The sequence below is a fragment of the Telopea speciosissima genome, chromosome 9 (genome assembly GCF_018873765.1).
Source record: "Telopea speciosissima isolate NSW1024214 ecotype Mountain lineage chromosome 9, Tspe_v1, whole genome shotgun sequence".
NCBI lineage: Eukaryota > Viridiplantae > Streptophyta > Magnoliopsida > Proteales > Proteaceae > Telopea > Telopea speciosissima.
This window is the reverse complement of record NC_057924.1, coordinates 46,492,935-46,637,113: the sequence shown is the minus strand read 5'-3', so window position 1 is coordinate 46,637,113 and position 144,179 is coordinate 46,492,935. Positions and strand designations below refer to the sequence as shown.

Below are 144,179 nucleotides of genomic sequence, written 5' to 3'. Positions count from 1 at the left end.
TGCATGCACCTTATCTAAATCCACAATGCAACACAGATCATAGACAGTAGAAGTTCCAAGCTCCCAGCATAAGCAGGTCTAACCTGATGCAAAGGGCCTCCAAAGTACTTCTCATGGCGATACTATTTACTGATAAACTACTCACAAAGTACCAAACCATAATACGGAATAATTCTGATTGAAGTCCATTGCATTTTTAAATCCAAAACAAATTAAAATACACCAGCAGATACAGAGTTTGAAAACAGTTTTTATTTTCAATATTTTTGTTGCTACCTTATATTTTCAAAATTTTGAAGTGGATAAACCACAAAGAGACTCCCATCTCAGATGATCCAGAATTATTGGCCCATTGCTTGCCTATGAGGGCCACAGGCAAGATATCCTAATCAAACAAATCTGTAGCCCACAGTTTTGATCAATTGAAATAGTTGATATTTAGACTGCCATGGTGAAATAACAGATTTTGAACAGTTGAGATTTAGCCTGGCATGGTAAGGCTGGAACTGATTTTGAACATCTCAGACCTCAGGTGATAGTCAAACACCATTGGGAAGAAAATACTATCCAGGGTTCTCAAGCGCAATACTGCCAGAAACATGGTTCATATGACAGTTCACTAATCACTGGAATTAAAATTCAGACTCCAGGGAAAATTTTGAAGATGAAACAAATTGAAATTGAAATCGTCTACTGTGAGATGTTGTACCTCACCAAAACACATACCGTCAATGCATAAATGCATTAAAATCAGGAGTTCACGGGAGCTGAATAAAGTAAGAATTCAGGAACTGAATATAAACTATTGTTGTCTTTTTTTTGCCTGAGGCAGGAAAGGGATTCCATCCATCCATCCATGGTCCGCCACAGCACTTCATATACTTGCCTGCATCAGTATCCCATTTTAGAAATTAGTACAAAGTCATTAGACGTATGGAAAATAATTTTTCACTATTAAGTTCCACCATTTTTATAAAATAAGACACTTGATTGAGCATATAAGTTGACTATTAACTAGAGATTATGAGATAATACATCAATCAACAAGTGCTTTGGTGGTTATCTTGTCTAAATCAACCACTAAAAAACTGAAATAAGAAAAAGTGAGAACAAAGAAAACAGGGACCCCATTAGTTTTCAAACCAAATAAATTCCTTAAATCAGAGAAACAACAGTAATGTTGACTCTAAAAGGTTCGGGTAAGAGTAATACTTCTGAAAAAGAGATTAGATACCCTTGAGACTTGCCAAGGTTAGCTCTTCCTTGAGGGCTATTCTCGATCAGAGTTTTGGCAAGAAATAAAAGATTTCTTACCTGTGTCGAACCATGGTGTTGACCATTCAATGGTATATCTTATTACTGGTCTCTGCAGGCCATTATATTCCTCGGATGCAAGTAGATGCACATACTGAGGATAATGCTTGAAAACACAGCAATGTAATTCATGCATGTATACTGAAGGGCGCACCCAGTGCACGAGGCTCTTGCCACTGCAGGGTCTGGGGAGGGTAATAATGTATGCAGCCTTACCCCTGTTTTCGCACAGAGGCTGTTTTCAGACTCAAACCCGTAACCACTTGATCACAATGGAACAACCTTACCATCACATCAAAGTCCGCCCTCACTTGGTCACTTGGTCACAATGTATACTACCTGTGTTAAATTGAGTATGTCCAAAGATTGACAAACTATAATGGATATGGATCAACTGTTTTAGTCGCTATGTGTTTCGTTCTTCATCAAACAATGCATTTTATGGGAAATGTTCTCCATAAAATGTTAAGCCTCTGAATATGTAACCGCTTAAAAACAAGCAAATAACATAAGGCTACCTTGATGTCCATTACTGCAACAACTCCAGTTTAGTAATTTACTTTTCCAATATCTTGTATTTATATAGATCAAACAGATTATACTGAGTGAGTTCATGTTTAATTCTTATCCAAACATGTTAGAGGGGTCCAGGTGCAGCTGTGGCTAAAAGTTGGGTCTGTCAGACACAAATTATAGGATATGAAGACTCGCTAATATGATCTGCCAATGGTGTGGTCGCATGAAACAAATCATATAAAAAAAAGGAATATACAGAGAAAACACAGCAATAAAATGAATTTTATATGAACTTGCCAATTAACTTTAATAACTCAAAATATTAGTACCAGTACGTCATTGCATACATTAAACGATACATTCACAAAGTTTTGACTTCCAATTGTAGTATTTCATAACATTTTACCCTTTCATTGTCTGTATAGCTTTGGATTACAAACAATGGAAACATACCAAATCCACAATACTGGACATCAATGTCTAGATATTACCAATAGCTACCAAAATCAAATAATACTTAATGGGTTAATTAGATTAATTTAAGACATGTTTAATCATAAGTACTTTAAGTATATTCACTTTTAGATATTCAATACAACATTACTCAGGTGATACAATATAGTTGCAGAAGTTAAAACAAAAGGGGATTTGGATCCGAGCTGCCCAGGCACGGTGCTGCGCACAAAGACCACCTTACCCCCACTCGGGCAAGGCGTTTGGGCAAGGGTAAGGTGGACATTGCGCACAGCACCATATCTGGGCAGCTCGGCAGTAAAGGATCCAAATTGAACACAAGGTGCTACTAGTGGCACACGAATACTGTTGTCCAAATATCAAGCAGCTATGGAAAGGAAAACCAAAGTTTGTGCAATGAACATATTAAAATTAACACATATACAATGGATGAGTGAGTGGATCCAGAGGTGCATGGTCATGTGCAAAGAGAGCTTCCTTAAACTAAAGTGTGACTTAAACAACTTCCCCTGATTCGTCTTCAATTGGTTATGAAGGACCGTCAGAGTCAGTTATATACATGACCTCTCCTGTATTTGTACACCTAGAAACTTCTGAGTAAAATCCATTCTTGGAGTCCCGTCAGTGACCTAGCACGACAAAGCACTCCCAGAGGGCATGGAATGTCCTATACTCTTCTTCAGGGCCCATCCATACTAGTGAGAATCCTGCCGGGGTCTATCTATCCATATCCCACTGAAGAACCAATCCCTCCTACCTTAATTATTACCTATACACCCCCCGTCCCTCATCTCCATACCCAGGCTGGGCAAGGGGAGGAAATAGGAATAGATAGAGCAGTCAAGGGAGGAAGTGAAATCGAATCTCAGTTTGAAAACACACATGCAAAGACTAAATAATAAAATCATATATAAGCCATAAATAATAGCAGAAAAAAAGAGAGAACTTAACTCTAGTAAGTATGACTACATAATTAATTGATTGGATCTGTTCTTTGTCATGGGAATTATACATCCTTGGTTAGGGTCCATTTGAATACAACATTGAAGGTCTGATGTATTTCTCCTTTCAAGATCTTAACTTATTCCCGCAGGCACAATGTTTTAGAACTAGCAAATGATGGCATAACACAAAACTTCTCCAAAATAGTCCCCAAAAAACCTAGTTTGGAAGTGGTGACTCGGAGAATGTGACCGGACATTATTTCCATGTTCTTTCCATGTTCTCTTCCGACCCATTGGCTAAACATCCTTTAATGCAAGGTAAGAAAAAATTTCAACATTTCATATACCTTGAAACTTCAGTCCCATCGCAATCAATGTCAACCCTTGAATCCATTTGATAATAAGCAAAATCTTTGTTCTCCATGGAACAAATAGTTTTTTGTTTTGATGACAGTCTTCTCAGTCCAAGCATTATGAAAGCTTCTGACTATAACAACTACTCAGCCTTATCCCAACTAAATGGGGTCGGCTACATGGATCCTTTCAAAACAAAGTAGGGAAAACTGAGATCCACACAAAGGAAATGAGAGTAAGAGGAATGAAGAATAGAAATGAAGAAATGAGACAAGAAAAGTGAGAGATGGAAAATGACAAATGAAAAATAAAAGTAAGAGGAAAGAGGTTAGCCCAAGAAATCAGGAAAATCTCAGTTACATGGTGTCCACAATGTGGATCCTTGCCCTAAAATAGGCTCTATCTGAGGTCATACCTGGCACAAGACCAAGGCTATGCATGTCATTCTTCACCTCACTTGTGGTCATTTTAGGCCTGCCCCTAGCTCTTTTAGCTCCTTCAATCGAAATCAGATCACTCCTCATTACTGGGGCGTTCCTAGGCCTCCACTGGACATGGCCAAACCACCTCAGACGACATTCACGAAGCTTGTCGCTAATCAGGGCACCTCCCACATCAGCTCTAATACGTCTATTCCTCACTTTATCCTTCCTAGTTTTACCACACATCCATCTTAACATCCTCATCTCTGCAACACATAGCTTCGCTATATGGCACTTCTTAACTGCCCAACATTCCGCCCCGTACATCATACCAGGTTGGACAACGGTCCTGTAGAACTTTCCTTTAAGTTTTAAAGGAATGTATCAATTACACAATACTCCAGTCGCACCTCTCCATTTAATCCATCCCACTTTACTTCTTTGTGAAACATCATTATCGATGTCACCTTCTCTATGTATGATAGACCCCAGATATTTGAAATAGTCACTTGGCGGTATCTCTCTCTCCTCAATTTTCACCATGTCATCGTCCATCATAGTGTGACTAAAGTTACACTACATATACTCCGTCTTTGATTTACTAATCCTAAAGCCTCTTATTTCTAAGGTCGATCTCCACAGCTCTAACTCAGCGTTAATCCTTACTTTTGTCTCATCCACCAAGACGATATCATCGGCAAAGAGTATACACCACGGTACCTCGTCTTGGATGTTCTTGGTTAATTCATCCGTGATAAGCGCAAACAAATAAGGGCTTGGGGCTGATCTTTGTTGTAACCCAACCGTAATTGGGAACTCCTTGCCTTGGCTTCCCACAAATCTCACACTGGTCACCACACCCTCATACATATCTTTAATTATCTCTATATGTTTACTCGTCACCCCTCTCTTCGCAAAAACATGCTGGATTAAATCTCTAGGGACTCTGTCATAGGCTTTCTCTAGATCAATAAAGACCATATAGAGATCCTTCTTGTTAGCTCTACATCTTTCCATGAGCCTCCTCAGTAGGTAGATAGCTTCTGTCGTGGATCTACCTAGCATAAAACCAAATTGATTCTTCGAGATATGAGTCTCTCTTCTCAAATAAGCTTCAATAACCCCCTCCCAAAGTTTCATAGTATGACTCATTAGTTTTATGCTTCCGTTGCAACTCTGGACATCCCCCTTATTTTTGTAAACCAAAATTATAATGTTTCTCATGAATAAATTTGATTTTGAGGCTCTTTCCTAGGAACTTTTTTTTAAAATACGAATATTACTTGGGACCCGAGGCTCCCCAATTGCAGGTGTCAACATGATCTAAGAATTGACGTTTTCGATGATAACAATAAATGTGCTAATGGATTGGCTGCAACTGAAGGGTTTGAAAGGCCACCTGGATTGGGGGCGCAAGTTATAGAGGGGGGGCAGACTGAAGCGTTGGCTCTTAACAGTGCCTTGCATGGCACTGTTCAGGTAGGCTCAAATAATGAGGGTAGGGGTGTTGGAACAAATTTTGTTGTGGTGTGGCAATGGAGGCCGGTGAGAAGGGGGTTAGAGAACCAAAATGATAGCTTGAAGGGACCGCTTCCCTGTGTGCAGATCCATGAAGCTCTCTTGGAGCCTATTTCTTCGGATTTAGAGATCGAAGAAGCCTTGGTTATGGAGAATGTACAATCAATCGAGAGGGCTCCTTGGATGACTCGAATGTTTGTTTCATGTAGATTGAAAAAATTTCAGGGTGTTGAAATCTGAGTTCGTACAGTTCTTGCGGCGATCTGAACATTGCTACGATGCGAAGACCAAACTCTTGAGTGGTGCTCCATTGTTGATGGCCCCAAAGAGTTTAGTTACACTCTAGACAGAAGAGTGGAGATGGCTATGCTTAGGTTCAAGGAGGATCGTGTTATTGTGAATAAAGGAGGGATAAGGATATGGTTGGTCATGATTTACATCAAAAAGTCATCCGTTGCAAACCCTAGCAAACAACCATGGTGCAGAAACGAATCACGAGGTCTACGGGCCTGTCAGGTAAAATCCCAACCGATCTTGAATGAATTTTTTATTCTGGAATATTCGAGGTGTTGAAAATAAGGCTTCCTGTAGACGCTTAAAATCCATTGTTAAAACTTTAATGTTGGATATTGTAGAACCTAAAATTCATTTTGGTAAAGCCCCTTTAATAATGAGAAGAAATCGTACGAACCAATGTATCTCCACTGACATTGATGGAGGGGATCAAATTTGGTTTTTCTGGAAAGATTGGTTACATGTGCAGGTGGTGGAAGCCCAAACCTAGTTTATTACTCTTGCCTGCTCAGGGTCCACTCCTCGTGTGAGCTTCTTCATCACTTTTGTTCATGTTTTTTGTTCGGTTAGGGAAAGGTGGCCTCTATGGGACATGCTATATAATTTTGCCAATACAATAGGGCAGTCGAGGGAGATATGTGGTGATTTTAACGCTATTCTGGCACCATCCGAAAAGGAGGGAGGGAGACCGCCATGCACTCAAATATGGATGATTTTGGCCACTTTGTGAATGGGGCTGCTCACATTGATGGAGGTTTCAAAGGAAGTACTTTCACTTGGTCTAATGGTGGTCAAGGGGATCAGAGTATGTTGAAATCAAGGCTGGATAGAATTCTCTATAACATTCATTGGGCCGGTCAGTTTCAAATCAGAACTATGGAACATAGAAGCAAAATAATATCAAATGGATCTTCATTATTATTGCATACCCATTCACACACAAATTACAAAGAAGGGGCCTAATATATATAGGCCTAAGAGAAACTACTTACCTAATATAAGAGATACTACTTACCTATAATAGTAGGTGTAAATATAGGTGAAGGAATCCACATGTTGGAAACTCAATCACCTATAAAGATTATAATATGATATTATACTATTCATGGAAGATTGAGAGAAATACATTGAAGATTGCATAAGATTATGATACGGATTCCTAATATAACTGAACTACTAAGCTAAAGTGTTGTTGAGATAAGGATGGAAGATCCTTCCCTTATTCTAATACTAATATATTCCCAATATATCTCTAATACTCTCCCGCAAGATGAGCGTGGATACAAGAGAAACGCTCAGCTTGATTATTGAATTGAAAGGCCTACACACTCTGCAACACGCATGTGACTGAAATGGCGAGAGTCAGATGGCGAGCGTCTTGGATGGCGAGGTCGTGGGTGCTCGTAGGAGCTTGGTGTGGTATGATTCATCGGCCGAGATTGGGGTGCCCGCGCGCTGTGGAGTTGCTGCTGGTGCACAAGTGAGAAAAGGACTGAGAAGAAATTGGAGTGCCCGCGCGTTGGGGAGCTGCTGCTGGTGCACAGATGAGACAAGAATTGAGAAGAAATTGGGGTGCCCGCACGCTATGGAGCTACTGCTGGTGCACGAAATTGAGCTTTGTGTGTATTTTTTTTGTGTTGTAGTCTTAAGCCCTCTACCTGAGGCACGCCCCTAAAAAGGGACCTCAACTCAGGGCACGACTTAAGGATGACAGAAATAGAGCAATCAACGAAAGGAAGGAAATACTGTGGCGCCGACCTGCGCAACCTACGGGAACCTCCAACTGTGATCGATGGGAGAGATGGATGAAAGCAAAAGGTGGAAAATTAAAGAAGGGCAATAAAAGAAAGGAAATTAATAAGCCAAAGACCAGCAATGGTGGATGGGTTTTTTTTTTTTTTTTTGACGAAAGGGAATTAGGCTATGATGGATGAGGTGGTGATGTTATTGAGGTTGCAGACGCGAGATTTCAAAGAGGGAAGGGAGTAAAAATGAAAAACTAGAGAGGGAAGAATGGAGGATTGAGTGCTCATTGGAGCCTTGAAGGAAGAATGGTGGATCGAGTGCTCATTGGAGCCTTGAAGTCTCTGATACCATATTAGAACTCATAAACTATGAAACATAAAAGCAGAACAATATCAAACGGATCTTCATTATTATTGCATACCCATTCACACATAGATTACAAAGAATGGGCCTAATATATATAGGCCTAAGAGAAACTACTTACCTAATATAAGAGATACTACTAACCTATAATAGTAAGTGTAAATATGGGTGAAGGAATCCACATGTTGGAAATTCAATCACCTATAAGGATTACAATATGAGAATCCACATGTTGGAAACTCAATCACCTATAAGGATTACAATATGATATTATACTATTCATGGAAGATTGAGAGAGATACATTGAAGATTGCATAAGATTATGATACTGATTCCTAATATAACTGAACTACTTACCTAAAGTGATGTTGAGATAAGGATGGAAGATCCTTCTCTTATTCTAATACTAATATATTCCATAGTATCATAATCTTATGCAATCTTCAATGTATCTCTCTCAATCTTCCATGAATAGTATAATATCATATTGTAATCCTTATAGGTGATTGAATTTCCAACATGTGGATTCCTTCACCCATATTTACATCTACTATTATAGGTAAGTAGTATCTCTTATATTACGTAAGTAGTTTCTCTTAGGCCTATATATATTAGGCCCTTTCTTTGTAATCAATAGGTATGCAATAATAATGAAGATCCATTTGATATTGTTCTGCTTCTATGTTCCATAGTTTATGAGTTCTAATAGGTAAGACATCTCAATAGAACTTGCTCTGACCATTCGCCGCTTTGGTTTGAAGTGGAAGTTGCAGCCCTTAGAAGACCGTCCTCTTTTAAATTTCAACAAATGTGGATCTCTCATCCAGAATTTAAAAATTTCGTCAAGGAGGTTTGGAGTACTTCTATTGAGGATCATCCCCTTAAAGTTCTTTACCTTAAGCTAAATTTTTTATGCAGTAAACTAAAATTATGGAATAGGGAAATTTTTGGAAATATTCACCAAAATGTGAAAAATGAGGAGGATGATGTGTGCCAGGCAAAAGGTGACTGATTTAAATCCTTGTGATACCAGTAATCATCTTCAAAACTCCAGGAATCGGCTGCAGAGAACTCTCCTCCAAGAGGAAATTTTCTGGAAAGAAAAACCGTGAGTGAAGTGGCTTCAGGAAGGGGAAAGGAATACAATCTTTTCATACTATGGTAAATGTCAAACGAAAAAGAAAGTGTGGAAAGAATTGAAAATTGCAACAGGGAGTGGGTAATTGGCCAAGAAGGGGTAATAGCAGAGGCGGTGGACCAATTTCCAAGATGTTTTTTGCCGAAAGATGCACCCAGAACTCAGAGTTACTTGATGTCATTCCTTCAACCGTTTCGGAAGAAAATAATAATTTTCTTGTTCTCCTCCCTTCACTAGAGGAAGTTAAGAGGGCTGTCTTTTCTCTTTTAGTGGATAGTGCTCCTGGACCGGATGGTTTCACAAGGCATTTTTTTGCTTCTTGTTGGGAGATTATAGGAGCAGATGTGTAGGCAGCAATGGTAGATTTTTTTAATGGGGGGGTTCATTACCAAGAAGTTTCACTTCATCATATCTGATTCTCATCCCGAAAAAAAGAGAATCCTGAGGTTAAAAGTCTGTGCAACTTTTCATACAAAATCATTGCCAAAATAATATCTTGCAGACTAACTGCGTTACTTCCAACGTTAATTTCGGAAGAACAAGGAACTTTTGTGCAGGGCAGATGTATTCATGACAACATCGCTCTGGTTCAAGAGGTGATGCAAGATTTAAATAGAAACACTAGAGGTAGTGTGGTGTTGAAGTTGGACATAGCTAAGGCCTACAACCGTTTGGACTGAAATTTTCGGACATAAGGATTTGATCGAAACATGTAACAGGGTGGCATAGGTTCAACAGAAAATTTTTAAGATCAAACGAAATATGAAGTAACCACAACCTCGACACAGACCAGAATAGGCTATCATTCAAAACCATGAAGAACATGTTTAGAAAGACCAGAATATGCTATCATACGGTGCCAGGCCGACTAGCATATTATGGTTACTATTACTAACCTTCGTAATGGTAAGAGAAGTTCATTGAATCAACAAACATGGAGCCAAAATGCATTACACAAAACCAATTTATAGTGCAATCATACTGCAGTTAAATCCATAGTAAGCCAGTGATTTTGATGCTCAAGTCATACAAGTTTTTATAAGTCAGGAACATCAGAGGAGGTATCACACCCCAGATCTGAAATTTAAAAGCCATACATAACAAACAACATAAGTTTAACTTCATGTGTCTGGTTATGAATCAATGTCCAAGGTAGAACAAGAATGTGTCTCAGAACATATTAAGCAAGCGTAACTGTGCCTCCCATTTCAAGAAGAGCTACAAATTGTTGGGTTCCTATGGGAGAAGTAATTGCCATCATTTGGCTCTTTTAAATCTATGAAAAAACCTAGAACCAAATGTTCCAAGAGAAGCCCTCACATATGGGTTCTGAAGTGTAAAATATCAAAATTATAGCCACAGTAACTCATTTATAATCTAATAGAAATAACGAAAGAAAATACTTGCAAGATTTAGTAAATGAGCCTCTATCAAATAATCCAAAATGATCATGGTAAAGCCAATTCAGCGGTAATTAAAATGCGTTAAGTTTAAAGTTGAACAGGTCTTATTGACATTTACAAAAAAAAAAAAACAGAACTTATTGGCAAATCATCCAGTGGCAGTTTATGGTGGTAAGAAGAATTTATTCTTTATCAACAAGGCTTTGTCAGTCATTAAAAGATTAGCGAGAAATATGAATGAAAAGAAAAGCCTGACAGTCAAAACCTAGTTAAGTGTTTAACAACTTGATTGAGGATAAAAACTTGAGATTTTAATGCATGACTAAAGATAACAATACATGATCGATAGCAACTATTACTATGACAAATCTTTTACATTATTTATATAGTAAAAAAAAGGTGAAAAAAAGCACAAATCAACAATGTAAAAAATTAAATATATGATCTATCAAAAAAAATCACAATATGCAACTAGTAAAAGTTCCCAAAATCCTTCTACCTGAATGCACCAATTATTCCCCATCAAAAGTTCACAAAGTCAATGATAGATCAATCCTAAACGGTAGTATCAAATTAGTCTATCATTTAAACCCCCCCCCCCCACATACTCTTCTTCCCATCAGTCCAGTCAAAATAAGTAACTAGTCTTCTTAATTCATGGCTTATGAGCTCTTCTCTTTGCTCTAACATGCTTTTTATCATAGTTTAATATGTAACTTCAAAGTTGTACTCAAAAGATAGTTATTGAAATATTAAGTATAACTTTAAGTTAAAAAGATGATAATCTTTGTCCATAAAAATCTATTTATTCAAATTTACAAGATAAATTGTCGGCATGTACAAGCACAAATAACAATGTGAAAAGGCATTATCTATTTACTTAAAATGTAACCAAAATGCAATGCACATGACAAGAAAAAAAATTATATGGTCGAGCCTTCACTGGTGAAGTTTGTTTAGTGACGATGATACATGCTCAAAATACCTAGGTAGTGAGTATGCAGCTTGGGATAATAATAAATCATTTGTGTTAGAAATATATGTATGTCAAGGGGGAAAAAATCTAAATTCTAAGCAAGCCCACTGAATTGGATGTTCACCTTTCTTATAAGGAAAACATGGAGAAGAAGAGAATCTTCAATCAAAAAATGTGCAAGCATCCTTGAAAACACAAATTCAAGTCACAGGCATGTCTTTATATTTACGTTGATATATTGATTTGAATTTTGATATATGATATGATTTTTTAAGGTTAAAGATACATAATGAGATGACATACCCTAAGGCACAGATACCAGCCTAATCCAAACGTAAGTTTCATGTCCAACTTCCAAAAAATTAAGACTTATACAGATCACAGCCTGATCCAAACGTAAGTTGGATGCCAATCAATTAAGAATTAGACCCAACTTCAAATTATCAAGACTTCTTCTTAGGTTTGATACCAACCAGCCTTAAGTTTGTCACACTCAGATTCTCCACAGTATTGAATGTGAATCTAACTAGTTTTAAATGATAAGGAGCCACCATCCATTATGCAGCATGTGCCTGCAAGTATATATTGTTTTAGCTGAGAATTATATGTTCCTGTGGCTTTTCAAAGTTTTCCCCCATTTTCTGACCTCATTCGAACTAAATAATGTCATCAAATACTTTCACCAAAAGTGGGAACCCTCCTGAGTCAATTCCAATATTTTAATTGTGCCCCATACCTTTGTTTGGGAGTGGTTTCCATGTGAGTGAACTGAACAATTAGCTATTGCAATGCCAGGAGGAAACATTACCCCCATCCGACAATGCGCCGAATCACTGCAGAGTGTAGCCTAAGTGGTGCTGACATAATCAAATGACGGAAAAATAGGGATTCAAATCTAAGATGATGAAGGGGTGTTGTGTTAGCTGGTGCCTAGTTAATCTCTTCGACACCTGGCCTTGCTAGACAGATCCTAAAGAAGAAACACAAAGCAAATAACAGACACGATCCCCATTTCACAGCAATCAATGCAGGAATCAGACAAGACAATGTAGCTGAACCTGAAAAATAGACAACCCTAATGGCCTGGGTTTCGTTGATATCAAAAAAAGTAAGCCACGGTAACCACGGTACCAAGAAGGCAAGAACACGTAACACCAAAAAAGCATTTTAAAAGCAATATACATACACAGGAGACGGGAGGCTCGAAATCTCTGCGAAAAAATAGGCGAAAAACAAAACAGGCACCGATATAGAGAAACAGAGTTCATATATTTAAGGAAGTAAGAAGTGTTACAAAAAAAAAACAATATTTTTATATTTTCTTACTTGCAACCGAGACGGGGCAGTGAATCATCTGCTCATCCAGGATTTCAGTTCTTTCCTTTTCCCTTAAGGTCTGATTGCCTGCACCCATCATAGTAGAGTTGCAGACGCCCGTCGAACCCGCCAGATGGAAAGTGATGATTCTCCACTGGTGCAGCAGCAGCTGAAGCTGCAGTCCCCATGAAGAACGGTAGGCTTGGTCCGTCAACGGGAGAAGAGAACCTCTGAAGGTGAGGCAATGGAGACGGTGAATTGGACTGAAGGGTCCCCCTATTAAAACCGCCAAGGCCGGAAGAGATGCTGAAATTCAAGTTGTAGTCATTTCCTGCCGCAGTGGCTACTGGGATAAGATGATCTGGCATGAAAGAAAACTGCTGCAACTCCTGGTGATGATCGCCAGTTACACCGAAAGGCGATTGCATTGTCATGGAGTGCGGCTGAGGAGGATTCCCAAAGTGAGTTGGAGCTGCAAACCCAGAAGAATGACTGTTTCTTGATGACGCTGTGCCAAAAATCCCAGCACCAAAGTAATCCATCGGCGTCGAAGCCAAATGCCTGGTGGTCTTGAGGACAAAATTTGATCCACCTGGGTGGGCTGATTCAGAGGGGCTATTACCATTGTCACTAGCCCCAGTAGCTCCACCACTAGTGAGTAGCTGGGTGAAAGACGCGCTCTGGGAACTAGGGTTCAGATTGTGCTGATGAACATGAACATCCTCCTTCTCCTTGTCTTTCTCCTTCTCCTTGGCTGCTCGTTCCCTTGCACGCTCTCTGGCTTTCACACGGATTTCAGTCCGGGAGAGAGACAAACCAGAACCCTTACTTGTCTCTGAAGGGCTGCTCCCTCCGGATTTCGTCAAGGACATGTGTTGCTGCTGCTGATACGGGGGTTCAGTTTCTAATTCGAGCTCAGCAGGATCAAACCTTGTCTGCGAAGCACTAGACCTCCTTTCATCGCTTGGCTTGGGGGTCTCCGGAAAGGTACTGTTAAGCGAAGGAAGCTCGGCAATGGAATCCTCGGCAGCTTTAATCAGCCACTCCACGGCTTTGCTGGGCTGATCATAACCCAGACGATCCTGAAGATCGTAGAACTGTATAGCTGTGGCGACTGAGAGACGAACCCTTCGGTCTCTGAGCCCCTTCGCCGTTAAAACCTTACTGTGGCGATCCTTCCCGCCAGATGCTCTAGAAACCCTGAAAATTCGAGACCCAGTCCATGTGCTCAGACGGGCAGTTTCAGTTCCACCTCCGTCACCGATGATGCCTCCTCTTCCTCCTCCACCTCTAACTTCTCCATCGTCTTCATCATCGTCTTGGTACGGGTCTCCTGATGCCCTTCGTCCTATCTTGTTGGAATCGATTCTACCGTTATCGAACCTCGAAAGCTTACAAGGCTGCGTGTGAATCTCGTCCACCTCCATGCCGCTTTCATACCTTTCTTGAGAATACTAGAACAAGTCTTTGGTTTCCTTCTCTTTTTATCTCTCTCTCTCTTCCGAAAACTGACAGGAGAGCGAGAGAGAGAGAGAAAAGAAAAGTCGTCACTCTTCTGCTAGAGCCTAACACCAACTGAATTAGGGTTTCTGAGTGGAGGTGGCGCTGTCCTTTAGCATTGATGACGAGTTCTCAGTACTTGGGATTGGGTTTTGATAAAAGGATCCTTTAAAGGGCTTCGATATATCGCGTTCGAGAGCCGGAAATGTCAGCAGCTCTTGCTTAGCTTTTGCAGTGCTTTCAGAAGCAAGGTTTGTCACTCCACTGAATAGATGAGCTGTGTGCCTGTTTGTGTGTCTCTTGCCTTTGCTATTCTGCAGAAACCGCTCAGACACCTGCAAAGGGTATCAGATGCATAAGACGTACAGACCAAAACTATTAAAGCTTTAAAAAGACAAGCTTTAAACCTTGAGTAAGGATCTCTAATACTAAGCTTTAAAGATAAAAAAATTTACAAACAACTAGAAAGGGGAGGGAAAATGGCCAAAAATAAAGCTTAGCTCATCATCAACACCTTGGTTTCAACTTGCAAATACCGATCTGAGCTCTTTCTGCTTCAAATTTAAGCTTCTTTGGGGGTAAAACAGGGAAAAAAGACAGGAAAAAAGACTGGAAAAAAGAAAAACAGCTGAGATGTAATTGTACACGCGTCACTTTCTATCAGTAATTAAAACTCCGATCTGACCCCTAAAGCAAGACATGAACAAGTAAGCTAAAAAAAACTTTTAACTTAGGCAGAAGGAAAATGCAAGAACAGATTAAAAACCTTGCGTTTCTGCAATTTCGACTCCGATCTATGCTAATTAAGGCTTCACGATAATAAAAAATGGCGAAGAAATTAAGAACTGTAACGTAAAGATGCACTTCTTTTTTGCAATTGAAAGCTCTATCATTGAGATGATCGATGGAACAGACGTTCTGAGCTCACGGATCTACATTCTTAACTTAGTTGATACGCTCCTGAAGTGACCAAATAAACAAAAGCAAAGAACATTTTCAATATCTACAATTCTCAATCTTTGCCACGAAAATTCAACTCCATTTCAGGTCTTCAAACAATCGACAGACACGAAACAACGAAGAAATGAGAAAATCAACTAATGTGACTAAATTATATAAAATCGATTACGAAATTTTACCCCGACCTTCACTAGCTAAAGCGCGAATTTTCATGTGCTACTGCTCGCCACAGCTTTAAGCTTCGAATCCAAAATCAGAACTCCTCTTTACGCAGACTCGAAACTGAAAAGGATGGCACTTGCTTTAAGCTCGTCAAGCACGGCTTTAGTTTTTACTTTTTCCTTTACTACAAGTCCTGCGAAATCCCCCTCCCCATTAATGGACCTCGAATTTCACCTGAAAGTGAAGAAATTAAGTTTTTTCATGAAATGTTACAAGAAATTCAACTCACCTGCGCCTCTCTTTCAGTCTGCAATAAAGAGAGAGAGAGAGAGAAGAGAGCACTGGAAGAATAGAGAAAAGCTTCTTAGGGTTCTCCTTCTAAAGAGGGAAAAAATTATGAGATATGTTATTATCTTCAAATCATGACTTAAGAGAGAGCTCGTTATTTTATGCCCTAAGCTTTCACCATTCTAGCAATCTCCGGGCTTATCGGGAATGGACAGGGGCACAGCGCCGTTCCCACCTTTAAATAATGACTCTATTACGATAATACCCTCCTTTTTCTTTTTAATTAACAAATTCGCCCCTTATTAACGTAAGTTATCTCGCGCTTTCTTTTTTTGATTTTTTTTTTCGTTTTATACTGCGTCGTTTTAGGGAAAATTATCTACTCCATTTCTTGCTTTCTTGCTTTCTTGCCCGGTCCAGCACTCCGGCTCCCCAAGTCTCTCTGATAGGTGTCCACCCGGGCAGGGACAGGATGGTCATTTTCATCCCCTATTAGAGGGACTTAGGGAAATAGAACAGGTAAATATCCATGGTTTTAATGTATGGTATCGAAACGGGTATCAGTCAACTCGAAAATCAATACGGTATTGGATTAGTATCGACAAGGATCAGTCTGGATCGGTTAGGTTTACCCTTGTTTTCTTTTTTTGGAAAATAATTTTTTGTCTGAGAGTGGCTTACGCTAACACTCTCATGTATCTATATCTCTCCTCAAAATAAAGGGGTAGAGGTGTCTTTTCATATGGGGAGGAGAGAGATAAGACTCATGGGACTGCTGGGGTAGGCCACACTCCTGGACAGAGTTCTTTTTCCCTTGTTTTATATTTTTACCTTTGTTTGGATTGTTCCACCGATTCGGGATTGTCTCCACCAATACCAATACAAATTGACCAATCCGATTACGATTCCTCAAACCATTATCTCAATTCGAAAATAAAAATATTTGAGATCAAATGGAAAGGATATAGAGGAATAGAAAATGGAATTTTGGGAACAAATTTAACGAATTAATTTTAGTATGTCCCTTTCCAGTGGACAAAGTTTTCCTATACCCATAGAGGGTTCATCCACCATCCTAGGGTTCACAAAACGCTTATAAGATTTTGGATTTTTCCAAAATCCCTACAGGCCTTCTCCTTCCAATCCAATGCCCGCAATGTATGGAATAATTCCATTCACCGTGGGTGGAGGAAAACTCGATCCGTCTCCATTTGTTTTGCATATAAGTAAAGAAGGATCTTTATTAAAAGGAATAATTTTTTTTGGGTTGACCTTGGGGTTTTCCTGTCCACAAAATTTCAGCTCAAAGTGATCCTAAAATTAGTTATAGGAATCAGCATTAACTTAATTCCAATTCCAGTTCCAGTCCGGAGCCCTCAAATCAATTAGGAATCGTCGATTCCTTCAAATCCATAAATTTTACTGGATCAAGACTCGAATCATGGAAAAAATGATGAAATGTAAAAAAATATATATATAAAATGGAAAAAAAAATCTTCTCTCTATCTCTCTCTCCCCCTATAGACGCTGAATTTTGTCACCACCCCGGCAATGACGACAATCGGACACGAATAACTGACAATGTCCCCTGGAATCCATCCTCCAACACCGCGAAAGCACAAAAAGCCCAAAACATTCACAACACCCTTGTAACCCCTATAGAGCGTGCACCACAGGTGCAGCAGCATCGCAGGCGTAAACATGACAGTCTAACACACCTCGCGGCACCACAGAAAGGCACAGCCCCGCGGTATCGCGGACAGGTGTAGCCCCGCCACACAGCACTGCAAAACAGGAGCAGCCCCACCCGCAGCGCCATAGAGGAAGGTAAGGAACAAAACTTGGTGACAAATAAAAATAGGGAGAATCGGGAGGTTGTATTCAACCCTCAATCGAAACCCAAGGCGGAAACAGACTTGGTTTCAAATATTGGAACTCAAACAAATCGAGTTGGATGAACTTGAAATTCAAGAGGTATGTTGCGGATTCATTAACTATTAGATCCAATATACGATAGAAGGTTAGCAACTTGAAGATCTAAGAAATAGCCTACAACAAAAGTCTAATGGAAAATACAAAAACAGACCTGAGTTCTAGTTTTAATATCTCAATAGAGAACTGGTTTGGACTGAGACTTCTAAGGATTAGGTCACCCTAGGGTAGCAATTCAATCCCCAGAGTTTGAGGCTGAAAGTGAAGGCTACGAGAGAAATCAGCACCAACCTTGGGAGACTATAGCACCAATAGGGAAGAACCAGGGAAGAAGATGAAACAGAAAAATAGTCCTCGATAACAATCTCTCTTTCACAAATTCGCGCCATTCTTCTCTAGCCGCAGAGCATAAGCTTCTGCCAATGGTAGGGGTTATTATCGTCGGCGATTTCAAGATTCAAAGGTTGAAGATGAAGTTGGGAGATAGAAGAAAGGGCAAGTCATTCTTATTTTCGTTTTTAATCAAAAGGGTAAATGGGTCATCTCACAAGGACCTACGGTTTGACTTAAAAAGATGTCTAAGTCTACTGTCCACGGTCTTCCATGAATAGGGATGGATGATCGAGCTTAATTGGTAACCAAAAATATTTTAGGTCAAAGCTCACGAACAACTGAGGTTTAAAGCAAAATGTCCACATACGATCACTCTAGTCTTTCGTAAATGTCCAAGAGTTATAAGGCTAAGTCTTTATCAAATGGACGAAAGCGTGGTCTTCTGTGACCAATTTCTGGGCATATCTGAGAGTAACAGTCTTGAGTCCATCCAGCCGCGGTCTTCCATGACTATCGTGTAGTCTTCTACTCGATAATTTTTAATGATGTATGGTTAAGAAATTGAAAGTTCTTTGACTCATTATTGATAATCACTTGGACTCTAACCACATGAAAGTATGGAACTCTTAAATATCTTCACTGATGTTAAGGAGCTCCAATAGCTAGTTTTGTAGCGCCCCTCAATTCGGGTTAAAGTATATGAGCATGCCGTCACGGGCCACCATTAAATAACGGTTAAACATTAATTTTTGTTACATTCTATTTACAGAAACTATGAACATACATCAGACAATATCAAAGACATCAGAATATAGTAGCGGAATAACTATAAACATTTCTATAAACATCTGTAAATGCTGACATCTACCATCTCATATAACATCTATCTATCATTCATTTCTAAATTTGTATATGCATACTTACATCAAATTATTGTCTATCATATGTACGTCTCAAAATATATACATAAAAATGATCTCTGATCTATCTCTCTCTTCATCTACTTGGAAGGTTGGACGTCGTTCCCTCTGGATCTTGTGATGCAATCCGCACACTAGCACTCTATGTGTGCATGCTCTATAAAAACATTTATAATTATAGGGTGAACTAACTAGCTTTGTGAGAAGGAACACGGTTCTTATCATGCTCATGAATTTAAAAATCATGATATTTTATGAACATGTTGTAATCATATTCCGCAAAACTGGCATATTATATCTAATCTTACAAATAGTTGTCATGCATGATACTCATAAACAATGAAAACATCATGTTATCTGTTATTCTTTTTCTTGACTTACTGTGTCTGTTGATTTGTTATTCTTTTGTTGTGACTTACTATATTTGGTTATTTGTTATTTTCTTTCTTTAGCTTACTTTGTTTGCTCTCCATGTGAACTGCCACTGAAGTGTGTAAAGATGAGGGTACAATGCTCTGTAACTCTAGGTACCTATGAGGATCCAACTATATTTGGAGGAAAATGGAACTACACCCTAGCCAGTCATTAAGGCGTCGAGGAAGTCCACACTGTACTGTGAATCGATACCCTGGTAGGTAACCTTAATGCTGGGGAAGTCCATACCCTAACTATACACGGAGCAACGTGAGATGACACCCTGGCTGGTCATCAAGGCACCAGGAAAGTCCACGACGTATCGTGAATTGATAGCGATACCCTAGCCAATCACCTTAATGTCGGGATGCTCACGCCCTAATCTCTGTGTATCTCATCCAAAATCTATACCCCTTATTGGAAAGGGTTGGTAATCATAGGTCTATGCTATGCTTTTTTGTACTTTACTTTTCTTGAGTCACTAGTGCTCCCTTGCTTTGCAAACCTCCACTTCGAATCCGGCCTAACTCAACTCTAGGATGAACTGGAATATTGATGGAATCGCTATTGCTCACTCCCAACTAGTGGAGGGGATATTAGGGGACCCCATTAGCCCACTCATTCTTATTGTTAAACTAAACATTGACAAAACCTTCAGTTAGGCTCTCTTCGGTTCTTTCCTGTTCTTTACTTATCATGCATCACTTTATTAAACAATTCATAAAAACATATTTTCATTTCTATGTAAAATATAAATAATCTCAGAGTCATGATACTATAAACAATACTGAAAAAAATGCACAGATATAATAGAATTTTCTTCACTTAATTCTAGGTCTGTATGATCTTGGAGAACCCTCTCTGTTTCGATTCTTGGATGCTCGGCCGCATCACCTATATAAACACGCCTTCCTTGTTTTAACATTTTAATATTTTTAACAATAATAGTTCTAAGGTTCCATATTCAATCTTACTTAGACCATTCCACTTGGAATTTCTCCCAACCCTAGATATGGGACCTAAACATCGTTGTCCCATGTTCAAATCATTTTTATTTTCCGTTTTATATGTTCTTCTTAACAGCCCTTAAAATACATGCATTCTCATTTTTCAGCATATATAGTGTGCTCAAAACAATTGTTTAAACCCATAAGTCTAAACCTTATTTAGCTTGAATGTGATTTCCTATCATAATGGGTGTTATCATGGTAAATTCAACAATTTAATGGCATGATAATATTCTAATTTCAGCAACCTATTAATTCCTAAAACAGTAACCTAACCCCATAATTCCAATTTTCAACATGGAATTACTCACACACACATATAGGCCTTCTAATCTCATTTTCAGCGCCTAGAAAATCATCAAAACAAAGTCAATCCATTCAAACCCAAATGCAAGGTTAAAATCCCAAATAAGCAGGGGTGTCTTATTGAATTCGATTACACTTCATAGCATATCATTATTTCTCTTTTCAGTTGCATATACACCACTTCCTACTCTTATTCCCACCGTAAATGGCATACTAAACATCTTATTTTAATCTAATACATACCTTTCTCATCATGGTTATATATTTATTTTTAAACAAAATATATCATTACAGTTCATAACCCTACCCCTAATTGCATATTAAATATCATGTTTCAGCATTAGAATACATACCCAACTATTTATCAAGCTGGCATACGATAGCATGATTAATGGAAACATAATAAATGTGCTCTTTAACCTAAAACAAAATCTAATTTCTTAGGATCTATAATCTAACAGACATGTATCAACCCACAAGTAGGTAAAATTCAGGAAAAGCTCGAATCCCCCCCTCCAAATATGAACATAAACAAATCCTTGTCAATCCATCATTCAAACAATTCATTGTATCATGTAAAACATAGGCATTCCCTTCCTTGGAAATTATGTGAAATATCCTTCACGTTTTCCACTAATATTTCTCATCATTCATAGCCTTAAAAGTATTATAGTACACCATTTCAAATTATAATAAACATTTCACAAATGAAAATCACTTCTTAAACTACCCATTTTTTCTAACCATTCGCATTGTTAATACTATTAACTTAAACACACAACAGTCACATAGATCATATTACTCATAAGTTCCATTCACAACATTCTTAGAATTAAACTATTGCACAAAATCCTAACTCATTGTAAAATCAGAACCATCTCAACCCTATATGTCCTACAACATACATCTCATGGGTCCAAGACATTTTTCCCAAATCCCAGCAATATAACATTATTTTAGATTTATTAGAGACCATAGAAAATCCCAAAAAAGGAGAAAAATCAGATTTGATATACCTTAAAATCGGTCTATCTTCTTCTTCCTTCTTCTCTTCTTCTTTTCTTTTCAATAGCAGAGGCTGAAGCCACAAGGGACCTCACACACACACACACACACAATGGGAGGGGGAAAGAATGGTCATTGGCCACTGACCATTGTAGCAACAGCTGCTAGCCTAGCCTGCTATAGGCTGGTAGCAGCCTTCCCATCTTCCCCTCTCTTCAATCAGTCCTGCCATATTTTTTCTTTCCATTTCATCATCTTCTTTTTTTTCTCCCCTTTTCTTCTGTTATTGCAAAAAATAACACTTCAAAAATGTATAAATTTTTTCCTTTTATTCCCTTTCTTCTTTGATTTTTCCATCTCAGATGAAACCTCAAAAGGAAAATCCATCTCAAAATTTTCATATTTGTAACTTTGAAACCCATAAGAAATCAAAGATTAAAAAACTAATAAGAACTCACCTCGTGATGGAAGTTCCCTCCTCCCTAGTTCGAGCTTTCAAGAATCACTTCCAACCTCTCAAACCTTGCTATAACATGTATTCTAGTCCCTTTGAATCCCTTTTCTTCAACAATGGAAGAAGAGACTTCTTCGACCTCACAAGAAAAACTCACACAACAACTCTTTTGCAAAATATTCTCTCAAACCCCTCTCTTCTTCTCAACGATTCCTCTTCTCTCCCTCTGTCTTATCTATCCTCCTCTCAAATTCGGTTTCTCCTTTTGTTTTCCCCCAAATGTGCAAGGTAAGAAAGAAAAGATATTTTCTTTGGTTCTATCGTCCATGAAATTCCAATCATGCCCTTGCCTTTATTGCTTTATTCCTATGCAACCAGGTGTAAGTACTGTGGTCCTCGGGACGAGGGTTCCTCAGCCTTATAGCGACAAGGATTGACTTCGATGAATAACGGCGTATCGTTCTGATATATCATCATGGGGATTGGGATCATGCTTTATAAAGAAATGGAGTTGCCACCTAGGATTAGGGCCTAGGACCCAATGGGTGTAGCCCCATCCGAGGTTAACGGAAAGGGCTACGTGATTCCATATGGTCTGGTTATAGATTCAGGATAAGTAGTCAGGTTACAAGGGTGGGAAGGTGTTAGGCACCCACCTCGCCCAGATAAATCGGTCTTTCTACTAGATGCTGATTTTCGAATATTCTCCCTTGATAATATATCATATACTAACAAGTAAGGCTAAGTTATGATGCACTAATTTTGACAAAGAAGGAAAAATCATTTATTATGTACACTAAAACGAGTTTCTTTAATTGTCTACATTATGCCAAAAATAATGAGAGAGAAAGCGACAGATACCTATCTACAAATACAAGAAATAAATGAAAGCACACCGAGGGCGAAATATGTGATGTCCCACGGCTCAGGTGAAGACGGACGATCGGCTTGTCTCTCTCTTATCGGACAGAATGAGGGCTATACGAGATGAGTTTTGTTACTCAGACTTCGGGCAGAGTAACAGCTATATAAGAGATTCTCGTTATCTGTATACAGACAAAATAACGGCTGTGAAGGGGGTATTTCGTTATTCGTACACTGATAGGATAACAATACCTAAGAGCATAATCGCTTTATGCTTGGATGGATAATCGAATGATCTACCCACATTGAAGAACTCCACTCACTCACATACTCATGAGGGAAAGACGAGGGAAAAGAGGGTGAAAAGGGGGCAAAACAAGCCCTGGAGGGTCTCCCTACCCGAGAAAAGCTTCTCCTTTGGAGGGAGGGGGACCCTCCTATTTATAGGGGAGGGTCTGTCCTCCACCGCACTGTGTAGATGTCCACGGCATCGTGGGGGACTTTTCCACGGTGCCGTGGGTGACGTCAGCAGGCTGATGTCACACCCCTTTGTGACGCCGTGGAAAAAGTACACTGGTGCCGTGGTGGGCCCCCACGGTGCCTTGGAAATGTCCACAACGCCATGGGAGCGCAGTGTCACTTTTCCTTGATTGTAGGCCTCGTATGGGCCCATGGGCTTGGTCTTTTTTAGACCGCCGTGGTGGGGGAGGATAAGCAGTACCTCCTTCAGCGTTTAGTAAAAGGGTCTGATAAGTCACTTTAGGGATGTTAGGGTGATTTGGTTCAGATATAGAGACAAGAGTCCTTCTTGAGAGAGATACCGATGTCTGTCCGTGTCCTGTTGTCATCATCGCCGGGGGGTGACAAAATTCAGCGTCTACACCAGGTTATGGTCCAAGCCTTTGAACCAAGTATGAACCTAATGGTCCAATGAACCTAGCAATTCTAATTGAACCTAGTTTGATTCAATGATTTTAATTGTAACTCAACTTAACTTAAAATAATTAGTTAATCCCCAATTAGATATGCGCTTTAGTCATTTAGGTGGGTAGGATTCTAAATAGCTGTATACTTGTATCACAAATAATCAATACTATGATTTTAAATGAAATAAAATCATGGTCTTCTATGGTAACAATATCATAAATCTTTTAGTGTTTTTTTACCTTATCATTGCATATAACTTTCAATTTCGATGAAATTGATGGAACCTGACTCGATCTATCTGATGACACAAAATTAAATATTTAAATATCATATAATAATTTAAACCATTTATTTTCCTAGGATGAGGTATAACAAGTTTTTCCTTGAAAATCTTAAGTTGAATATGGGAGACTAAAATTTGTTAATGCTTCCAACTATTTTGAATTGAAAGTAGTTCTCCAAAAGTTAGTTTCTCTTGAAAGTGAATGTTCAAAGAAGAAGTTTAGTTTGACTCTAGAGATTAGTTCTTTTGCCTATAATAGGATGGAGTCATTTGGTGTCAAGTATAAATGTGTAGAACTTTATTCATGATCATAATGAGAAGAGTTGTGCTTCATTATGAACATTGTCTTGAGAAAATTATTTTTTATGTGTGATTGTGCTTAAAGAGCTACATCATCTTGAGAAAGAGTTGAAAACAAGAGCTTCAACATGTTTAGATCAAATCTAAAATCACCTTGTATTTATCATTGTGTGCTTAATTAGATACTATTATCAGTTTTGAAGAAAGAAGTCATTTTTAGTGTAAAAGTAAGGTTATGTGGCTTGAAGAAAATCCTTGGTCTATGTGATCTAGGTGGAAATCCTTGACCAGGGTGGTCTAGGTGCTCAATCTAAAAGAGTGGTTGAGTTTGACAGGACTTGATTCTTGCCTAGGAAAAGAATTAGTTAGGGGAGAAATCCTTGGTCCGTGATTAAAGTAGTGAACAAAGGACAAGTTGTCTAAACCACTCTAAATCCTTGTGTATGTTTCTCTCTATCTCCCCCCCCCCCTTCCCATACTTTTTAGTAGTTCATACTTTTTTCATTATCTAAAGAGCAAAAGAGTGTCACCCAAGTAATGATGATCACTTGGGTGTTGTCATTTGATTCTTCAAGTGGTATCAGAGCGAGATTCGTCATAAAGGACTCTTACAAGTTCGATGATGACATTTACATCAACCCAAGTGGAAGGTCAGTATGTATCTTATCCATTATTCTTCGGTGGCACTAATTACAGCTATTGAAATAATAAAATGATGATATATCTAGAAGCCTATGACAATAATCTTTGAACCATTGTTGAAGAAGGCTATTCTCCTACAATGGAGATAATCAGTGGAGAAACTATAGAGAAAGAGAAAATCAAGTAGACTGCAAAAGAAATAGGTAAGCATATTTCTAATTTTAAAGCTAAATGTTTTTATATTATGCTTTAGGTCCTAGTGAATATAATAGAGTTTGTACTTGTAAGACTAAAAGATAAATTTAGAAAACCCTTGAAGTTATTCATGAAGATGCTACTCAAGTTAGAAAATCTAAAACTAATATGCTAGTACATCAATATCAATTGTTTTTTTATGAATGATGATGAGTGTATTAAATATATGATTACTAGATTTACTGATGTTATTAATTCTTTGAATTCTCTTAGAAAGGTTATATCCATTAAATATCAAGTAAAATACTTGGAAGCCTACCCAAAAACTAGGAAACAAAGGTCATAGCTATTCAAGAAACTAAAGATCTTAATCGATTGATCATGGATATGTACCAATTAGTTCATTAATAACTCTTAAAATGGTAAAACAACTCACTAAACACAAAAGGAAAGATAGTCTTGCTTTAAAGTCTTAGGATATTGAATTAGATAGTGAAAATGAGTAATCCAAACAAGATGAAATTGATTATCTTTCAAAAGGAATTATAAGATTCTTTTAAAAAACAATCCTGAAATATTACAATTACGAGAAACCTGTACATTTGTGATTAGTAGGTATTGAATGCAATGATTCATGTGATGAAAATGATGATGATATAGATACATATTCTAACAGTGACTTGAATAATTATTGCAAAAAATTTATTAATAAATTAAATGAATATTCATGTATGAACCAAGTCCTTATGGACAAGGTTGATAAGTTGAAAAAAGAAAATAGTGCTTTAAGCGAAAAATTGGAGCATTGTGTGGAGGTAGTGAACTCTTTACCACTTATTGAAAAAGATCTTAAGGTAGAAATTGATGGATCTACATTATTTTGAAAATAATGAAAAAAGTGTTGATTACTCTTTACCATCTATTATTTGCTTCATAGGTGAAAAATAAGTCTTATAAAATATACATGTTTTGATAAAACTAACCCTTAAGGACTTAAGCTCAAATAGGTACCAAAAAAGAAAAATGATTATGTTTTGTACGATAAGCACAAACAAAAATAAAAGAAGTGACAAGAAAACATCACATGACAAGCAAAGGATCCAAAATGAAGACAAACCCAAAAGAAAAGATAAAAGTTGTAAACCATGAAGGTTTCATGACAGTCACACAAAATACACAAGATACACTGAACATTATATGCAAAAATGCATGTTACCTATCTTTGTAATGTTCTAGCAAGCTTGTAGAAGTTTCATGAGCATTCACTTTATAATAAAATTCTCATTAAACTGATCGACTTCAATGACCAATCAAGATTTGTAGTTTGGGCAATATCTCTCAGCAAGACTAATGCATTGGTCACACAGATCAAATAATCTCTTTTATGACATGACCGATGAAGAAGGGGGTTTCCCACGTCTCGTACTCGTAATTAGTCTTCTTATAAACTAATATAAAATGGGATAAACTTAATTTTAAAAGAAAAAACTTTACGAGACGATCGGCCTTTGCATACCTGCAAGAAATCATCTCCTCCACTCTCCTTTCTCCTCTAATCCACAACCTTCTAGAGAGGCCTATGCCTAACCTAAATCTTTTGAAAATACAAATAGTTGAGTTTACTGTGATGTGACAATAGAATGAGAACCTTGTAAGGTATACTAAAATTGGCATGATAATCTTTTTAAAGTTTTGATTAAGATTTTCTCATTCAACATGCATGTTTAAAATGGTTAAGACCTCACATTCAGAGGGAGTTATTATTTTCCACATCATCATGATTTGCCATGTATAAAAAGGGAGAGACTGTAAGACCTAGCTGTTCCAATTATATATTATGAGTTTTGGGTATAAAAATAATGTGTGATGTATGTTTCGGTGTAATAATAGGTGTGCTGATGTGCTAAAAGATTGATGATAACCAAGTTATTGAATAGGTACAGTTGAATGAAGATCAAGGCATGTTGATTGAATAAAGAACTGGTGTAAACGGTCTTTCGCATACAAGGGACAGTTTTCCATGACTTGAATGATCAAAGAACTGAAAGCAACATTAAGTTGAAGGCATCTTCCAAAAAACAAATTAGGATTTGATCTTTATTAGAATATCTTTCTAATTCTAATTTAAATGATCAATAAGATATAAAAATACCAAGATAGTGACATAAAATGACCTGGATTGAAAATCAAGAAACTAGGTGGTTTGACTTAGAAAAATGTCTAAGTCTTCAGTGAACAGGGATGGATGGTTCTGCGGAAGATTGAGCTTAATTGACAAACAAAAAAATTCTAAATCAAAGCTCACAGGCAATCAGTACAATCTTTTATGAATGTCCAAGAGTTATAAGACTAAGTCTTTCTTAGACGGATAAAAGCACAATCTTCTGTGACCAGCTTTTGTGCATGTCTGAGAGTGACAGTCTTAAGTGCCATGGTCTTCCATGACTATCATGCAGTCATCCGTGCGATAGTATTTAATGTTGTATAGTTAATAAGTTGAAAGGTCTTTGATTCATTATTAATAACCATTCGAGTAGAACTCTTAAACATCTTCACTAATGCTGAGGACCTCCAACAACTAGGATTTTTTTAAAAAAAATATTAGGTTCCATATTGGAGACTGAAATAGATTAATGCTTCCAACTATTTTGAATTAAAGTAATTTTTCAACAGTTATTTTCCTTGAAAATGGAAGTGGAATTTAAATGTTTAAAGGAGAAACTTAACTTGACTCTAACAGCTAATTTGTTTGCCTATAATAGGATGGAGTAACTTGATGTCAAGTATCAATACCACGTACAATAACAGCAAGTGTGTAGAGATTAATTCATGATTATCTTGAGAAGAGCTATGCTTCATTGTGAACATCATCTTGAGAAATTTGTTGCTTGCTAGGTACTATACTTAAAGAGCTACATTATCTTAGAAAAAGGCTAGAGAGTAAGAGTTTCAATATTTTTAAATCAAAGCTAAAATCATCTTGTATTGATCATTATGTGCTTAAGTAGATACAATTATCAAATTTAAAGAAAGAAGCCATTTTTGTTATAAAAGTAAGCATGTTTCTTATACCACTCCACCTGATCATTTGAAACTAGCGCTCCCACATCCATAGCATGAGTAGTTGAAGAAAGTGAATGATTTGAAATTAGATTCATTTCACAGAATAACTCTCGTATATATTGAGCTCATAATGTTACCTTGTAGATTTAGTGGGTAGCTATTGTTATCGGGGTGATTTTTCATTGGCGCCCTTGTTGAGTTTAGTTTTCTTGCAAGAACAAGCTCTGCCATAAGGACGTCTTTTGATGTCAATTAATAGGTGTTTGGTTAACAAAGAACGAAAATCCTTGGTTTGTGTGATCTTGGTGGAATGAAATGCTTGACCAAGGTGGTCCGAGTGTTCAATCTGAAAAAGTGGTTGAGTTTGTAAGGGCTTGATTATTGCCTAATAAAAGAATGAGTTAATGGAGAAATTCTTGATCCATGATCAAGGTAGTGGACACAGGATAAGTTGGTCTGAACCACTCTAAATCTCCCCTTCCTTACACTTGCCTTTTAGTGATTTTTTTTTTTTTTAAACTTATCTAAAGAGAAAAAGAATGTCACCCAATTCACCCCTTCTTGGGTGTTGCCATTCGGTTCTACACAAGATAAATAATCCCATGCATTTAAGTTGATGCCAAAAAAATTAATGTTGTTAGGGACCTAGAATCCATGAATATAAAAACATAACTGATATTGTTTTATAAATATATGTGGATTATAAGTTTATGATGCACAATTAATTGTTATATAAATATTTTCTGGATCTTTTTTAATCCCGTGTCCTTTAAATGTAAACATTTCATTTTTTTTTGTTACTTGCATGAAGTAAATAGAGTTTGCCTACACAAGTGATAAATATTTTTCAAATGCATCAAAGTTGATATTAGGAGGATAAATGAAGATCGTCAAGAAAATAGATCTAAGAACATGGAAACAAAATCGATATTGTTTTATAAATAGATTAGTTGGAAGATCACTACATTTCAATTAAAACTCTTGACATTCATCATGCATTGTGCTTTCTTAAGCTTCACTATTCACCTTTTACATTTCACATTACTAGCTAGAATGATGATAATTTTGTATCAATAAACTAAGCATGTTCTCTTTGGCTTGTGACGCATTACTAGAATGATGATGATTTCTTTTCAATAATAAACTTAGCGAACATGTTTTCTTTGGGTTGTGATGCATTACTAGAATGATGATGATTTCTTGTCAATAATAAACTTAGCGAACATGTTCTCTTCAAATTGAATTAGACTGTAATTAAGGCAGTGATTTTGACACATTGCAACTCGGATGGACTAATATTTTTATGGACATATAGACCTCATGGTCTCCTAATTTACACGTTAGCCCGATCAGAGTTTTCTGTTAATAAAACGGAACTTAGCACTACAAGAGGATGCACAAGACTATAGTGGGGGTGCATGGATATCAATGGAGGGTATGACACTTCTTGAAAAAGTAAATGATTGAATTTGAGGTTGAAATTTGACATTTGGTCAATCTTAGAACTCTCTAGATATCCAACGGTCAGATTTGCCACATCATCCTTTCATGTGGTAGAATCATAGACCAAAGTTCTTCACCCTAAACTGTTCAGAATCGATGTGACCTTATTAGGGGTTTAGGTTTGTAGGATGCAGAATGCAACGTGGCCATCATCTCGGTTTAGTCTCCATAGCATTGCTCTTTTAATTTAAACATAAGGGTAGCCCAAAGGGGTTATAAGCTTCTAGCTCAGTGGTAGGGTTGCTAGACAGTTGGGTCTAGTGTAAGTCCATGAAAGGTCGAGAGTTCGACCCTCGTACCCCCCACCCTTCTTGAAAGGGTGAAATAGTTGTAGAGTAGTGTAGTAATAAGTTTGGCCCAATGTGGCCCTTTACTGGCCCCTGGTGTGGGGCCTAGCACCCCCAGATCATTATCCAATGTTGTATCTGCAGCGTTGCTGTACTCATCGTGCGACGCTGCAGGTGCCACGTGTGCACAATGAGCCCCACATGGCACATGCAGTGCCGCATGATGAGTATAGCAACGCTGCAATCACGCCAACGGATAAAAGTCCTAGCATCCCCCCCCCCCCCTCACCCCAAAAAGTAAAGATAAAAAAGAGCTAAACCCAAAGCTCTCTTGTATTAATATGATGTATATAAGAATGGTTCCAAGAGGAAATTAAAGAAGATATGATAGGGCAGTTTGGTAAGATAAAGTGAAAATGGAGGATTCTATAAAGAGGGAGAGGACGAAAAGGAAAGCACTAGGCTTTAGCTTTTGTAAAGCTCTCTTAAATAAACAAAGAAAACAAATAAATAAACAATGGCATTCCCCCACCACCCATATGTCGAGTTGAGAACTCACTCACACCCTCCAACTAATCACAGATTCTAGACGTGATTATTTTAGACGTGGCCAAAGCATTTAATTATTCTAAAGCTGACTTTAATTAAGGATTTGGGTTTATTTTTCCTCCTCTAATCAAAGCCATTATCTCCTTATGGTGTCCGTACATTATTGCCTCCCACATTTTTATCTTATAAAATCTTTTAAAAAACACTTCTTTTAGGGAGGCTCTATAAAAAGAGAAGAAATGAAAACTCTTTTCTATACCCCTAAAAAAGAAAACCAAACTACATTTTACTGCAGCAAAAAATGCAATCTCTTGATGGAATGAATACTCATTTCTTCCATGGTTGGAATTCTAGGCTCAACTCATTTTTCAGAAAAATCTAATGACTTGGCCTTGTCAAATCCGGTCAAGGCGAGTCACTTTTTTCTTTTTTTTTTTAATACAATAAATATAAAAACAATATGGGAAAACTAGGAAAAAAAAAATCAAGAAATCACATCAATTGCATTTTAAGTTTATACCATTGAACAAGATAATAGAGACAAGACGTTGAGGTTTCTTATTGTTTAAAAATACGGGCTTATTATTTTACTCAATTCAGTTTCTAAGTGAATCAACTTTATGATTTTTTTAAAAATGATTAAAGTTTCCAAGTCTGCCATAACTCAGATAAAAATATTGAGTTCGAACGATTTAGGACCGAGTCTCCTCATTTTTTATCCTGACGTAACCTACACGACTCTTGATTAGATTTTTCAAAATTTTGACTCGATCCGGGTGAGTCGACCTAGTACAAACCCGATTTTTCTATTATGTTTTTGATAATATTTAAGCTATAGTTTTGTTGGGGGTTTTCTTTTAAAGAGAATGTGATGATTGCACCCTAATTCTTATTCAAATCATAGCAATGTCTCCTATTAGCATATCAAGAAATCCTTAAAAAAATATTTAACTCTTACATTAACAGAGACCCAACCGAGGCGTGTTCTCGCAGTTCAAAAACCTCCATCTCCATCACTTGCCGGAGTAAAAGAAGCCGATTAACCAACGGATTAAACCCAAAAGGGTAAAGAGAATAGAGAGACAGAGACGAGAGAAAGCTTGCTTAGAAAGGTGGAAGCTTTGAGAAGATTAAATAGAGAAGAAGAATTAAAAAAATGTGGAGGAGGGGAAAGTTGTTTAGCACTTCGATGTGAGATTTATAACCAAGTGGATGAGATTGGAGAGATTGGCATTTGTTAATTGATTTCATCGATAACTCAACACGGCACGTGTCCATGTCTCAGTTTACGATCAGGCGTGTAAAGCATCAATGCACGGCTGAGCTTTTCGATGACCAGACACACCACGTGTCGTGGTCTTCGTAAAGCATCAAAAGCATGCTTTTTTTGCTACTGTTGTTTTATGTGTTTTATGGTGAAGATGACCGGCACGTGTTGTGGTAAGGCTACCTTCCAAACACATCACTCTTGAATTAAGTCGGTTTGAAGCAGAGTATGACTCACTGAGTTAACTCAGTAACTTAACTGGGATATGATAGCCCTTCTTCCCATGGTTCTAAGTAACGGTATCGTATCGGACGATATGTATTGATTTTGCTAGTCATTGATACCGATACCATATCAATACCGCATATTGGTTTTGCGGGTTGCCGATACCCATCCCGATACCGTGCACTAAAATCATGCTTCTTCCTATTTATTTCCCTTGTTTTGTTGGAGAGGGGGGTTTTAGTTGAAAAGTTCTTTGTGGGGGGAGAGTATTGCCATGCCCAGACATAGTGGGGGGACGAAATGACAACTCCTCCCCCATGAAAGATAGTAATCTCGACCCTTATAATGCCAACGTATGTATTTTCATTGGCCTCCATACGCACATAGGGATCGCACTCCTCCACAAAGATCGCCGATCCTTAGATGTTATATTTTAAGATTCAATAGCATGGAACTAATGAAAGCCAAAGTGGTCAAAGTAAAATTGAAATCATTAATGCTGATGTGGCAATGTCAGCCACATTAGCATTTACAATTGAAAAGGCAAAATACGATTCTCAATTAAAATTCTGAAAACAGTGAGCCTCTGACTCTGAGTTAACTCACTCTCCATTGAGAGGAAAGAATGTGAGTTTGTGAATCCTTTGACATTATAAACAATCTTGAGGCGAGTTAGATGGATAGACCGATTGGAAATAGCAATCAAAATGAAAATATAAAAATAAGGACCGAGTTGTCCTCCGGCCATAGTGAATAGGATCCCAGAGGCCAGTTCAAGTTCATAAATGAGAACATTCTTGTACGTCGGGAGTGAGTGGATTCCATCTAGATGGCATCCAGACGTACAAGAATGTTCTTGTACGTTAACCTGAGCCAAGTCCAATTAACCGTGGAGCAGGAGAGAGCTGGAGAGGGCATTGAGAGGGTATTTTGGGAAGATACTAAAATTCTAGGAGGGGTTTGTGAACCCTTGGATGGTGGGTGGACCATCGTCCTCTATTAGTGGAGGAAAACTTTCCCCTAAATATAAAAAGTCAATCTGTCTTATTGACTTAGAAAAACATTTTCCTCCCTCCATCCCCTTGCCAAAAATAATGATGGTGAAAGAAAGACCCTAAACCCTTTTCAAAAGTATAAGCTATGGAATTACAAATAATAATTCACATAGGGAAGTAGTTTTCTATTCAGGAGTGTGGTCTACGCTAGCACTCTCATGTGTCTATCTCTCTCTTCCTCAAAACATAGGGGTAGAGGTGTCTTTTCAAGAGGGGAGGAGAGAGCTAAACTCATAGGAGTGTTGGCATAAACCACACTCCTGGATAGATAACTTTCTCCAATATTATATTTAGGTCATGTCTCAAAATCAAAATTTTGTCCATCTAATTCACATATTAGTGTTTTTTTTAGAAGGTTTGATGAGAATTTTTTATGGAAGGATGTTTTTTCCTCCTAGAAGTGTTGTTGTAATCCTACACAGAATTGGATAATTAACTTGAAATTCGTGGATAAGAAAAATGAAGAAAGTTTTCTTTCACTGCATGAGAAGGGTTCAACCACCATCATAGGATCTTAAAATATTTTCTATTAGACAAAATCGATAATACCCTCCCCATGTTGGGATACACTTTCCCATCCATCCAAAAGCTGCAATCAATGAATTCCCTCCCCGGAATATCAACAAAGCCCCACCCCAACCCCCCCCCCCAAAAAAAAAAAAAAAAAAAAAAACCCCCAATCAACACTCACAAAAAAGAGAGTTGAGAGAGTTTAAAGAGCAAAATGAGTCAGTGAGTTAACTCAGTGACTCGGCTGAAACAATAGGTCCACCTCAACTCCCCCTCATTCTAAAGGGAGCTAAAAGCTTATATGGAAACGTGCAGCAGTACAAATACATGTGATGGAGAGAGTGATTTACAAGCAAAAGTGAGAAAAGAAAGGGTAGAAGAAATGGTAATGATGATGATTATAGAGTCAAAGAGGGAACGAATCAAGCAAATCTAAAAGTACAATTATAGAGAACGCAGTGTTTTTTCAAGGTCAGATTGTGTCAGCAAAGACTATTGCATTTGACCAGATCGTACCTACTGCTTCCTACCTTCCTTTCTCTCCCAATAAGTCACAACTTAGTCAGTAAATGGACGGCGGAGTTTCTCCAATGTAAGCAAAGCAGCTAGCAGAGATAGAGCCCATTTGGGTGTTTTCTTTCCTTTCTTTAGTGTTATTATGTGTTTATCAGATTCTAAAAAGAGGGCAGTGGTGCCTAACTTCAGTGACCCATTGCGCGTGCTCTCAAATGATACCTCCCCAATAAGGCCCCAACTGAGCTGGAAATTATAAGGCTTTCGTCCTTCTAGACCTCACCCACGGATCACTCCTTCATCCATGGCTTTATACATAAAAAGATACAAATCTTCCTCCTCTGCTTAAGCGGCTTGTCAATTCTTTTGGTGGTGGTGGTGGTGTGGCCGCTTCTGCTGCGGCCCTGCATGGTTTCGTGCACACACCAAGTGTTTGACAAAATGTGATGGCTTTGGGTAGCTCAATTAAGAGAGAGAGAGAGATTTGTTAGAATAAATCGATCCGAATAGGGACAAAATTTCAAAAGTCAGGATCTTTATAGGGCGTTCAAGAACACAATCAAATAAATAATAGAAAACAGGGATAGAACCACCAACCTTGTTTCGCATCCATAGTGATGATGATTGCAGCAGAAAATAAAGAACAAAGATCTAGGTGCTTCCCCTCTATTCGCAAAGTAACTGGCCTAATGAGAATACCGTATGCGCAGGGACGATGAACACTGAATATCTCCCTCTCTGTCCAAAATGTACTCCTCAATAGGGATTGAGAATAATTAGTTGTTCTGGGTAGAGGGGGAACCTAGCTCTCCTTATATAGTAATCCTTATAGGGTCTGACTCATCACAGTCCCAATAGAAATCTATCTGGCCCACACTAAGCCAGTCCACATTAGACTTTTAATATAACTTAATGACCCCACTTTATCAGACTAAAACCCTAATTAGCATAATTTAGGAATTTAATTATGTTCATATGAAATTTTATTATAACTAAAATTCGAATAAGATTAACATCATTATTTTTTCAGTTTAATATTTCTAAATAGAGAATCGATGATTACAAGAAAGATGGCAAGGATGGTGGCCCCTCATGAGGAAGCTATTAGAGAAGATCAATGCATCTCTTTTATTCTTGTGACTTATTATTCAAATTTTATCATTGTTTCTGAGCCTAAAAAGAAATTATTCAATTTCCAGCCAACTAATAACATAAAAGGAAAGTTCAAGTCAATTAAGAACAGTTCAAGCACTCTATTTTTGTTTCGGGAAAATGAACTCTGTCCATGAGTCTTTCTCTCTCTTCTCCTCAAATGAAATGACATATCTACCCCTCTATTATGGAAGTAGAAAGATAAGCTTCGAGCATTAACATACGCTAAACTTTCGAACAAAGAACAACTTTCCATTTGTTAACATACGCTACACTTTTGGAGTTGAACAGTGTTTTTTTTTTCGTGTTAATTAATTATGAATAAATAAGTATATAATATTATAAAATAACGATAATCATACCTAAAAAAAAAAAAAGTAAGAGAATATATTACTATTATAAAGAAAAGGGTAAATGAAAGCAACAAAATATTCTAGGAAGGATTACCCATCTTCCTAATTTTCAACATAAGAAAAGAAAATTTCCACCCTTTCTTGTATCGAAAAAATAATGATTTTTAACCTACTTCGTCAAAAGATATTCTTTATTTCTTATAAGACAAAAAATTAGAAAATTCTCAATTAAAATATTTTCTATATGAATTTCTTGTATCGTAAAAATAATGAATCTTAAACTCAATCGTCAAAGATAGAAAATTCTCAATTAAAATATTTTCTATATAGATTTCCTGAATCAAAATAATAATGATTCTTAGTCTCATGCGTCAAAGATATTCTTTCTTTTTTTATTACACAAAAATAGAGAATTCTCAATCAAATTATATTCTATATGGATATATATCTCTCCTTCTTATAGTCTTCCCTTAGATAATCATTAATAGATATTTCTTCTAGCACATAAATGATTTAAGTTTATATGTGTTGTAAGTATAGGGAATCTTTTGACTCTCATCTACTTGTAATGGGTGATACATAATATATATATATATAATGTATGTCTTTTTTATCGTCATAATAATAATTAATATATTTATGTGATAAAAGATCTTATCTGTAGTATTTTTAAATTTTTATTTTTTGTATGATAGTGACCATTGTATGGTCACTTTCTTTTTCATAATGAATTAATTGGTCTTTTGCAAATGAAGCCATTGTTTTCACATTTGATTAGATGGTTCGTAAGGCTATGGTTTATCAAGAAGATTATAACTAACTAGTTCTACAGGATGATCTACACTAGGACTAAGACATTGCCCAAATTTCCACTAGACGCAGCAATGGGGAATTTCTTGCAATGTGTGAAAGTCTAACTCCTGTGCTAGTTGTGATAATATAGAGGATGTCAATGATATGCAAAATTATTAGTGTAAAGCATCTATAGGTGCATGGCTTTTTCAAATCTATCGTCAAATCATTGGGCTCAATCCTAGACAAGTGTGTGGAAACTCCAAGCTAGAGTATTGTGAGGGTAGATACTTGATTCAAATAGTTCTCAAGGACGTAGCTAGAAGGTATCCAATTACAATCCCAAATTGCTTCATTTTTTACATTAAAAAAAGAACAACCTTTTTTTTTTTTTCCCCCAATATACACCATTTTAAAATGCCAATAAGAATATATATATATATATATTTATATCTTATTCATGAAAACTATCTTTATCTATACAATTATAATCTAAAAAGAAATTAAATAAAATAGCCTTGACCTTATCAAACGATATTGAGATAATAAAATCCAGATAAATATCAATACCTATTACATAAAGAAAGACAAATAGTTAATGAATAACTTGTATCCATAGAACATTTGGTGTGACATTGATACTAAACAAATTGGATTGCATATCATTTCAATTGTTATTACAAAAGTAATTTATTTTATTTATTTATTTTTATTGGACAAAAGTAATTAGTATTTGTACCATGAAATATACTTTTGACCTGTAAGTATTCCCAAAAAAACACCTATTGATTTTGCAAGAAAACCAGATATTCATGGTAATGCAAGAGAATCCATTGAGAATCTACTAAACACTATAAAAATATTGGTCATTGAAATAGCTATTCCTCTCATGTCATCGATATAAACAAGACGTACTCTATCATAACTCGTTCGTGCCAAAAATAAATGGAACACCCATAAATCTACAAATGATCTAGTATTTCTTTTTTTTTTTTAACAACTCCATTGAGATTATATAACTTACAGAAGGAATTCCTATAATTGCAATACCCATATGAAATTAGTATAGTATTATGTTTATTCACTTGAAACTGTGTATCTGTTTCCCTTCTTTTCCTCCTAGGATGGGAAATTCTATATTTTACATATTCATACAATTGAGTCCTTAGGTTTTCAAAATAACGTAAAAAAAAAAAGCTTCGAAGCATTGTTATTTGTTGACTCGGGTATGTTTCCAAAAAGTCAAGGTATTTCAAATTGTTTGTTGGGATAGGTAATTTTAGAGAAACTAAATATAGGTCTCATTACCTTTGCACTGGGGAAGGGTAAGTTTTAGAAAAATAAAATTGCAAGATATTTCATTTTTTTTTATAATTAAGGGTAGTGAGATGAATTGGGCAGCTTATGGTTAGATTATCAAAGTCCCCAACCCTAATCCATCCTGACTAAAAATAAGCTATCAAGAAACATAAAAATTGGCTATTTTAGTTGGCTTTTATGTGGAAAGAGATTTACAATGGTATGATTAATGGCTAAAAAGAACTTGTAACATATAAAAACCTAATTAGAGCTCAAATTTTATGAATAAGTAAACTATGTCATTCTAGATTCATGAAACATGTTTCAAAAAAAAAAAAAGAAGGATTCACGGTGTCTTACATTAGGGTTTTTTTTATTAATCGCAAAAAGTATGAACAATTTGAGTGTGTAAAACAAAAATGAACAATTAATCGTAAAAATATGAATACAATACATAGTGGATCATATGATCAAGTTGGACTATGAAAATCACTTTCTGTAAATATAAATGGTCATCAATTTATTGAATAGTCTTAATTGTCATATTTTGGTTTTGTAATAGAATAGACCAACCGTGCCAAACGTGCATTGGATTCATTATGATTTCGTTTGATTTGAACTACCCAACCCATGTAAATTATCAAGAAAAAGAGCACTAATCGGTTGCGTTATTCTTGTGCCCAGACACAAGACCACGTGTTTTTACCGTTCAACCTCCAATAAACTCAAAAATCCTATTCCAACTGCCCCCTTGTGCTCATTGACCCCGCAATAATGTTGGGGCTACATGCCCAAACAGTGATCTCTTACCCTAATTATCTTAGCCCAAAAACTTATGAGGACTTGGTCAGAAATCACAACTTGGATGTTGTACTAATTTTAAAAAAAAATTATAATTATCCGATATTAAAAGCGACGTGTCATGTGGAGAGGGACCCATGATTTGAATTAAGAATCAAAATCCAATTTCTACATCATAATCCAAAGAGAGACGTATGGAACCTCTCTCCTTTGGTGCATGTCTTGAGAAGTCTTCTATTTAATAGCAAAAAAATCTGAAAATGACAGGTTATGAGTCATCTTCAGATTCCAAATGATTCGATTCCATTAAAAAATTGAAACTCAATTTCAGATGAACTTGTACAAGCTTTTGAAGCACATATTCATATCCACAAATAATTAAGTTTGGTTTCTGTGTTTTTTGAGTTTTGAATTCTCGCGCTTTCTAAACGTGCTGGCAGAGATCATGAAAACGACTAACCAAAAGTGTTGAAAGAAAATCAGAATCTAGACTTCTCTAGACTCCATCAACCTAATCTACTCCTTCCATGTTAGGCAATAGTTACGCAACAAACCTTGACTTGTTATCTTGGTTCACTCTAACAATAATTGATCTACCCGATCCAACCCGAACCACAACGGTTTCCATGCATGGATTCTATTAGGGCTGCAATAGGGTTGGGTTGGGTCAGACTTTTTAAAATTCTAGTTCAATCCTGAGTCTCTTTAGCAGGCTTAGACCCGGCCCTGACTCAGGATCAGAAAAATCTAACAATGACCCGCCTTCAGAGATGGGCCGGACTAATCTTGATTGGCCCTGACCATGGGGAAAGGGAAGGGAGATGCAAGGACTGGATCAGACTGGGAGAAGAAGAGAAAAAGAAAGAAGAAGAAAGAATACGAGGAGGAGGAAGATAGAAAGAATAGAAAACGGAGGAAGGAGACGAAGATAGGGCCAGGCTCAACCCAAGGCCTCAATCCTAGCCCTACACGACCTTGACTCAAGGCTAGAAATTTCTAACCTTGACCCGTCCCCAGGGCCAAGGCATCTCAGCCTAGGCCCGGCATGGCCTTGGCTCAGGGCTAGAAATTTCTAACTTTGACCCATCCTCATGGCTAGGGTATCTCAGCCCAGACTCTATTCGGGTTCAGGGTAGACTCAGGCCGACAGGGCCAAACTTGCTAGATTCAACCATCTCATATATCCGATTTAACCCAATTTTCACGTAGGACTGCCAAGTTGCCTGATTCATAGTTTTAAAACTTGATTCGAGGGAATCAATTGAATTGGCTGATTCAATTCGAAATCGGACAGGGGCGGTTCTGTTTAAACCCGATTCTACATATATTGGTCTGACTGAGTTAGGTTAAGTCAAGACAAGTTCAACCAATTCCTATCCGATTGCGGGACAATTTGAATCAAAATCAATGGAGACCAATCCGTACTCGATTCCAAGTTTTTTATATTATGACCTGATTTTTTTCTAAGATTCGGAATCCGGGTTTGCAATGAAGCGATAACAAACCCGTTACCCAGATCCACGAAGTGACCCGAAGAAGCTCAACTCCTGAGGTTGACAAAGCATGCCTTGAGTCATGGTAGACTTTGGCCCAGTCTATGCGAGGTTGCCAAAAATGGAAATGAATGAGGGAAACAAGTCCTTGCACTCAATAATCACACCTTTGATAAGAAGAAGAAGAAGAAAAGAATAGACTCATTCAATGGGTTATATAGTATATACTGGGTGTCCCCTACCTATATATTTTATACCAATTCCATCATATCTATACCTCTATATATACATATCTATATATATGTTGTACCATGTCTAGCTAAAACTGCCAATCCCCTGTACGGGGGGCTGCACGGCCTCCTATTGTTTATCATTTTTTTTTTCAAAAATAAAGGTAGAAGCAGATTTCTTTTGGACAGCATAGGATAGGGTACCCTTTTTTTTTTTTTTTTGATTGATAAACCCATAAAGGGTATTAAGGCCTGAGGGTGGTCCATATGATTGAATCATTGAAATAGACCAGTAAATTTTGCATGTGACTCTAGGGTTAAAATTTAGAACTAGAATGAAGGGAAGGCTATTTTTTTTTTTTTTTCAAAAAATAAGAAGGGGTCCACCCTAGTTTTAGGCCTAGCAACCCAAACACCTTTTTTCACTTTCTACCCTAAAGGAGCAATACCATAAACAATCCCATTTAAACTTTAAAATAAAAAAGACTATAACACCTCCATGCTCCAATCCCAGCTGGTAGAGTGAATGTATACAGAATCTATTTGATTTTTTAAAGAGTAACCCCCAAAAAATTGTTTGAAAGTAAAAAAAAAATCTAATAATATATATATATATATACATATATTTTGAGTGTAGTTTCTTTCTGTATTTAAAAAAGGGGAGAGGGATTGCTACGACGTAAGAGTGCAGTTTCCCATCATGCAATGAGGGGATGGGTGATTGAATCGTCCAATAAAGGCGTTTAATGAGGAAACAGTGTGTGGGATCCATAGGTGGGATCTAAGAGTGTGTACGCATGGAAATATGCACACTAACAAAATGACCGTCCCACTCCTCTGAATGATGGAAATAACACCCCCATGTGTTTGGGCGTAGCCTGCGATGCGACACAGAGATTATTGACCCATTAATAAAAAAAAATAAACAAAGCATCTGAAAACACTCTAGAGTGACTCAAACCATATTCTCACCTTCAATATGCCTACTTTTTAAGTAAGCCCGGGAAGCATGCAAGATGGATTAGGTAGGTCCTCCAAGGCCCATGTATTAGTTTTTTATTTTACCTTTCTTTTTCCGGGTGTAATTTCTTCCTAAATTGATTTATCTAGTCTACAAGCTATTTTATATTTTTGTACTATTATTATTTATCTTAACTAATATATTTCCTCTCTCTCTCTCTCTCTCTCTCTCACGCATGCTAATTAAGAAAGCCATATTTTGTCCTCAGGTCCTTTTCTTCCTTATCATAGGATTCTTCTTATCATTCATATATTGAATTGGTAAGATTCTTCTTCTTTTTTTTTTAATATATTTCAATATCTATTAAATAAATTTTGATTAATTAAATGCTATAATTATAAAACATTTCTAAATTTTTTTTTTCTACTGTGAAATATTTTATTGCATTTAAAATTGAATAATTTCTTATTTTTTAATTAGGTTATCATTCTAAATCCCTAATCATTCTTATCACCTGTTCAATGCTAATCCCTTAAGCAAACTGAATGTTTCTGCATATCTCTTGAGGATTCTACAACCATTGTAGGGTCAAGTAAGCCAAGCCCCTATACTCACAAATTCAAGATTAGCATTTAAAAAAATGGGAAATGGTTACTGGGGTAAGTGTGGACCTGCGCTCAGACACAAAGGAGGTGAAATGCCGCCATTACGCGCCAGCGGGTCCCCCCACGAGAACTCTTCTTCTAGAAAATACCGGAAGCCTTCCTATAGCCATGTATTGGCTTTTGGGTTGAAGTTAACTCAGACCAAACCTGGTCTAAGGTACTAAAGATGGGCTTCTGGTAGGTATGGGCCTATGTTCAGACCCAGTCCAATTTATCCTTGGTCCAGGCTTAACTTGAAAGTATAAGGTCAGATGAGATCATGTTCAAGAATATTTCAAGTGTAAATGAACTGTCAATTGTTGGGAGATATAGGCATATAGTCTTTGAGTCTGAAAGGTGTGTTAGTTGGGAATTATCTTAAATTGGAAAACTCTGGGATCTGGGAATGGATTCATATTCCAATTGGATCTCTCCACTTGATAACTTAAGTTTATGAGATAGACAATTCAACAAAATGTCCTTCATTATGGTGAGAAATAAAGAAAAACATTCATTCTCTTTAATTAAAGTAGTGTTGGTAGTTGTGAAGTTGAAGATTTAAGGTATAATAATTGAAATGATTGGTGAATATTGAATGAAGAATGATAATGACTTTAAGCAAATTAAAGTTTGGGATAATTTGTAGATGCAAAGGTTTATACATATACTAATAAAGTGGCAAGGGAAGCTTTTTGGGTCTAAACAAGATAGTCTTATATATGTCAACATCTCTCTCTCTCTCTCAATTATTGCTCTTTCTTTTTCTTTTTCTTTTTCTTTTTTTTGATAAAGATTATTGCTCTTTCTCTTCACTTTTCTTCTTTTATGAATTTATATAATTTATGGTCATTTGATACAAGCCAATAGATTGTAGTTTTTTTTTTTTAATTTTAATAAAAGAAATACTATTAAAAAGAGAAAAAGGATAACCAATTGTGTCTAATACAAGTGCTAAGCTTTTTTATTCTCACACGCTTAGCCATATCATGGGCTATACCTATCTGATCCCTGCTCTGCTTAATTAATCACACAAATTTTGACATCCAACTATTAATTCGGGTGTATAGAGGGAGCCCATTACAAATCTAACAATAGTGGGCCTTTAGGACATATTGTTGTTTAGGAGGAACCATGATATGTAAGGGGGGGGGGTGAATTAGTTCCACACATTGTCCATGTCCGGGACCTTTTCCCATAGTTTAATTGCATATTTAATGTCCAAGAGTATAGTAAAAAGATCCCATGGTTAGATCCTTATACAGTCTGTCATCCAGTCAGGCAGAGCTTAGTAATTGGTCCAAATATCTATGGTTGTGGCTCCCAATTCTCTTGATTTTTGTAGTCTTTGGAGTATTCTCCGAGCTTCGGCTTCCTGAGTGCTCCTTGTATAGGGAAAATTATCTCCTCAATTTGCTTGCCCGTCAATTTCCTCAATGCCATCTAATAGGGAGAGGTGGACCTCACTTGGGCAATGTGTTCGGGTAGGGGGTAGAGTCGTCATTTCTGCACCCCCTATTAGATGGAATTGAAGAAATTAACGGACAGGTAAATTGAGGGGATAAAGATCCCCCTGTATAGTCAAATTCATAGAATAAAGACAAAAAAATTCACATCAGCAAAAACACAAGCCCACCCTGCCTCACATGTTTCTTTAACAAATTTATATGCATTTTGGATTTCCACAAAATGGACCAAACACATTAAAGACATCACTCTGAAGGGGGTAACAATGGGTATTCGGAATCACCTTTACAAGGCTATATAGAGAGAAATCTTGCGGCAGCCTTTGTAGTTAAGACTCCATTCTTGATGTAGAGGAGATATCAGATGATTTCTTGAGCCGGTTGGACCAGCAGAGATCCACCCGGACTGGTCGGAGGTATTAAGCAAAATAGGGCAAATTATATATCAAATCAAAGATCTCGATGAGCTCTTCAGGGATCAGGCCTATGGCACTGTAGCATGTGTCTTTTGACCGTTTGACCACATTTCGAAGGCGAAACAACCTGCCAAGTTTTGAAATTTGAATTTTAGAGCATTTTTTTGAATTTTGAATTATATTTGACCTATTATATAAGGTCTCTTTAGGGTTTATAATCTTCAGCTTGAAATCTATTGAAATTTGACATTTTCATCCTTATCTTTTACTTTGTGGATTCGAAGGTCGTTTGTGCTAGAACGATTTCTAGCTCACCTATCTTCTACAGCGTCAATTCTTGGTAAAGGGACAAAACAAGAAATCATCATGAATAGTCAAGGCTAAGAGAATCTTAGCAATGAGCGAGCAGATGGAATATGGAAAAATGAAATTAATTAGAGGAAAAGTCAAACTCCTACCCTCAGTCGCTTGGTGGGCAATTAAACAGTACAACAGATGATATGGTCTGCAGAATTGTTAATGAGGATCCTCAGATGGATTTGCAGACACAGTTTGGGATTCTACATGATCAACAGAATTTACAATGATGGGTCTCCCTCATCCTTGGCACACATCCTGTCCACCATTTCCTATGCACATATCATCAAATATAATCTAAATGGAGAAACAATTCCAATTGTTCAATCTAAATTGTATGGGATCTTAAGGTCCCATAATTTTTGTGGCAATACAAAACCTTCGGTTGGCAGATATAGGCATATGTATAGTCAGTGTGTCTGAAAGGTGTGTTAGTTGGGAATTATCTTAAATTGGAAAACTCTAGGATCTTGGAATGCATTCATATACCAATTGAGTCTCTCCACTTGATAGCTTAAGCTTATGAGATGGACACTTCAACAAAATGTCCTTCATTACGGTGAGAAAAATAAAAACATTCACTCTCTTCAATTGAAGTAGTATTGGTAGTTATGAAGTTCAAGATTTAAGGTATACTAATTGAAATGATTGGTGAATATTGTATGAAGAATGATAATGACTTTTTGAATTAAAGTTAGGGATAATTTGTACATGCCAAGGCTTATACATACACTAATAAACTGGCAATGGAAGCCTTTTAGGTACAAGAAATAAAATTTAGAGAGTCATATACTTAAACAAGTCAACATCTCTCTCTCTCTCTCTCAATTATTGCTCTTTCTCTTGACTTTTCTTTTTTTATATTTTTATATAGTTTTATGGGCATTTGATACAAGCCAATAGATTGAATAATAGAAAAATTATTACGAAGAGAAAAAGGATAACAGATTACCTGAAATACAAGTGCTAAGTTTTTCTACTCTTGTACGCTTAGCCGTATCGTGGGCTATACCTATCTGATCCCTACTCTGCTTAATTATAGAAACTTTAGAAAATAATTTAAGGGAGAGGGTTTCCTTCGACTCCCAATTACTAATTCGGGTGTATGAAAGGATCCCATTATGAATCTGAAAAGGTATTTAGGATCATGGAAGAAAAACTCGATCGAAACCTGTCGAAACCACCGAGTTAACTCGGTTTCACAGGTTTTTGAGACGAGTTGAAGGGGGATTTTATAAAATCCCTGGATTCGACTGGGTTTCGTTGGTTTCGACCAGTTTCAACTGGTTTTTGACTATTTTTCGGTGGTTTCGACACATATGCCCATTGAAACTAGGAAAAACTTGACTCGAAACTAGGACAGACAAGTATTTATGCAAGGAACTGCCAGAAACCAGGACAGACACTTAGTTATGTCTAATATCATTTAAGTAAATAATTTACTTAAGATATTATTCATAAATAAGCAAATACCCCCTATTTGAATCCAATAAAAATAATTAAAAAATAAAATTCCAAAAGGAAAAAAAGTCAAGCCCCCAAGTTCAAGAATAAAAATTGGATTTTCGGCAGTAGGTGCAATTTTCAACTTTCTAATGCTGGGGTTTTTCTCAAATCTAAAAATTTTATAAATCTTAATATGATAAAACATTGATATAAACCAAAAGTACAGTAAAATATTCGTTTGTTTTGATGTCCAGAAAAATATTTTCATTCAGAGTGATTTTAACAGTATTCGCGCACACCAAATTAAGTTTGACCAGTGCATAACTCCTTCAATATAAATTAGATTTAAGCAATCTTGGACTTGCTGGAAAGCTATCAAAACAAAGCTTTCTAACAAATCCAAGATTGCTTAAATCTCATATATATTGAAGGAGTTATGTTCTGGTCAAACTTTATTTGATACAAAGTCCAAGAACAATATACAATATCAAACTTGGATCAAAACCATAAGTAATATTTTTAGTGTTCATTGTGTGTAACTAATGCATGGATTGGGTTTAAATTGTCAAAAATAGGCAGCACAACAAGAATCAGGACAAAAAACCAACTTCTGGGCCTCGAAACCAAGGTTCGAGTTAGCCTGGAGAAAGTCCCAGGTATCAACCGAGATATGGTTGAAACCGAGACGAACTCGATTTCTGGCTGATCAAAACCCGAGTTTTAGAACCTTGTTTAGGATATATCACTGTTAAGGAGGAACAATGAGATGTGAGGGGCTATGTGAATTAGTATTGTACGTTATCCGTGTGCAAAACATTTTCCCATAGTTTAATTATATATTTAATGTCCAAGAGTATAGTAAAAAGTTCATATGGTCAAGTCCTTATACAATCAGTCAGTCATTCAGTCAGCCAGAGCTTGGCAATTAGTCCAAATGTCTATGGTTGTGGCTCCCAATTCTCTTACTTTTTGTAGTCTTTGGAGAATTCCCTGAGCTTCAGCCTCCTGAGCGCTCTCTGTGTAGCCAAATTCCTTAGAACTAAAGACAAAAGTTTTCTCAGCCTCATATGTTTCTTTAACAAGCTTCCATCACATATAAATGTATAAATACCAGAATTGAGCAGCTCATGATATTCAACAAGACTTAAGGATTAGGGAATGGGAGAGGTGGAGGCAAGCGAAGACTGAAGCAATTTCAGATCTATAATCCATTTATCAATATTCCTCATAATTAAAAGAGGATTAAGACGAAATTTAGATCTTACACAGTGGTTCCTAGCAATTCAAAAGAAGTTGCATGTAATGAAAAAAACAAAGAACATTAAATTTTTCTTTGGTAGTAGAGAAAACTTATCAAGTTCTCAAACAAATTGGGGAGTGATGTTGCTTGGAGGAAATTCCAAAACTCTGCTGCCCAATGTGAAAAATGACAAGACAAAAAATACCGATCATATTCTTTTCCATAACTAATCACACATTTATCATCTATTTTAAGAAAATAACATAGCGTATTTTTAGTAGCTAGGCCTCCTCAAGTAATTTTCAACGAAATAATTTAAAATTTGGATGCAATTTGGATTTCAACAGTATGGACCAACCACCTAAAAGACGTCTCTTTGTATGGGGCACCAATGAGTGTTCAGAATCACCATTACAAGGCTGCATAGAGAGAAATCTAGTGACAGCCTTAGTAGTTATAAGACTCCATTCTTGGTAAAGGGACAAAACAAGAAATCATCATGAGTAGTCGAGGCTAAGGGAATCTCAGCAATGAGGGAGGAGATGGAATATGGAAAAATGGAATTAATTAAAGGAAAATTCAAACTCCTACCCTCAATCGCTTGGTGGGCAGGTTCCATCAACCACTACAAGATTTGGATTGGGACAACAGGATTATTTACATCAAATACAAGGAGTTCATTATCTGATAAAATTCAAACCTCAATGCATTTTGTTGTCTACAACATTCCTTAAAATCACTTTGTAACCATTCCCTTTGAAGCTGAAATTTGACGAATATGACAAGTTACATGCATTATCGAAATAATGATTATTTCGAATAGTTAGAACTGCATAATCCAAGAAGTGCTTTCAAAAGAAAGATGTTCCCCTCCTACTGGGTGAGGCGAGCAGAATAAGGAAATGAATGAGATAAAAAAAAAAAAAGGTTGTGAAGACATATGGGAATAGATAAGCGAGTACTTGTTTGTTTTATTATACTTTGACCATGAAGCCTTCAAATTTCTCAATGCCGCAACTTCGGGGCTCATATCGTGCATCACTATTTACCCCAACGGTATACCTAAATAGAGGTTCTTATCCGTACGGAGTACCTCTTTCGGGCCCATGATGACAAGGACTAGACTATTTGGGGCTAGGAACATGTAATAGCTAGTCTCAGTTGAGCCTATAGTTGTCTCCCCCTCCTTCCATTAAGATATCTATCTCTTAAGTATTAACTTTCCGTTGTATTAAATGTGTTATTTATAACGTTTCAAAAGTTTTTTCATTTCTTTTCTTTTGAAATTTTGGTTTTCCCTCCCAAAAGAACTTGCACTTTTTGTCTTCTTGTGTTCTGTTTTTTGGGTAATGCACTCTTTATATGGAATGTTTAGTCCCACATTGGAAGTGGAAGAGAAAGAATAAAGGTGTGTGTGTGTATATATATATATGGGAAAAGTTTTCATACACGGTCGTGTAAACGTGTATGTAAGAGGGTGGGAGTTTCAAGGCATTAATTAATGGGTGGGGTTTTATGACTTTTCCAACTCTTTGTGAGAGACTCTCTCACATTTACGGCTTACATAGCCGTGTATGAAAACTTTCCCCTATATATATATATAGGGAAAGAATAAAGAAATATATATATACATAGAGAAAGAGAACGTCAACCCGGTCACACAACGCACACCGCCCTTGCACCCAGACACAGGGGCACATGAATTGACCACCGCACCCATGGTCATTTCCATATTTCTAGGGGGTGCGATAGTCATTAAAATGTGCCCATGTGTATGGGCGCAGGGTCAGCGTACGTTGTACAACCGGGTGCCGTTCTTTCTCCCATAAATATATTATGGTTCTAAATAAGCCCCTTAGAGGAGAGACTCTCCCCCTTCACCCATATGCCAGGGGGTCCAGGATGTTTTTTCACACACATGTGTGCTGAGTCGGGCTAGGTTGTGGCGTGGTAAGGGGTGGGGTGGGGTGGCCCAGCCCATATTATCTTTTTGGTTCATAGTTGGGCCAGTTTTGGGTTTGGTCACATATTAATTATTTTTTGTTCTATGGGCTTAGTCTCAGTCCTATAAGGCAAGGAGTACAAGGTGCATATTAGGTAGGTGACCCGAATTGCATTGCAGCAATCCGTCAAATCCCAAGGATCTAGAAGCAGTTAATACATTCACAGACACACACATTTGACCATAATACATAAGGTAAAACTCAGAGTGCTGCGGAAAGCTATATTTACAGTAAGCATTTTAAAAGTGAAGTAAAACAAGAAAAAGGAAATATTTACAATACAATATTTGTTCATTCTCTTTCTCATTCCCAAAGAAACAACAGCTCCTAACTCTACCAAATACAGCTTTATACAAAAGAATATAAACAGAGCATGATAACCCGAGCCCCAAAAACAAAGCTATAAAACAAAAAGAGAGACTCCAGTAAAAACAAAAGGAGCCTCAAGAACAAAGTAGAGTCAACAGCACCCATCACGGGTCATCCTCAGCTATCACTGAAAACACACGCACCAGCGGTTTGACCTCCGTCCGGGTCCATACCAATACAGTCATAACCACCATAGCTCGTCTCCGGGAGATAAGCCTCCCCGCCACAGTAACATCCACCTATAGGATCATCTAATAGAAAAACATATATAACAGAGTGTGAGCTCCACAGAGCCCGTGAATGAAAACATCACCATGCATGCACATGCAATCACAACATTATGAATCCTACATGAGGTGCAGTTTATTTTATTTATTAGCTACCTAACATCACAACTAAGGCGGGTTAGTCCTACTACAATCCCCAATACATGTATCCCTAGTGCGGGCTTTTAACCCCTTCCCGCGATACACCCATTGAGTTATCGGAGAGGACCGATCAGCTCCCGCATCAGTCACCAAGATCAGCCCAATCAGCCCTCTGAGATTAACTTGTGAGGCATTCATCCTTTTTATCACTTTTTGTTTCTCTGGCTTATAGCCCATAATCACCTTTTCGGTGCAATACATTTCTTTTTTTTTTTTTTTTTTTTTTTTTTTTTTCTCTTTCATATGGTCACTCTCACAGGCATTCAACACCTTAACCCCTGTTGGCAAGGGTGCGTAGCACGGGTGATGAAACTCTAGCCCAATGCATCTATATGGCATCGTATGAGTCGAGTGGTGTCAACTGCATCCCATTCTACGGGTTACCACAGGCCTCATTTCCAAGCCGGCTACGGCATCTAGTCTAGCAATTCACATACAGCATTCAATGTCCATTTACAGAATCCAGCAGTCAAACATATCTTTATTAACATTTGACAATTGATGAAATAAGTAAACAATATAATAATTTTATATTATGATTCATTTTAACATATTAGTCATATTACATTTACACACACAGTGTAATTTCACTCACCTTGTTTTGGTCCTATTGGTTCAGCTGTTGGTTCTGTTTCGGCCGGTGTCTAGTTGTGCACCTCGAGCACGGGATCAAATCCTAATTTATCGGATCATAAATATGTGTTAATTAATATTTACAGTTGTATTAATATCCTAGTGTTGGTCTAGGCTTACTGGTTTAACTCTGTGTTATACCGAAGTTACTTGGAATTTCTCCGAGTCTTGCACTGGGCTTTCGGGTCTATCTCCCGGTGCATCATCCAGAGATGTGGAATTAAATCTGACTTGGTACCCAACAGTATGGTCAGTTAGTACATGGTCCAGATAGTCATATAAACCAGTACCCAGGTTAGCAGTTCAGCTGAAACCATTCTTGGCATGGTTACCTGGCCCTGTGGGGCCCACTTGGGGACCCAATGTATGAATATCTGCAAACGTTAGTGGAGAGGGGTATTTTGATCATTTATCACCTCATCACACAGCCCTTAGGTCACTGGTGAAGGCCCACAAAGACTGGACATCAATTCAGTCCAAAATGTATCTCTGGGCGTTTCACTGGGTGATTGGGCCAATCGCCCAGTGCATCGCCCAGAGCCTGTTTGAGACGAGTTTTGGGCTGATTTCTTGGATTCTGCAACATGGGCTGCCATGGCATCAATCATGGATGCATGTAGGATGGTCATGGAGTATTTGGAGTGTAATCCATTGGTTCCAAGGGTTTTAGGTTTAGTTTACCCATTTGGAAACCAGGAGCTGTTCTGACAACACAGAGAACAGCTGTCCAGGTTGTGCTCAAGCTCAAGGCTTCAGTTTAGGTTGCATGCAAGGCATGTTCTACGTATACTTTCATGGTAGGATGTTGTCCCTACACTAAACTAAGCAAGGATCAGCTTAAATGCAAAGATCCACGCCCAGACTGCCTATTCTGGGTGCAACTGGGCTGTGTAGACAGGCATAGAGACTGGTTTCAGTCTTAGCTGTAAAACAGCAGCATGAACATGTCTATAATGATCAGATCTTACATGCAATAGCTTTGCATGTCAGATCTGATGTCAGATCTGATGCATCCCAAGGCAACCCCAAGGTGTTTGGGGCTTTACTAGCCAGATACACCATCAACAGAGCAAGGATTAAGATGTAAACACTGAGGACAGCAGCACATAGAGGTGAAGATGATTACCTAGGGAGGATGTGCAGCTGAGACAGGGTGTAGGATGCAACTCGGGTTTCCTCCATCTCCTTCTCCCTTCCTTTCCTTCTCTTCTTCTTCCTTTTCCTTCTCTTTCCCTCTTTCTCTCTCTCTCTCTCTTTTTCAGTTGGGGCAGTAAAACAAAATGAGTACTACCCCCCCTTCTATTTATAGACCAGGCCCCACCGGGGTCTGTTTGGTCTTGGGCTCCCTTCTCCCATAATGCATTTTTAACTGAATTCTAGGTCATTCTGGCTGCACAGGTGGGGTCCACATGGTTCTAGGGGTGGGTAATGGTTCCTAAAATTCTCATCTACCCCTAGAAGGGGTTCATGGTCTGTATGGGTGGTCCCCACATGTCTGGAGTCCAAAATACACATTTCAGCCACTTTGGGCGATTCTCTGGGCCTTTGGGCCAATCGCCCAGAGAATATAGCATTGTTGTATAGGCCCTGTGCTTGCATAGGTGCTTGGCCCAGGGCTTGGGCTTTGCACCAACACCTCATCCAGGGTCTGATACACATTTGAACAGGTGTGGGCCCCACATTTATGGATAGGAGAGAGAGTACCTGGGGTTGATGCAGTACATCATGCTATGGGCAGTACAGCTGCATGGGTCTGCAATCCATCTTTTTACAGGTATTTAGGAGAACATCCTCGGGGGTTCTCCATTAAATTCAACTACTGGAGTGATGCTTCACAGTGTGTTTGGATGACTGGTCAGAGGTCCCTGTCCTTCATCCAAAATTCCAGTCAGTTAGGGGCAGGCTTGACATTTCTCCCCACCTTACAAAAATTTCGTCCTCGAAATTGGCTTACCTTGTAGTTCAAATAGTTGGGGATATTTCTCTCTCATTTCCTCTTCGTGTTCCCACAATGTTTTCTCTATGGGACAATTTTCCCACCAAACCTTGACGAATGCGACCGTACGGTTACGGAGGTTATGCTCATTTCTATCCAATATCTCCGTTGGCTGTTCTTCATAGATCATATCCGCATCTAGTTGTTCAAGTTCAGCTAAGAGTATAGGTACATACAGATATGTTCCTAGCACTCTCCAATCCGTAGGAACCAAGAGTCACACCTACTCCATAGGGTACCTTCAATGGACATTGGCCTCTCTCTCTCTCTCTCTCTCTCTCTCTCTCTCATCTATTTTAGGCTGCCCATTTACTTAAAAAACACTACAGTGTTTTTGTGATTGCATTACATACTTGTGTGGCATGAGTACTACTCTGAAGTTCTCAAAGAGGTTTGTAGTAACAGAATGCACAGTTACTTCCGAAAGCCAACAAGACTATTGTATCTTGAAGGCCTATACACATACACCCGGTTGCACCTGTAGGGGGCGAATAAGGTCTTAAGGAGAGTGCCCATTGGTACACCTCAGCCTACTCTGTCATCTTGCTAAATTTATTAACATTTCAGCTAAAAGATAAGTGCATCTCTCTTAGTTACATCATTTGGTGCTACACTTTCATAATACTAAGAACAAACGTGAGACTAGAAAGTAACCTCCAAAAATGCACAAGGAGTTTGGCAGCATGAACAGCCATGTTCCTGAAAAATGAGTTCATGAGCAACATTAAACTCATCTGTAGTTTCTACCATTTCTTCTTTACACTGAAGACAAATGCCACCACAATCCACTCAAGAATTGAAATAGCCCAGTAACTGTCCATCCCATGATCAAACCCCATCCCATGATCAAACCCCACCCAATAGAGTACCCAACAATAATTCCTGAAAATTTAGATAAAGGCTGCTTTACAGAAAGGATAGTCATCCACCCAAACACAATGCACGAGTTCCCAACAGCTCTCACAATTTGAAATACTCTTAGTTTAAACTTTTAGATAAAAATATGGTAAGCCCCGAGGACTAGGACCCCTTATATGATTAACAAGACAAGAGTATAATGGAGATAAGAACTCAACTCCAAGACCCATATGGCCCGTCTAATCTACCACCTCGAGACTCCAAAGGGCACTCATGTTGATAACCATGTGAAGCACAGTTAAATGAAAGAATGCTGAAGTTATTATCCTCCAAAGGTTCCCCTTCATAGCTGTTTCGTAACTCTACCCAGTTGTGCATACTGAATGTCTTTCTTATATCCATAGAATCAGATCACGATACAAAATTGCTATAATACAACTTGTTGCTGGTTTTCCTAAGTAATTTCATAGAAGAGTGACCTTCCCATATCTGGCCTTTATTACTCGAGCTTAGCCAAACCTACCCAACCAATATCTTTTGGTTGGGCCATTCAAAGCCCCTTTTTTACCATTAGCAAGAACTTGTTTCATGGGTTTAATGTCAATTCATCATCTTAACAGAACTTTCATAGCTCGTGTCCAGGTGCGCCCAGGATGCTACCAAGAGGCATCCAACAGTTGAACTGTGCCGCACATATTTCAGCGCACACCTAAGGATGTGTGCAGCACAGCCCAACAGCTGGCAGCACCTTAGGCGATCCCTGCTCCCTGGAGAAGATCCTGATCCAGATCTTTTAGAAGCTCATTCCCAATCGCAGCATACAACTCTACATTGTAATGCACTCTCCAAGTGTTCTTGCGCCCCCCCCCCCCTTTCTTCTTTACCATGGCAAGTGGTGTGTTTGTTCCCCCCCCCCCCCCCCTAACCCCCTTCTTCCTTACCATGGCAAGTGTCGAAGTAGGGCAATCCAGATCAAGTGGTAAAAGAGTTTCATAAAACGCCTTTGGTGGAAAAAAATATTTGATTGAGATCCCACCGAATCAACCAACACATCTTTATAGTTGGGAAGTTCACTCATATTAGGAGCATTTGAATTACTCCAGACATCTGAATCACATCAAGTCTCAAAATGTTTGAGCACCTGATCTAGAAACAACACCAAAACAACAGGGCTGAAATAATACCATGCTATTTCACGTTGCAGAGCCACTTGACCACCAGCAACAGAGGCACAGGCAGTAGGAATAACTCAATATAACAGTAAACATCATGACATTAGATCATGAACAAGAATATAGAACATGAACACAGGAACCAACAGCAAATGCTACATTTTCTGTTTCAAGATGTAATACAGTAAACCATTAACTACTTAACAAGTGAACATGGGTAGGTTTACTTATCACTGAGATAAGATTTGTAGGTTTACTTATCACTGAGATAGAACTAGATGGTAATTTAATTATAATATGCAAGATTTGTAGGTTTACTCATCACTGAGATAAGATGTTAGTTGTAAGAACTAAGAAAAATGCAATTCTGCAAAGAAAAAATAATAATCAGGAATGCAGGTAAGTGAAATCCGTTTGTACCTTGGTCCAAATTACTCCAAAATAAGTGGTGCATATTCAACAGTTCTAAATGCAAAATTTTCATCTCCCAAAATGGTATCAATATACCTACAATAGAAAGCCCCGGACCAGAAAAAAACAAAACAAAACAAAACGCATTAAGTAAAATATCACTGCAATTAACGGTAGCGACGGAGGGAGAGGGTGTTGTTCCTCTTCCAGGTTGCCCTTCGGGATGGGCGTGCCTTGTGGTGCAAGTGTCCCTTTCCATTGAGACCCCTGTACTTCTTTCCAGCAGAAGTGAGCCCACGAAGCTCCCTGTGCTTGTGGACCGGCTTGCATATCCAGTTGATTCTTGGGTCATTGCGAATTGCATTGTGAGCAGCATCCACAAGGATTACCTCATAATATTTGTAAGTCGAATCCTACAAAGAAGAATGAGCAGCTATTACAAACTACAAGTTTCTAACGTGTCGAATGCTGGATTTAATAACAAAGCATCAGATGAAATTATCTTTGGATAAGAGAAAGATTTGGATGACTTTATACAAACCTCATTAATCCAGTAGGAGTTGAGGACCTTCAACCCGCCCAATTTGCGGCCAGCACGCTCCTCTGCGACTGACCGCTTGTTTCGCTGAAACTTCAACTGGGTAATACCCTGGTTTGTCGGCTTACCGTACACAATACCCTTAGGGACAGGCCTCTTGCGACCTCCACGCCTAACACGAACACGATATACAACATACCCCTGAAACAAGGATTACCTTAACCATTAAACACTGTCAAAACAAACAGTAGAATGACGATGTATTCTGAAAACAAAAGCAGAGTAAAAAATCTACTTGCAAGGAGAGGGTGTTGAAGAACAAGAAAAACAAGAAGGTGAAGAGGTGCTGTGGGGAAAGACAGAGATGCTTCACTTAAACTGGAATAATAAGACCGTCGAAGGCATAAAATCATTCATAGTATTGGTATCTCACACAAAGATGCGTTTTGGAAGTTGAATTGCTAATTTGCAACAGAGACGAGAGAGTTTTACCTTTTAAATGTTAAAGGTATATGTGGTCATACTTTTACTAGAGCATGTCACATGAAATACCATAGAGCATGTCAGAAATCAAACCAATGTATAAATAATTATAGAGAAAAGGCTGGGCACGCCGCCTGGGTGCCCAGCATGTGTCATTCTCTCTCTTCTTCCCCATTTGGAAAACACCCCTTTGCCCTCTTGTGTCCAGCCCTGTGATTGGTGTATGCCGCTAGCTTACCAAAAGCTATAGGCATAACCAACTCTCCCATAATTTTAATTCAGAATTGTGTGTTGGGGGAACCCAGTTGTTGGACCAACTCATGATATACCCATAATCCACATCCTAAAACAGATGATGGGGGTAATTACATGCACTATATTAATTAAAAATTAGAGTATAGTATCCGCACAATGAATTACAAATGCACGAAATAAAGGCGCTTAGAAGTTGGTCCAGAAGCACAATACAGCATCAACAAGCTGAAAGAACCAAAACTCCCTCACAAAGCCAAAATTACGCCCGGGTAATGAGTATAAAAATCATATTACAGTAAAAGCATGTAATAAAGGAACCCTTGGAAAGACCATGAGCATCATTAGAGACTATTTACCTGCTTTGCCTTGAAACCTAATCGCCGAGCCTTGTCAGGGCGCGTGGGTCGAGTGACACGGACAATCGATGGGAGCTGACGGTACTCCCAGCATCTAACCCTCTGCAAAAACCTCATAACATCGCTTTGTTTTTTTCTCCATAGCTCAGAGACGTACTTATAAGCACCTAACAAATCACCCATAAAAACAAAAGTATCACCTATCAAAACATTGACAATTCATATTTCACAACTAAGTAGAACAAAACTTGAATATGAAAATCGGAGAACCAATGTCAGATACTACCACAAAATGAGCCAAAGGATTACAATAAGAACTCATATGAAAGCCAACTGCAACTAGACATGAGAAAGTGAGAGGCAGAATAAACACACTGCCATATTCACAGCAAATGTGGGCTGCCCGGGGGGGGGGGGGATAAAAATCATAATTAACCAATCCATCCATACATAGAACTTCGTAACTCTATACTGTTAACAATGTTCATTTTCTACAACTGATAATAAAAGGAATACCCATTGCACGAGACTCCTGCCACTACGGAGTCTGGGGAGGATCATAATGTATGCAACCTTACCGCCAATTTGCATAGAGGCTGTTTCCCAACTTGAACCAGCAACCACCACTAGGTCACAAAGAAGCAAACTATTACACCTAGGACTACCCTCTATTTTTTTACAACTGATAATAGAAACCAAAATTCCCTAACAAGGCATTAAGGTTACTAAGTAGTTACTGTTGAAGGAGAAGATGCGCTCTGGACATGGTTCTTTTCAGCCTTGCAACATAAATTATTGAAATTCAATTGAGGTTTCTCATATATTCCATATATCCACAGGATGATGTGTGGAGTATAACTATTGACAAACCAATTACATCTTACATATTGGAAAAACCATTGACAGTAACTAAGCCAACTCTACATTATTTATTCATTAAAAAAGCATATATTCAAAAAATTGCAAAAATAAAAGAAAGATTTTAATCTTTCTTTTTTTCATTTTCATGAGAATTTTTTATGTTTCCATTTTCCACTTGCATTAGGTGAACTCTCATTCCCCGTCACAAAGGAATCTAATGAGAGGTTTTATAACTGATTATAAAAATATTGAATAGAAAAATCCTCACGGAAAACTTTAATGGCACTATCACCAGTCTTCTCAAATACAATTTGGAACTTCTCTGACCCAAAAGATTCTCGATGTATAATGAGTGACCTCGTGTAACCAGCCTACTGACAATGCGTAAGATTCCGAATCATTCAAAACAAAGAATTTGTATGACTGAGCCAAGAAAAGACTAAACTTGCAAATATACAGAAGAACCTTAAGATGATTAAATTCATTTTAGTAGAATAAGATGATCCAGCAAGAAGTACTCGGGGCTTCAACAAATTGTTTCTTTGGGTTTTAACAAAAACTTAATAGAAATAATTTCAACCTGAAATTTCTAATAGTACACACCTGCAAACACTGGTTGCAACCCACAGTTCAGGATAAGGATTCTAAATCATGCACCGAAATGATTCCATGTTAGTATTACAGAGGGTTTGTTTTCACTCATGAATCAAAAAAAGAAAATTCAATACCCTAGCACACGAAAGCGTATAATAGATGCTATAAACAAATAAACAAACGCACTATAAGCTTCTCCATCTTGAATGAAGAAACGCATAGAAAAAAATGGAGGTATTAAGCTTACCCATGGTGGATCAGAGATCTCGCAGTCGCTACGGCTTTGCGTTGCAGAGGCTTCAACCTTGACGATATACCCTAAAAGTATATATGGAGCTCGCGCTAGGGTTTTGCGTAAAGTATTATATATAAATAAGAGAAGGCACATGAGACCCAATATCAGCCGTCCATTTCTAAAATTATAGTGACTATGAAAACGGTCTTAAACTTATTCCTAATAACAAAAATGTCCTCTGCCCAACTTGGAACTGGTTTGGAGCTGAATTTTTGGTGCTCGGCGGCTGGGCACCCTTTTATGAGAGTCCCAACTTAAAGTAAGGGGTGCAATACTAACAACTCCCTAGCTCAGTTGGTGAGCCGTGGTGCGCTTCATGCCCATGCTCATCAGGTACCTTACCTCCTCCCTAGGACATTCCCCCTCCTCCTATAAATCAATATATATAAGCACTCTATCCCAAAAAGAAAAAATAATAATAAGGGGTGCAATTTGGACCATTACGACCTATCAGGCCTGGCCCGATTTTGGCTGGTTAGAGTTAGATTAAGGTTGCAGAATGTCATCTAGAGGTTGAGCCAGAGCAGTTTGGATTAAGGCCTAGGGTCAGTTTATTATAGCCCAATCTCTAGCTCTCAAGTATTTGCATATAGGCATAAGTACATAAAATAGAATAACATGATTCTTTGGGGGGGGGGGGTGTCATGTATGTGTAGTTTTTTTTTTTTTTTTTTTGTCTAATTTTTTCTTTACTTTATTAATGTATGTATGTGTAATATGATGTCAAATTTAATATGATATCAAATTTTTTGTCCAAAATACCCTATGCAACGGCAGTAGGTAGTCTGATGTATACGATGATGTGCACGCGTCTAGATATTTGCTTTGTCGTTGGCATGGTGAGCCGTTACCAGAGTAACCCTGGGCCACTTCATTGGCAGGCAATAAAGAGAATACTTTGATACCTATGTGGCACTACAGACCTCTCGCTCACCTTCAATGGTTCAGACTTGAGACTGAGAGGCTATAGTGATGCTGATTGGGCTAGTGATAGAGACGAACGCAAGCCCACTTCGGGGTATGCGTTTGTCCTGGGAGGCGGGACTGTCACTTGGAGTAGCAAGAAACAGACCTGCATCGCCCTATCCACGATGGAGTCGGAGTACGTTGCATGTTCGACAACTGTACAGGAGGTCATTTGGCTCAGGAGGTTCTTGCTGAGACTTAGTGTTTCTGCTCACTCAGATGACGCTATGCTTATACACTGTAACAGCACGACAGCGCTTGCATTTGCGAAGGACCCCAATTTCCATGGAAGAGCCAAGCACATTGACATACGGTATCACTAGATTCGAGACATGCTAGAGCGAGGTGAAGTTGTTCTGTAGCATATCTCCACTGGCAATATGTTGGCCGATCCATTGACTAACCCTATTGCCAGAGATGTTTACCTAGTTCACGTTAGGAACTTGGGACTCATGCGGATTTAATACGTATTTTCTTTGGGAACACTTTGTTTGTGATGGACATTTATCTGTATTTCTCTTACATTTATTAATGAGCATACATTTGTTTGAAGAATCTTGTGCGTATACATTCATTGTTTGTAAAGATGTCACCAAGCATGGAATCGACCCACTCACACGGGTGATTCGCCTTGGCGCTGGGGTATAGCGAGCGAGATGAGCCCATGAGCATGTGTGTTCTATGGCACCTTAGTTAGAGCTAAGATGAGACCTTTACTTGGTCCAACTTGGAAGACACCACACTTCCAAGTAGCCTGTTAGAAGCCAGATGTGAGGTTCTAGGCAGAAACCATGAGAGTGACTGCGCTAGAGACTCAGGTTAGGCGCTTAGAGTAGCGGTTAGACAAGATCTATATGACGTTTATTTATTGCGAGTGATATGCCCACCCTAGTGAGAGTTACGCCATAGCATGCATATCATACTGCATGTGCTCATGACGACTGATTGTGAGAGTGACCGAATGGATCCCTGCTTCGTCACTATGTGAGCCACGTGGATTATATTAATCCCACAGTACCCTTATTACCTGAGACAATATCATGAAAAGACATTAAATGATGTTACTTTGACGTTCTCCTTAGAATCATGAATGATGCGGTCCAGCAGGAAGCGATTGGGAAAACTGTTGGGGATATTTGAATTGACATGAGGGGCTCAGGGAAAACCATCGGATGTTACACCTTTGTTATGTGACTCATTGCCCGGGTGACGTGTCGTATTTGTGATCAACGCAGTCATGAGTACATTACATACCAAGGATTAACACGGCTCATCATGAGGGGTTGAGAGTGTTAGATCTGGTGTAAATGGATCGTTTGGGGTATTTCGAGACTTTTGAGAGTGATGTACTATGTTGGCTAGATGGAGGTTTGATATAGTACTCCTACCTTGTATCATCTCGTCAGGTCGCAGCCTCATTGCCTGTTTGAAGGATAATGCAGACTGAGAGAAGCTTGACTGCATAATTAAGCTTATGCACCCTATGTGGGCGACTGGGAGATGTAATAAGACATGGACTTTGGGCCCAATATGATCGCCCACATGAGAGGGGTTGATCGTAGGCCCATAGGGAGGGACGGTCACTTGAGTGACCGATCCCTTCCCCTCTTCTTTTCTTCTATTTTAGATTCCCAGAGGAAATCGGATTAGTGGGGGTGCCCAGGGGGTGTAGCCTATAAATAGGTTATAAGGCTCTAACCCTAGAGATACATAACAGATTTGGATTCCTCTCCCTCCTCTTCAAGCTCTTCATATTCCTAAGGTTTCCATTTGATTGCCTAGGGGCGCGTTTGGTTGAAGGTGTCGTAGGAGTCGGATTCTTAAATTGGATCGGGTTCTTAAGAATCTGGTTCATGTGGATTTGGATTCTGATAAAAAAAACCTATTTGGTTACCCAAAATCTATCAGGTGGAATCCAGCTGAAAAACTGTTTGGTTGCCCTGGTTCTGTCAGGTGGAATCCGGCTGAATCCATATGTAAGACTGTTTGGTTACCCTGAGTCTGTCAGTTGGATTCTACTTGAATTTTGTCTGGAAAAATATTTTAACCTTGTTTTGTTATACAATATATGCATACATTTAATATGACTTTATAAAAAATTGGATTAAAATTCTCAAAAGAAAGTCTTTCCCAACTTTTCATGTGTCCATAAAAATTACAAAATTAGCACTAATTGGTGTTATGTTACTTCAACAAAGCAAAACTCATAGTACGGGCACTTTCAAACAACAGAGATCCTAACTTAAGTACATACATATAAATTTTTTGTGAAATTTCAAAGATGTCATGAAATTTGGGTTCTTGTGTGGATTAGTGTCATAACTGACTATGTTATGAACAGTTGAATAAAAAGGGCCTTGGTGGATTCGAACCACCATCCCTGGAACATGCGCATGTTCCAAGTGCTCTACCAATTTGAGCTAAAGACCCATCAAGTGGAGCTTGGAATTTACAAATAACTAAAATAAAAGAAAAGACTAACAAAAAACAAATCCTATGCTTCCACCATACTCATTCAAAGCCTTTCCAAGTTAATTCTCCAATTCTGAATTGAAGCCCACAGATCACAAGAACCATTGGTCCAGTAAGTCCAGAAATGAAGAGAGAGCAGCCACTTACATTAAAAGAGAAAAAAGAAAAGGGGGAAAACTGCTAATATTAGGTACCTAGAATAAACCATGGATCTATTTAAGTATTGAAAAGGAAATGTAAACATAGCCAGGGTGAAAGGACTCACAGTAATGTAGAATAGTCAGGCTGCAACCAATTCTACAGGAGGATCATAAACTCTTCAATGAAGAAGAGCATCCACAGGGCATTTTGATTCTTTCTACAATCAGCAACTATGGTAGCATGAAATCTTCTATTGAATGAATGAATCCCAGAAGTAGTTTGGAACCTCAGTTGATCTCAGCGTATGTAGCCTAATCATTAAGCACATAATATGCACATAATATCCAAGTCATACTACATAATATGCACATAAGGCCGCAAAGGTATGTAGCCTAATCCCCATCCTCGGGGCAGAAATCATATCTCATTGTCCATAGAGAGCATGGTATACCAAAAAAAGTATGTGCATCTGTGGCTCAGTAAGCTGAGTATCTTCTTAACATGATGTATAAGAATAAGCTTTTATACTTGATTTCTAAAAGCAGACAAATTCCTACCTCTGGCTCTGATGCAGTGAAGAGCACATTGATGGGTCTGATGCTCGCTCTTAGATCAAAAGGGGAAACAAGTAATGCATTCTTAACAACATAGCAACAAAGTCTCCAGAATTTCCAGGCAAGAACAAAATAAACACCAGAGTAATAACATAGTATCATGATCTCCTGCTCTTCTTCTTCTTCAAGATGCTTTTAAATCTGGTCTGATTTGGTTTCCTAAAAGCCTCAAAAGAAAAAAGATCTCTCAAAAACCTGTTCCCCTTTTCCTCTCTCTCTGCCCTTTTTTAACAAGAAAATAAGTGGTGGGAGCAAACAAAAAAAAAAAAAACTGTGAGCCAAGTTCTGGGCTAGATCCCCACAACAACATCCAGCTATTTAAGAGTAATCAAGGTGAAAGGATGATGAAAGGTACTAAAACTGAGTATAATTAAGCACAATCAATCTTTTTTCACAAGCAAAGAGGATAGAAGAGCCTTTGAAGCCAAAATAAACCCAAGTGAAGCCTTGCCCTGTTTCACTATCCTATGATTTTCAATCAAATTTACACAGTTCAAGCCATGATTCAAACATTCAATAAAACAAAAGGCTTTTCACCCAAGCAATTCCCCTTAAGCTCTAGCTTTCTAATCCCTCTTTTGTCCCCTTCTTTTTATAAGCCCCTCTCAAAATAGAAATCAGAGTACATAAACAATACGAGCAATCAATTCTGATCAGTAGTCATAAAAATCAGCAAAAATAGATTGTTAGGACAAGTAAATCGACTCCGTGGTCAGATGCACAGAATAGTAAGTAATGTATAAGGGCAGAATAGGAATATTGAATTAGAACCAGATCAGCAGGTCTGATCAATTCTCATTGAGTTTCTCTTTCAGGAGTTGTTCAAAAATTAGAGGAAAGGGTATCCACCCAACCTGAACCTCAACCTTTAAGGAGGGAGTGTGTGGTAATTGATGCTTGCCAGGAGATCTCTGAAAAATTAGAGGGAAAGCATGGTTTGAGCTTCTTATGCTTTCAAGTTCCAGTGAAGCAATGATTCTTATGCTTCTGAAGAGCAGAACAGAGGCAAGTTACTGTCTTCAGTTGCACCATCCATAGAACCCATGATTGCCAAATCTAAACATGATTCAAGGGAGTTAAGAGCAAATCTCAGATAAGGCATATGTGTTTTTTTTTGCCCCTAATGAATTTCCAATAAAGTAAAGTCTCAAAGGAGGATTTATATTTTGGGATTTGTTTTAAGCTTCTAGCTACAAAACATCTTACTCTTAAGTTTGTTTGCAATATCAACATTATTCAATCGGTTGGTTCTTTGAATCATGGTGGCTTTAGGAGTATTTTTATTTTTGAGCCCTTCACTCGTTACTAAAGCAAAAGACTTCTAAGACATAATAGTCGATTAGAAATTCCTAATAAAAAATTTAGGGAAATTTATGAAACACCCTCTGAAAATGGGTCGAAACTTGGATCACCCCCTGAAATTTGAAAATACTCAAATCACCCCCTGGAATAGAGCCCAATACTCAGATTCAACCCTACCGTTAGTGGTCCACCGTTAAACGATGAAGTCAGCCATTTAAATAATTTTTAAAACCCTAAACTACCCTTGTGCAATGTAAAATTAAAATATTACCCTTGCAGAGAAAACCCCCCCAAAGTCTAATGTTTTCTTCTTCGTTCTTCACTCTCTTCCCAAATGACCTGCAACTCCAAAAGTGAACTTCGCCAGACTGAAGAAAGACAAGGAATTTGAAAAATGGGTTGCCGAGACTGCCTTGACTCACGCCCTTATTGAAGCACCCTTCGTTCTTCACTCTCTTCCTAATTTGCCGTATTGTTCTCTGTAATTTCACATCTAAAATTTTTTTGAAACGGTATACCGGATCAAATCCGGCGTACACCGTTTCGCTCTCTGTAAATTGACATCTGAAGATGTTTTTAAAACAGTATATTGGATCAAATCCGGCGTACACCGTTTCCATCTCTGTAAATTCACATGTGAATATTTGTTTGAAACGGTATACCGTTTCCAATCTGGCATATGCCGTTTCCCTTTATGTTCATTTATTTCTAAAGACATTGGCAGAAACGGTATACTGGTTCAAGTTGCAGGTAGAATGGAGAGTCGTCGGCCGCCGTTAAACCGCAATTACTTTCCAGATTAATAATCACAAATTTGAAAGACGAACTCGAATTCGATTTAGGGCTAGAGAGAGTCGCCGACAGAGTGGTTGACGACCACCTCTGTGTTTTTCTAAAGAGAGATTTTGGGGGAGGGATTTCAGAAGATCTAGAAAAATCTGGGAAAGAGAGTGAGAAAAATCAGAGGGTGAGAAATCTTATACTTCTGCAGGTATCAAAATTGTAACATTTTTATTCCTTTTTGTTTTCCTCCTTTTTTTCACGACTTCTGTTTTATGTGATGAAGACTATGTAGATAATTCTCACAGCACTTTGCTTCGCCTGCTCGCTTCTCTCTTTTGCAATTTCCCTAATCGTAGTCGCAGGGAAAAATGCCGTCAAGAGGAAAGAAGCGGGCTAGGTCGAAGGGTAAAACAGCTCCGATGACGCCCACGGTTGATGAAACTATCGAAGATTCATTGAATCGTCCAATCGATTTGGAGCTGTCGGAAGACGAGAAGTTTGTAGAGAATCAAATGGTGGAGGAAGAATCGAGCTCTCTAGTGGCTGCTCGCTCTGTAAAGAAAGCAAACAAAGCACCTTCAAATGTTGAGAGCCGCTTATACGGAAAACCAGTTATTTGGACCTGCAATCACCCCCTGGCCACCCCACCATGAACGGAGACGGAGATGGCGTTGAGCAACGGGGCAGGGGTATCACCGTCGGGCATCGGTTAGGGTTGGAAGAAACACAAGATGAGAAGAATAGAAAAGGGTAGTATTGTAAATTTAATTCTAATGATTTATTACAAGGGTAAATTAGTCCTTTTACATCAATAACTAACAGCAGACTAACACCATTAGTGTAGAGGGGGTGATCTGAGTATTTTCAAATTTCAGGGGGTGATCCGAGTTTCGACCCATTTTCAAGGGGTGTTTCATAAATTTCCCAAAAATTTATATAACAAAACTGACTGGGTTTCCTAGTTCAAGTCATAACTAGAAGAAAAAAAGACAATGGAGCCTATGCACAAATACTCCATATAAAGTAGCAGATAGAAAATGTGAAGAAGCTGTCGAAATACAAACAAATAAATGCTTAACTGCAGATAACAAATGTATAACATGTCCTCCATACAAATCACGGGCAATACCCCTCAGCAGTAGTATACTATGACACCATGATGAAGAAAATCAAGCTAGAGAACAATAACCCAGCAATACAACAAAACAGATAAGGAGAGAGAGAAGAATAGAGAAGAGGTCCCCTTCTTTTGCAATGGAACCTCAACAACACCCACAACAACAAATGCAGCGACAGCCAAAGCCAAACGGAGATAGGAGCAGTAGCAGTAATAGCAAAGGGAACAACTCAAGATAAGAGAGAGAGAGAGAGAGAGAATATGCCATACCAGCCTTAATCCAAGATGTTCCTTCCACTGGAGAAGGTTGAAGGTACCCTATTGAACTTCGTAGAACCTGAAATGGAGAAGAAAATTAGTGAGCAATCAATAATTCCAATTTTTTTTTAAAAAAACCCTAACTACATAGACACCGAGAGAGAGACAGAGACAAAAAACGAGAACGATAGAGAGGGACAAAGCAAAGAAGAACTTGCGCTTGGAGTTGCAGATTGTCTTCGTCACAGAGACAAAAAACGAGAACGATAGAGAGGGAGAGAGCAGAGAAGAACCTGCACTTCCTTGACTTGCAGATCGTCTTCGTCTTCGGTTCCTTGGAGAAGAGATGGCTGAAGACCAGAGAGAGAAAGAGAGTCGTGATTTCACCTTCTGTTCCTTTGTCTCACCAGAGATTGCCTTCTTCCTCTTCAGTTCCTTAGAGAGAAAACGAAGAAGAACGATAGGCTGAAGACTAAAAACCCTAGCAATCGAATTGAATTTTCAGTCCTGATTTTTGGAGTCCACAAGAATCCACCCTATTTATATGAGAGCCTAGAGTCCTGGACTCGATTTGGAATTCACCCCAAGGGGAGAATTCTTGTGGATTCCCAAATTTATACTGAAAAATGGATTTTCATGGATTCTAGGAATCCAACACGGAATCGGGTTCCGAGAAACCAAACACGCGAAAAATTACGGAATCCAGATTCTGTCGAATCCGACTCCTCAAAATCCTTCAACCAAATGCGCCCTAAGGTTTTGTGGTGTGGATTTCTCTTGTGGAGAAGCCTGTAGAGATCGTGATCTACTCGTAACTGCAAACCACATTCGATCATCCCTTCCGCTGTGTTTCCACTCTGTTAAGGTTAGGTCTAAACCTCTGTGATTAATGGATTGGAATGCTCGAATCATAACATATTTAATGTCCAAGAGTATAGTAAAAAGATCACATGGTCAAGTCCCTATACAATCAATCATTCAGTCAGCCAGAGCTTGGCAATCATTCCAAATGTCTATGGTTGTGGCTCCCAATTCTCTTGTTTTTTGTAGTCTTTGGAGCATTCTCCGAGCTGGCGAGCTTCAGCCTCGTGAGCACTCCCTGTGTAGCCAAATTTCTTAGAACTAAATACAAAAGTTTTCTCAGCCTCATATGTTTCTTTAACAAGCTTTCATCACATATAATGGTATAAATACCAGAGTCAAGCAGCTCATGATATTCAACAAGACTTAAGGGTTGGGGAATGAGAGCGGTGGAGGCAAGCGAAGGCTGAAGCAAGTTCAAATCTATAATCCATTTATCAATATTCCTCATAATTAAAAGAGGATTAAGACGAAATCTAGATCTTACACAGTGGTTCCTAGCAATTTAAAAGAAGTTGCATGTAATGAAAAAAACAAAGAACATTAAATTTTTCTTTGGTAGTAGAGATAAACTTATCAAGTTCTCAAACAAATTGGGGAGCAATGTTGCTTGGAGGAATTTAGTTCTCATTTCCAAAACCCTGCTGCCCAAATCTATGTGGAAAATGACAAGACAAAAAATACCAATCATATTCTTTTCCATAACTATCATCTATTTTAAGAAAATAACATAGCTTATTTTTAGTAGCTAGGCCTCCTTAAGTAATTTTCAACGAAATAATTTAAAATTTGGATGCATTTTTTATTTCCACAGTATGGACCAAACACCTAAAAGACTTCTCTTTTTATGGGGCACCAATGAGTGTTCAGAATCACCATTACAAGGCTGCATAGAGAAAAGTCTAGCGACGGCCTTAATAGTTAAGACTCCATTCTTGGTAAAGGGACAAAACAAGAAATCATCATGAGTAGTCGAGGCTAAGGGAATCTTAGCAATGAGGGAGGAGATGGAATATGGAAAAATGGAATTAATTAAAGGAAAATTCAAACTCCTACCCTCAGTCACTTGAAGGGCAGTTAAACAGTACAATGAATGATATAGTCTGCATATCTATTGATGAGGATCCCCAAATGAGTTTGCAGACACAGCTCGAGATTCTACGTGGTCAACAGAATTTACAAGGACGGGTCTCCCCCAACCTTGGTACACATCACGTCCACCATTTCCTTTGCACATATCATCGAATATAATCGAAAAGGAGAAACAATTCCAGTTGTTCAATCTAAAATGTATGAGTTCTTAAGGTCCCATTTTTATGGTAACACAAAGCAGGATTGCAACTCGGAGCTAATCATCGTCTCCAAAAACTACTACAAGATTTGGATTGGGACAGCATGATTATTTACATCAAATACAAGGAGTGCATTATCTAATAAAATTCAAACCTCAATGCATTCTGTTGTCTACAACATTCCTTAAAATCACTTTGTAACCTTTCCCTTTGAAGCTGAAATTTGACCAATAGGACAAGTTACATGCATTATCGAAATAATGATTATTTCGAATAATTAGAACTGCATAATCCAAGAAGCACCTTCAAAAGAAAGACATTCCCCTCCTAGTGGGTGAGGCGAGTAGAGTTAGGAAATGAATGAGATAAAAAAAAAAAAGGTTGTGAAGACACATGGGAATAGATAAGCAAGTACTTGTTTGTTTTATTATACTTTGACCATGAAGCCTTCAAATTTCTCAATGCCGCAACTTCCGGGCTTATATCGTGCATCGCTATTTACCCCAACAGTATACCTAAACAGAGGTTCCTATCAATACGGAGAACCTCTTTCGGGCCCATGACGATAAGGACTAGACTATCTGGGGGTAGGAGCATGTAGTAGCTAGTCTCAGTCGAGCCTATAGTTGTCTCCCCCTCCTTCCATTAAGATATTTATCTCTCAAGTATTAACTTCCAGTTGTATAAAATGTGCTATTTGATAACATTTCAAAAGTTTTTTCAATCTTTTCTTTTCTTTTAAAATTTTTGTTTTCCCTCCCAAAAGAACTTACACTTTCTGTGTTCTTGTGTTTGTTTTTTTGTTCAATGCACTCTTCGTGTGGAATGTTTAATCCCAGATTGGAAGTGGAAGAGAAAGAATAAAGGTGTACATGTGTGTGTGTGTGTATATATATATATATATATAGAGAGAGAGAGAGAGAGAGAGAGAGAGGGAAAGAATAAAGGTGTATATATATACATAGAGAAAGAAAACGTCAAACCGGTCACACAACTCATATACATAGGGAAAGAGAACGTCAACCTAGTCACGCAACGCACACCACCCCTGCACCCAGACACAGGGGCACATGAAATGACTGCTGCTCCCATGGTCATTTCCATCATTTCAGGTGGTGTGACAGTCATTAAAACGTGCCCATGTGTCTGGGCGCAGGGGCGGCGTACGCTGCACAACCGGGTGACGTTCTTTCTCCCATAAATATATTATGGTTCTAAATAAGCCCCTTAGAGGAGAAACTCTCCCCCCTTCACCCATGTGTCGGAGGGTCCGGGATGCTTTTTAACACACGTGTGCCGAGCTGGGCTAGGTTGTGACGTGGCAAGGGAACGGGTAGGGTGGCCCAGCCCATATTATCTTTTTGGTTCATAGTTGGGCCAGTTTTGGTTTTGGTCACATATTAATTATTTTTTGTTCTATGGGATTAGTCTCAGGCCCATAAGACAAGGAGTACAAGGTGCATCATACCTATATGTACATGTACATACAGATACGTTCCTAGCACTCTCCAATCCGTAAGAACCAAGAGTCACACCTACTCTATAGGGTACCTTCAAGGGACATTGACCTCTCTCTCTCTCCCATATATTCTATGCTGCCCATTTACTTAAAAAACACTACAGTGTTTTTGTGATTGCATTACATACTTGTGTGGCTTGAGTACTACTCTGAAGTTCTCAAAGGGGTTTGTAGTAACAGAATGCACTGTTACTTCCGGAAGCCAACAAGACTGTTATCATGAAGGCCTATATGCATACACCCAGTTGCACCTGTACAGGGCGAATAAGGTCTTAAGGAGAGTGCCCATTGGTACACCTCAGTCGAATTTTTATCCGCTGCTGTGCCATCGTGCGTTGCAGCAGCGGATCCCACTGTGCACACATGGCCGCTGTTGCACCGCACAATGGCACAACAGCAGATAAAGGTCCCACCTCAGCCTACTCTATCATCTTGCTAAATTTATTAACACTTCCACCAAAAGATAAGTGCATCTCTCTTAGTTAACATCATTTGGTGCTACACTTTCATAATACTATGAACAAACATGGGACTAGAAAGTAACCTCCAAAAATGCACAAGGAATTTGGCAACATGAACAGCCATCTTCCTGAAAAATGAGTTCATGAGCAACATTAAACTCATCTGTAGTGTTCTACCATTTCTTCTTTAAACTGAAGACAAATGCCAGTGCAATCCACTCAAGAATTGAAATAGCCCAGTAATTGTCCATCCCATGATCAAACATTCAAACCCCACCCAATAGAGTACCCAACAATAATTCCTGAAAATTTAGATAAAGGCTGCTTTACAGAAAGGATAGTCATCCACCCAAACACAATGTACGAGTACCCAACAGCTCTCACAATTTGAAATACTCTTAGTTTAAACTTTTAGATAAAAATATGGTAAGCCCCGAGGACTAGGACCCCTTATATGACTAACAAGACAAGAGTATAATGGAGATAAGAACTCAACCCCAAGACCCATATGGCCCATCTAATCTACCACCTCGAGACTCCAAAGGGGACTCATGTTAATAACCATGTGAAGCACAGTTAAATGAAAGAATGCTGAAGTTATTATCTTCCAATGGTTCCCCTTCATAGCTGTTTCGTAACTCTACCCGGTTGTGCATACCGAATGTCTTTCTTATATCCATAGAATCAGATCACGATACAAAATTGCTGTAATCCAACTTGTTGCTGGTTTTCCCAAGTAATTTCATAGAAGAGTGACCTTTCTATATCTGGCCTTTATTACTCGAGCTTAGCCAAACCTACCCAACCAATATCTTTTGGTTGGGCCATTCAAAGCCCCTTTTTTACCATTAGCAAGAACTTGTTTCAGTTCATGGCTTTAATGTACATTCAGTCATTCATTATTCTTAACAGATCTTTTAGAAGCACATTCCCAATCGCAGCATATACCTCTACATTGTACTGCGCTCTCCGAGTGAACTTGCCCAGTTACGCCCCTCCCCCCCCCCCCCGGGAACTTCTTCCTTACCATGGCAAGTGGTGCCCCAACCCCCCTCCCCCACCTCTTCTTTACCATGGCAAGTGGTGTGTTTGTTTCCCCCCCCCCCCCCAACACCTCCCTTCCTCCTTACCATGGCTAGTGTGGAAGTAGGGCAATCCAAATCCAGAGGTAAAAGATTTTCATAAAACGCTTTTGGTGGAAAAAAATGAGTGAGATCCCACCGAATCAACCAACAACACATCTTTATAGTTGGGAAGTTCACTCATATTAGGAGCATAATTGCGTGCTAAATCACTGAAATACTCCAGACATTTGAATTGCATCAAGTCTCAAAATGTTTGAGCACCTGATCTAGAAACAACACCAAAACAAGACTGAAATAATACCGTGCTATTTCACGTTGCAGAGCCACTTGACCACCAGCAACAGAGCCACAGGCAGGAGGAATATAACAGTAAACATCATGAAATTAGATCATGAACATGAATATAGAATATGAACACAGGAATCATCAGCAAATGCTACATTTTCTGTTTCAGGATGTCATACAGTAAAACATTAACTACTTAACAAGTGAACATGGGTACCCACCATGAGAGAGAACTAGTTGGTAACAAATGCAAGATTTGTAGGTTTACTTAACACTGAGATAAGGTGTTGGTTGTAAGAACTATGAAAATTGGATTTCTGCAAAGAAAAAATAATAAAGAAGGTTGCAAGAACGTGAAATCTGTCTGTAACTTGGTCCAAATTACTCCAAAATAAGTTGTGCATATTCAACGGTTCTAAATTCAAAATTTTCATCTCCCAAAATGGAAATCAATATTCCTACAATAGAAAGCCCAAGACCAGAAAAAAACAAAACACATAAGTAATATCACTGCAATTAACGGTAGCGACGGAGGGAGAGGGTGTTGTTCCTCTTCCAGGTTGCCCTTCGGGATGGACGTGCCTTGTGGTGCAAGTGTCCCTTTCCATTGAGACCCCTGTACTTCTTTCCAGCAGAGGTGAGGCCACGAAGCTCCCTGTGCTTGTGGACCGGCTTGCATATCCAGTTGATTCTTGGGTCATTGCGAATTGCATTGTGAGCAGCATCCACAAGGATTACCTCATAATATTTGTAAGTCGAATCCTACAAAGAAGAATGACCTAACTATTACAAACTAGAAGTTTCTAACGTGTGGAATGCTGGACTTCGTAACAAAGCATCAGACAAAATTATCTTTGGATAAAAGAAAGATTTGGATGACTTTATACAAACCTCATTAATCCAGTAGGAGTTGAGGACCTTCAACCCACCCAATTTGCGACCAGCACGCTCCTCCGCAACTGACCGCTTGTTTCGCTGAAACTTCAACTGGGTAATACCCTGGTTTGTTGGCTTACCGTACACAATACCCTTAGGGACAGGCCTCTTGCGGCCTCCACGCCTAACACGAACACGGTATACAACATACCCCTGAAACAAGGATTACCTTAACATTAGACCTGTTAAAACAAACAATGGAAGGATGTTTTCTGAAATCAAAAGCAGAGTAATAAATCTAAATGCAAGGGGAGGGTGTTAAAGAACAGGAAAAACAGAAGGTGAAGAGATGCTGTGGGGAAAGACAGAAATGCCTCACTTAAACGGGAATAATAAGACAGTCGAAGGCATAAAATCATTCACAGTATTGGTATATCACACAAAGATGAGTTTTGGAAGTTGAATTGCTAATGTGCAACAGAGACAAGAAAGTTTTTCTTTCAAATATTAAAGGTAGATGTGGTTATAGTTTTGCTAGACAAGTTCACATGCAATACCATTGAGCCTGTCGGAAATCAAATCAATGTATAAATAATTATAGAGAAAAGGCTGGCACGCCACCAGGGTGCCCAGCATGTGTCATTCTCTCTTCTTCCCCAATTGGAAAAGAACGAGTTGCTCTCCTGTCTCCAGCCCTGTGATTGGTGTATGCCACAAGCTTACCAAAAGCTGTAGGCATAACCAACTTTCTCCCATAATTCTAATTCAGAAGAGCATGTATGTGTTGGGGGGAACCAAGTTGTTGGACCAACTCATGATAGACCCATCATCTACATTAACAGATGATGGGGGTACTTACGCATACTATATTAATTAAAAATAAGAGTATAGTAGCAGCACAATGAATTACAGATGCACAAAATAAAGGTGCTTAAAAGTTGGTCCAGAAGCACAATACGGCATCAACAAGCTGAAAGCACCAAAATTACAGCAGGGGGGGACGAGTATAAAAGTCATATTACAGTAAAAGCATGTAATAAAGGAACCCTTGGACAGACCATGACCATCATTAGAGACTAATTACCTGCTTTGCCTTGAAACCTAATCGCCGAGCCTTGTCAGGGCGCGTGGGTCGAGTGACCCTGACAATCGATGGGAGCTGACGGTACTCCCAGCATCTAACCCTCTGCAAAAACCTCATAACATCGCTTTGTTTTTTTCTCCATAGCTCAGACACATACTTGTAAGCACCTAATATATCACCCATAAAAACAAAAGTATCAACTATCAAAACATTGACAATTCATATTTCACAACTAAACACAACAAAACTTGAATATGAAAATCGGAGACCCAATGTCAGATCCTAATACAAAATGAGCCAAAGGATTACAATAAGAACTCATATGAAAGCGAACTGCAACTAGACATGAGAAAGCGCAGGCAGAATAACCACACTGCCATATTCAGAGCAAATGTGGGCTGCCGGGGGGAGGGGAGGACAATAAAAATCATAATAAGTCAATCCATCCATACACACAACTTCGTAACTCCATATCGTTAACAACGTCCATTTTCTACAACTGATAATAAAGGGAATACCCAGTGCACAAGGCTGCTGCCACTACGGGAGTCCGGGGAGGGTCATAATGTATGCAACCTTACCCCCAATTCGCAGAGATGCTGTTACCCAACTTAAACCCACAACCACCACTAGGTCGCAATGAAGCAACCTTACCATTGCACCTAGGCCTAGCCTCTAGCTTTTTTTTACAACTGACAATAGAAACCAAAATTCCCTAACAAGGCATGAAGGCTAATACTTAGTAGTTACTGTTGGAGGAGAAGATGCACTCTGAACATGGTTCTCTTCAGACTTGCATCATAAATTATTGAAATTCAATTGAGGTTTCTCACATATTCCATATATCCATACGATGATGTGTGGAGTATAACTTTTGACAAAGCAATTAAAATCTTACATATTGGAAAAATCATTGACAGTAACTAAGCCAACTCTACATTATTTATTCATTAAAAAAGCATATATTCAAAAATTTGCAAAAATTAAAGGAAGATTTTAATCTTTCTTTTTTTATTTTCATGAGAGCTTTGTGTATGTTTCCATATTCCCCGTCACAAAGGAATCTAATAATAGGATTTATAACTGATGATAAAAATATTGAATGAAAAATTCCTCCACGGAAAACCTTTATGGCACATTACCAGTCTTCTCAAATACAATTTGGAACTTCTCTGACCCAAAAAGTTCTCGATGTATAATGTGTGGCCTTGTGTAACCATCCTACTGACAATGTGTACGATTCATCATTCAAAACGGAGAATTTGTATGACTGAACCAATAAAAGACTAAACTTCAACTATACAGAATAACCTTAAGATGAATATGCTCATTGAAGTAGAAGAAGCTGATCCGGCATTAAGTACTCGGGGATTCAACAAATTGTTCATCGGGTTTTAACAAAAACTTAATAGAAATAATTCAACCTCAAACTTCTAATAGTATACACCAGCAAACACTGGTTGCAACCAACAATTCATGAGAAGGATTCTAAATCATGCACCGAAATGGTTCCATGCTACTATTACAGGGGGGGGGGGGAGGAGAAGAAAGAGCTCCATTCCACTTGCAAGTTACACTCTATATCCTAAGCTGAATCATGCCCTACTGTTTTCACTCATGAATCAGAAAACGAAAACTCAATACCCTAGCACCCAAAAGCGTATAATAGATGTTATAAACAAATAAATAAACGCAATATAAGCATCTCCAACTTGAATGAAGAAGCGCATAGAACGAAATGTAGGTATTAAGCTTACCCATGGCTGATCAGAGCTCGAGCAGTCGCTACGGCTTTGAGTTGCAGAGGTTTCAACCTTGGCGAGATACCCTAAAATTATAAATGGAGCTCGCGGGCGAATGCGAGGGTTTTGCGTAAGCATTATATATAAGAGGAGGCACATGAGATCTAATATCAGCCGTCCATTTCTAAAATTACTGTAATTATGAAAACGGTCCTAAACCTATTCCTAATTACAAAAATGTCCTCTGGCCCAACTTGGTATTGACTTGGAACTGAATTTATGGTGCTCGCCTGGTCGGCACCTTTTAATGTGAGTCCCAATCTAAAATAAGGGATGCGACTGGGGGCCACTACGCCCTATCACTCTATCACGCCTGACCCGATTTTGCCTAGTCATCTAGAGGCTTAGCCAGAGCAGTTTGGATAAAGGCCTCGGGTCAGCTTATTATAGCCCAATCTATATGCATATATGTATAAATATAAAAAAGAAAATTACTTGGACACCCCCTAAATTATTGTCCATTTTCTTATTATCGCCCCTTTTTCAAACAATTACTTGAACATCCCCTGCATTTTACCTTTTTTTTCAAGTAGGTCATGTCCGTTAGTTTAGTCATGATGTCATCGATTAATTTTTTTGTAATGCCCGATTCTTCTTCTTCTTCTTGGTTTCAGAATCCTCATATTCCCCTACCGAAGTGGCCTAGAAGAGAGGCAATACTCCATGTGCTTCTATCCCCCAGATAGAAGGCATGGATTACGCAATCTAATAGAAAATTTGAATGTAAACCCTAACTTCTTGAATCGGCCTCTGCGGCTTTAGGAAGTTATAATTGGGATTTCGGTATTCTTAGGTTTAAAATCTCATTCGGGTTTAAAGCTATAGAAATTCTAAAGGGTATGGGAATGGTATTGCCGTTCGATAAGATTGGAGAGCTGACTGAAATGGTAGACTCTGAACAAGGTTGCCAATGTCTCTAACATATTCCATCGATCTTTGATTGAAGTGAAGAAGGGATAGAGGCTGCTCCCTCCACCGCTGCTGAAGAATTGTCTTTGTGCTCTCCACCAAATTCTATAGCAAACCATCCATTCATGTTCACGGTGAGGGAAGGGGAGAGTAGGACTATACTCTTTATTGGTGTGGTGTTTAATCCCCTTTCTTGATGGATGAGCCCAAATGAATCTGTAGCGAGGAGGAAAAGATTTTCGGTTTCCTACACCAATGGCTAACCGTGGGAAGAAGAGAAGAGGTTCTTAACAAAGAAGAAAAAAAAATCGATTAAGGATTTTGAGTTATTTTGATTTGAAATTTGTTTAAGAAAAGATGATTTTTTTTTAAATCGATTAGGGTGTCATGTAATTGTTTGAATAGTCATGTTCCAGATGCAATGCAGTAGGGGGTAGGGGGTGATGGGGTTGCAAGAAGAAGGAGGAGGAGGAGAAGAGGTGTAAATTTATCAATTTCATCGTTTTCTATTGAATATGTGATAAGGGTAAAATGGACTTTTCCATTCAACAACTACCAGCGAACTAATACCATCAGGGGTGTCAAGTAATTATTTGAAAAGTTGGGGATAGTAAGAAAACAGGCAATGGTCTAGGGGGGTCCAAATAATTTTCTCTATATAAGATACATGAATGTGTAACATGATTCTTTTGGGGGTTCATTTATGTGTAGTTTTATTTTTTTGGGTCTAATCTTTTCCTTACTTTATTAATGTATGTACGTGTAATATGATATCAAATTTAAGGGAGAGGGTTCTTTGAACAAGTGGCATAGAGAAGAGCACCAACGAGGTGTGACAAAATAGTATCATACATTGGAGGGTAGCAAGGTCATTTCATGTGAAGAGGAGAGAGAGACATAAATGTGCTAGTGTACCCTACCTCAGCGGCTTAGATAACCTTTTTCCACAAATTAATTGTTGGGAGGGGGATCGATGCCAAGTTGCATGGCCCCTGCACCAGCACGAGAGCATCCAATAGGGGTGGGGCGCTCATTTCACCCGTCCTGTGTCTACTTAGGCTCCATGCAGCCCGGCAGCCTTCTTTTCCCCTTTAATATTTATTTATCGCTCTACAACTGATGAGCAACGTAAATCTGACCGGGCGAAACATCTCTCCAAGTTTGTCCTTTCATTGATCCACTCGAAGGAATGCATGGAGCGGTTCCAACGACACTTATTGTTGTGAGAAAACCAGCTCAATTTTTCCCTACCTTACTCTGATAGCGTACAAGAATGACCGCAACAGAATCTCCTAGCCACTTCCCTACAATCAAGAGACAGCTTAGGCGCCCCTAGTTCTCCCACCCTTGTGCAAGGGGAAACCTCCAAGATCGACTGATACCTCAAGGCCAAGCCCCATAATTCCTCATCACGATGCTTGACTTAGAACGTTACACGTGATGGACCAAGCTCCCCCAATGCCCTTGATAAACATCTAGGGCCCAGTGAATCTAAATCCTTCGTGACGCTTGTTTTGGATTAATTACATTTGATGTATATGTCCATCAAACCCAATTTTATTTGATTAAATTAATTAATACATTTTCATATCCATATGTTTGGTGTGATTATTTTGATAATGTATTCAATTGCCCGCTTTTACCGTTACTTATTTACAACTATGGACAGATTTGGGCACTCTGTTCTAGAGTTGCCACGTTGTATATTTTCCTAATAGAGATTAATATGGAAGTATGATGTAGGCACTTAATTGTATTAAACATTGATCCATTGGAATTTTCGGTTTGGTTTAGCGATTGTATTTGCAAGGAGACTTCCGGTAGTTACTTCTTCCCGTACTTGAGAGGCACTTATTGTTGTGTTTATATTTCATGCAATCGTGGTGATCCAGTGGTTGATGTCTACCTACAAGACTGACTACACACTAAACGCTCATTGTATGATGTATATGCGTGAATGGGGGATGTTCCTCAATATGATTTTCGCATCCCAATAAGGTAAACATCCAAATATGTGAGTTGTTGGATAGTGATCGATCGGAATCCAAGGCATCAGTAATATTAGTTTAATATTATTATTTGAAAGAAATTTTAAATAATTTTGGTTGATCATTGATCCTAACACTCACGGTTTTTTATATAGTATACTTGTAATTTTGATGGATCATTTGACTCCATACTTGTGAGAGTTAGGATTTAAACAAAAATAGATTCTAGTAATGGAAGAGAGCTTTGCAACAGGAAGGACAAGAAGAAGAGAGGAGGAGGGAATCGTGTGTGTTGGGAGAGTATTCTCCTAACACCTATTTACTTCACATTACTAAAAATACTTTAGGGAATTACAAAGACCTCCTTGGGGAGGTAAAAGATTAAAAAAAAAAAAGTTAAAAATTACAACTTTAGTGACTTATAACAAAGACATGGGTTAAAGTACCCCTAATACATAAACTCTAATACTCCCCCTCAAGTTGGAGAATAAATGTCATACATTCCCAGCTTGCATAATAAGGTACTAAATAGGCCAGGGATGAGGCCATTGGTGAAGATATCTACTACTTGATCACATGTCTTCCCAAAAGGAGTACAAATGCAACCAGAATCCAACTTCTCTTTGATGAAATGTCGATCAACCTCAATATGTTTGGTTCGATCATGTTGAACTGGATTGTGGGCAATACTTATAGCAGCCTTGTCATAATAGAGTCTCATTGGTCCTTCTATGTCAAAACTCAAGTCTTGAAGTAGTTTCTTTAGCTATATAAGTTCACATACTCCATGAGCCATGGCTCTAAACTCTGCCTCCACGCTAGATCTAACTACAACTGGTTGTTTCTTGCTCCTCCAGGTAACTAGATTACCACCCACAAAAGTGCAGTATCCAGAAGTAGATCTCCTGTCAGAGAATGAACCAGCCCAATCAGCATCTGTGTAACCTTCGATCTGTAAATGGTCATGCCTGGCAAATAGAAGACCCTTTCTTGGGTAGGATTTCAAGTATCTAATGATGCAATACACTGCATCCAGATGTCCACTCCTAGGAGAATACATGAACGGACTCCCCACTCTTACTGCATAATTGATATCTGGTCGAGTCAAGGGGAGATAGATTAGTTTACCAACTAATCTTTGATGCTTGCTTGCATCTATGAGAGGAGAACCACAATGACCACCAAGCTTGTGATTCGGATCAATTGGAGAGGTTGCTAGTTTACACCCCAACATTCCTGTCTCTTTTAGAAGGTCCAATACAAATTATCTCTGGCACATGTTGATTTCTTTCCTTGATCTAGATGCCTCAATACCCAAGAAATATTTCAAGAGTCCAAGGTCTTTGATCCCAAACTGTTTAGCCAGATAAGACTTCAATCTATTTATCTCAGCAATATCATTCCCAGTTACTACAATGTCATTAACATAAACAATGAGAGTTGTGACTGTACCATTTCCTCTCCTGATAAACAAAGTGTGGTTAGCTTAACTCTGGTAATATCCATTCTTTAGGATGACTTGTCTAAATCTCTCAAACCAGGCCTTAGGAGACTGTTTGAGGCCACAGAGAGCTTTCTTCAAGAGACACACTTTCCCTTCAGCTGAGGGACAATTAAATCTAGGAGGGGGCTGCATGTATACTTCTTCTGCTAAATCTCCATGAAGAAATGCACTCTTCACATCTAATTAGTACATTGGCCAATCTATATTGGTTGCTACTGACAGAAGAACCCGGATTGAGTTATACTTGGCTACAGGGGCAAAGGACTCTTGGGAGTCAATACCATACACTTGACTGTACATTGCAACCAGTCGAGCTTTATATCTTTTCACTGTACCATCTGATCTATACTTGATGGTATAAACCCATATGCATTCAACTGGAATTCTCCTTCTGGGAAGATCAACCAGTGTCCAAGTATTATTCTTCTCCAGGGCCACTATTTCCTTAGACATTGCTTGCATCCATTTTGGATCAGATAAGGCTTCTGTGACATTTTTGGAAATGGAAGAAGACTCAAGGGCAATGGAAAAGGCAATACCTATAGGAGAAATAGAGTCATAGGAAACAAACTGGGCTATGGGGTTAGTACATGCTCTCTTCCCCTTTCTCATAGCAATGGGAAGATCTAATTTAGAAGGAGAAGTGCTACCTGACTGAGGAGGATGAGACTGATGATGTGGACCCAAAGAGGAGTTTTGGCAGGGTTGTTTTCCCTACAATGTATACTAAGGTTGCTTTCCTTTTCCCTTCAGCAAGCATTCACCTCTTGTGAATACAACATCTTTGAATCTTATTTCCTTATATTCTTTTTTTTTGCTAGCATCACCACCACTGCTAGCATCAATATCAACAACACCATCAGCATCAACAACATCCACTTCTTTGTATTTTCCAATATCAAATAAGAATGGGGAAGTAGAGGTAGGCAAGGGAGATAGAAAAGGAATGACATTAGCATCTTGTGTATTTCTAGTACTCTCTCCCTGAAGAGGATGCTGAGGAGAAGAAAAGTAAGGAATAGACTCAAAGAAGCTGACATCTTTGGAGAGAAATCGCCTTCGGGAAGGAGGATGGTAACACTTATATCCTTTGATTGAATCAGAGTAGCCCAACAAGATGCACTTGAGAGTTTTGGGGTCAAGCTTGGTGTGGGCTGATTTGTTGACATGAACATAATAAACACAACAAAAGACTTTTGCAGGCAAGGAGAGGACTGAGGATTGAAGAGAAAGGAGTGCCAAGGGAGATTTGGAGCCAAGGAGTGGAGATGGCATCCAGTTAATAAGGAAGGCAGCAATAAGAAGTGCATCAGGCCAAAAAGTCTTAGGCACATGCATACCAAATAGAAGACTCTTGGTGATTTCTAATAAGTGGCGATTTTTTCTCTCAGCTACCCCATTTTGTTGAGGGGTGTCAACATATGCCAGTTGGTGGATAATGGCATTATCAGTAACGAATTGCTGGAGCTCCCCATACATGTACTCACCCCCTTATCAGACCTAACAATTTGAAATCGAGTACCAAACTGAGTACTGATAAAGTTATAAAAACTCTTGAAGGCATCACAAACATCACTCTTTTGTTTCAACAAAACAGTCCAAGTGGATCGAGAATAGTCATCCACAAATGAAACAAAGTAACAAAAACCAGATAAAGAAATAGTGGGAGAAGGTCCCCAAACATCAAAATGAACAAGAGAAAAAGGAACTGTTGATTTATTACTATGATAAGGATAAGATGTTCGACAATGTTTAGCAAAAATACATGATTCACACTGAAAAACATAAGACGGAAAAGAAGTAAACAAATGGGGTAACTATCTCCTCATAACAACAAAAGAAGGATGCCCCAAACGTTGATGCCAAAGCATTACAGACTCCAAAGTACTGCGATCACTCTGACCACAAACATAAGCTGCAGTAGTAGATGAATCAGGTAACCGTGGTTCAAGAAGGTAGAGTCCTCCTTTCTCAATCCCATTGCCAATAACCCTCTTTGTCTCCAAATCCTGAAAATGACAATAGGAAGGAAAGAAAGTGACACAACAATTTAGAGATTTGGTTAGGTGACTTAGTGATAATAGGTTAATAGCAAAATCAGGGACATGAAGAACAGACTCAAGAAAAAGAGAGGGAGTAACCCTCACATTACCCTGATCAGAGACAGAAGAAAGGGAACCATCAACAACCCTTACCTTGTCCCGACCAGAACAAATGGAATAGGAATCATAATCCTGTGACATACCAGTCATGTGGTCAGAGGCTTCGGAGTCAATGATTCAAGTGGGAGTAGTAGGAGCGGCAGATGAGACCTGCAGAGCTGAGGCAGAAGCAGTGGACCCTCCAGGCGTAGAACTAGTAGAAGAATAACCAATGTGAGACATCAGTCGGCGGAGGGCTACAATATCATCTTGTGAAAGAGAATCAAGAGCAGACTGGGATCTAGATGTCACAAAGTGAGCCCTAGCTCCCCCTCACTTGCCACCCCGTGCACCAGCTGAACCACCACGCATACCTAGGGGCTGTCCATGAAGGTCCCAACATTTGTCCTTAGTGTGTCCTAGTTTTCCACAATGATCACATTTAAATCTCTCACGGTGATCTCCACGAGTTGGCCATTGGCCTTTCCCCCCAGTTTTTCAGTCTCTATGGGAACTAGAAAATCCTTTCAATTTTCTGGTTCTTGTAGACCTTAACTTCATCTTCAGAATTGGACAGTCGAAGGTACCTGTAGTGATCATATTCCTACCACAGTCTGATAACAGTGTTGTAGTAATCAGAGATGCTCCTCTCACCTTGCTTCATATCGATAACCTTTTGGTGAATTTGGTAGATCTTTGCATAGTCACCAACTCGATCAAAGGCCCTGGTAATACTATCCCACATATCCTTTGCAGTCTCCTTATCCATAAATCTCCTACTTATTTCAGGTTTTATGGAGAAGACCAACCAAGTCATAACGGTGGAGTTCTCAGTCTCCCATTTCAGGTATCCTGGATCAGTAGTAGCAGGCTCCTTAATAGAGTCAGTAATATACCTCAACTTTCCTCTACTTCTCAGAGACATCTTCACAGAACGAGACCAGTCTAAGTTAGGCGTGTCAACCGGTCGGTTACAGTCGGTTTCGATAGGGCCTAAATGGGCACCACCCTTTGAAATCATGCACCGTTCCCGATTGTTTATGCACTCGGGCCTTCAATGATCAGACATGGTCATGGTAATAGTTGGTCGGTCGATTATCAAGAAATAATCGATTTCTTACTAATCAGTGCATTCGGGCTATAAACAGTCTCTAATCGATGAAAGATAGATTAAAATCATTTCATATCAATCTGATTGTGGGAGAAGGAGGCAGGTTTGAGACTACAAGGATTCAGATGGAACACCGATGCCATTAGGATTACACTGAAAATATAAAATCAAGAGAGATTGAGAGGGAGAAAAGAGGTAAGCCAACAAGGAGTAATTGGGTAAGGGTACCTGAGAGGAGTTATGATTTTGCTTGCATACATTTTACCTTCACTATTTATTCTCAAAGAATATGAGGTGAGAAATCAGAACATCGAATGGAGAGAGATCTCCCTCTCTCGCTCACGCTATGCTTACAAAGGTGGTTGTAGTGGCTACGACCACGGAGGTGTTGATATTGTCAAAAATTTGAAGCCGCCTCTTTAAAGTTGGAAAGAGGAGAAAAAGAGAAGAGAATGTGAGAAGGAAGTGAGAGAATGGATTACGTCAAATACTAGAGATAGTTGAAGACAGGTTGTACTCCGTAGTGTGTGCAATTTAAAATAAAAAATTATTATTAAATAGATGGAGTCTGGATTCTCGAATACAATAGATAATTTTAAGAAGTTAAGTGATGGGGTGGGGGTCGTGGGGCTGAATTGTCGGGCAGAAATGCAGAATGTCAGATACATTAAATATATAATTTATTATATAACAATATTTAACAATATATATGAACATAGTCACGAGTCACGACGACTTAAATTTCACATTTTTCACTATATTAATACATTTGGTCAGGTCGGTCGGGGAGACCGTCGGGCTCCTCCTTTGCACCGTGTACGATCGTTTAATAATCGATCGGGTGCTAAGCCCCGCATATTTATTATTCGATCATGCCGATTCTGGGTTGTGATCGATCGGGATAGATCGTTTCTACTGGTGTGGGCTTGGAATTGACACCCCTAGTCCAAGTAGTTGGTTGTTTCCAACTTCACAACCGATATTTAGGTGTTGGGATTATCATTGGAAGCCATAGTGGGGATACCACTAGCCAGAAGTAGGCCATTGACCTCAGAATCAGCCCCAGACATAGTAGATAAGGTACCAAAAAACCAAATAAATTAGAATATTGTCTTGCACAAATGTGGAGTAAACTCTACCCGAACACATGCAAGATATCCAACAAACAAAGGGCAAGACACTGCCCAACAAATCAGAATGGTGTCTTGCACAAATGGGGAGTAAACTCTACCCAAACACAGACAAGATATCCAGTAAACAAGGGGCAATACACTGCCCAAGTAGTTACAACAGTAAAAAAGGAGGATAAGTCCTTCACAAACATTAAATCAAACACTTCATGTGCAGTCCAACTTCATTCACAGCAGCCATACACCACATAACAACCAAAAAACTTCAAAAGAACCTCAGTGCATAATACCCAACGAGTGTAACAAGATGTAGACCTTCCAATCTCATCAACTAATAACCATCTTAATGCATTGGTTTCCAAAAAAGAAGTCAAATAAGAAGTAGTAACAGAGCTGGCGGAATCATAGTAGCAAGAGCCAAAAATAGGAGTTGCAGACCTTGGGCTGTCTTCCTTTGCAACCAAGCTTTTAAGGGTTTGAAAGGGGACCTTAAGACAACTTGAATGGGCCAAGTACCGACTCCAACAAAGCTCTGACGAAAAAGAAGAAGAGCATTTTCAGTTCTCGGGTTACAGTTCACGGAACAGTAATCTGGGATATCTTTCTTTGATTTGAGCTGCAAACTGCCTAATGTCTTTCTTCAAACTTCTCAAACTTATTGTGTATGACCTTCTTGATGATGAGAGAACTTCATTAGATTACTTTTGTATATTTCTTTACATGATATAACCTCCTATTGGAACCCTCTAAATTTTTTAGGGTTCCAAAAAAGGATACAAGGCAGCTAGAACCCTAGTTGGCTCTCAAACCTAGCTCTGATACCAAGTTAGGATTTAAAGGTGAATAGATTCTAGTAATGGAGGAGAGCTTTGCAGCAAGAAGGAGCAGAAGAAGAGAAGAAGAGAGGGTGAGGGAATCATGTGTGTTGGGAGAGTATTCTCCTAACACCTATTTACTTCACATTATTAAAAATACTTTAGAGAATTACAAAGACCTCCTTGGGGAGGTAAAAGATAAAAAGAAATAAAAATTAAAAATTACAACTCTAGTGACTTATAACAAAGACATGGACTAAAGTACCCCTAATTCATAAACTCTAACAGTGAGTTGTGGATATTGGTAGTGTGGGGCATAAAGTGTAATGAAAATATCTATAAGGTGTTTTCAAGTTACGCTTTTTGTAAAGATGTCATTTTGTGTAATTAAAGATATCTTAAAGGCGGTAGCCCTTTAGGATCACACCACTTGGCATGATCTTGATTGTTAGATTGTAATATCCTAAGTAGGTTTTTTCTATTTAATAGAAGCTTGGGTCAAACCCTAAATTGTAGTACAATTTTAGTCAACACAATATTCTCTTAGATAAGAGAAAAATAGAAACTTCTTCTTCCTCAAGCAAGGATTTTTTCCATTGGAGTTGGTGCAATCAAATGGTGTTTGTGTTATTGTATTGCATTCCTTTGGAGGAACCTGCATCTAGTTCGTTTTAGGTAAGCTATCTATCCCATTATTGATTCGTTATCACATTTATTCATCGAGATCTTGTTACCGCAATTTTTGTTATGTATCTGGTATCATACCACTTCCATTACCACCAACAGCTTGGGTAAACTTTGTTTAATAAGAATAATGGGCTAGCAACCGTGTCAGTTTTAAATTTAAAAAAATTGTTGTTACGACCAACCCTCACCCCACCTCTCATGACCCCTCTCCTTCATTAGTCATTATCAATTTTTTTTGTTGAAACATTAGTCATTATCGAAGAGCTTAAAACTTCCCCTATTGGCTCGATGTCATCTTTAGTTTCATGTCCCTGCATTACCCCAATAAAAGTCTAGTGATCACTCATTGGTGTGGGTGGCTACCTTGATCAACCACCTTAGCAATGATGAGCCTTCTTTGTTGGAACTGTCAAGGGAGTGGTCAACCCTTGACTATAAAATACCTTATCAGCATGTGTTTTGCAATCCAACCATGCCTAGCTTTTCTAATGGAAACCAAACGAACTTGAACTTATATGAATAAAGTAAAAACAAAAAGAAGATTAAGATTTACTAATATTTTCTTTCTAAACCCCCAAGGGCTTTTTTGGTGGCTTCTACCTTATTTGGACTGATGATATTTTACTATATCTTCCCTTTGCGTCTAGAAAGATTTTTGACCTATCAATTTATGCTGCTTACCTATATCTCATGCGTCAAATTCCTTTCATCTACGACGAGCCAAAAGTAGAGGTTGCTCAAATCTATGGAGGGATCTTGCTCAGGTAGGACGAACTATGAGTCACCCATAATTATGCCTGGATGATTTTAATGAAAATTCAAGCACTAGAGGAAAAGTTCGGTAGATGGTTGAAGAGGCTATCTCAGATTTCGAACTTAAAGGATGTAGTACCGTGCCCCCATTTACTTGGGGGTGGGAGATGCCACTAGATGCATGCAACATGTAGATTGCTCATTTTCTCTCCCTTCTAATAATTTTAATTGTTTCAGGGTTGAATATTGTTGCCACCACCGTGTAAAAAGAATCTCCCATGCCACATCAATCGGGACACGAGAATGAGTTTTGTTAATAGATATCCATATTGTCAGGAGGAGAGAGAACGTTAGGGATGTGAGTTTAGTTAGTAAGTTCAGTACCAAAAATAAAAGGGTTAAGTACACGTACCCCCCTATAATGCATCCAATATTCCTCGTACCCCCCTAAGCTTCTGATAAGTCCACGTACCACCCCTCAATATTCCACTTACCACCCCTGCTTTACCCCCTAATGCCATTGCCATTTAAGTCCACACTAGGTATTAAATGCTATAAAATGACAAAACTACCCTTTCTTCTATCTTTTCTAAAAGTTGAAAAGACCTAATTGTCCTGACCTATTTGCTCAAATTTGAAAAGACTAAAATGCCCTCATCTTCCCCAAATCATCATCTTCTTTTACATACCCAATACTGCCACCACCACCACCACCACCATCACCACCGCCACTGCCACCCACCATTAGCACCATCACCACCGTGAAGCCCCACCTCCAACTCCTCCACCTGTACCAATTCCACCACCGAGTCCCCCTCCCTTACCAATTCTCTTTCAAACCACCAGACAAACCCTTGCTCAAGCTGGTTCTAAATCCTTCCTTTCCATGCTTTCCGATGCATCAGCCATTCCATCAGTTGTTCGATTCGTGGACAGAGACCCAGAGATCTTTTCCATCTTTCTATCCATTCTCAGAACAGGTAATCTTCCATCCAAGGCTAAGGATTTTGATCTTCAAGACTTGGTCTTCAAAGCCCAATTCTATGGTCTCGAGAACGTTCAAGAAGCTAAACATTCAAAATAATTTAGGATCTCCTTTTAGTATGCTAACTTACTAAAAATCTTAGCAAATACACCTCTTATGTCATATAAGATAACTGAATGTACTTTAGGATACAACCGCAACACGCAGACCTTCGCCCTCTCACAAAGTTCTAAGCGAGCGGAAGGCAGTGTTCTAATTGGTTCTAAACTGTACTGCAATCTGAAAGAGAAAACCCTAGACGACTAAGGGAAAAGATCCACCACACTCCTAGGAGCATTTTGAACAAAGCATCTCTGAGAGCATGGCACTTAGGGAGAAACTAGAGGTAAAACCCTTCTAAAAACCTATTGGTTTCTAGGTTAAGTGTTCTTAGTTGTGTTTGAATGTGTTATTAAGTGCACATTCTACTCTATTTTCGTTTCTATTGAAGGAGAAATTCAAAAACGGAGGGATTGAATTGGAACTGTAACTCCCAAATCACTATAAAAACAAAAAAAAAAAAAACAAATTTGGGCCATGTTCAACAGATCAAGCTAACCAAATCTAGTAGACCCAGATCAAAAGAGTCGAATTAATGACCAAAATCGTGTCACAAAATTCACAGCTCATGTTCAAAAGAGACGAATTAGTGACCAACATCGAACCAGAGCTTGTTTCCAGAAAAATCAAACTTTTACCCCAAAAAAAATCAGACAAATCAAACCTCTCTCCACCACAAAATGAAGACAAACCAGAGCTTGGTATAGGTGGAGGAGTTGGAGGTGGTGCTGGAGGTGGGCCTTCACGGTGGTGATGGTGTTAATGGTGGGTGGCGGTGGTGGTGTTGGTGGTGGATATGTAAAAGAAGATGATGATTTGGGGAAGATGAGGGTATTTTGGTCTTTTCCAATTTTAGCAAATAAGGTCAGGGTAATTAGGTCTTTTCAGATTTTAGAGAAGATAGAAGAAAGGGTAATTTGGTCATTTTCTAGCATTTAATACATGGTGTGGATTTAAATGGCATTAGGGGGGTAAAGCAGGGGTGGTACGTGGAATATTGAGGGATGGTACGTGGACTTATCGGAAGCTTAGGGGGGTACGAGGAATATTGGGTGCATTATAGGTGGGTACGTGTACTTTACCCAAAATAAAATGAGTACGAATACGTAAAGGATTAAACGGATGAGAAGACAATAATGCTTTTTAAAAATCCAACGCAATGAAACTCATACGACAATAATATGATACGTGTTTAATACGGTTCCCTATAAGCTAAAATCTGGTTATATACAATAGGCATGAAGTTGGAAATCAAGTTCAAATGGCTTAAAAGAATCTAGTGGTCAAAAGAGCATTCTTATGATCTTTAAACTAATCCTATGGTAATATATTACATGCATATAAAGAGTATTCTACACGATCATACATAGGAGTAGATCCCTAGGGAATTAGATCCACTGCCAAAGGCTCTATAATGGAGCCTCCCTTAGTACATTTCTTTTGGTAATAGCCCCCTCTTCCCTCTAGAGTCTTTAGCCTTCATTTTACTTTTTCTTGGTGCTAACTTACTCTAAGCCCTTTCTTTCTCTTAAATATATTTCAATGCTCATGAATGCAGATATCAACCTCCTCCATGTACGTTCTCTTTTTCATCCATAGATGGGGAGGTAGCACACACAATACTACACTTAACAGAATTACTTTCTCTCTCAGTGAAGCCTTCCATTTTGAGAGTGAGCATTACAATCCGAATCGAGGGAGCTGGAGGTTCACACAATTTTTAAGCGATTGACCTAGTTTGATGGGTAGTCCTACTTTTTGGCCTAAAGTTGCAGAGCAAACTCAACACTGTTTGTTTATGGACCATCAAAAAACACGTCACAATACCATAGAGAGGGGCAAAGGTAGCATCCAGAAAGCACATTGTTTGCCGAGTTGCAATTGCAACAGTGTCCCTAGCAGATCCATCCAAGCATGCAGAGGCTCGGAAGGTTTACTAGAGTAAGGCTGCCTTTAGGTAGGGAGGTGCCAATTGTGCTACCACGTCAAAGCATGCTAATGCAGCAATCAAACTCTTTGTAGCATGTAAATATTCTTGTGTCTTTTTTGGGGGGGGGGGATTGTCTCCAAATGGGTTTTGGTAGGAGTGTCAAAATGCAAAACGAACCGGTGACTTGGGCAGAGCTGGCCTGAACTAGTCCGAACCAAACTGATCCCTATTGGATTGAATTTCAATGAGGGTATTGCGAACCAAAATCAAATCAGACCGCACTAAAATCGACCAAAATTGAATCGGACATGGAAAACTGAACCCAAACTGATACCAACCTGAAAATAATAAAAACCCCCTGCTTTTCACCCATTATTTTGTGGGTATGGCAAACCAAACTGACTGATAAGAATAATAATAACCATTTGGTTTCGGATTCACCCATTCTCACATCAAAACCGCTGAAACCAAATTGAAACCGAACCAAACAGACAGATTGACAGAGAGAGTTTGACACCCAGGGAGATTTTGGGTTTGGAGAAGAAGACAGTCGGACGCCACCAATATCGAAACTGCGGGCGTTGAGGTATGGCCACTCTCTTTGGTTGGTCTGTATCATTTTACTTCCTGAAATTTGATTCTCTATACTGTTATCCTGTTAAAGCTTAAAGATAATGCTTATTGATCAGTTCCAGTGCTATATACCTCTTATCTGCTTCGAGTAACTCTTTTTCTTGTCCGGATTTTGCTTGCTTAAGAATTTAATCTAATTCGTTGTAGTCTAATGGTAGTCATTGATTTCGTTAACAGGTTGCTTAAGAAATTCTCTATTTAGATCAGAATTTCTAGCAAAGATGATTGCGAGTTTAACTTCCAAGGGTTCAATTGGTACGTTTTATCCAGCATTCCCTTCCGTTCTTGGAAATGTTATATATTAGTAGTGATTGCATTATGATTAGGTTATCAATTGTAACGTCTCTTCCTAGTTGTGCATACACTCTCTGCTTTGCTCTCTCAATATTGCAGTATTCTCCACCGTTGCACCTTTTTATTTATTTATTTATTTTTCCTGTTTTGAGATCTTAGGAAATCATATGCTACTTCATTTAATTGTGATTGAATGTGTTGCTTTATCCATGTGCATTCAATTTTTATAGTTAAGAGAAATTTTTTAATTGTTACTATGCAATATGAAATTCTTTGTATTCTGTAAGTGACAATAAATCATTATGAACAAATCTGATGAATTTCTTAAATTATTAGAGTAAATATGAGTGCAAGAGTAGTAGTAAATTAGGTTGGAGCTAGAGAGTGCTTTGTTATGGCATACTGGAAGTTTTTGATGAGGATAAAGATCTATGTTTGAATGTCAGTGTGACTGAATTTACAGGAAATGACCCATCAAATTTGACAGCCTAATGGGAAAATCACTTACATTTTCTCTTCCAACCTGTAGTCCTCTTTATATTCAAGGTGTTGAAATTTCAAAGCTGTTTAGACCTTGCTTGAACTTTCTGCATCGTATTGAGTCTCAGCCCCTTGATTTTATTACATACAGAAAACAAACCTAGATGTTCTCCATGGAACAAAAATATATATCTTGTTAGGATGACAATCTTCTCAGTTGAAGCATTTTGTATATGGTTCAAAAACTTGCTGAAATATCGGCAAAATTTCAGAAATTACACTAATTTTGAAGGCCTTGAGACGAAATGCCTGGGAAATTAAGGGATCGACCGATCGACCTTATTTTTCGAAATTTTGGTGTTTCGCCGAAATTTTGACCTCATGTCAAAATAATATGACTTATGGGGGTATTATAAATACCTATTTCGAGTCAGTCTGGTCGCATTCACCTACGGGAAGAAGAAAACTCATTTTTTCTTGCTATTTTTCCCACCTCACCTCTACATACTACTGGGATTCGGTGGTTGGGTTTGCCATGTCATTCCAACGACATTGTTTGCTGCATATTGGTGAAGATTTGGTCATATTCAATAGTTCAAAGTAGGAACTTCTTCCCAAAAATGATTTTTTTTTTTGCAAAAAATATGACAAGTACCCTAAATTTGGTGATGAAATTTTTATGGGATAAAGAATGCTGCCTGGTCACATGGTTCTTGCACCCAGACATAGGATCGTGTGACCGTTTAGCTCCTAGTGAAATAAAACATCCCATCCAAGCATATGCCCATGTGTGTGCTCTCATTTGCCCCCACGCTACTGCACAGCCACAGGCAGTCGGATATTTTTTCCCTGACGGTAAATATATTTTTAAAATTTTTGAAATTAAGAAAAAATATTTTAAAAATTGAAAAAGGGGGAAAAACAAGGAAAAATATTTCATTTTGGTTTGAAAATAAAGACTGGATTGTCCATTGTGGAAAACCATGAAAAACCTCTTCTCCTACCCGGCCTGCCAGTCGTACATGCTGGCAACACCATCAAGTTACAGTGGCTGAGTGGTTGGTTCGTCCCAGTATGGTGACCTATTCCCTAGTATAGGTTACCTCTAGTCTGTAGGTGAGGCCATTTACAGGGCAGTTGTGGAGTAGTTCAAGTGTTTGTTCCGGCCACTATGACATGGTCTGCATTTGTTATACAGTTGAAGGAAATTGGTGTCGGCACCATTGGTCCATGAGTGGACTTGATGCTCCACGTAACTCTTTTGGGTATTAACCATTAGGATGGCTTGAGGGGGCCCTTAATATCGTATCGTTGGGACTTTGTACTTGGCACACTGTGACATTTGCTTTGTACTATTTCAAAATTGATCAATATTATGTTTTTTCATTCGTGGTGCATAGTGTACTTGTTTTACTTTGCTTCTCAGTCTTTTAGTACTAAAATAATGTGTAGAAATGTATACTGCGAACCATGGGTGCAAATCTAAACCACCACTTTGTGTGACTTTTCTTGCAATATGATGGTTTACATGTGTTTATATAGGTTAAAATAAGGTTTTGCTGAAGTATCGGAGCTTTATATGGCTGTTTGCCCCCAAAATGGCCAACTGAAACATACTAGCAAAAAATGCACTGTTTCGGCGAAATTTCGCCCATTTCGGTCAGGCCGAAAAGAGGCCTAAGTCTGAGTTTTTGAACCTTGATTTTGTAAGCTTTCGGATATATTGTGACAAAGGTGATTCTGAAGTTCTTTGATGAGAAAAAGTCTCTAGAACTCTCTTCTAAAGCAATAAAATGAAATCATGTATTTCAACCATAAGCAAATCAATGTTACCTACCTCTGGAGTCTGGACTAAAAAAATATATAATAATAACTGTCATCTCTGTGCACTTATTGATCATCAGCCACCTGAAGCTAACTTCTTTTGAACTATTAGAAGAGGCCTCGATATCCCATCACTGTGACCTTTGATTGGAAAACCCTAGATCTAGAAGGGATCACTTTTTTATCTGATGATCTCCTTGATCTTCTTCGTCTAAATAATTGAACTTTATCTGCTAGCCTTTGTGGTCCTTGAAACCATGGTTCTACCATGAGGGTTTTGAAAAGAAGATATAGAGCTATAACATTACAGGAAACTGGTTCTAGTTTTGCTTCTGAACCCATATCAGTCCATTCATGTGGATTGACACTTGACCTAAGATCTGGAATGGATCAAGAATATGGATGGGATAAGAGCTGGAGCTATTTACTCACGCCCTTTTTTTGACCATTAGCTTTTGCATATAAAATGTGGAAAGGTCGAGAGTATTATGGAATTAATTTTATGATATAAAAATTAGGAAAATGTTTAAAATGGAAAAGTTATACACCTCTCACCCCCCCTGAAACTTAACACCATAGGTTGGTATTGAACTTCAATATCTCCACTTGTTTCAATATAACATAGCAATGAAGTCAGCTTTTAGGCTATTGAAAAAGCTGAAGACTGGAATATAGAGTGAAGTAAGAGCTAGGTGATGCTGGACAGCTGATGGAACTCTCATTAGACTCTCATTAGCGCTCAAACCTAGAGTCCTACAAAGTAAAGTTACAAAGATGTTTGGGAGGTTTTAGAAGAGCTTTGAAGGATCAATGAATTGAATGATCGGTTTGAGATTGCAACGGTCTATGTTATTCAATGGTAAGGGTAAGGTCAAGAATATGGGTAAAGTAAGTCAATTGAGAAAAAAAAAAAAAAAAAAAAAGAAGAAAAGAAAAGAAGAGAAGAAGCAGAACGGTGCTTGCCAAAACAGATTTTCTATGACACATACCTAGATGGGGTTGAAAGCATCACACTTTTTAGTAGTGAGTGGTTCTCCATGCAACAGGAGAAGTTTTTTTTTATTAATTCATTAATCCTTGTCATAGATTGAAATATTGATAAATATATATGCTGTAACTTGGTGAGTTTGAAATCACTTATTCCTATTTGCTCTCTCTTGGGGGAGAATAGGAAGAAAAAGATATAATTACAGTGAGGTGACAGTTGTATAATCTTTTTCGACAGGCAAGAAAATTTGGAAAAGGAAAGTTTCTAATCTGTCAAGGGTGCAAAATTGAACTTGTGTTGGTTGATTGACTAGAAACTTGTCTACTCGGCAGAGACTCATTTCTTTCACGATGCTTTAACTAAATTCCCATGTGCACCACATGTAACTACAAGTATGGTTCAAAATTTCTCTGGATAAAATCAAGGGGAATTCGTATACTCTTTAATTTTGCTCAAAGATGGTTAATTTATTTTTGAAATTTTAAAGATATTGAATTCAACAATTCTGCTTTTACTTCTTACGCATCTTGACGTTTAATTGATTTTTTTTTTTCCTTTTAAATTTTGGTGAAATCCAAGCATTTATGGAAACCTGGGAAGCATATGTTCCTTGCTGGTGGTCTCCTCATATAGTGCACCTTGAGTTTTAATTGTTAAATGAAGGTACAAGTCTGACTCACAAGAAGGACGAAGAAGGTGGCATATTATATAACATATTGAGTTGGGGCTTTTATTGTAGATATCTCATGTAGCAAACATAGTTGTCATGGCGTGTTGGCAATCCTAGGCTTAGCGGAGGGAAAAAAATAATCAAGGCAACACCAACAAGGCATCACCTAGGTGACCAAGGTGCCCTTCCAGCAATTGGCATCTGGACGCCTAGACGATGCTTTGACAACTATGGTAGCAAATACTATGCTAACCACCTTAGAGAGGGATTGCAACTTTGAGCCAATGTAGGACCTATGCAAATCCCCTACTCACCTCTTATTTGTATTAATAGATGCTTCTAGTTATATGTGTATTCTTTTTTCTTTTCTCCCTTGTTAAGTCCTGAATATTTTACCCTGCTTAATATTTGCTAAATTTAACAGAAGATTTTCATTCTTTTCAATTATTTGTCCGATACTTCTATTTTCTACAGATTTGAACATTGCGTTGAAAATTTTCAGTGAAATACTGGAATGTTTCATAGGCCTCTTGGTTAAAAATACATTGAAATTGATTATGAGAATAGAAATTCAGTATTTTACAACTTAAAGGAAGCTTTTTCCCATGTAAATTGATTGACATCTCACTGACTTTAAACAAGTGAAACGCAGTGGGTCGTTTGATGTTCGGTGGCCTTGGCAACAATTCTCATAGCTTATTGGGAACTTCGTATGAGATGGTGAGGATGACATGTAGCGATTTCTTATCCCAGGTAAGTCTGTTTCTTTTTTGTCCCTGCTTCCTCCTTGGCACCTGCAAGTTGCATCTGCAGGTATTCAAGCATTTTATTTAATTAAGATAATCATTGAATTTTTTTCCCTTTTAATTTCTCCTCTATGCATAGAGCATTAGAATTTGCTTTTCATGCTTCAGCCAAGGGTCTAAATTGTCGAAAACAGGGCTTTCTAGTTACTTTTTGATGTGAGTTAGATATTTGGCGAGGAAATCAAGATGTGCTATTGATTTCTTTATTTATTGAAAAAGCCACAAAATTATAGGAAGTACTACACCTCTGAGATCAAAGTACATGGGAAAAAAAATTAGTTTACCTTGCATTTGGCAGTACATGTGACATTCATCCCTGTTGATTGAGGGCCATCTTTGATGTTACGGTAAAAGAGTTCTTGCATTTGAAGAAGGCGAAAGGTTTCATGGTCTGCACACTTATTTGTTCTACATGGAAAGATGAAGTGGCCATTCGTAACGTTGGATAAATAAAGAATGGTCTGGATAGGTTCTGTGGTCAAATTTCATTCTCAAATTCAATCACTTATTCTCCCATGTATGTACATCTATCCCTTGGTGCTCCATGCATCCGTTTGGTTGTACCGAATTTTTCAATGCTTTGTTTTGCCACACAGCAAACTCTGTTTGGACAGAAACTGAACATGTGAGTGGGGGACCTTGGGGTCTATCTGAGTTTTTCCACTTGGCAGATATTGTGGGCAGATTTCCCAATAATTACAGTGATCATCGAATAGGTTTTTCAATGGAGTGTTATTGCCATCTTTTCTGTTTCTGCAGATGATTAGAAGTGACCTAATTGTTAAGATCATATGCTTGGATCAACATTTGGCGTAAGTAGTGATTAAAAATGTTTCTTAGGCAATTAGTGGTTTGCTTTGAAATGGACTATGGATATCAGGATTTTGTGCTTGAAGAAGGATCTTTTCATGATTTGATGCCTCATCAACATGTATACAAAGTGTGGCCTAGCCCATGAGAGTCTCATCATGATCTACTTGACTAGAATTTAACAACTACGTTAAGGTAAAGTCAGTCATGAATACTATGAGGTGAAGTAGTCATTGTTGAATGGAATCATTGCTAGCACATCAGCGAACTGTTGCTTTTGTAATTTGTTCTTAACTTTGCTGGAATCTTGGAAGATGGAAACGTAATTAATTTTGGTCACCCCATTCTCCTAAAAGTTGAATGAGCCACTTATCTTAAACCATGAATCTTTAAATAACCAGCAAGGTTTATTGCTGGGTGGGGCCCACTTAGGGCCATCTGTTGGTCCAGCTAATTTTCCCATGTTGAAGAGCTGGCTTAGGTATAGGAGATGATGAGTTAGTGACTATTCCTTTTTTGGGTTTGATGCTCTCATTTGTAGTTGAGTTATTTTGGTTCAATTGATTTAGTTGCTTGGGTTAAAGTAGTGTAGTAGTTGGTCTAATATTTAATAAGATAGAATGGTTAAATAGGATTCTTTAAACAAGTCCAAGTAAGATAAGTAAAAGAGTCTATTATAGTACTGTCGACACATTATGCTTTATGAGAAACAAGAACTTCCTGTTGATACAACTTAAGCAGTGTTTTTCTTCTTAATGTAGGAGTCAGTTCAACTAAGAACCACTCTACAGTAGGATCGATGATAGGTTGCAGCAGAACAACAAAACCAAATTGATTGGAAAATAAAGAAGAGAGAAGATGGATAGATAGAAGAAGGGGGGATAGGGATAGGAGGGGTTGGCTACCTCAGCCTTGGGCCTCTCACCCACAGCTATCTCAGCTGTTGAAACAATGATCTTGGCTATCTCATCTTTGGCTGATCATTAAGCCTCTTGCTTTTATTTATAACTAAAGCATGATTACAAATAGTAACTCCCCTTTGGCTATTGGGAAGGATTACAAAATAGAAATCAAACAAAAATTGAAACTAAAACTAACTAAAAGGAAACGAAGGACTGAAATAGAAACTGAAGAAAATAGAGACTTCTAAATCTGAGATTAGAAACTGGTATTAACTAACTTGCTAAAACTGAATTTAGAAACTATCTAATCTCCTATTACAACCAAACTGGAAACTAAAAACAGAAACAAGGTAAACTAACGCAGGTTAACAAAAATAGGAACAAAGCTGTCCATATCTGTTACTCCATGCAATCTGTCCATATGTACCCCCAAATCACTGTTCACATGAACAGTAATTTTTTAAAAAAATTTCTGTCTTGGTCCCTTCTCTTCCTTCATGCTTTTATCTGGAGTGGGGCTGCCTTATGTGATGCTCCATCGACCAATAAAAACCTGCCACATCATCAGACAAGGCTGCCTCTCACAGTAGTTGAATCCCGCAACTACACTGGACTGGTATTGGGGCTTGTTCCTGCGGCTACACATGAACCTGTGATCTACATCACTTCTCTTCTTCCTTGTGGATGTTAGTAATAACCAGAATCACAGGTAATAGAGTATGATTTTCCTGTAATATCTTCTTCTTCTTCTTCGCCTTCTCCTCCTAATTTTCCATGCTTTCCCTCAATGTGTTTATATCCCCATCATACTCAACCATTGCTTCTGGTACAACTGTACAAGTCATCAATATCCTCCACCACATTCCTAAATCCTAACCACTAGCCTGAATTTTTTATAAGCAGAACTTGGAGATCTCAATGTTGTCAGTTCATAACCTCCACTAAGCTCCAGAACTATTCTAGGGACACCACCTTTTCTTTTCCTCCATTGGAACCATTCTTAACAGTATAGTTGTCAAGGCATCGCGTAGGCGTTCAGGTATTTTTCTGGAGGCTACGCGACCACCCGAGTTACCTGATTCTTTAAAGGTTCGTCTTGGTCTTCTGCCCACTGTGACTCCATCCTCAGGTAACTCTGATGACTCAAGCAACTCTCCACGACTCCGGGTGACAGGTATGCTTCTTCTTTTCTCTGTATGCTCCGATTTCTGTCTATTTTTTTCCCCCTTCTTCTCTGTATCCTCCGATACTACTGTTTTTTTTTTTGGCCTTCTTCCAACTCCAGGTTCTTTTTTCTTCTCTTTCCGATTTCTTTGGTGGGACTTTAGCTGCATGCGGGATCTGTTTTGGTGTTCTGATACTCATCCTGTCTTTAGCTGCATGTGTGGTCTATTTTGTCATGCAAACAAGTATTTCCTGTTTAGGCTATCTTTGGTATCATATAGTCTAAAAATAAAAATCGTTTGGTAACTATAGACATAATAGATAATAGAATGAGAAATAGGTTTGGTATGCCTATATGCAGAATAATTTTTATAACTTTGAAACTTTTATTAAAGACATTGCTTTTTTAGAAGAGGTCCATATATAGCATTTTTTGAATAAATGGGCCCAAGCCACGGATTGGGAGTTGGGACCCTACTCCAAAGTACACAAAGCAGGTCCTGCCAATTGTTAAAGTGATAAAAAATTTATAGAAAGAATAAAGAATATATTAAAATGCCAGTCCATCCATAATAGTCTTTAAAGTCATACCAAACAGTGCATGAAAAATAAAAAACACAAGTCTATCAATAATAACATTTAATAAAACCATACCCAATAGTTATATGAAAAATAAAAAACACAATAGACTCATCTGTTCATCGTCAATCCTGATAAGCTTCCTTAATCTTAACTACAATTTGTTTTCGACAAGCTTCCCATTGTTGTTGCTATGTACCACCTACCACATTTGCATTGTTCGCGACCTCTTCATCGTCACACTCACTATCATTATCTTGATATTCATCATCAAACTGTCCCCTCTCTGCTTTTTCAAAAAGTCAATCTGATGCCACTTGCTTTTTAATAAAGTTGTGTATAGCTATTCAAGAAATCACAATCTAACTTGTGTCTTGAAACTATATGGGGCATCATCTTTAAAATAGGGAAATGCTTCTTCGAGACGCCAAATGATCTCTCAATAATGATTCTTAATGATAAATGTGTAAAATTAAGTAGCTCCTCTACTCCTTGTGGTCATCTACGCCTAAAATCTTGTTGATGATATCAAACATTCTTGAAAGGAACCATGTAGCTTGGTGTACGAGTGTATCCAGAATCAACATGATAGTATTTTCCTACAAAATGAAGATTGACAATTAGTATTTCAACGGGGTCACCCAGATCTAAAATTTTTTAATAACGATAACAAACATTAAATGTGAAACGTTACTTGGTGGCGGATGGGGGAACTTCAGATGAGGAGTGTTGATAGCTTCCCATAATATTTGATTGTCATGTGTTGTTCCTTCCCAACCAGCCCAAAGGAAGGTGAAGCACATATCAAATGAACATGCAACACTTACATTTTAGGTAACTTCATTATTTTCTACCAGATCTATATGGTATTTGTTTTGCAACTGGAATTGATGCACTTATGTGTGTTCCATCTATTGTTCCAATGCAATTGGCAAAGAATGGATAATACTTTCGATTGGATTTGATTTGAGGTGGTGTTTCCTCAAATGAGGGTGGTTGTACAATCTCTCTACAAAATGGTCGTGTGCTGCCAATGCATTATGGAAGTGACGGCTTACTGTTTGACCTGAATGCTGAAACAACTTCTGGATGACATCATTTCTAACATTGTGAGCCATCACTAATATTACCATTGACAATTATTCCTCCATCGTAGTGTTCTTTGTGTTTTCCATTAAACCTCTCTTTTAATGCACATACCAACCTAGTGAAATGCTCCCTAAAACATACTGAATAGTCTTCAAACCCTACTTGGATGTTTATCGGGGCTTAGCCTTTCAAATATCCAGGCATGATCTGCTAGATGGTGTGTGTACATCGGTTGTTTTGTAATTCAGGAGGTGGTCTCATATAATTGTCGTTATCAATGCTGTCATCAATTCTCTTCTTATGCTCCGAATGATGTACAAAACCAATAGTAAGTGACAACAATGAGTCCTCATGTAGAAAAATTTCGTCATCACTATCCATAGGAACTGATCATACATCTAGTCATCTAGTATTAAACACATATAACTTCGACTTTCAAAATTCAAAATGAAAGAAAACATCCACACACATAGTCTAACAAAAACAACTACAAAATATTGTTTTTACTACACACACATATAGGTCCAACTTTAAAAATATGAAATGAAAAACATCCACACACATTATAAGTCTTACAAGAAAAAAACTAGAAAATATTTGGAACCACACTAACACATAAGTTGAAGACTTGAAATATCTATCATACACATCAAATAAAGGATCCAAACTCCTCTCTCACTTCCCTCTCAATTGCTCTAAGAAGCCAGGGTACACGAGCTGATTCATGCATCAAAATGAATGTCTGTCTGTTATTTTGGTCCTCGAGCACCTCTAAAGCCATCAGATGGTGGTTACTACCAAGTTCAATCCCATCCAAAGAGTTAAGATAAGCCGTGTCAAATGTGTGTGTCTATCCTTTCTCCATTTATATATGCTTTTTTCAGCTCTAACATAGTCACCATATCTGCTCTTCTTTGCTCTTCCAGAGCAATCATTCTATTAATAGCTTCTCCTATATTGGGATTGTCACTACTCTTTGCCCTCTTAGATGACCCTATAGAACTCCTTCTCTTCTACTTTTTTTTTTTTTTAACTTCATATCTGACACTTCAATCAGCGAGCCATCATCATTTGAGTCTTCAGAATCCAAGTTTTCCAAGTTTACCACACTGTTGGAAGGAGATACCCCCTTTGGTGTTGTTGTTGGTGGGTCATCTTCATTGGTGCAAATTGTAACTTCCCTATCAGCAACCACAGCGTGAAATAATTCCCGTAGTTCTTCTTCATTTTGCAAGGGGGGCATTCTTGAAGTGCTTTCCATGGGGGTGTCTCTGCAATTTAATTTTGACAAAATAATTATCCAAAATTATTTAGGATTATTTACTACAAATTAAAGTTGGATTTGCTATGTGAGGGGTTTACCTTTTCATAAGCATTCCAATGCTCTCCACTAGATGGATCAACAATTACTAGAGCTGTGTTCCTCCCCCCCCCCCCCCAAAAAAAAAAAAAAAAAAAAAAAAAAAAAAACCAAAACTACTAGTCTTTTCTTTTTTTTTAAAACATCCATGCAACCCACATAGCTTTCCATTTATTCTTGAGTTGCGACATGGTTACTTGTTTGTCGCATTTTTCGTTATATTTTTCAACTTGTACCCTTTTGCATGAATAATCAAGATCTGTATTGATTAGTAATTTTATCCTCTTGTCAGTCTAACAATATGACTCTCTTAGACCCTTTGCGTCACCCTTTATACCTACTCAAATCCCCTTTCCATGATCCATCTGAAAGAAATCTGGTTCTAATAAATAGAGTATGTAATATGATAGCACAAGAATTATAAAAGGTTGGACCTATACAAAGTGTCTCTGAGGATAATATGAAAGTTTTACTTATTGATCTAGATTAAGGTTGAGAGGAATTAAAAACTTGGGATAAGTTTGGAAGAGTTCCTTGCAAACTAAACATTAGGTTGCACTGACAGCCCATGGTTGAACTGCCAGATCAAAATTACAGCCCATGCCTGAACTAGAAGAGGTTTCCATTTTGGAAACTCCTATTGGTGAATTTGGTTCCCCCAGCTGCTCAGTTGCATCCAAGTCACAAGTTAGAGAGGTACAGCTTTCCAAATAGGCAATTAGAGATTTCAAGTTCAGACCAAAACCCAATGGAAGGGTGATGCAGATTTATCACCAAACTGGGCTTCTTTTATTAGGAATAAGTCTAGGGTTGGGTTACATACATGTTGGGCCTTTGATCCCATGGGTTTCTAATGTAATAGGCCACATGTATAGGCCTAAAATATGGGTAAATATGTTGCATACGGGATTAGCTCCCATACTTAATTTTATTTTCATACTTAGCTTTTTATTTGGTGTTTTAAATTGAACCGGTTCAACCAATGGTTCAATTTTAGTGATCTTATTAGTTTTTGTTTTAGTTGTTTAGTTGGGCTGGATTAGGACTCTATTTTGGGTCTATTTCAATTTCTTAGTTAGTTTAAGTTGCTTAATAGGTTAAGGATTGGGTTAGGCCATTCCTTTTTAGTGTCTAAGTCTATTTTTGAGTCTTCTATATAAATTTGTAAGGGAGGCTAGCATTGTACACGAATTTGATTGATAAAAAACTCAACTTTATGCTTGCTGCCTTTGTTGCTGCCTGTGCTCCATTGTGAGTGTGCCTTGTGAGTAATATCAAGGTGAAGGGATTGGTGGACTCCGATCGACTCCTTGCATCTTGTAGATCGGGAGGTCCTTCTTCTTATTCAATCGAGCTTCTTCAAGCTGCTGCTGCTGCTGCCATTGAAGATCTCTTCAAATCTAGTAAGTTTGAATTTGAACTTCGTTTAAACCTTCTTCTTCTCACTCCTACCCTAACTAGGATTCCTCCGTAACTTCAAATCTGTCCTAAGTTTCAAACCAAACTTTCAGCATACATCCCTTACATCATTATTGACACTCGATCCAAGTTTCATCAAACTCCCACTACCCTAAACCCTAGAATCCCCTACTCCTACCTCCATTAGGAATTGTCTCCAATAACCATATCTTGCTGTCCAACTCATCTAACCTACCTCCATTCACTCAAACATCATAAAACCTCTACCATTAGACTTCCCTACACTTGCCTATCATTACCATATAAGACAACCCTAACCTAAACCTAACTTAACCCTAATTTTGACCTAAAATTCAATTCTGCCCAAAATTGCAAAATTTCAAAACTTATCCAAACCCTAACTTTTTTATACCATAATAGCCCTCTAGACCTGCCCATTGATATCCTATAAACCCCTTTCCCAATATCCAACCCAGACCCTAGGAATTGACCTAAATCCTAGTGTTGTCCATTCGAATCAGCAACTCCTTTTGTTATTTGATCCTGTTGTTTGGTTCCTAGTAGGTCTCCTACCTATGTAGGACTACATTAAATTGGTATCAGAGCCATGGAAGGACATGGCAACCCTACTGTGTACCCTACACAACCACCCCCACCTGATCCCATGGCTACAATCATGGACATGCTCCATAAGGTCAGTGATCGGTTACAGATTGTAGCACAAAGGCAAGTTGTGCCTCTTGTAAGCAACCCTCTATATGTAGAAGACAGATTCCAAGTTCATTCTGAAGTACATGGAACTTTGGGAAGGGATGAATATCATAGAGATCATCCCAGACGTCACAGGGACCACAGAGATCATAGTGAAGATAGGAACAGAGACTACAGGAGACACCATAGACCTCCAGAGGCGTATGAGTTGAGAGACTATGATGGCAGACCAGATCCACAGGTATTTTGTGATTGGTTAGCTGCTTTAGATGATTATTTTAATAGGTATAATTTGCTTGAGCATAGGAAAATAAGACTAGCACATACCAAGCTAGTGGGACCAGCACATAATTGGTGGACAACCCAGATGGATTATCCTGACTACTGTGGTAGAGAACCTGTTACATGGGCAGAGATGAAAGAAGATCTGAGTAAGAAATATTTCCCACGGACGTTCAGAGCTCTACAACAAGGTAACTTAAATTCCCTTCGACAACATCACCCCCAAAAGGCCTTCAAATTTAAAGACCACTTGAAGCCTCCATCAATGAGATTCCGTTTGCAAGTTGAAGAGTGTTGGAAATCTGACATCACTAGTGTTAAATCAGCGGCTGAATACAAATGTACATTGCCAACGGAAATTGAGAGAGCATAAGTTGAAGACAAAGCTGAAGTGCTCACAGTGAATTGTGATGACAAGAAAGAGACAGTGCCTGGAGCTTCAAAGATGGAAAGTCAACATGTGGAAGATTCTACTGAAGAGGTCCACGTTGAAGAAGTCAAAGTAGACAAAGTTGAAACAGCAGAAGATGAAGAGGTGATTGAGAATATTCCACAGGAGATCAATGATATTCAAGATGCTGTTCTTGAAGAGGTGGAGCTTGTATCGCAAGTATTAGATGAGAAGGTTGCTAACACTGAAGACTCTATAGATAGGACATTCACAGTTGGTGCTGATTCAGAGGTAGAGCACATAGAGTTTGTTATGCCACCATGGTTCTTCGAAGAGAAAGCTCCACGCCTTGAAGACTATATTCCTGATGTTTCTGCTTCACCGGAATTCTGTTTGGGGATGGTCAAAGCTGTTGATCACATGTTGATTCCCCCTCATCACCACAAAATTAGAGGACGAATTTTTTAAGCTGGGGAGAGTTGATGCAGATTTATCACCAAACTGGGCTTCTTTTATTAGGAATAAGTCTAGGGTTGGGTTACATACATGTTGGGCCTTTGATCCTATGGGTTTCTAATGTAATAGGCCACATTTATGGGCCTAAAATATGGGTAAATAGGTTGCATACGGGATTAGCTCCCATACTTAGTTTTATTTCCATACTTAGCTTTTTGTTTGGTGTTTTAAATTGAACCGGTTCAGCCAATGGTTCAATTTAAGTGTCTTATTAGTTTTTGTTTTAGTTGTTTAGTTGGGCTGGATTAGGACTCTATTTTGAGTCTATTTCAGTTTCTTAGTTAGTTTAAGTTGCCTAATAGGTTAAGGATTGGGTTAGGCTATTCCTTTTTAGTGTCTAAGTCTATTTTTGAGTCTTCTATATAAGTTTGTAAGGGAGGCTAGCATTGTACACGAATTTGATTAATAAAAAACTCAGCTTTATGCTTGCTGCTTGTGCTCCATTGTGAGTGTGCCTTGTGAGTAATATCAAGGTGAAGGGATTGGTAGACTCCGATCGACTCCTTGCACTGTGAAGGTCGGGAGGTTCAATTAATCTTCAAACTGCTGCCTTATATAGGCATTACAGTAAGTATCTTGCTGCCCTTTGCTCCCTCTTACACAGACCTGAGCTATTTACCTTCTTTTATCACATTCGACCTCCATTAAACCTGCAACAAAATTCTGCCCCCTACAGCAGAATTTGAAAACCTCTCCAAACCCTAACCTCTTTACATCATTAGGATCCCCTAAACCTGCATTTTAAAACCCTATAAGCCCCTTTCCTAAAATCTGCCCCTAAACCCTAGATCTCACAAACAGTCCATTTTCATAAGGCATCCTACCCGAAACCCTAGATTTCCAACTTCATCCAAATCAATCCAAACCTACACCAATAGACTCCTAAAAACCTGCACATCATTACCATATAAAACCCTAGCTCGAAACCCTAACCCTAACCTTAATTTCTGCCTTATTTAGCCTAAGCTGCCCACTTGGCCAGCCTTGTTAGGTGAACCCATTACCCTGGCTCCTAGTGGGATTACTCCTACCTAGGACTACATTGAAGGGTTTAGGGATGAAAATGTAGGAAGTTAATATCCCTTTTTTTGGTAGTTCAGATGCAAGGAAGCTACCTTGAAGTTGCTGGTTCTTCTGAAGACCATCTTGTTTTAACTAAATACACTTTTCTCTTTCTAGGTTTTAGCAGTCTAGATGTCCATAGATGAATTTCCACCTCCAAGATGTAACTCCATTTGACGTGGCTGATGGGATATGAAAAATTAGAAAGTAAATACAGTACTACAGCTAAGGAATCGCAGCAATCACCAATATGCAAAGAGGTAAAGAGAAACCGGAAAATTTTACCATCATATCAAAAGACAGGGTGATAGATCTGATTTCACCCTATTTACCACAATGAAGCCTATCCAATATAATAATTCTTTATTATCCCTAAATCTAAGGTAAAGTAAGTGCTAACAGTGTGGTTCATATCCTCAGAACTTCATGAAAGACAGTTTTTAAATTGAATCTTCTCACATCCAGCATTCATTCTCCCCCCTTAGTGTCTAATTTTAGCAGCTCAAGAAATTTGGAAATTCCATGTCTCGAGATTTCTGACACTTCTTCAAGTGCATCATCAGTTTCTCCAAGAAATAGCTGAAAACAGACGATGATTTTAAACTTCCAAATGCAATTGCTTTTTAATGGCAAGAGGGGGGGAGTAAGAGGTGCAAAAGCAAAGAATTGATCCCAGGCAGAGTAGAGGAAGAAGAAATGCTAAAGAGATGGTTCATCCCCATCTATATGAGATGATGACAAACCACAATGATTCTTAACTTACAGATCCTCTAGATTTCCAAATATGCCAAGAGAACGTTCTATTTTGTTGAATGAGTGAGGAAGAACCATGTTACTGCCTGTACTGAAAGTATTGGACAGGATAAATCTTTCACATAGACAGAAGCATGAACTCCCTGTCCATTTCCAGTGTCTTCAAAGAAAAGAGGTACAGACATCATTACCCAGAGACCATCTAAAAGATTTATAAAACCCTAAACCCAGAGAAGCTTAATTTACAAAACTAAAATCTGAGATCTCAATGCACAAACTGCACCTCATCTGACTTCAGAACCAGATATTTACACTTTACTTGATCCAAGTACTATGATTTCATACTTACACAAAACAGAAGAATCCCCATTGCTCAAATAAACCACCAGAAACTTCAAAGAGTTGGAAGATATGGATTTTGTAACTATAATCAACCAAAGTAACCACATAACAAAAGAAAATAAAAAAAAAGAATCACAAAGAGACAAAAAGTTAGGGTGGGAGGGGGCATAAGCAAACCACGTAATCCATAAAATCAACCCAACATACTCTATTACCGACTTTTTAAGACACCTCAGAGAGCACCAGAACTAAACACTGACTCGTCTGCCAAAAACCATACTCAAAATCAAGTAACCAACGAACCAATACTATCTACAAACTGATCCAGAGACACTACAGTAATATTCAGGAAGAAAGAAAACCTCAATTGCCTCAACCAGAGAAGAATTAGGGAAAACAGCAACAGCAAACAGAGCACTTAAATTTCACAAATTTGAAGTGTAAAACAAGGGGAGGGACATTAAAGAAAGTGCAGCAAGCCAGCAACTGCTTAAAAAAAGTACCTTATTTCTTCAGCAATCTGAAGTCCAAATCTTGAGAGATTGAGTAATGTAGTTCTAGATAGGGTAAAGCCCTACTAGAAGCCAATTAAACCAGGACCAATAACAAGGAACAAAGGGGCTGTTGGTTCTGCAGTTTCAGTGGGACAGAATTGCAGTTTTAGGTCAAATTTAGGGCTTAGGTTAGGCTAATGGAAGGGGGGCTTAGGGGGTATGGCTAGGCAGGTTTATAGGACTCTAATAATGTAGGTATTATAGAGTTTTAAGTGTTTTGAAAATTCTGTAAAACTGGGCAGCAAGATCTAGGGTTTAATGGAGTTAGGGTCTATGGGATTCAAACAAAAAACAAAGGGGATCGATTGGGGGAAAGGATTAGAGGGTTAGAAGAAGAAATTGGGTGTCAAACTTACTAGAGATTCCACTGGCAGCAGCTTGAACAGATGTGAAGGATAGAACCACCTTCGAATTGAAGAAGATCCTCCCAGCCGTCACGGCGTAAGGAGTCAACCGGATTCCACCAGTCCCTTTCCACCTTGATAGAACCACAAGGATGCACACTCACAAGGAGCAACACTCAACAGAGCAGGGCAGCAAACAAAAGCTTTTCATTAATCAAATTCGTGCTCAAGGCTTTGCCCCCTTACAACCTTATATAAAAGACTCAAAAATAGACTTCTACTCTAAAAAGGTAAGGCCTAACCCAATCCCTAACCTATTAGGTAACTTAAACTGACTAGAAAACTAAAATACTTAAAGAAATAGACTCAAAACCTGGCTGGACTTATAGAATCCTAATCCAGCCCAACTTACATCACATGACCACTTAAGTTGTCACATGACCACTTAAACAAGTCACATGATCACTTAAGTGATCACATGACCACTAATTACATAAAAAGCAAAACTAAGGAATTAAAATTGCTAATCCCGTATGCAACCTAATTACCCATATTTTAGGCCTATAAAAGTGGCCTATTAAAAACCCATGGGATCAAAGGCCCAACATACATATAACCCAACCCTAGACTTATTTCTAAAGAAATAAGCCCATTTCGGTGATGAATCTGCATCATTGAGATTTGAGAGAACTGATGTGAGTCTCTTGACAAGAGATTGAGATTTGAGAGAGACCGCGAGCTGTAGTTCTAGGTCTAGTCTTCAAGATGCACTGCAACAGTTGTAGCAGTCACAGGCAGCAGCAGCACTACAGAGAATCGAGCAGGGCGGGGGAAAAAGATAGGAGAAGAAGATAAAGGCGGATAAGGAAGTTCGGCTCTCTCAGCCTTTCATCCTCACAATAGGACAATCAAATTTGCACAAGTAATCTCATAGCAACTTCATTAAATCGTGGGGGTGGCTTCTAAAAGCCTTACAAATATATAGAGGGCAATAGCTTGCCTCGCAAGTTACAAGGAATTAGAAACTAACTTGACAATGTTCTAAAATTAGTAACTAGGAAAATCGAAATTAAATAGTCTTCTAAAAGTCTTCAAGTCCTCCAACTAGCTTTTGCTCCTTGTAGACCCCACCAAAGATTTCTTGTCATGTGGACCCCACTTCATAAGTAACCATTGGCCAGCAGGGATGACAATAAAATATGACTAAAATACCCCTCACAATCTAGGTTTGAAAGACCCAGCAACTCCCAGTGCGAGGGTGGTTGGTCCTATAATGTAGTCCTAGATAGGTAGGAGACCTACTAGGAACCAAATAACATGATCAATAGCAAAAGGGGATGCTGGTTCGAATGGACAGCCTAGGTTTTAGGTTAATTCTAGGGTTTAGGATGGGAATTTGGGCATGGGTCTTATATCGGTTTAATATGCAGGTCTAGGGGGTTATTATGGGATAAAAATAGTTGGATTTGGTTAAGTTTGAAAATTTGCAGAATTAGGGTTAGGGTTTCGGGTTTAGGTTTAAGGGTTTAGGCTGAAAACTGGGGTTTAGATGGTCAGATGGGACTCAAATTGGGATCGAGTGTAGGAGGGAGAGGGAGGGATGTTTGCTGGAAGTTTGGCATAGATCTGATGGTTGGAAGGTGAATGCTTGGGGATCAAGCTAAAATTTGAAGGAATAGTTGTAGGTTTAATGGAGGGGATGGAAGGCTGGCTGTAGTGATCTGATTGGGTCGATGGGAAAGGATGGATTAGGTTAGAGGATGAAGAGAGGAAGGATATATGCTGGAAACTAAAATTATTTACTGGTTTGATCTCCTTCAAAGGCAGCAGCAGCAGCAGCAGCTTGAAGAAGCTCGATTGAAGAAGAAGAAGAAGAACCTCCCGGTACTAGACAGCACCCTAGCACCTTGAGATCCACAAGGCAACACTCACACAAGGGAGCAATAGCAGCAAGCATAAAGTTGAGTTTTGATTAATCAAAATTCGTATTCAATGCTGGCCTCCCTTACAAACTTATATAGAAGACTCAAAAATAGTCTTAGACAAAAGGAAAGGCCTAACCCTATCCCTAACCTATTAGGTAACTTAAGCTGACTAGGAAACTAGAATACTAAAGGAAATAAACTCAAAACACGACTGGACTTATAGAGTCCTAATCCAACCCAACTTACATCACATGACCACTTAAATTGAATCAATTGGATGCAACCAATTTGAACCGGTTCAATTAAAAAACATAAAAATAAACTAAGTATTAGGCTAATCCCTTATGCAACCTATATACCCCTAGTTTAGGCTCATTAAAGTGGCCTATTACATAGAAAACCCTTGGGATCAAAGGCCCAACATATATATATCCCAACCCTAGACTTATTCCTAAGAAAATAAGCCCATTTGGGTGATGAATCTGCATCACCCTATGGCCCAAGGGGTTGGTCCACTGATTTGTCAAGTGAACCGGCCTTTTTCTTATTCTTATTTCTAGCATAATGCCTTCCAAACATCAGCTTATCTATATCATAATATCTCCCCACAGAAGAGGACTTTGGAGCCATTAATCAAGGGATTGGATTACCCAGTGGAGGACAACTAATTCCCAAGATCTCAGGTTAAAGAAAACAGGAATCAAGAGAGATCGGTTCCTAAAATCCAGGCCAGAACAATATCTCTAGCGAAGAAACAAAAGAAAAGAAGAGTAAGAAATTGAAGGACAATAGAAGAGGGAGGAAGAAGGACACACAACCAACTATCTATTGTACCACTCTAGTAACAATAAACAAACCCAAATTCTATTCATTCAAATCTGTCTAAAGATTGATTACATTTGTATTTAAAGAGGAAAATAAAAAACTCCTAAGTCCTAACTAGACTCTAAAACTGAAACAAACTCTAATTCAAACTCGAAAACTGAAAAAAAGGAAAGGAACTCTAGCCTAACTGAAAGATTACAGGGAGAAATCTAAATAAATAAATATAGGGAAGAAGAACACTGTCTGGTTGCGTGCGGCCTGCGCCTTGACACAGCCCTCCTGAAATGACTGTCCCCGCCACCTTGCAAAATGAAAAATCCCCCCTGGTCAATGCCCTGTGCATCCTATCCGCCACATGACTGGGCAACGTTCTTCCTCCCATAAAAGAAGGGTGTACCCAGTGTACAAGGTTCCTGCCACTGCATGGTCTAGTTAGGAAAGTCATAGTAGTTGAGTCAGTCTAAGATTTTAATTCTGTTTCTATAAATGAGTAATGTAACCAATCCCCTCTCCATGATTTGGAATTAGTGGATTGAATTGTTTGTTTGGAAACTTGCGAGCTGGTTCCTCTCTCTTCTCCCTTTTCTCTCAATCTGGTGAGAGACCTTTTGCTTCTTTCTTCTCTCTTTTCTCTCCCTCCTCCCATGATTCTGGTTTTCCTTCTTTCTCTCTCACCTGCTATATCGCTTTCTCCCCTTCCATGGTAGGAAGATTTCCCCTTTCTTTTTCCCCTTCTTGTCGATATCCTTCCTGTCTCTTCTATCTATTTGCTTCAATTTCAGATCCTATTTTAAAGCATTAACGCTGTAAAGACCAATGCACCAATTGCGGTACAATAGAGTTGTAATCCACTAGTTATTCCAGATGCTCGCCAATTCTGAAAAAAACCAGAGGTTATTTGTATTCCTCTGAAATCTCTACCCACGTCACCGTTCAATATTTCTTCTGTACATATTTTCAAAATAAATAAGGCAGGCGGGGTCTTTGGAACGACAATTGGTATCTTTATTACATTAGCAAAAGCTTATTTGTTCCTATTCATTCCCATCACAACAGGATGGACTTTGCCTAGGATGAGAATGGACCAACTATTAAATCTTGGGTGGAAATTTCTTTTACCTATTTCTCTAGATAATCTAATATTGACAACTTCTCAACTTTTTTCTCTGGGAAAGAATTTCTCTCGTCCCTCATCAGTCCATCCATTGAAAGAATTTAATGAGTTATTATTAGCCAAAGTAAATTTAGTAGTTCACGTGTTATGACTAAAGGGATCCTAACTAGTTTTGGACAAGACTGAGTCAAGAGTCTTTAACAAAAAAACTCTTAAAAAAACTATAATATCCTATTGGACCAGAAGTAAACTTGGTCCTGGTTCATCTCCATGTAGGCTCCCCATCAGGCTTGGGCCGGTCCAAGGATTTGCTCTTGCATCACCGGTTTAAGGCTCGGTTTAAATTTGGGTTAGGGATTAGTATAGGTTTGGGTTGGGTTTTAGTTTTTGGGATTTATTGTTGTAACATGCTGAAATCAAGGTTCTAATTCTCAGTTTCGAGGCCGGTTTCGACCCTGACCGAGCCCAAAAGTGGGGTTTTAAGGAGCTGCATGAAAATGAGAGAGAGACCAGCCTGACAGTCTTAGTAGTTGAGTCAGTCTAAGATATATCGCTTTCTCCCCCTCCATGTAGGGATGTAAATGAACAGCCGATATCCGTTTCCGTATCCGTATTCGTATTTGTTTAGCACTATCCGAGTCCGTCCGAAAGCTAAACGGATGTGGATACGGATAGGCTATATAGCTGTCCGAAAAGCTATATTTACATGTAAGTGGATAAAGTATCCGAATCCGTCCGAAAGTTAATCGGATGCAGATGCTGATATAGCACTATCCGAGCCGAATCCGATCTGTTTACAACCTTGCCTCCATGGTAGGAAGATTTCCCCTTTCTTTTTCTCCTTCTATTTCTCTTTTTCTTCCCTTGTCGATATCCTCCCTTTCTCTTCTATCGATTTGCTTCAGTTTCAGATCCTATTTTGTAGGAAAGAATTTCCATCTTCCCTCTCATCAGTCCACCATCGGAAGGATTTAATGAGTTATTATTAGCTAAAGTAAATTTAGTAGTTCCAGTGTTTTTTTTTGGGTGAATGTAGTTCCAGTGTTATGACTAAAGGGATCTTAAGTAGTTTTGGACAAGACTGAGTTAAGAGTCTTTAACAAGAAAACTCTTAAATATTTTTTCAACCATCAGCTTGCATGTGTCAGACACTTCTGTACTAGCCAACAATTTATTGAGCGCCTCCAATAAATAAAGAAAATAAAAAACCATTGGGTGTCAAATGATCAATCACATTTCTGGTGTTGGGGACATGATCTGGTAGATTCTAATCATTTATTGAACGTGAGAGACAGTAATTATGGCTATAAATGCTTGATCTATAGATGTTCTTGCCACTTACTAAAAGTCAGTATCAAACCATTAGTAGTTATCCAACGGGTACCTGGTGTTCACTTCACAGTTTACCTGGTCAGTCTGGAACTGAGGGTTAATATTGCTTATGAGTTTGCAATAGAAGGGTACTGATCGGTAATTGCCAGTGTCTTTCATATCCTATTATGTAGTGTATGCACAACTTATTCATCGCAGGTAGTTGTAGCTCCAGCTCTTTCCTATCCTTGTTAGTAGGTCTATCTCCACCTCCCCCTTTCCCATGCTCCTTTTCCTTTTTCTGATATATTTTCCTGGACAACCTTTAATGTCATATTGTATCTGAAATTTGCACCTTTATAAACTTAACTGACTGTAATAGTTATGCAATAGGAAACTTACACCCAGGCAAAATTTGGAGCCATGTTTGTCAGTTGTTTAAGCATTCTTTTCTCAGAGAGTTGGTCTGTTGTTAGGTCTATCAATGGACCATTAGCTTGGGCACTTGGACCATTTGGGCTGTAAACAGCTGTCTGAGGCTTGGTTTAAAAACGTCGTTATGAATTCCTCAACTGCTAACAGTTTGTGTATTCAAAATCCAAACTCATTTCAACAAGGAAATATAAAGATAATTTGTCAGTTACCTGCTCACTAGTACTAATATGGCCAATTCGGTTGTTCTTAACTAGGAACTCTATTATACCCTAATTTCATTTTGATCGAGTAATTGTGATTATCCATCTTGTGTATTCCTATCTCAACAGATTGAAATATTTGACATTCCTTATAGTTAACTTCGAGTTTGTATCTGTAACATTCTCATTCTCTAGGTATGTCTAGTTATGAGTGGCCAAGCTAATAGTGTTCTTTGCATTTTTGCAGCAGCATAGAACGTTCATACAGATGAGGACGAACCTGAAAGTAGTGGATAATTCGGGGGCGAAGCGGGTGATGTGCATACAAGCTCTGAAGGGGAAGAAAGGAGCAAGATTAGGAGACACAATTATAGCATCAGTAAAGGAAGCCCAGCCTCGGGGCAAAGTGAAGAAAGGAGATGTTGTATATGGTGTAGTTGTGCGTGCTGCTATGCAGAGGGGCCGTTGTGATGGGAGTGAGATCAAGTTTGACGACAATGCAGTTGTTCTTGTCAACAAGCAAGGAGAGCCAATTGGAACTCGGGTATTTGGACCTGTCCCACATGAGTTGAGGAAAAAAAAGCATGTTAAAATTCTCACTTTAGCAGAGCATATTGCTTGACGTATCATTTTCTTTCTTTCTTTGGCAAAAAGTTTTTTGCTCTGCCGATCAAGGGAATCCGTGGTCTAAAGCAATATACTATGTAAATGGAATAATTACTGCTTGTAGTACGAAGTGTCTGAAGTGCTCTTGTATTCATGGTTATGTCTCATCTAACTTCTCAAATGGTCCGGCGGAGCAATGGCCCTGCCGGTCTTTGTCTTTTCCTTATTTCCATTTTTTCTTTGGGAACAGGGGAGGGGGTGCTTGCATGAGTTGTTAAGCGCTCTGAACAATGTGACCTCATGTTTGATTGGACTCTCATGTAAGCTGTACTTTTATTTATTTTTGGCGTACTAAATCAACCTTTGTTTGGAGTAAATTTCCCCTTCCCCCTATTTCCTTGGATCGGTCTTGCATGCTTATATCTGAATAAATAAAAAGGTTTCATGGGTAGGCCGTTTAATTAGATTTTATTAATTTTCTGTTCTAATTCTCTTTAAATCAAATGGGTAAATAAACTTAAGGGAAAAAGTTCTCTGTACGGGAGTGTGGCCTACACCAGCACTCCCATGAGTCTATCTCTCTGCTCCCCATGTGAAAAGACACCTCTGTCCCCCCTTGTTTTAAGGAGGAGAGAGATAGACACATGCAAGTGCTGGCGTAGGCAACACTCTTGTACAGAAAACTGCTTCCCATAACTTAAAATGACCAATCAAGGCCATCGAAGTAGGAGGCAGTGGACATATTATTTTATATATACACATTCCACTTTCTCTAAGTACCCAAAAAAAAAAAAAATAGTCCTCACAATCATGCAGCCTGAGGCGAATCTGGCTCTCCTCCAGCAGTGGCGGGAGCTGGAGGGTCCAGCTCTCGGAAACCACTCGAAAAACAGAGAGGGGGCCAGGGGGGGTCATTGGTCATATCAAGGTGTGCCAGGTGAGACCCAACTGTGAAATAACCAGCCCATCCCTGTTTTTGCTGTGGTCTAGCGGGGCTGGACCCTCCAGCTCCCGCCATGGCTGGAGGAAATCCATTTCCGCTTGAGGCTGACTAGCAAGATAATGAGTTTTTTTATGTTTTGTTTTGATAGTGACTCTTACGAACAGAAACCCCTGGGGAATCAAAGTACAAAGCAGAGCAAATAAAAGGTGGAGAGTCCACCCAAAAGTGTTCATTGAGAGCCAATACACCCTGAGAAGCCAAAAAAATCTGCTACCAAATTGCCCTCCCGTAACGTGTGAGAGAAGTGCAGGGAATTGAAGTTATCTTTTAGAAGAAGGCAATCTTCCATGATGTGTTTAACCCGCCATGGTATGACAGTTTCAGAGCCTTGGAGAATGGAAGTGAGTAGTAAATTATCGCTTTCAATGTTTATTTGAGTATAGCCCAATTGCTTAGCAATGATAAAAGCCCTTTCGTACTACAAGATAACGAGGTACGAGTTTGAATCAGGTATTCCATCTAAGTTAACATATGGGTAAAAGTCTTTGGATGGCTACTTAGGGTTCACAAACCCCTCCTAGATTTGAGTATGTTCCTCAAAATACCCGTTGATACCTCTTGCGTGCACCTGAACCTGTCTTGGTGAATGGATTTTCGTTCACCGTGATTGAAGGGAAATTTGGTCATATACATTATTTTTTTATACAAACTCAGTGCAGATTTCTGTAAAAAATCAATTTCTATTGTACTTCAATGCCCACAACCACTTATTTCATATGTTTAATCTTTCTGCCAATTAAAAACTTGAAAATGGGATCCGAATTGGGTCTAGCCAATTTCGATCCAGATTGGATCAAAATCGGGTTGGATCTTGCAATTTTTGAATTGGCCAGTGACTTGGTAATATAATATTATTAAAAAAAGGTTAAAAGTTTCATGCACGGTTGTATATAAGAGGAATCTTTTACACTGATTTTTAGTAACCGTCAGATTAAAGTGTTTTAATCTGAACCGTCCAAGAATAAACTAATCGTAGATAACTCCTATACGGTTACGGTTATCTTTCAATACCTTTTCAAATACTTGTAAAAGACTTTTGTATTTATCAATAATGATTAAAAAACATACTAATTAAAATAAAAAAAAACCAAAACAACTTCCTCCTTTGTTTCGTTCTCTGCAACTATTTTTTCAAATATGTTCTCCCTTCAAACAACTTCCTTTTGTTTCTTCTGCAACTCCTTTTTTCAAATACGTGGAAGATGCAAGCTAAGAAGGTGAGGAAGGTTGAAGCAGCGGAACCCACACACGAAGAAGAACCAGCAGGGCTTGACGACACCCACCACGTTGACGAATCCCATGTCCGTTGCTGTTGTTTCTGATGTTTGGTGCTCTCCGGGAATAGATTTCGTCGCCGATGCTGACCCTGTTGATTGTGTTGAAGTGAGGAAACCTGTGGCAGGAAGAGGGAGAATCAATGGGAAAGGATAAATCACAGAGAGGTTTGCCTCTCCCCCCAACCCCTCCCATTTTCCACTGCCTATTGATCTTAAAAGAGGGGTGGCCGTCATTGTGGAGGTGAGAGAGAAAAGAGGGATTGAGTGGAGAGGATTCACCAAAAAAAAAAAAAAAACCAAAAGGAAAATCAGATACAAGAAGAGAAAAAAAATAACAGAGTGAGAGAGAAAACAAAAAGAGAAAGGAAAAGAGAGAAAAAAGGAACAAAGTGGAGAGAGAAAACAAAAAAGAGAAAGGAAAAGAGAGAAAAAAGGAACAAAGTGAGAGAGAAAACAAAAAAGAGAAAGGAAAAGAGAGAAAGAAAAATGAAAAAACAGAGAGAGAGTTTGGTCTGAGATAGTTCATCGCAGCCCTTTCTGAGCCGGGGAAGAACCAAGCTTGTTGCCGCTGCCGCTGCCGCTGACGCTAACCAGTGCTGCTGCCTCCTTTTCATCCTCTCTTATTTTTCCTTTTGAATTAAACCCCACGAATCTCTTCTTGTTCTTCTTCCATTCAACTGAAACCCACCTTCCATTTGTCTATCACCAAAACCATCCATTAATCCCACTTCTACCATTTTTGTTTTACCCCAACAACATCAATCACCGATCCATTTCCCCATTCATTTTCTAATCTTCTTTCATCTTTCCTATCTTCTAAAATCCCAGCCCAAATCCACCAAGCCACTTTCTCTTCCATTTCTGCATTTGATTTCTTGTCTTTGGAATCCAAAATACCCCCACTTCTCCACTTCCTTTTCCGGTTTTTGTCATTCCATTTGGGAGGTATCTGCAACATTTGTGAAGAAGGCAATGGAGCAGTTCGTGAAGTTTGCTGTTGTTTAAGCGGTTCTGCTAGCATCACTTGAAGTCTCAGTTTCCATTTTTGTTTGGTTTTTTTTTGTTCAAATAAGTTTGTAATAATCCTTTCCCCATTTTGATTCCCTGGCTTGTAATAAATCCCTATCCCCTGCTTCCAAAGTTCATTGATCGATTGCATCATGGGGCTACAAGTACCTTTCGTGTGGTCGATTGAGAGTTGAGATGGAGATGAAAGAAACCGGTGTTTGAAGAAGAGTTGCAGAGAACGAAAAGGAGTTGCAGGCCAAGAGTAAAGTATTTGAAAAAAAGAGAGTTGTAGAGAACGAAACAACTTTCCTTTTTTTTTTTTTTTTCTCTAATCGTTCTAGTTCCCTTTTTTTATTTATTGTTGATATATACAAACGTATTTGAAAGAGTAACCGTATATGAGAAGTATATATCATTACTTTATTCTTGGACGGTTCAGATTAAAACAATTCAATCTGACAGTTACTAAAATCCAATGTAAAAGATTCCTCTTATATATGACCGTCTATGAAAACGGCCCCCTTAAAAAAAAAAGAATGGTACTTTTTTTTTTTTTTTTGGTATAGAAAAGAATGGTTCCCACATCAACAAAATATAGAGTTCAATGAACTTGACATTCCCAAGGAAACTACCATATCTGTGGGTGACGGATCAATGATGTTTCCTTTACCTATAACACTTAATCCTTTACCTGTGGATCATGAGGAACCTCATCAAGAAATTCCTCATGAACAGGTACTACCTCATCAAGTTGTGAACTATTGGATCAACATGAAAATGTTGACAATAATGCATTGGTACTATGATGATCCTCAAGAGCTTGAAAATCGACGATTTCTCCGGACTATTATGTTTACCTCCAACATTGTGAATTTGATATGGGAATAGAATGAATAGATGAGGATCCTATATTGTTTTCACAAGCTATGGACATTCATGATTCCAACCTATGGCTAAATGTTATGAAAGATGAAATGAAATCAATGTCAAAGAATCAAGTATGGGAGCTTGTAGAATTTTCAAAGGAAGCTTCAACCGTTGGTTGTAAGCATGGTATAAAATCTCGCGAAATATCGGCGAAATATCGCCATATTTCGTGAATCTCGACATGATCGAGATACGAAACACTGCCGAAATATAAAAGTACAATATCTCGTCGATATATCTTGATATTTCGACGATATATCGTGGAACTCACGATATATCGCGAGATATCACGATATATCGCGAGATATTGTAAAGTGACAAATAGTGTCACATTCAAAGGCCTTATAAATTCCATATTTCGCAGCTCTTGGTCGATATTTTGACCGAGAGCTGCTGAAAATCAAATTTTCTCTCTTCTTCCTCATTTTTGCTTTTCTTCCTCCCTTCCAAGCCTCATCCAAGCATTGTTGAAGCTCTCGTCGCGGGAAGACGCTCGGAGGGTCATCTAAGCTCATCATCCAAGCCTATTTTCATTATTTAAGGTAAATTATATTTCTCTAAAACTATTTTTTAAAAAAAACTTTGTACAAATGTTGTTGGATGTTGATGATATTAATATATGTTAGACACCGGAGGCCGATCTACACTCACGGTGTCGAAATTTTTCCCATATGCATTTTTTTATTTTTTTGGTTTTAAAAATTCATTTTCCTACAACTAAAATAGGAAATAATTAGGGTAATATGACTTAGATGGTAATGAATTAAATATATGTTAGACACCAATGGCCGATCTACGGCTTCATGTGTCGGATTTATTTTTCTGCTCTTAAATAATTATTTTAATTTTCGAAAATTAAGAAAAATATATAAAAAATTAAAAAATAGAAATAAATAAGGAAAAATATGAGTTTTAAGTTTAAAAAATAAAGAAAAAATATGAAAGTTATTTCTATATGTTTTGAGATGCATTACATGTATATTATGTTTACTAATTCATAGTTTTGTTGTGTTAGGTCAATACTTATATTAACATTATATATAAAAAATTGGTTTTAATTATGTGAAAAATATAAGGGTTAGGGGAAAAATATTAAATAACTATACAAGTGTATTAGTAACCTAAAAGTGTCAATTGAAGTGCATCTACATTAAGTTTTTTAATTATTTGTGTTACTTACATTGCGATAAACAAGTATCATTATGGCGGATCGTGATAGACAACGTCAGCAGGGGCAAGCAAAAGGTGGGGGAAAGTAGTCAACAAAGGGGCGGAGGGAACAAAGAGAACAGAGGGAACAAGAGAGACCAACCACCAAAATAGGGGTGACATTGCATGGTTACATGGTACTCCCATTGATGGGGATAAGAGAAAATCTATATGTAATTATTGTCACATGCAATTTATGGGAGGTGGGTCCAAGAGACTTAAACAACATCCGACCTGGAGGATCTAAAGATGTTGTAGGTTGTCATATGGTCCCTCTTGAAGTAGCCAGGAGATTGGTGATAGTTTGAGGGGAAGAAAGAAGAGGAAGGCGCGACAAGCAAAGGATAAGAGAACAACTTGAGGATACGGTGAGGAGTTCGATGGGAGGAGGAAGACGATACAATGATGATGACTCCTCCTCCTCCTCCTCTGATGATGACATTGCGATGCTGATGACATACAAACAACGAGAGGAGGCTAGGGATTTTAGGCGGATGTTTCAAGGAGTAGAGGAAGTTTTCAAGATGATCGCAGAGACAAAGAGTAGGGGTAGTGGAGGAGCGGCAGCTCTTGGAGGTCCTAGAACTTTGAATCCTTTTAAAAGATCACAAAGTGTGAGGGCAACCCCAACACCTCTACCGATACACATCACCACTATCAACATCCGATCCTAAATTGCATAAGAAGAAAGGAAGCGTCAACCCATAATCAAAGGAGCATGGAAGGGGATGAAGGGATTGGTTAAAGAATCAATAGCTAAGTGGATGCTATACCATACCATCCCAAACCATCGCACAAGGCCCCATTATGATACCATGATAGATACCATTGCGGGCGGCCCAGGATTCAAGGGCCCCACCCCATATGAGGTAATGAATGTTTATCTACCTCAACAAAAGAGTGAGATTGATGAGTACATTAGTGAGATGAGGAATATGTGGGAGACATATGGGGTGACTATAATGGCGAGATGGATGGATGGGCCTACAAGAAAGTCCATCATCAATTTCATGGTTTATTGTGATGGGAGGACGGTGTTCCTCAAATGTGGATGCATCCAAAGAGATAAAGGATGCAAAATATATTCTGATTGTTAAAGGAAGTAGTGAAAAAGATGTGGGTATTGAGAATATTGTCCAGTTTGTAACGGACAATGGAAGTAACTTCAAGTCGGCCGGTGAGAAGATGATGAACAATAATAAGTACCGGCTCTTCCGGACTCCTTGTGCAGCCCATTGCATTGACTTAATGCTAAAAGATATGGGAAAATTAAAGTTGGTGAAGATCGTGGTTGAAAGTGCAAGATAAGTCACCAACTTTGTATACAACCACTCCTATGCACTCAATCTATTGAGGGAAAAATGTGGGGGTGACTTGGTTAGGCCTGGCATCACAAGATTTGCCACCAACTACATTGCCCTCAAAAGCATTGAGACAAAGAAGGCCGGTGAGAAGCATATTTGCTTCGAGGAGTGGTTTGAATGGAAGGGTTCCAAGGCTGCAAATGGGAGGGAAGCACAAACAACGATGTCATCCGAGGACTTGGACCAAACTAAGCAAAGTGGTGAAAGTTTTAGAGCCGGTAGTTAAAGTTCTACATGTTGCTGACTGCTCTCGAAGGGCCCAACCATGCCAGTCCTATATCTTCAATAGACTTGATGAAAGATAGTGTCTATAGTGTGGGTCCTCGCGATAGCAAACACTTCTTAGATATCATAAATGCTCATTGGGAGAATCAACTTATGCATCCACTTTGCATAAGGTTTGGTGAGTAAATTTGTTTTATGTTTACTAATTCATAGTATTATTATTTACTAATTACCTATGCATTTGACAATACCTCTATTCTATATGTCATATTTCAGATACTACTTGAACCCTAAGTATCAATATAACAATAGGCTTGGGTTGGAAACTCAACTTATTGATCTTTGTGAAACAAGTAGTGAAGAAGTTGGAGCCGGATGGTGCACTACAAGCAATTTGCAACAATGAAGTGAGTTCATTTGGAAACTCAACTTATTGATGCTTTCAAATAAGTAGTGAAGAAGTACTTACTAATTTTCCACATGGGTGTAGATCAAGGTATTTAGGGATGCATTGGGAAGTTTTGGAACCGAGGTCTGCGATACAAGGCGAGCACGTGGTGATCTTGTGTAATTCTTTTAAGTTTTAAATTACATATGTATTGAAATTTGAAAGTTGATGAGTATATACAACATTTGACACATGTCTTTTTGTTGTAAACTTGTAATGCAATTGAATGGTGGGTGTTGTATGGGGAATCGACTGAAAACTTAAGAAGAATAGCAATTAAAGTCCTTGCCCAAACATGTTCGCATCCAGTTGTGAGAGGAACCGGAGTACCTTTGCACTCATCCACTCCAAGAGGCGCAAGCAGATTGAGGTCTCAACGTTTATCCGACATGGTGTTTGTGCACTACAACTTGAGGCTGAAACAACACATACGCATGGGACATGAGGGACGAGGGGCACCATTGATCTAGCGACATCTTTCAAGTTGACTCGGACGATGAGGACCCTATTGTGGATTGGGTGAGGATAGAGGTGAGCCAGTGTTGGATGAGGAGGGAGGTAGGCCCAACCCCATGATAGCTTCGAGATTGGTGCGATGTGGACGAGTATATGGCCGAGAGGGTCGAGATACATGCAAGGGAAGCCTCACCCATACCATTCCAGCCCACTGGTGGCAATGTTGTTGATGATGAAGACTGGTCTAAGTCCTCAAATGATGATGATGGTGATGATGGTGATGCTTGGTGGTGGTGATGGTGATGCTTTGGTGGTGGTGATGTTGGTGGTGGTGATCTTGGTGAAGAATATGACGGCATGCGGAGCGTTATGTGGTAGGCCAGGAGAGGCCCGGATACGGCACTGTGGACCCACTCCGATTCACTAGAGAGACACGGTTTGATCATGCCACACAAGATACGGACCACGAGCACGTGCCCCGCACCCCCACCCTCGAGAGGCCCCCTACATACATACAACAGAGCGTAGGGGTGACAAACACGATTGCAACTGATCACATGGACATTGATAACCTATCTAGCTCTGTTGGTGGTTTGAGTATGGGTGATAGGGAGGGAGGACCGATTGGACATTGGCGTGCCCCATCTTTTGACGCACATGCCACTCCATTGGCATCGGATTATGGTGCATCACAACCTTACGGTGGATATGGATATGGATCATCATCATATGGGCGGTTTAGTGGGGTAGGGGACTATGACTACCGTCCCAGGGACATACTAGATCATCTTTTGTAGATAACATCTTTGCATACCCTAGCGGACCTAGCTACCAACCTCACCACCCATACATGCAGCCAATGCCATCGCCTCTTGCGCCGGCGCCAACATCATATCACAAGGATCATCTTCTTCACGATTGGATCGATTGGTAACCCTAGTTTATATCCTAGGATAGGTTACCTACAGATGTTGATGATTCCATTTACGTGACACTTGTGGATGACTACACTCGTTTCTTCTCCGATTCTATACCGTGGTCCACATATGTCCTTCAAACAGAGAGCAATGGAAGTCAACTCCAGAGGCATGAGTGGGATTGATCCAGGAGAGGCAAAGAAACTACTATTAGCGGTTTAGCACTTGTAATTTGTAACTTAAGTTGTGATTTCATTAATCTATGTGTATTTAACTATTTATACATTAGGTCGGCGACCGTATGTCAATCAAGGGTGCAAGCCCAAAACACCAATTTGAATTCACATTTTTACAATTTTATGGTTTAAATGTGTTTATTAAGCTTAAATAAGGCTGTCCATGAAGTTTCAGGCCTAAATATGGCCAAATACCCCCCGAGATGGACCCCCGAAATATTGCAGAAAAAATGCAATATTTCGGGAATATTTCGCGATATCTCGGATATTTCGGATATCTCGGTAGGCCCGAGATACCGATATATCGTGAGATATAGTACCTTGGTTGTAAGTGGGTTTTCAAAACCAAAAGAGACCCAAATGGTAATATAGAGACATATGATACAAGGACAGATTAGTGGCAAAAGCTTTTAATAAAAAAAAAAAGAAAATATAGATTATAAAGAAACATTTTCTCTTCTATCTAGAAAAGATTCCATGCGAATTGTCATGGCACTGGTGGTACATTTTGACCTTGAATTGCGTCAGATGGATGTTAAGGCGACATTCTTGAATGAGAATCTTGATGAAGAGGCATATATGAAACAGCTGAAAGAATTTTTTTTTTATCAAAAAAGGGACATCACTTAGTCTGCAAGCTTAAAAGATCTATTTATGGATTAAAACGAGCTTTTAGACAATGGTATTTAAAATTTGATCATACAATCACTTCATATGGTTTTATTGAAAATCGTATTGATCAATCGATTTGTGTCAAAACTAAAGTAAGTCGTTTCATAATTTTTTATTTTATATGTAGACGAAATTCTTTTAGCAAGCAGATATCAGTTTACTACATGAGACCAAGAATTTCTTGGTAAATAATTTCGATATGAAGGACACTGGAGAGGCTTTCTATCTTTTAGGCATAAAAACCCATAAAGATAGGTCAAATAAGACCTTAGGGTTATCCCAAAAAGGTTATATCGATAAGGTTTTGGAACGTTTCAATGTGGAAAATTTCAAACCAAGTGTAGCACCAGGAGACAAACTTAGTCTTCAACAATGCCCGATGAGTGAATTGGAGTGAAATGAAATGCAAAGTATCCCATATGTGTCAGCAGTAGGGGGTTTGATGTATGCTCAGGTATGTACAAGACCTGATATCGCCTTTGCAGTGGAGCCTTAGGAAGATTCCAATAGAATCCTGGTATGGCACATTCGATTGCAGCAAAGAATATGCTGAGATATCTCAAGGGTACCAACTACCCAGGATCATATACTAACTTACAGGCGCGTAGACAATTTGGAACTCTGCAGATTATGCTGGGTGCAGTGATACAAGAAAGTTTATTTCAGAACACATTTTTCTGCTTGCTGGAGGAGCAGTCTCTTGGAAGAGAGTGTAAAGCATAAAAAAACATCTTCTTCCACAATGCAAGCGAAAGTCATGGCATGCAATGAAGCGGTCACTCAAGCCTCATGGTTGAGGCATTTTGTTACAGATCTTAAGGGTGTTCCGTTTATTGAGAAACCAATACAGATATTTTGTGACTGTACAACAACAATACGTTTTTCAAACAACACATGTTTAATGACTCTCGATGTGAACACATTGAGAGCAAATACTTTGTTGTTAAAGAATCTGTTCGAGATCATCATCAAGTGATTATAGAACATATTAACACTAACGAAATGATTGCAGGTCCTCTTACCAAAGGGCTTCTGCCCAAGGTATTTGTACATTATGTAGGTTTTATGAGATTATGTAATTCATTATGTGACTATCTGGTTAAACATTGCAATGTATAAATATACGGATTTCGAATTGAAGAAATAATGCTATTTCATTGTCAAGCTCATAAGTTTATGCACATTTATTTTTTAGAGGGTGACAAATATCCAAAAGTAAAATGGACAATTAAAGTTTGCACAAGAATTAACCATGGAGCTAGTTCTAGAAAGTTGTAAAATAATTGTTTTGTTTGAAGATGACAACTCATAGTGATACATGAAAGAAAAAAAATTAAAGTTCGAAAACTTGGGACCGCCATGATCTATGAGTTTAAGTTTTCAATGTGAAAAAAAGTTGTCCACATATTTGAATCTATATAAATGGCCATATATAGTTTCTGCGATTTCGTCCAAGTGGGAGAATGTACGCTGATGTGGACTTATTGCCACATCATCCTACATTACTTTAATAGTGGACAGAGAGTTACATTAAAGGAGTGTAACTTCTCATAAGTGTCTCCTTGTCTCTTGATGGTGTGAGACCAAGAAGGGATAGAAATTGACTTCAACCAAAGAGGAAGTGAACGACATCAAATTGGATGCGTCAAGCTTCATCAATCATGAGCAATTGGGAGTGCAACTTGGGTTCTAATGGAGGGATAGAAATATATGTTACTGTTCTCTTACTATAAATAAGTTTCAATCTTCAAAACCACCCTGGGTATCAATTTCCAGTGTTTTTTATACAATAATCACAAAGATCTTACTATGACACTCTTGATTCAAATTCTTACTTCTCGAAATCATCCGAGTTCTTTCTCCAGAACTTAATCTGTAGAGCTCTTCGGTCCAGCATTTTCTCAACTTCCTCAATTGGTAGCCCCTTGGTCTCTGGCACACAAACCAGAACAAAGAACAAGGCAACTACAGAGATTACCCCAAAGATTAGAAAAGTCCATGCAGTCCCAATTGCCTGTGTTAAGGTGAGGAAGGATTGAGCCACGATCAGGTTCGAGATCCAGTTAGCAGTGGCAGCTATCCCTCCACAGACACCTCTGAATCTCAAGGGGTATATCTCTGAGTTCACAATCCATGGAACAGATCCCATCCCAGGAGAGAAGAATATGATGTAAAGGGCTAATCCAATTAAAGCAATCCATCCATGTCTGCTAGGACAACCCCTTGTGTACCATAGTCTATGTTCCCCTTGACACATATCCTTCACTGTTGAATTTGAGATCAAACAAGCCCCTGGGTATACTTGCAAAAGAAATTAACAGGAAAGTTAGAACTCCATAGGAAGAAGGTGGATGAAAAAGGCCAGGGAAGAATTTAGCTTACCTTGTTAGTTGGAGATGCACAGAAGCCACAAGATGGAGAAGAGGCCTTCAAACACTTCATGCAGTCCCAAGTTACAGATGTGGACTGGAAATCTGGGCAGGTTAAGTTAGAGAAGTGGGCTGTCTCCTGCCTGCTAACCAGGGGCGAGTGTGTCGTGGTCTCATGGAAAGTAGCTGAAAGGAGAGCTAGTGAGACAACAACACCAGTTAGACCGATGATCAAAAGTTTTTTCCTTCCAGTCCTATCTACAAAGTAAATGCTCACAATGGAGCCCAAGGCATTGAGACCAGCTGTGATAAGGGATAGTAGGAGAGCTGTTTGGTTAGATGCAAAACCAGCCAACTGAACAATGGTGGGACTGTAATACATTACTGTGTTAATGCCCACAAATTGTTGGAAGATCTGTAGTCCTACACCTGCTACAAGTCCTCTTCTTACTGTCTTGGTTTTCAGTATCTTAGTGAAATTGATCTTCTCTGATGATCCTTCTTCCTTGATCTCTGTCTCAACAGACTCTTTCAGAGCTTGTATCTCTATTTCAGCCTCATCCGTAGGGTAGATTCTTTTGAGTAAGGCTTTGGCTTCATCTTCCCTTCCCTGTATAACATTATAAATACACACGAAGCAAAAAACTGGTTTTCTTAATCATTTGCAGGTTTTCTTAATCATTTGCAGATAATTGGAGCTCAAGTTTCAACTTATCTAGATATATAACAGTATAAAAATTGTTTGAAAAGGTCTCATTTGAAGAACTCGAAAATAATTGGGAATAAAAATATGTGTGAACCTTTCTATAAAGCCAGCGTGGTGACTCTGGAAGAAACCACATTAGTGCAAATTGAAACAGAGCTGGTAACCCTGCAACTCCAAGCATCCACCTCCATGTCCCAGGAGCCTGAAACATCAAATCTGATGGGTTAGTTAAAGTTGTCTTGTCTATTAACACTAAACCAAAAGAAACAAGACCAGATCATTACTACTACTTTACAGTATTATGGCTTAATTACCTTGGTGAATGCTAAGTTGATCAGGTAAGATAGAAACTGGCCTCCTGTTATAAGGAAACCATTGGTACTAACCAAGGCACCTCGGACTTTAGCAGGAGAAGCTTCTGAGATGTATAATGGAGATGTCATCGATGCCATACCAACACCGAGACCCACAAAAATACGACCAATGATCAGTAGAGCTGGGTTGGGAGCAGAGGCCATGACAATAGCTCCTTTGAAGAAGAGAGAGTCTGCAACCAGGATTGAGATCCTGCGGCCATATCGATCGTTCATCCATCCACCAATTGCAGCACCAATTATCGCACCGGCAACTGCCATACTGACAATGCTTTCCTATAGAAATGTATATAATATCACCATGCATGGTCAATAGATGTTTTTTATTGATACAGAAGGATAAGAAATTTACATTCTTGAGATCCATTAACAGAAGTACTGTACTTCTTTCTCTTTGGATGTTGAATTAAAACAATGAAGGGAAAAACACTGAAGGCTTTCATTTCAGATCTATGAATTCATACACTGTGTGAGATCAACTTGGCTAATGAAGCCATTTTGATTACCATTTGGAATTGTATTATGGGTATTAGAGAGCCATAAAAAAGGAATTCAAAAAGGAAGATTGGTGTGAATCTTGTGAATAGTGATGATAAGGAACTTTGGATGATTAAAGAAAACTAGAAAAGTATATTTCCTCACCTGCAGAATGGTCTGCCTATCAACAGCCTTGAAGTCATCTCTAATATAAAGAAGAGCACCAGAAATGACTCCTGAAGACCAGAAAATAAAAAAAGAAAATTTAGTCAGCAGGAACAAAGGGTATTTTTTTTCCCTTTCAGCTTTAGAGCTTAAACTAGAGAAGTCAACAAACTAAATAACCAACATAACAAAGAAACAGATCAACAGAAGAATCAAGCTGAAAAAAAGGCAGAAAAGAACTCTTGAATAGGGAGGGATAAAAGGATTTTCAACTCCATTTCAAGAAATTCCACAATATAATATCAAAAAATAAAACTTAAAACAATTATAAAATTGATAAACTTAGTATTTTAAAAGAGTCAGAGGGAATGAACTTCAAACCCAGTATTCTTGCTGTATCTATCTGTTCTGTTGCATGGAGTAATATCTAATTTATCATTTTTCTTCCAAATCTCTATCTTACTCGAACAAAACAAATCATGGGTAATTAATCGAAAACTTCAGGTTAAAATCATCAGTGAAGAACCACAGACACAAACAGAAAACAAAAACTAAGACTTGAAGATGAACAAAGACTTAAATCACAAAACTACTAGAGATAAAAAAAAACAGATACCAGTATCATAACCAAAGAGCAAACCACCGATCCCAGCAGAGAAAGCAAGCTGAAGAACATATGGGTTCTTCCATGCCAGAGAGAAACATTCTCTGAAAGCAGAAACATCGGTTCCTGGATGCATTCCTCCTTCCATGACTCAAGCACACACACGCACACAAAAATCACAATATCCTTGGCAGAAATAGCTACAAACACTGCAAGGGCAAATTATTATGTTGGCATGAAGAAAGAAACTGAAGCACAGCGGGAGAGAGAGAGAGAGAGAGAATCCAATGGAAGTTATAAATAAGGCGAGGGATACACTGAGATTCCTCCAGAAGCCAATATGCAATAGTCAACAGGATTAATTAATGAATCCTCAGTCCTCTCACCACGTTTTTCTGCTACACCACTTTTCCAGTAGAAACTGAAGTAAAAACTGCAACAAGAAGATAAGAACCAAACTAGTGTCCCGAAACTGTAATGAAAATTACTAAAAGAAGATAAGCACCAAACAAGTAGGCCCAGTGGCCCACAGAGGAGGAGGGCTTTTCGCACTCACTAGGAAACCCCTTGCGATTTTGGTGTTTCCTTTAAGATTGTTGCAGGGAAGCTTTGTAAAAGGTAAGGATGAGATAAAGTCACCACTATATTTTTCTAACCTCTTTTGACCTTTCTAGCAATTGGGTATTTCTCATAATCAGAATCAGTATTTGTTTCAATCACAAAAGCTCAAGTAATTTTCTTCAAAACCCATAAATTGTTTCCAATTTTGATTTTGAGGGTTAGTTTTGATTCTCATTCGGATTGCTGACCTTGGACACCATACATGGAAGGATAGGAACATGGGAAGTTCTCAAAACAAACCTAACACTCTTAGTTCAGAAATGGTACAAATGTGTGGTGGGTAAGACGGTTATGGGTGACAGTCAGAAGGAAAGAAAAAAAAGAACAGAAAAAGTGTTTATTGGTAGCTGATCCGGATTCAGTGTTTGGGGAGGGTTATTAATTACAAATTCATCACCTTCTGTTTCTGATGTATACTTTGAAGGAATCCAATGGTTACATGTGGGAAAACCCAACTGAAGAGGAGGAGATAGTAACTGTTGAAGTAGTGAAGACTTTACGTAAGTCACAGTCACAGAGCACAGAAGCTCACTCTCTTCTTGCCGCCTGGGTTGGTTACTTAATTGGGTTTGGCTGTTTGAAAGCTAAGAAGAAAGAAGACAAAACGCATGCTCTGATGGGACGGGTTCAAACGCTTTTTCGTGACAGGCAAAAGACTTGCAACTGCGGATATGGTGGGTGGGCACCATTAATCAAGGTTTTAAAATTGGGAATCAAGAACGGAATCGATCAGGGAGGATTCCGATCGGAATAGCCTGAATCGGCTCAGGAATCGGGAATCTTAAGATATTTTATGGTGATAATCATGTTTGATGTATCTTTATCATATCGTCCGATACCGGTTTTGTTAGTCATTGATACCGATACCCCAATACAGTATTAATACCGTGTCGATAGCACAATACGGACAAGAGGTAAAAGTGTCAAAACACTCATTTTTTAAGGAGAATCAGGGGCAAAGTTGTCTAATATAGCTGATCCAGGCCAATATTGTATTGGTATCGTATTGGTTTTGCAGGTCATCGATACCCGTTTTGATACCGTGCACTAAAACCATGGTGATAATTGAACCGGTTTAGGAATAGGCCCATGAATTGGGCCAATTCATGATGGTTTATAAAGAAAATGACTAAAAATCGGCCGATTTGATTCCGATTCTAATTCAAAAAGCAACAATTAGGAATGGTGGAAATTGGGATCAGTGTCAACCGATTCTAATCCGAATCGATCGATTCACTGATCCAATTCTCAATTCTTAAAACCATGTGGATTTTTGAATTTTTTTGTGGTGAAAACTGTAAAAGTGGAATCACTCGTGAAGAAGATAACGCAGGGATCATTATCGTTTCTGATTCCCCTGCCCGGTACAGTGGTCTGGTCCTCTCATAGGGGGCCGAAAATAATGATCTAACCCCCCATCCGAACACACTGCCCAAGGGAGGGTAAAACGTCATTTCTACCTCCCTATGAGAGGAACTGGACCATTGTACTGGGCAGAGAACCAGACAGTAAAAAAATTCGACACCGTGAAAAGTCCATTATATCCTTTGGATTTGAAATATTTTTCTAGACAATGCTAGACAAAGAACAAAAATACCTTATGTCTTACCTGCACCCATGCATGCTGCCAATTTGAAGAATCAAGCTATCCAAAAATTTAATTGAAAAATACCTAGGAAATAGCACATTTTTTAAAGCAAAACAGAACACTAGTCACTACCTGTGGTTCATGCGCCTGCACATAAGAGGACATGAAATTACAGCCTCGTTCCTAATGAAATCTAAAATTCCATCTATATTGATGCTCTTGTGTATGTTCTCATTGATCCATGTGCTTGTTCAAAAGTGACACGGTCAGACAATAATCTCTTTCCCAAATTTTAATTAAGAAAATAATATATAATATAAACCTTAGGTGAAATAAAATTATATCCAGTTACATTATTTTGTTAAAGAGATTTTCTTATTGACATAATGACATCCATGTTGATGTCATAATAATTTGTAATATTTTTTTATCTTTCTGTCTGGAACGTTGCCTACCCCATCATTCCCACGTGTCTATCTCTTTCCTTCTCAAAACAAGGGATTATAGGTGTCTTTTCATATGGGGAGGAGAGAGATAGACTCAAGGGAGTGTTGGTGACGTAGGTCACACTCCCGAACAAAATTTTTTTTTTTTTTTTCCCAAAAAAAAAAAAAAAAAAAGTTTTCTACTTGTTTGTTTGTTTGTATGGAAAAAGAAGGGGGAAAAATCTTTTTTAAAACTTATATTTGCATTGGGAGTGGCAAAATTTGCTTTCCTTCACTCTCACATATTTTTGCCAAATTTGCAAGCTTTAGCAAACAATTTCACTTCTTCTCTTGATACTTTTTCTTGATATATTTTTTTCATTTCTATTTATTTCGTGCCAAACAAATATAGGCTTAGTGGAGTTGAGTAGAGAGACCAAAACTAGAAATAATAATTAGGTTTCAAGACTAAGCACAAAAAGCCATTATGACAGAAGGTAAGGTTTGTTCTCATCGACAAATATGACATATGTTACACCATATCTGAAAGAAAAATTCCTAAGTTTCAATAAATTTGATCCATGGTCGACCCAATAGTGCAATACCAACTCACAGTAATGGATAGGCAAGTCAGTCAACTCTGATAATTATGGTCTAGTTAGCACATACCCTCACTTCAGTTCTAATCACCTTTTTTTTTTTTTTGGGTAAATTACACATCACCCCCTGATTTTCCAACGAAACTCAGATCATCCCTTGGTTTTTGAAAAAACTCAAATCACCTCCATAGAAACAGACTGCCCAGGACTCAATAACGGCAAGCCCAACTCATCAGATGACGTCAAGTCAAGCTCCATCATAGAAACATCCATAACAGATGAGGAGTGCAAAACGGTGGAATTAATAAAGAGGGGGCGTGTAAGAGCAGAATTAAAGGTACCCCAAGGAGTTTGCTTGCTAGAAGAAGGCTTGATAAAGGAACAATAATCAGCAACATGAAAGAAGCAACTGCAGCGATAGCAAATTTTAAAAGCTTCATACTTAAAAGAGATATGCAGTGACTCCCCAGTAGGTTTCCGGATTTTGGAGGTTAGACGGACTTGTTGTTTCAGCTTATACAAGACCTTCGCTCGAAACAGACCTGAAGACGAGTCAGAGTCACCATCATGAAAGTGTAAGTCGAGTAACTTTCCAATACAGGAGACGCCTATTTCACAGCATCAAAGGAGCAAATATTTGCTTAGCATTTGAATGAAATATCACCTAATCTCTATCCTAAGCTTAGGGCTTATTGTGCTATTGTCATTAGGACCTTAATTGAGTTGTTTTGATGCCAATTGGTGACCTCAAATGGCTAGTTCTTTAATCCATGGCCAAACCACCATGAAACCCCAAGTTAGAACCTCCCAAATTGGGGATTCTTGTGGATTGGAACCTAAACCCTCACAGGGAATCCTAATTGGATCAAATCCCTAGGTATAATAGCTTCATTGGAGGCTAAGAGCACTCCCTCATAGACCCCTGCAGGCCCCATGGCCATTGCCCAAGGATTGGATCGAGCTCAAGCCAAATTGCTGCCAATTTGGCCTGAGCGGACGATACAGCAAGCAGACAATGTATCTTCCGCTCAGCAAACAGAGCATCGTCCACTGTTTCCTAATGAACCCCTAACTGTAAAGATTATTGGCCTGCGAATGATGCACACAGTCTACTCTATCCTATTGTCCGCTCAGGCCATTTGATGCTGACTTAGAGTTTTGACTCCGGACTTGGTACCCAGACCTTCTCTCACCTATGTATGCTTGTGTAATGACATGTTAGGGTAACGTACATCTACGATGGAGGGCGTGCCCTACACAGAACCCATGGTTGCTTATGATTCGACGATTGTGAGTGGATTGAACACTTGAACTATTTTATGAAATGTTTTCCATTAGGCATGTGATTAGGATATGCATAATGACATGGTATGATTAATATGCATACTATGACTTATGGAATGATGCGAACATGATAATATACAATTGTGCTAGATGATATTAGGTTGAAACTTTATTTTGGATATTATGTGATTGATGATATGAATGGTATGGAACGTGAATGAGTAATGGAATCCAAGTGTCGTGAGTGGGCACTGGACTTGTGATTGCCAAGAGAGTGTTGTGAATATTTAATGATTGTCATTCGTGTATGATGGATTGGGTTGGGTTGTGACCGATTGATCGATATTTCGGAATCACATCTGCCATATTATGATTATCTAGCGTGTGTGTATAAGCTAGAGGGGACGAGAGGATAGCCGGGCCACCTTGTTTGGCACTATGGACTTGACCTCTAGGCTACACATGCACGTATATTTGCATCTCAATAGTTGTTTGCTGGCTAGAATGTAACTTACCCAATACTACGACCCTTACCGATAGGGTTTAAGTGTCGGGCAAGCCCATGGGTCCCGATCATATTCTCGGAGTAGTCCACCGTGAAGTTTAGGTGTTGATCGTAGTTTAGGCTGGACACCAGGACATGGTTAGTATTGGGGGTTTGCGGACAACCTAGTGCAGAAGTCCGGTCTCACAGGCTTCCATTGTGGCATGGATTTGACATTGTCAGAATGTCATCAGGATTATGGCACTGTTTGTCGACGATGCTACCTGTGTTATAGTAGTACTTGACCCAACTTAGAATCTTGTTATTAGGGAAAAAATGAACAAATGCATTCATGCATCATATGTATGGTTTAATCGCTCACTAGGCTTGTGAAAGTTCATCCCTCGGGAATCTTTGTTTTTAGATGATGGTACAGGAACTGCTATGGAGACTGATGAGGAGTCTCGATGGCCAACTTGGCTGGGCTAGATATTTGGGGAGACCCTGGTTAGACACTTATGCCCGGTCATGACATTTGTGGGAGGCCCACCGAGGAGGGGCATGATGGAGAGCAGACTTACGAGATGGATACTCATGGAGAGTAGTGGTTCGGGCTAGAGGCCTAGTGGATATGAGACTTTATTATTTCATCTTATCATGAGAGAACTTTATGGATGACTGAAATTAATTTTCAATAATGCATTGTGGTACTTTTGAAATTCTATACTTACTTATAAGATATTATGGGATTTTAAAACATTTGAAATGCTTGGAATAAAATGCCACATAGGTACTTATGATATCATTTAGAATTCCAATAGTATCTTATTATTATTATCCTGGATTACTTCCATTGCATCTCTGATTTTATCCTTGATTATTACCTATAAAATTACGGTGAACATGGCTTTACAAAGTGTCGATCCTGTGGTTAGGTATGGAATACGGGGGTATTCCCATCACATTACCCTTGTTTTGGGATAGGGGTGTGACATTACCCCTCCACAAATCAATCATACCCATCTCCCCTCATCAATCCTACTTGGCTCCTTGACACTTGTGTGCTACCCATCATGCTATACCTGACCTCCAATCGCTTTCCACCTTTGAACCATACACAGGTAACAACCACCTTCATGTTGGCAATGGTAATGGACTTTATATTTCCAACACTGGTACTGCTTCTCTTTCTTCTCCATCTAGTCCTTTCTTCTTTTTAATGTATTACATGTCCCCACTCTTTACTAAGTCTTTACTTTTTGTTCAGAAGTTTGATAACAATGTATTCTTGGAGTTTCACTCTTCTCACTTTGTTGTCATGGAACAGCTTTCTAAGGAATGGCCTCTACTCCATCTCATCGTCTCCTTCCTTTGTATCTGCACATCTCACTACTACAACCTCCTATGATCGTCGGTATTTTCGCTTAGGTTACCGTCATGATCGTGTTCACCGTCTCATGCTTTCTGGTCACTAGCTCCCCTAAGTCTCCATACTTGTGCCCTCCTTGTCAAATGGGCAAAGCTTGTCGTCTTTCCCTTCGTGAAACATCTTTTCATAGTTATTTTCCTTTAGATTTGCTTTTTAGTGATGTATGGGGTCCTTCACCCATTGTCTCTTCTGAAGCCAGTCGTTATTTTTTCATTTTTGTTGATGACTTTAGTAAATTCATTTGGTTTTATCCTCTCAAGCTAAAATCTGATGTGTTCTTTGTCTTTAAAATTTTTTAGGCATTAGTAGAATGTAAATTTTCCCGTAAAATAAAGTCCATTCAAATTTATTGGGGAGGCAAATACCATTCTCTCTCCAATTTCTTTTTGCCACCCTTGGCATTGAACACCGTGTCTCTTGTTCTCACACTCATGAGCAACAGATGACTATTGAATGTTGCAATCATTACATCACTGAAACTGGCATATCCCTCCTTTCCCATGGATCGATTCCTCAAGCGTATTGGGACTATGCTTTTGAAACAACTATTTATCTTGTCAATAGGATGCCCTCCCCAATCACCAACAATCTCTCTCCTTATCAAGTAATTAACAACCACCCCTGACTATTCTATCCTTAAAGTCTTTGGATGTTTGTGTTTTCCATGGCTTCTCCCCTATAATACTCACAAAATGGACCCGCGCTCCACCCCTTGTGTTTTCTTATGGTATAGTCCATCCCATGTTGGTTATTGGTGCATGGATCTCCATTCCATTGCATATTGTAGACCCTGAATTTTGTCACCCCCTGACGATAATGACAACCAGACGTGAATTGATAATGTTTCTCTCTCAGGAAGGCCTAGACCCCCTAACCAACCCTACCATGACCCCGATAAGGTTCAGATAAATGGTTTTTAAGTGTAAAATGTTTGATGCTAGCCATGGGTGCAAGAGCATTAATCAAAAGGGCTGTTGGGAATTCCCTCGGTACCAAATTAGAGTTTATCTTTGTTCTCAAAATTAAGATATTTTTTTACCAAAACTTAGACCAAAATTTACACCATTGGATAGTACTTGGAAAAACGATTCCAAGAGTATATTACTCATCAATTTTTTATACCTGAGCGCGAAACTATGCCCAAAATAGGAAAAATGTGCATTTTCGGGCCAAATTGGGAGTTTTGGGCCCTCCTCAGAGGCTAAGGCGGCTTCCAAGACACGTTGAGTGTTCCACGGATCCGTAGAGTGGTAAATCATTCCCCACACGTGGAATGACTCACCTCCTCATTTGCCTATAAAAAGAGAGTCTCTCTCTCTCTCCTAAATAGAACTTTTCACCCCTTTGTCTAAAATTTTCTTCTCTTGAGAGCAATTTTCACTCCAAAATTGGATTTTGGGATTTTCTCTCTCCAAGTTTTTTACTTTGTTACCCTGTCCATGTTATCTTGACACAACCTGATCCCCTCTTTATGCGAAAAGTCCCTCGATGTCTCGAATTCGCAAGAGTGGGATTACCCCAGTTTTAGTCTTAGAAGTGCGTGCATGATTCACTTCTAAACCTACCCTACCTTACCTAGGAGGTATAGTCCTTCAATTGAGAGAGAAACTGTCTTTTCCCCCTCCACCTGAGTTGGGGAACTGTCCGATTTCCGATGAAGTTCTTTTGATGCGCCGAAGCTCTGCCAAAATTCCAAAAATCCCTCCTGATATGTCGAAGCTATGCCCGGGTTTCATCAACAAAAGGTTATTTGATAAGCCAGGGTTATGCAAGCATTTCATCAATGGATCCCGTCTGATAGAGCGGAAGCTCCACTGAAATTACTACATAGAGGTTCTCCTTCGTTTTTACCCTTGTGGAAGGTCGAATCTAGGTATTTTCACCTCTTTATTCAATTCTACATTTGGCATAATGTAGTTCATTAAAGTAACATGCTTTATTGTGCATATCAATATCAGTTATGGTGTTGCTTATGGTTTTCATGCATATACATATCCATTGTACATTGTAACTACACATAAAATATCAATTCCCATTTTTTGAAGTTTTAGTGATGTGTGCGTGTGCTATTTTCACTAACGATCTAACTAGCGGATGTAAGGTTGAGCCCACCCTCAGTCATTATTGCTTTCCGAGGTTTTAGTGATGTGTGTGTGTGTGTGTGTGTGTTGTGTGTTATTTTTACTAACGATCTGACCGAAAGAAATGAGGCTCTGCCCATCATCAGTCATTATTACTTTACCGGATTTTAGCTTTTCGCCCCCTATGCCGTTACGTTTTCCTAAAAGAAAACCTGTCAATCCCTGTATGGTCATGGTATCCATTTTCCTAAAAACAAGTTCACCCCTTTTTTAGGCCTGGAACGTAATTACATGCATGTATTAATGGTTTTAATCATATTTTAATATTTACATATGATTTTGTGCACATAAAATATCAACTTTGCCTTCCAGGGGTATTTTGATAAATATGGCAATTATATGCTAGATTACATTTTAGACATTAGGAATGTCTCACATACATGGATGTATTTAGTCATGTTTTTTTTTTTTTTTAAAATTAATAAATTTCATGCAAATTTTCCTTTATTGAAGCATTACCATCTCTTCACTAAAAAAACAAAAAGCACAACCACAATAAAAGACTTCTTTATTATTGAGCCAAAGTAGCTCTATTGACACCATATAGAGGCCTAGAGCTATAGAAAGAGTCCTAAGCATAAGCATTAGGATTCTCCAAGAGGTAAGCTTCCACAACCTTGAGACCCCTATTGCCATATCCTTTCCAATCTTGATTTCTTCTTCTTTAGCCTGGCAGTCATCAACAGTGTGGAACTCACTAGTAATTTTGCAAATGGATCCACCGTTTGGAGAGGCCTCAAACTTAACTGTTTCAACAACCTTTATGATCTTGTTCCCAATTACACCACCTTCGATCAATGTATGCTTGCACATGAAATTCTCCTTATCAAGTTCTTTGATCCGGTGCTTGATGCGTTTGGAAGGGCTACCTGCATGTTAGACAAGAATCAAAATGTGTTCATGTTACTTTGTCTATGAAATGTTGCAGAGATTTTGTTTGTTTGAACGTAAAAGTGGGTTTCCAAGTCTCCAAGGTACAGTAAAATTTTAAGAACAGAACCTACGTACATTTCAAGTTTCAGTCTAAAGTCTAAACAGAGTTTGCAAAGTGACAAAACAAAGCATTGAATATTTTTTACCAGGAAAGGAGTACGTGAAATTTGATACGTTTACAGAATAAACAATTATTCAAGTATCCAACGGTTGAAATTGTCACATTATCTTTTTACATGACACAAAATGAGTGTTGTACAAACCATAAATATTGCTTAGACACGGTCCAAGAAATTTTGCTTTATGAAGTAGAGAAAATTTTCTACTTCTACATTCTTTCTAAAAATATTAGGCCCCAATGCTAAACTTTATAACTCTTTTTGTTACTCTTGATGCGAAAAGCTCTACAACTAAAATTTTGTCAGCTTTTTCTCTTCTTTTACTTCCATCAATTTTACACGAGCCTGGCCAAATTTTGAAGCTTAGTGAATTTAATCCCCGTTGATACCAATATGGATTGACTGATACGCCAAATCTGATCTCGATCTATAAATCCATAGTGATATGACAATGCCAAATCTAATCCTCATCTTCTTGGGCCACAAAAGAAGGCCTTCTTATTTGGACCATGAAACCAAAGCCCATAAAGGTAAAAATAAAAAAGAAAACAAAGGAAGAAAAAACAAGAGGTAAGTACACCAAATGTAGGTCATAAACTTAAGATATGTAAGTTTGGCAAGAAATAAATAGGGGGAAAATAAAAGAGAAAAATAATAAATTTTTTTGGTAGAAAGAGAAAGAGAAATAATAATAATTTTTTTTTTAAAGCATCGAGTTTCCCTTCATCCATGGTAAATGGGATCCCATTCACCGTGGGGCAGGAGAGGGCGGGAAAGGTTATCGGGAGGGTATTTTGGAACATACTAAAATCTTAGGAGGGGTTTGTGAACCCTAGGATGGTGGGTGAACTGTCTTCTGTGGGCGGAGGAAAACTTAGTCCAAATTTAAATTTCTTGCAAAGTTTTACAATTTAAAAAAAAAAACTTTGTGAGATGAATTAGAAAACAAATTTCATCACTCCCAAGGTGATTTCACATTTGAAAGAAATATACTTCATCTTTTCTTTTCTTTTCCATTGACAAAAAGACAACTAGAAAAGAAAAATATGGCCTTAAAACTATTCAACAAAGAAACAAATATTTCTTCTTTTCTAAGTCCTTTCTTGCCAAACAAAAATGATCTTAGAACAATTCAACAAATCAAAATAACAGTTTAGGGAGAAAGAATTCCATTTGGTCATGTTAGACACGCCGTCCCTACTCCTTGACATAGGGGCGCGTGAAATGACTATCTCACCCCTAGTCATTTGCGGGGTCCAAGGGGTGCAATGGTCATTTTGTGTGCCCCTGTGTCAGGGCACATGATGGCTTGCGTTGCGCTTCCAGGTGGCGTTATCTTTCCTGACAATTTATTGCAAACATGTAACACATAGATAGAAATTCTTTTAAGCTTGCAAATCTAAGACTTGTCAACATGCTCTCCTCAAGTGAATCTCACTATATATGCTTTTGTTCCTCATGATAACAGATGTTTCCTTAAAATGTGGAAGAAATTTAAGATGGAAAATAATGAAGGCAAACCTTCAGCTAAGTTGATCTGTTCAATGGATCCAGGCCCTCCATCACCTTGAACTTCAATGCTCTTGATCTTGTCAAGAAGGAGTTTGGGAAGTAAGTTGTGTGCATCAAGGACCCCAGCCTTGAAGATCCTAGCAGGAGAAAATGGACCACTGATCTCTTCTGTAAAGGTGTGATACCCATTCTTTTCTAAAGCAAGAAGATGATGATATGAAATATGAAAAGGATAAGAAGAAAGAGAGAATTTGGGTTGGAGATTATTATGAAAAAGGTTCTGGTATTTATAGATGGTAGGGGACAGGTGTTTCTAGATGGCAATGTACTAAGATTGATTTTACAATTTTGACCTTTGGATATGTATGTATTAATTGTCGGTTCGATTAATCTAGTGTAAATATTAGCCTAAAATCCTTTTATATAATGTCATATCTTCTCGTGTATGTCTATGTATCCCTCGAGGGTCCACGCACCTATTGACAGTTCTTAATTTTTTTAACGCTTTATTTTACCACTTCGTCTGTTTGAGACAGGTTTGAAAAATTGGATCGGATCATATCAGCCGATTTGGATAGGAGTGGCTCTCTCGTGTATGTCCATGCATCCCTTGGTGGACCACACATCTATTGGTAATCCTTGATTTTTTAACGCTTTATTTTATCACTTGTTCCGTTTGAGGTAGGGTTTGAAAATTGGATTGGATCAGATCGACCAATATGGCCTGATCTTGTACAAAAACTAGGGTTAGGAGTTCTTTAGCCGATTTCTAGCGATTCAGGGCCAATCCAAACCCCAAGTTTGCAATTTTAACCCTGGTTTGAGATGATCGTAAGGGGTTTTGGGTTCCATCTGTCTATAAAATTTCTGCGGCATCTGACTTTTCTACCTGATAGAAAAATAATTCCCATTCAAAACACACTATGCTCGACAATTCTTAAGCTTAAGGGAAAAAGATTGCTATTTATGACACAAGTGTGCAGATTCCTATGCACACCCTCTCACTTTCCACTCATGGACTCCACATTCTCTTTTCTCATTAAAACCCACCCACTTACTCAACGAATCGACTGCCCACCATTTTATTAGTGGGAATATCGTAGAACATAACAACCCCTCTCCCTAACCTTAATTATGTTTTTAACAAAAAACAAAGGGTTTCTTGTAAAATCCTCTGCAGTGTCTTAATCTAGTAGTGTAGTGCGGGCTTAAGAGTTTGATACATGGAAGATGCGACATCCATGACATGTAAGTGGGTCCAGAGCATTGCTGTCGTCTTCTCTATCGTCTTCTTTCGCTTGCATTGCGCTATAATTTTGCCCTTTCTCGTTTCAGGCAAAAGATTTGTAGTATTTCCAGTCCACTCATCAATGCACTCTTGATTTTATGTGTGTGAATGCTATAACCATTTGATTGTATCCAAGTGAACGCAAACAATAAATAGTGGGATTGATGCTTTTCTGTTGTTGGATTGATTGGAATCTCCCCATATCCCTTGGATGGTAAGAAATGCTCATTTGTGTAGTTAATGTTTTATTTTATATACGGAATCGCTTCACCCACCATTGTGATTTCATTGTTCTCTCCCATTAAGGAAAGTCTGAAATGCTCTTTCCATTATTGCAGGAGTCTCACCCAAGTGTAGAGTCTGTGAGTGAAGAAAGAACTTTGTGAAGGAAAACTCCCTCTAACAATATATTGAACCCAATAACTCTCCACTCATGGTGTAGAGAGAATATCTTCATTCACTTGATTTAACCAAACTAGAAACAATCGATAAGGGATCGATAAGAGCTTGTTGAATTGAGACCGAAATTGAAACCAAATCTCACCTTAACTGTTCGACTTTGGTTTCAATTGGCACATGTATAAAATCAAATTAAAGCGATGAAAATCAGACCAAACCAATAGTTTGACACCCCTATGGTTAGCCAAAGCATATCTCTCCCCTACCTCTTCCTCTCCCCCTCTTCTTCTCCTCCTCCTTCTCTGGTTCCACTCCCCTCTTTGTTTTCTCATTCTCACTCTCCTGCTTGTATTACCATAATCTGGACTCTCAATGACCCTAATTTAATAGCAAGCATAGGTTCATGGCCAATCAAGTTGCCGATCTATCCTTCTTCAGTCGAATCCCTCTAATACTTCTGACCGTGGTGACAATCTCCAGACTGAGAGTGGCGGCTCTGTCTCTGCTACTCCTGTAGTACTTCCAAGGGTTGGATGGTGGTGTTATTAGTAGCGATAGAAGTAGTAACGAGGTTGCAATGGATTCCCTTGCGGAGGGGAATGAGTGGTTTGAACTCATGAAATCTAAACCCTTTGCCCTTTGGATCGTCTACGGCCTGCCTGACCGTAGCAGCCATAGCAGCGTCCTAATGAGGTGCGGTGCAATGACCGCCTTACCCCTGCTACAGGCAGCAGGCCGTAGCCAATCCTGATCGTCTTCCCTCTCATACTTCCCTATGCCCTCTCCCTCCCTCTTCTTTGGCTCTAGTTCGAGTCCCCCTCCCCCACTTTTTTTTTTTAAAGTAAATCACAGGATGGTAACACATGCTAACCATGCTCCTGCATATTGGTTAGGGAAAATTACATGATTAGCTACTTTGGGGTTTTCATTTATTAAACTGTCCACCCTATGTTTGAGTTAACAAAAATAGACAAAAACACGTTTAGTTTTACAAAACCAGATAAACAGTGACTCTCCTTCCTTCCTCGGCAGTTCCCCTCTGAAAAAATCTCTTTTTTTTTTCTCTGTTACTTGGGGTAGCAGAGAATGGTGGTGGCTAGGACAAGGGTAGGGTTGTAGGGAACGGAGGATGCCTGGGAGAGAAGGCAATGACAGGGGTAAAAATATCTAAAAAAGTAAGTGTGAGAGGGAGAGACACTATTTTGTCCAGTTTTGTAAACCTTAACTTGTTTTTGTCTACTTTTGTTAACTCAAATATAGGATGGACAGTTTTGTAAAGGAAAAATTACATATCCCTCCCCTATATTTTGCCCTAATTACACGTTCCTCCCCTTGGTTTTTCCACCTTACATTTTGACCGCTTATGGCTGACAGTGTTAGGGTGCCGTTAGTTAATGATTTCAAAAGATAATATTACCCTTATTCTAAAACACCGCAAGTAGAGAATTACAATGATACCCTTTTCATCATCTTTAACCTTAAAACACCCATTATTTTCCTCCTCCACAGCCAGCACCACCACCACCACCACCACCACCACCACTGCGCCCACTACCGCCTCCTCCTCCTCCACCGTCAAAGAAGGAACCAGAACAGTCGTAAAAGACGCCGATCTTTTCGACTTCCGACGGGTTGATGATCTCTAATTTCAAGAATTTGAAATGCAAAACGAATTCAAGTTTTTCCGTGAAATTTTGCTTTAAACTAGAAGGAAAAAAAAAAACGGAAAAAGTCTCATTTAATTCTTAAATTCTTACTACAGGAATGAGCAAAATAATTAGTTGTAATTCATGTTCATAATCTGATTGCATAGGTTTCAGATTCAACTTTTTTGCCTACATTTTAGTTTCTCAGTTGGGACTCAAATCTTTACATTTTTCTTTTTTAGGTTTTTCCCCCTGCTTTTTCTCATTTCAGCTTAGAACTCAAGAAAGATCCTTTAGTGTTTCTCATAATTCAGAGCCTGGTGCTTCCGAAAATGACTCTGTGAAAGATTCACTACAAGTTGTCCATAATCCATTCGCGACCTGAACAGTGTTTGCGCTTTGCAAGTGTCCTCCTCTTGATGGAAAAAAAATCCTAGCTCCCTCAATCTTCTTCTTTTCTCTTTCCTCTCTCATCTTCATTTTTTCCGCCGCAACCTTCCTAAGTTCCAAGGCAACATCGGCTATAGAGTAGTATTTCTGCATTTGAAGGAGAAGAGATCCATGGGAGGCCCATCTCGCTGTCAGAAATTACTCCTCCATCTCTTCACAATTCTTCAGTTTCAGACAATGACAGAGGAGAGATCAGATATAAGATCTCAAGAGTCCGTGAGATCTTCACCCTGTACTCCAGAGTGGATCTTACCATTAACATCCATTGAAGTGGATTTTGGTGGGTTCCATTTGCAGGATAGGCCTGATTCACCAAGGCCTCTTGATTTACTCTACATAATAGGTCTAATTAAAAGCTTATAACAAGCATAATTGGAATGTGTGCAAAACATAGGAAGAGGACTAATTAGGGAGCAACACGGGAACATAGCACATAATAGGGACAATATGAGAGTTAAGAGTTATATATATATATATATATGTTAATCAAGTCTTGACACTCCAACCAATCTTGCTTTAACCTCCTGTGGAGGCAAGCAATTACAAAGGCTCCAAAATAGAGAATTCCACATTCCAGCTGGTAGGATATACACATGATCAAAAGGGGAAAGGTTAAAATAAAAGAAAAGAACAACTACGCAGCAAAATAGAGCTATTGTTCATAGACTTCCTCCAAACACAAAAGAGCTGAAATTAGAAAGGGCCAACATAACTTCATCTGACTTGGGGCCTAATCCCCCATTCCACCATCATCATCCTCCTCCTCGTCATCATCACCTTCATAGTAGAGGTATGCATTGATGTCGTGGATGTCCTTCTCCATCCTCTCCAAGCGATGACGTATGAGTGAATTGCCCATGGATACCTGCAAAACCCTCTAACATGTCTGAATTAAGCCGGGTCATGTTGAGGTTCATTTGATTCAGGGTACTCAGAATTGCACCCATCTCTGAGGTTCCAGAACTGGAGGCCTCAGCAGCATACTGTATGAGCCCTCCTCCTCATCATCCTCACTAGCCTCTCCACCTGCACCTCCACCACCTATAGGAACCACTGGCTCCCCATCGCTATTAGTGGTGACAATAATCTTCATGCGAGCTAGGGAGTTTTTCCCAAATGGTTCCTTAAAACTTTCACAAGGTGGCTCATCACTCAGATCAACCTGAAAGTGCTGGAAGATACGGGTTAGAAGCCTCCCGTAAGGAAGGGTTTCCTCAATTTGGGATTTGAAAAGTACTTGCTCCATGTGCTTGATGATGGAAAAAGGGAGACTCAACTGCTGTCCCCGGTAAAGACAATACCCCAGGATGGCGGACATGAGAG

At 38.6% G+C, this 144,179-nt stretch overlaps 5 protein-coding genes and 2 pseudogenes across 9 annotated transcripts; 1 reads left to right on the top strand and 6 right to left on the bottom strand.

Moving 5' to 3' along the window:
• Positions 1-656: 656 nt before the first annotated feature.
• LOC122639715 (transcription factor TCP2-like) lies at positions 657-15,446 on the bottom strand. 2 transcript variants are annotated; one of them, XM_043832630.1, is made up of 3 exons: positions 15,425-15,446; positions 12,789-14,614; positions 657-886 (listed from the first exon to the last, which is right to left on the bottom strand). In XM_043832630.1, exon 2 carries the CDS (start codon positions 14,204-14,206, stop codon positions 12,833-12,835), a length of 1,374 nt encoding a protein of 457 aa, XP_043688565.1. In that variant the 5' UTR covers positions 14,207-14,614; positions 15,425-15,446; the 3' UTR covers positions 657-886; positions 12,789-12,832. The 2 variants fall into 2 exon arrangements, with proteins under 2 accessions (XP_043688565.1, XP_043688564.1); XM_043832629.1 differs by lacking the exon at positions 15,425-15,446 and adding an exon at positions 14,927-14,971.
• A 37,616-nt stretch (positions 15,447-53,062) lies between these two features.
• On the bottom strand, positions 53,063-53,664 carry LOC122638965 (annotated as a pseudogene).
• Positions 53,665-54,761: 1,097 nt separating this feature from the next.
• LOC122639394 (60S ribosomal protein L15) lies at positions 54,762-58,165 on the bottom strand. The gene is made up of 4 exons (XM_043832243.1): positions 58,095-58,165; positions 56,393-56,559; positions 55,302-55,499; positions 54,762-55,173 (listed from the first exon to the last, which is right to left on the bottom strand). Exons 1-4 carry the CDS (start codon positions 58,096-58,098, stop codon positions 54,928-54,930), a joined length of 615 nt encoding a protein of 204 aa, XP_043688178.1. The 5' UTR covers positions 58,099-58,165; the 3' UTR covers positions 54,762-54,927.
• An 11,936-nt stretch (positions 58,166-70,101) lies between these two features.
• LOC122638964 lies at positions 70,102-70,756 on the bottom strand (annotated as a pseudogene).
• A 947-nt stretch (positions 70,757-71,703) lies between these two features.
• LOC122639395 (60S ribosomal protein L15) lies at positions 71,704-92,440 on the bottom strand. Of its 2 annotated transcripts, XM_043832245.1 has the most exons (5): positions 92,428-92,440; positions 75,016-75,031; positions 73,259-73,425; positions 72,190-72,387; positions 71,704-72,060 (listed from the first exon to the last, which is right to left on the bottom strand). In XM_043832245.1, the coding sequence occupies exons 2-5, from the start codon at positions 75,017-75,019 to the stop codon at positions 71,815-71,817; spliced, it is 615 nt and encodes a 204-aa protein (XP_043688180.1). In that variant the 5' UTR covers positions 75,020-75,031; positions 92,428-92,440; the 3' UTR covers positions 71,704-71,814. The 2 variants fall into 2 exon arrangements, with proteins under 2 accessions (XP_043688180.1, XP_043688179.1); XM_043832244.1 differs by lacking the exon at positions 92,428-92,440 and having other exon boundaries at positions 75,016-75,075.
• On the top strand, positions 89,827-128,623 carry LOC122639397 (50S ribosomal protein HLP, mitochondrial-like). 3 transcript variants are annotated; one of them, XM_043832246.1, is made up of 6 exons: positions 89,827-90,000; positions 94,654-94,754; positions 113,143-113,533; positions 116,705-116,726; positions 121,784-121,789; positions 128,613-128,623. In XM_043832246.1, the coding sequence occupies exons 1-3, from the start codon at positions 89,967-89,969 to the stop codon at positions 113,515-113,517; spliced, it is 510 nt and encodes a 169-aa protein (XP_043688181.1). In that variant the 5' UTR covers positions 89,827-89,966; the 3' UTR covers positions 113,518-113,533; positions 116,705-116,726; positions 121,784-121,789; positions 128,613-128,623. The 3 variants fall into 3 exon arrangements, with proteins under 3 accessions (XP_043688181.1, XP_043688182.1, XP_043688183.1); XM_043832247.1 differs by lacking the exons at positions 116,705-116,726; positions 121,784-121,789; positions 128,613-128,623 and adding an exon at positions 126,728-126,848 and having other exon boundaries at positions 113,143-113,518; XM_043832248.1 differs by lacking the exons at positions 121,784-121,789; positions 128,613-128,623 and having other exon boundaries at positions 113,146-113,533; positions 116,705-116,731.
• On the bottom strand, positions 125,051-128,172 carry LOC122639393 (probable inositol transporter 2). Its single transcript, XM_043832242.1, has 6 exons — positions 127,951-128,172; positions 127,335-127,405; positions 126,633-126,968; positions 126,413-126,520; positions 125,626-126,222; positions 125,051-125,545 (listed from the first exon to the last, which is right to left on the bottom strand). The coding sequence occupies exons 1-6, from the start codon at positions 128,084-128,086 to the stop codon at positions 125,075-125,077; spliced, it is 1,719 nt and encodes a 572-aa protein (XP_043688177.1). The 5' UTR covers positions 128,087-128,172; the 3' UTR covers positions 125,051-125,074.
• Positions 128,624-144,179: the final 15,556 nt, after the last annotated feature.

Coding starts and splice junctions, on each gene's coding strand:
- LOC122639715 (XM_043832630.1), bottom strand. CDS start 14,206: ATGGAGGTGGACGAGATTCACACGCAGCCTTGTAAGCTTTCGAGGTTC.
- LOC122639397 (XM_043832246.1), top strand. CDS start 89,967: ATGATTGCGAGTTTAACTTCCAAGGGTTCAATTG. Junction 90,001..94,653: donor AACTTCCAAGGGTTCAATTG/GTACGTTTTATC, acceptor AGTGAAACGCAG/TGGGTCGTTTGATGTTCGGT. Junction 94,755..113,142: donor GTAGCGATTTCTTATCCCAG/GTAAGTCTGTTT, acceptor GCATTTTTGCAG/CAGCATAGAACGTTCATACA.
- LOC122639394 (XM_043832243.1), bottom strand. Junction 55,500..56,392: donor TAGGTTTCAAGGCAAAGCAG/GTAAATAGTCTC, acceptor TCCTTGTTTCAG/GGGTATGTTGTATATCGTGT. Junction 55,174..55,301: donor ACTCCTACTGGATTAATGAG/GTTTGTATAAAG, acceptor TCTTCTTTGTAG/GATTCGACTTACAAATATTA.
- LOC122639395 (XM_043832245.1), bottom strand. Junction 72,388..73,258: donor TAGGTTTCAAGGCAAAGCAG/GTAATTAGTCTC, acceptor TCCTTGTTTCAG/GGGTATGTTGTATACCGTGT. Junction 72,061..72,189: donor ACTCCTACTGGATTAATGAG/GTTTGTATAAAG, acceptor TCTTCTTTGTAG/GATTCGACTTACAAATATTA.
- LOC122639393 (XM_043832242.1), bottom strand. CDS start 128,086: ATGGAAGGAGGAATGCATCCAGGAACCGATGTTTCTGCTTTCAGAGAA. Junction 126,969..127,334: donor ATAGGCAGACCATTCTGCAG/GTGAGGAAATAT, acceptor ACATTTCTATAG/GAAAGCATTGTCAGTATGGC. Junction 126,521..126,632: donor TCAACTTAGCATTCACCAAG/GTAATTAAGCCA, acceptor TTGATGTTTCAG/GCTCCTGGGACATGGAGGTG.